The sequence below is a fragment of the Lontra canadensis genome, unplaced genomic scaffold (assembly GCF_010015895.1).
Source record: "Lontra canadensis isolate GAN:19392208 unplaced genomic scaffold, GSC_riverotter_1.0 scaffold9, whole genome shotgun sequence".
Taxonomy (NCBI): domain Eukaryota; kingdom Metazoa; phylum Chordata; class Mammalia; order Carnivora; family Mustelidae; genus Lontra; species Lontra canadensis.
In genome coordinates, this window is record NW_022631003.1 from 21,886,482 (window position 1) to 22,030,660 (window position 144,179).

The following is a 144,179-nucleotide window of genomic DNA, read 5'->3' on the forward strand; positions in this document are numbered from 1 at the left end:
TCCACAAATAGATTATTTTAAAAAGTGAGATAGATACATACATACGCATATTTGAATATTATTTAGCTAGAAAAAAAGGAAGAAATCCTGTCCTTTGTAACAACATGGGTGGACTTTGAGGGCATTAGGCTAAATGAGTCATATAGAGAAGACATATGTTATATGATCTCACTTATATGTGAAAACTAAAATAAAAAGTCATAGAAACAGATTATAGAATAATGTTCATCATAGGTGGGGGCTAGGGGAGATGGGGAGATGCTGGTGAAAATCTCCAAACTTCCAATTATAAGATGAATAAGTTCTGGGGATCTAATATTCAGCATGATGACTATCTTAACAATGCTGTATTATATACTTGAAAGTTGTTGAGAGAGTAAATCTTGAATACTTTCACCACAAAAAAAAAAGGTAATTATGTGAGGTGATGAATATGTTAATGAACATTATTGTGGTAATCATTTCACAATGCATACATGTACCACATCATTGTGTTGTATACCTTAAACTTATACAATGTTATATGTCAATTGCATCTCAATAAAGCTGGAAAAAAAGGGGCACTGGTTTCCAAGAATAACCAATAAATTTTCCTTCAAATTCCATTTTGGAACCAACAGTTGTATAGTATCAAGGCATAGTAATACCCAAACCTAAAAACTTGTTCTTAATGTTGATCACCTAATAGGAGCTATTTTAACATATTATCAGGCTCAATTTTTAAATATCATGCCTCTGGAGCATGAATAGACAAATAGACCAAATGAAATGGACAGTTCAAAAGCAGACATATATGTATTGCTAACCATAGCATTTCAAATCTATGGAGAAAATATATTTATGTCGTTTTTGCCCCTTCAGAATCCTCCAATAACTTCTTAGCTCAGGACAGCTCAATTCAACATTACTCTGATTAAATCTGGCCCAATGAACTGTCTACTTCCTTATAATCTTCAAAGTGGACATAAGCTGGTTTAAGAAGAAATCTTATTTGGCACTATCCTTTGAACATCAATTGTTTTGTTTATCCATGTACAGGTAAGTATTACACATGTTATTTGAAAGAAAGATCCCGAATTATGGGTTCCTCCCCAGCGCTGTGAGGCATGCAAACCCAGTATTTAGAAATAAAGTTTTTTGAATCTTGGAAGAAAAACAACTACAAACAGCAAATGTTGGTAGTGGTAGTGTGGTGATAACAACCCATTATTATTCAAGAACACACAGGTTTCCATCATTAAAATATTCTATTAAAAAACCCAACTTATTTATAACCTTCATTTGTGGAGAAGCCTGGGGCATGAGAGGAATAACTAAATTATATTTGTGCAATCTCATGTTCTTCTGTAATTATCCGTTGGCACGTATGCCCGTGGTTCTTTGAATTTTTAACGTGTCTGGATTTGTACATGTACATCTAGGGAAGTTGCTGGTGTTGTTGACTGTGAATTTCCCCTCCTTAGTGTTTGACCCAACATGGCACCCAGGTTTTTCACTATGCTTCCTTAGGAGCTTGCTCTTTATAAGAATTGGCTGAAGTTGTCTGCAAGTAGAAGTATGAGACAGTAAAAGAGGCTGTGATTCTGGAAGGTGGCAACATTCAGAAAATAATTTTACCCTGCTTTCCCCTTCCAAACCCTGTCTAGACATTACTGAAAATGAATCACAGCCAGGTGACCTACTTGGTCCTCTAATATGTAGTTACCTAAATTTGCAGTATTAAGAATTTTTGACATTTTTTTCTTACTTTCAGATTCCTTATTTTTTCCTTTCTTTTAATACCTTCCCTCTGCTCTGTCTTCTAGTTTTTTGTTTTGTTTTTGTTTTGCTTTGTTTTTATCCTGAAGAATGATATAAATGGCTCTCTCAACTGTTTTTAGTTACTGCATTCACGATCACCTTTCATGTCTCCATATTTTGGTTTCATGCTATTCCTTTTGGCTAGAATACTTTCACCATCTTTCTTTCCTGGGTTACTTGTATATATTCTTCAATGTTCAGCTAAGACACTATTGAATGTACTAAGTTGTTTTAAGTTATATGCCCAACTTATATATAAATGTCTCCAAATGAATGAATGAAAGCATAAATGAAGGAAATATTCCCTAAATTTTCTCCTTCCTGTATCTTCTTCCCCACAGTTCCAGAACAAGAGCTTTATGTCAGTCTACTAATATATACTAATAATATGAGCTCTACATCTCACTGCCTCTCTGGGTTCAAATCCTGGCTCTCCCCACTAAATAGCTATGCAGTCATTTTTCCTTGTAGCTCAATATCTTCATCCCTGCAATTGTGAGCATAGCAATATCACCTGTGTAGGGTATTTGAGGATTCAATGAGATAATACATGAAGTGCCTAAAATAGCACCTAAGCATGCTACAGAAATAGCTGTTATTAGGAATAAGAGCTCATTTTTTATATCACATTCACTGCTTTGTCAACTCTACAATTTGATTGTCTACTCAAGTTTCTCCTAAAATTACAAACTTTTCATGCTATCACAAGAAAGACTGCTCAAGGGACACCTGGGTGGCTCAGTTGGTTAAGCAGCTGCCTTCGGCTCAGGTCATGATCCCAGCGTCCTGGGATCGAGTCCCACATCGGGCTCCTTGCTTGGCGGGGAGCCTGCTTCTCCCTCTGCCTCTGTCTGCCTGTGCTCGCTCTCTCTCTCTCTCTCTCTCTCTGACAAATAAATAAATAAATAAAATTTAAAAAAAAAAAGAAAGACTGCTCAAATGTGACAGAATGTGAAAATTATGCTTTTTATTTTATCACATAAAATAGTTACACCAAGTTGTCCAAATGCATTGGTGAATTAAAGCTTCCAGCTCTTACAAATTTTTATACATATATCTATGCATTTATAAATACACACATATGTAAAAGATATATATTTTCTTCTAAAATAAAGTGCCCAAATCTTGATATATGGGGGCATAATAGGGAAAAAAAAATCATGAAGTTTAATCAGTTGCAGACTATACTTTCACAATCTAGGAATCTGTTTTATACACATTTATTCGGGGATACTGAACTTCAAACACTCATTCTTTTCTGAATTCTAAGTGAATTAATTTATCCAAAATAATAGAAGAAGTCATGTAGACAATTTAATGAATCAGAGACTAATTTTTCTTACTGTGCCCGGCATTAGAGCCTTGGCTCTCCAATGGAAGGGAAATTTAGCTTCATTCTTAATTTTCCTGTTTTTTTGGACTGTTGTCTTTCTGCTAAGATGATAAACAGAGAGACAGAGAAATGAATCAGACATCTCCAATTCTAAATCCTCTGTTAGCATTCAGTGAAGTCAGAGTTTGGTGAAAAGTCTCTTAATGTCTTTACATTACCCTGGGCTTGGTGAGAAATGACCTAGCAGGATTTGAATTGAAGGATCCTTCTGCCTCTTATAATGAAATCTTGTTGAAGCCACAGAAGAAGAATCAGAGTACAGTGATCAAGAGCTCATTGAGAACCCATTCAAATTGAAATGGAACTCTACTACAGTGGAAAACTTTGTGAAAATGTGCTCGAATTTAAGAACAAAATAAGAGTTAAAGAAAAACTAGACAATTTGAGATAATTAAGAAAATCTTCATTTCAAAGAGGAACTAGGGCTCTACTTCCTGCTCCAGTATCTCAGCGGCTCTTCCCAGATTTTTACTGTATTTTCTATTACTTTCCACTTTTAAGACGATCATTTGAAGTCTTTGACAAGGAATAGAATGTCAAAATGCCTTAGAAAAGCCTTCAACCTATTCAAGCAAGGTGAGGATGCCTAAAAATAGCTTAATATGAACCCAGCCATTTCAGAATCTCTGGTGATTACAGGTTCAAACTACAATAGAGTGTATCTTATTCAAGCAGGAAAAGGGGAAATTGTCTGCACTAAAATTGCATAAAACACTCTATAACTTCTCAACATATGGGGACCTGGGAACAATGGGAAGCCCAGACATTTTCCAGAGTCAGTACAAGGAATGGAGTATTTTCTTTTACTTTGGACAGGGGAAGGGGGGGAAAAGGGCAAGAAAGTGTTTCCAATTACCTCCCCTACCTCCATTGGGCCTTTGCAAGAACAGAGCCACTTAACTACTGATTTTGGTGAGCATCTTATTAATGGCTTGCTTGACATGCGTGGTGGAACTGCGTCGCCTCGTCTTGCCCTGGACCATTCTCCTGCGACGCACCTCTCGACACAGCTCATAGAATATCTCGGTGATGTTCCCTTCTCCAGTGCAGGCAGAACACTCATAAAAAGCACAAGCCAATTCTGTGGCCAGCTTCTCCCCTTCTTCAGTACTAACCTGTCTGGAGTGGTCCAAGTCAGCTTTATTTCCGACCAAGATAAGAGTCACGTTCTTGGGCTTTTTTATCTCATCCAGGATGTTCTTAAGGGGCAGTACTTCCTCAAAACTTCCTCGGTCAGTAATGTCATAGACCAGCACAAAGCCTTCCCCCCATCGCATGTGTCCCTCTTTCTGAATGGTGTCTTCCTGTTGACAAGGAAACAATGGCAGTTGGGGAGTTGGAAGTCATTACAATGTATATTGCTTTTCATGCCAATAATGAGTCCTTAATTACTATTATTTATATTTGGTGTCATTAAAATTTCTTGATTGCCTATAGAAGCTTCCTTTCTCAATCAGTTTGGAATAGAAGTATTACATACTCATAGCAGGATATGTCAGGGAACTAAAAATGTTCTAACTGCATAGACCTTTAACTTTCTGCTTCTGATTTTCCTCTTGCCATATCATTAAATCCGTAATTACAAGAAGTATAAAGAAATCATCTTAGCTGGGCACACTGCCTCCAAGGATTTTCATCACAAATAATTGGGGAGTAGGTAACAGACAAGTAGACCTCACAACACCCTTTAGAGATCAGATTAAGAGGCACAGCTTAGTGAATGGTTTTGATTCATTTTTGATTTAATCTCTTTTGCCTTCAGATTCTAGACAGTTGGGTACCAGGGACAGAAAAACAGGGAAAAACTGTAGAGAGAGTCAATCTCAAATCAGGGGCTTTTTTTTATTTTTCTAAACACCTCCCAAATATTATAAAGTCCCAATAATGGTAGAAACCCATCTGAAGTGATTTTCAAAGGAGGTGATCATTCTTTCCTAGGAAAGGTGCACACGAGATTTCAAAATGCACCACTTTCAGGGGCTCAAATAACCTTCGCAGGCATGCAAGTCCCTGCCACCCCTCTCTAGAATCAGGGTTGGGTGCCAGGGGAAGCACATATAAGAAGGAGGTGGTGATGAGAAATAAAAGTGTCTTTCTTGGGTTAAATGCTTAAAGTCCTCTTCAGATCATAGGTCACTGATAGAGCACCAAGAAATCCTTCAGCTCCCTTGTGGAGGCCAAGAAAAACAAGGCTGTACCCACCTCAATTCTAGCCCTGACATAAGTGAAGCCATCTTGATGTTCTAGATTATCACAAAATATTTCTTGGGTTCTGACCTACTCAGGTTAGCACTTTAAACATTCTCTCTCTCCTTTAATGATTGATTTTAACCACCCCTGGATTCAGCTGCCTCCGTCTTTCGTAACTCCCCTGCACATTCCTTAACTGATCAATGTTGACCCGAGTAGGTAGGGACAACTCTACGCCCCTACTCAGCAGGAAGAATTTACAGAAGATGAGACCTTCCACCTTCAACAACCTTAAAGATTTAAGGGTCAAAATTGCTCAGGGGGAAATGTGGAGGCCGAGAAAATTAAGGCCATCCCACCTCAAGTTTAGCTGATGTGGGAAACAGAGGCAGAAGAAAATCATTAAAATTCCTCACCTACTGACAAGCTCTTGAAACAGACAGAGTGGTTCTCCCCTGGGGACTTAACTGCCCTCACCTTGAGGTTTTGCTAAGGACAATCCTAGCCTGACCAACCCCCTACCCCGACAGATCCGACCAGAATCCTCTAAATCTACTTTAACAATTCCTTTAGGAAAATTTATCTCTAAACCTCCAAGAAAGTGTCGAGAATCATTCCCAAGTATATGGCCCACTGATACACATCTAAAGGGTCTTACGAGAAGATTTTTATTATTGGTAATAAATAACCTCTCTCCCAACAATAGCTAGCCCCTCAAGGTCCTGGAGACCTTGCTTCCGAAAGTCCTTAGAGACTTAGACGCCATCCCTAATCCCCTTTGTCCTCACCCACTGCCGAGTCCACCCCTTCTCTGCCTTTAAAAACTCTGACTGTAATCTGGTTCGGGGTCCAAGACCCTACTCCTCTGTGTCGGGTATACTTGGGCCCAGGCTTAAGCTTGTCAAATAAATCCTCGTGTGATTGCATCGGTGCTTGGCTCCTTGGTGGTCTCTCAGACGTGAAAACTTGGGCATAACATCCCTAACTTTCATTCCTAGTGATCATTTTATTCTTGAGAACTAAGCCTCTCTACAAACCAATGTGTAATCTCAGAACTGACTGCCATCAGGGCAAACTTATATTAGTTTCCTTTGTAATGGATTGTTTGTTGTACAATTATGTGGTTCAAATTTTCAATAGGATGTGTTGAGGTCTGGAAAGAATATTACAGGAAAGATTCTTATAACACAGCATTCTAAAAAGTGATTCTGAGGTTATATAAGTTTAGAATATAATATATACTGAAATTCTTAAAGATTCATCTTATACATGGGCATGTAAGTCTCTGAGAATTTCCCCAGTAAAAAGAAATGCTTAACTCCATCAGAGCGTTTCAGAATACTTAACCATGAACCTCTTAATATCTTGCTATTTCCCCAAAATACATGTGGGTAATTCTAAATGATGTCATGTCAATGTTACAGTATTATCAATCCCCCCCCACCTCACCGAAGTACCCAGTAATTTATATAAGGATGCACACATAAGCTCTTTCAAATATGTTAGTATATAAATAACTAGATAATTAGAAAAGTCTTTAGGCATCATTAGTTAATTGGAGGAAAGTGTCTTAATTTTGTTCATAGTATGCATGTACACATCTCATTTTTATTTGATCCAGAAAACATTTTAACTGAACCCTTTATTCACCTGACCAGCAGTATCTAATATCTCCATGGTGACAACTTCATCATCAATGGTTGCTTGGTGTCGGTAGGTTGATTCTGAGGGAATGAGCAAAGAAGGAAGGTAAAAAAGTAAATTAGTGCATGATTTAATTTGATCTTTAAATGACAAAGTAGTCACAGAAGTATGTCTGTTTGTATCTCATAAATGAATGTGCATCCCAGGCAGGAGAGGATGGACGGGCAAGAATGTGCCATCTCTGTACTCTCTGAGGTCCTGGAAGTCTGGGTTCTCATGTGGGAGCCACAGACTTTCAGGACATAACATGGGAGAATCTCTATGTCTCTTTGCTCATTTTATTCTTCTAGGAGGCCAGCTCCCTGGTGTATAAAATAGGGTCTCTACATCCTAGACTGAGAAAGTGCTTCCCACAAAACGCATGGTATCTTGATACTCCTAGAACCCAGTTTCAGGAAATCACTGCTAATGATTGTCCCTGACAAGATGACATATAAAGAGGAGCCATTAATTTCCTTCAAGATCTCAACCCTGGAATTGTATTAGACATTAGAGGTGGAGGATAGCCATCCATGTAAAAAATGACCATGTAAAGCTATGAGAGACCCTCATGGTGGTAGGCCACATAGGCCATTGGGTCCCATGTTTGGGGGTTGTGTGGGAAGCAGAGGAGGGCTGGGGCACATGGAGGGAGAGGAAACAAAGCAGAGTTCTCCTGCTCATGCTCCCTCTTCAGTGTAGAAAAATGACAACTGCTCAGTACCAGCTGTAGGCTGGTAGGTTAATATAAGGGTGGTCTCCAAGCTCTATGGGGGTGAGAAGTCAGTAGATGCAAGAACTTTGCGTGGTCTGAGTGTGCCTTTCACCACATGAAATGGAAACCAGACGTTAAAATAAATACGAATTGGTGCTGCTCTGTATGAAAACTAGAACAGCTGAAATGCCAAGCTCAATAAATGATTGACAGAGCTGATGAAGGTCGGGTTGAGGAGCTCTTCCAGAAGGCATGTAATAAAGTACATGATAATAAAACTGTAAAAAGTAAAATGTAAGAGAGATGGATGATAGAAATGGACATGTTATTATCTCTTATACAATGAGCTTCAAAGACAATAAAGTACATAAGGGCTAAAAATACTTGAGGGTGAAAAAACAGACATTTCAGGATGAAAAGTCTTGGAACAGTTTAGATCAAAAGGACGTGGGTGCCTGGGTGGCTCAGTTAGTTAAGCGTTTGCCTTTGGCTCAGGTCATGATCCCAGGGTCCCAGGATCGAGCCCCACACTGGACTCCCTGCTCAGCAGGGAGCTTGCCTCTCCCCTGTCTGCCACTCCCCCTGCTTGTTCTTGCTCTCTCTCTCTCTGTGTCAAATAAATAAATAAAATCTTTTTAAAAAAAGATGCACCATTGTTTAAAAAAAATAAGGACTTAAAGGACACACAAAGAAAATCCCATATATAAAATAATCACAGCAAAATTTAGGGATATCAATGATAAAGAAAAATTTTAATGGACATACAAAACAAAGCACATCACCTACAGAAGGACATGACTCAGACTGACATTAGACTTCTCACCAGCAAAACTGGACTGGAGATCCCAGTGGTGTAAAACAAAGCAATCAAACCACATCAAAAGCAATTGAGAATTATAATTCTCGATGATACCAATACATTGGGGTGGGCAGGGTGGGGAGAGACAAGAGGCAGATTTGAGTGAGTTAATGTAGTTGTCCTACTCCCGAAAATGACGTCATAAGAAAGCAAAAGGAGAAGTGACTTAAGTATTGAAATTAACAAACCAGAAAAGGAACATAGAATAAATCCAAAAAGATACGAGGAAAGAAGTAAAAGAGAAAACCACAAAAGAAAGAATGACACAAGGTTAACAGAACCAAAGCATGGGGTTTGAAGGGATTTAAAAATAAAAAAAGGTGGGAGTAGAGATAAAAAAATCTGACAACCTGACTCATAAATTTAAAGAGAAGGAGCAATCAAGCACAATTTAGCATAAAAGAAGAAATAACTACATATTCTGATAAAATGAAAATAAAATAATATTATGAGCTATATACCAACAAATTTCAAACCCTGATAAATTCTCATATTGAATATTGAAACAAAAAGATAACGGACAGGTGCAGTGAGAACTGGAACACTTAACCCGGTCAGTAACTGGTAAGTAACTTAGATCTTGTTGATCCCTTCTGATCATAAAAAGCAACTGCATCTGATTGGTTTTAAAGGAGATTTCTATTAACATTAAACAAGTTGTTCTAGAAAATAGAAAAAGGATAATCATCCAATTCCTTTTGTGGGGCATTATGTGACTCTAATACGAAGTAGTATAAGAGTAGTAAGAGGAAAAGGATAAGAAAATTATAGGTTCACTTTATTCTTGAACGTAGATACACAAATCCTAAATAAAATATTATCCAATTGAGTTCAATTAGTGTAAAAAGAAAAGTACATCACGATCAGTTAAAGTTTTTTCGGAAATACAAAGAGTGTTTAAAGTCTATCAATGCATTTTTATAAATTTTTATTTAAATTCCAGTTAGTTATGTACCTGGTGCTCACCACAAGTGTCCTCCTTAATACCCATGACCTATTTCCCCCATCCCCCCTCGCCCCCGCACCTCCTCTCTGGTAACCATCAGTTTGTTCTCTATAGTTAAGAGTCTGTTCCTTGGTTTTCCTCTCTTTTTTTTTTTAACCCCTTATGATCATTTGTTTTGTTTCTTAAATTGCACCTATGAGTGAAATCATATGGTATTTGTCTTTCTCTGACTGACTGATTTTGTTTAGCATAATACTTTCTAGCTCCACCCACATCATTGCAAATGGCAAGATTTCATTCTTATTTATGGCTGAGTAATATTCCATTACATATACATACACCCCACCTCTTTATCCATTCGCCAGACACTTGGGCTCTTTCTATAATTTGGATATTGTTTCTATTAATGAAGTTTAATACAGTAAAGCACTGAATGAGAAAAAAGTGCTAAAGAAAAAAACATCACATGATTACCTTTATAGGAAGATCTATAGCATAATGAAATTTATATAAGTTTAAGGTTTATGGATACACAGAAAAACACTCTTTTCAAAAAATATGTAATACCTAGTATATACTGCTTATTATTTAAACAAGAATTGTTCTAAATGCTTTACTCATATTAATTCATTTAATCTTCACAAATATCTCTGCAGTAGATATTAGTATTATCTCCTGTTACACAAAGATATGGAGGCACAACAACATTTAGTAACTTGCCGAAGCTCAGACAGAGTAAGTGGTAAGTGGTAGAGTTGACATTGGATCTAAGGAAGATTGACTTTGAAATGGGGCTTATTACCACTATGCTAAGAATCAAACATTTTAGATTATATATACCTATGGGAAAGAGGAGGCCAATGGTGTCACAATGGGGCATGCAGGAAAAATAAAGTGAAATCATATAAATAATATAGATAATAGTAATAGAAATATATAATATAAAAGAAATAAGTATGCAAAATAATAGAAATGTAATAAAAATATAATAAAAATATAATAAAAATATAAAGGATTCATAAGCACATGAATGGTACTGTGGATAGATTAACATGATTCACTTAATTCTTTACACCTAAACTACCCAAATCCCCAAGCAACCAACCAACCATCCAAATAAACCTGCAAGTTTGTCTCAACAGGGTGACCAGTAAGTCGGTCCTTTTATTTATTTGTTCATTATTCTTTCATTTCTTCATCTCATCAACTATTTTACAGTTCTTTTTTTACCACAGTTTTTTATTACTCTGCTACAAATATAATCTTCTACCTAAAATACAAACTACAGAAAGGAGGCTTAACTAACTAGCATAACCTAGCCTTCTACCTGCTATAAGCTGTGTCACGATCATTGCCACAGGCATGGCACACGGCTGGAGTCTTTTCTGAACAGCAAAATTTAAAAAGGAAGTTATGTTCAATATATTTTAATAAACATGTTTTCGCAGTACTGTCATTCTGTTAGAATAGGTAATACGTATGTGGTATGTACAATGATTCTCAATTCTAGAACATTCTTTCCCCCTACTCTTTATGTGAAAGGGGGGGATGATTATTTTGTATAATTTCACTCTAAAGTACGATGTATAGCAACTTCTTATCTCTAAATATCTCTAAATGCTCTCTCAATTATTTCTTTTTGCATCTTCAGTCCTCCAGCCTGAGGAGGAGAGAGGCCCAGAAGCAGCAGGCCAGCTAGGATCTATGCCGTTTCTGTTTCTTCCATTCCCGTTCTGTGGTGGCCTTTGCACTACCTTCCTTTTTAAAGGGGCTGGCATTAGCCCTGGGGCCTGGAAAACAGAGTTCTGGGCTCTCTTCCATCTCTTTACACCAAAAGTTGTCTGACAGACAGGGACATTTTTCTCTGTTGCTTCCATGATAAATAGGATATGTATTTCAACCACAAAAGGCCACAGTAGGGGGGAAATAAAATATAATGAAAATTGTATGAAGTTGTGTGATTCTCTGGTTGTTTGTTAACTGAAACAAAAATGAAGGAATGCAGGAAATGAGGGAATGTCTGCCACAGACATAGAAGCGGGGAGAAGCAGTGATTTCATCGAAGCCGAGTACTGTTTTCATGCCATTTTGAGCCTTTTCTCTTTAAGCCTCTTCTCTCTCATTAGAAACCCATATCTTCACGTCAACAGTGGAAATATATAGCCCACACAGGCAAAATGTTGTGCCTCCGTGTGCTAACTTTAATGAAGCTAATTAGAAAAAATGTACTAAGCACTTTTTGGAATTAAACTCTACTATTCATTCCAAAACATAAGAGAAAATGTGTATGTGTGTGGAGAGTGGACACATATTTTAGTTTGTTCTTACTAACCTGAAATGAAGATTCGGAGTCTTTTTTTTTTTTTTTTTCCTTTTTAAAGGGAAGAGGGGTGATTGTTTAAGGCATATATCTAAATGAAACAAAATAATATACACTATAAGACCAATATTAGTTTCAAGAGGGAATTTGGTACATTTTAAAATTCCAACTGGGGAGCCTACGTGGCTTAGTCATTAAAGTGTCTCCCTTCGGCTCAGGTCATGATCCCAGGGTCCTGGAATGGAGCCCTGCATCAAGCTCCCTGCTCCGCAGGAGGCCTGCTTCTCTCCTTCTCCCACTCTCCCTGCTTGTGTTCCTGCTCTCACTATCACTCTGTCAAATAAATCAATAAAATCTTTAACAAAATAAAAATATGCCGAATTTTACTGTGTATGAGCAATGCATGATTCAAAACTTGTATTCAGTAATACTTTTATAAGTAGTAGTAGATTTTGTATACGCTAAGAGAAGTTGATGCTCAAAGGGATGTTGTAGATGGTTAATCCTTTTACTGATTCAGCTTTTTTGCAAATTTCAACATATTAATATGGACATTTAGCCGGTACAGTAACAACAGCAGTTAGTAATGCTGATTTATGCTACAGTGAAAATTGTACTGACTTTGAGTTCTATTACTGGTCTAAACACAAACCAGCCACATAATCTTTAATAAATTTACTTTGCTGGACTTATTTCCTTATTCATCAAAGGACGATCTCAATGTTTCTTGCTGTGCCGATATTGATTGGTTCCATGAGTTGGCTAAGTGCTTCTGCTTTAGTCTCGAGTTCAGAGAATTTATTCTGGGTGTGTCTCTCTCTTGTATAAGACTTTCTTTCCAAACAGAGGGTACTGTTATGCAGGAAGGAAGAGCAAATCAAAAACCCCAAGTGCCAGTGGATCTGTCTCCCAGTTCCTATCCTTGTTCCTGTCTGAGTCTTTATTCATGAAGCAGAGACTCCATTATCCATTCAAACACAGAGTATGGTGCTTCCAATATAGTGGTAGTAGTGGTAAGTGCTGACATGTGGTCTCTCTCTTCTTCCCCAAACATCCATCTCTTTCTCTCTCACACACACGGACGCACAACTAGCACCATCTAAGCCTTTGTCCCTATTCTCTGCCATGATCAACACTCTCTAAGGGGAATAGGACCCTCAGAAGTAGGGATTCAGTTCTTGGGGATCTAATCAGAACATGGACCCTGTTGTTCTACAGTGAGAATGTTACCCTCACCACCATCGGGGGGTTCTTGTTCAGATGGTGTGAGCCCTAAACCTCACAGGCTTCACTTCTGGTTTTCAAATGCTACTCAGACACCACCTCTGTCTCTGACTAACATTTCACCGGTCCATAGTGAAATGAGAAAAATGTAAGGAAAACTAAAATTGCCCAGTGTAAAGAATTAAATGTTTTTTTCTTAGCTAATTCCTTCAAACCATTTGGATGTGCAAAATATTTGCTTCTTCTATGAAACACAAGTGCAAACAGACCGTGGGTTTTGTTCCCTCTCACCCTCTCTCTCGCCTATGCTTGCATCCCTAATGGTAGTTCTTCTCCATGGAAAAAAAAAAAAAAAAAAGAGCAAAACCCACCAAAACAAAGAGTCTGGGAATCATTTACTATCATGGTAGCAAACTTCCTTCACAGATTTACCTCAGAGCAGTAGATACTCCAATTTTGAAACATTAAATGGTGTTCATAGTCTTCAGCTTCTCAAGGAGCAATAACGGTGTCACAAGTTGACAGCACTGAACTATTAAGAAAAAATTTTCCCTTCCTTTCTTTTATCGAAGTATAATTAACATACAGCGTTATAGTATGTTTTTGAGGAAGACTCTGAATTCAGAACTCAAGACTGGCTTTTGCAAATATGCCACTTAGCTTTTTAATGGGAGCTTTCCCTTTCAGTGGTGGTTTTGAAACTTTGTGATAGTATGAAGTCAAGCCCCGGAAATCTTGATTCATCTTAAGTCAAATAGATGGGGAACTCCTGTAGGCTAGAATATTGGTGACTTTTAGCGCGCGCGCGCACACACACACACACACACACACACACACACACCAGTTTCCAGGGTGAGTTAATGAAACCCTCACCTGGAAGTGAGTCATACACCTGATCAATGCTCTTGTTACTTAGCAGCAGTAATCCTTTTTAAGCAGTATGGTACAAGGTCACTCAATAAACTTTCATTGTTCTTAGTGAAGGAAGCCTGTATTATAGAGAACTGATGTGGGCAGATTTCTATTAACAGCAGTTGTTTTTCAGAAGGAATAAAACAAAAGGGACGATGACAATGGTTCACCTAAAACTGATTTAAAATAGTAACACTGGTTACTGGAACACATTCAGAAAGGTTAAAAAAAATAGATCATTTTATATAAGCTTCTTATTTTGTTGAGATATACTGGGATTGCTAAGTAAAAATCAGGATTTTTCTACTGAACTCCCATAAAGCATTAAGATTCTCAGGAACTTTGTAAAGCTTAGATAAGTAATGAAAATATAAGAGGAGAGTATTTATTTATGTGAAGCAAATAATAGATAGCAAATGATTTTTTAAAACCAGGTGTATTTTTGATCCAGATATATCATTTTAAGATTAGATTGTGGCTATGTTAAAAATGTTAAAAATTGTTAATGTTGAAAACTATTTAAAAGCAAAAACAAGGGTGCCTAGGTGGCTCAGTTGGTTGAGCGTCTGCCTTCAGTTAGATCATGATCCCAGGGTCCTGGGATCAAGCCTCACATAGAGCTCCCTGCTCAGCAGGGAGCCTGCTTCTCCCTCTCCTTCTGCCCTCCCCCTGTTTGTAATCTCTCTCTTTCTTTCTGTCAAATAAATAAATAAAGTCTTCAAAAAAATAAAAGCAAAAACAAATAAGTAAAGATTAATAAATTAGAGGCATGTTATTAGATTTGAAAAAAAAAACTGAATAGTGTAAAGATGTGAGTCTTCTCAAAGTAATTTATAGTTTTAATGCAATTCCAATCAAAATCATGTCATGTTGTGATAGTTTTAAAAATTGGCCTGGAAGGATAAACTAGAAATCCTAGCCAAGATAATTGTGCAGAAAGTTAGAGAAAAAGGACTTTCTCTACTCTGTGTCAAAATGTTCCACAGAGCTCAATTATCAGAAGAATGTGGAACTGGGGGTGGATATAAAAGGCAAATCTAGAGCCATATCTGAGGGTAAATGATTCAATGTATTAAAAACAAACAAACAAACAAGCAAGCAAAAAACAGGTTTGGCAGTAGCCTGGGCAGAGTGGGGACTATTTTGTAAATAATAGCAGGACGGTTTGGCAACTATTTGGAAACACTGTTGAATCTGCCGTCTGCACTTTCACAAAAATAAGTCCCAGATTACAAAGCTATAAATTAAATAAACTCTAAGGTCGCTCTGTATTCACGGCTGTCGTAGTACTTATCACTATCTGACCTCTCTTTGTTTATTGACTCTTCTTCTGTCTTTACTAAACTGTTAGCTCAAAAGAGCCAGAGGCTTTTTCTGTCTGTTGGTTTATCCTCAGCACCTGCAATGATCTGACACATAGGAGGCATTTAAGAGTATTTGTTGACTGAATGAATAAAAGCAATGAAAGGAGACAAAAAGGGGAAGAAATCTCCCTTTTAACGTGAAGTATGTAAGCTTGGAGTCATAACTAAACCAAACAGAATGAAATTAAAAAAAAAAAAAAGGAATAATCTTTGCCTTTTTCACTCTTCTGAGTAAGGCCAGCTCAGCCTGGACTCTGGGCCTGGTAATGAAACGAAGGATGTATGTTTCTCCAGCCTCCTCTGGATTCAAAGTTGTTGCCCTTTACAGACCCAGCCGGGGTCCCTGAAGCATAAAGAACAAAAACTCAAAGGATTAATTTGGAATAAAATCTGAAGCTTAAATTAGAACCCTTGGATTGTCAACACTGTTTTGAGGATGAGGACTAAGCAGCTATCTAATAAGCACTCGTTTTGACTACTTAAAAAACCTGACGATTGCTTCATACAATATTATGCTGCTTTCAAGCTCTACAGACACCAATTTTTGTTGCCTCTTTTTTCTTTTTTTAAATTTTTTTTAAAGATTTTATTTATTTATTTGACAAGCAGAGATCACAAGCAGGCAGAGAGGCAGGCAGAGAGAGAGGAAGAAGTAGTCTCCCTGCTGAGCAGAGAGCCCAATGCAGGGCTTGATCCCAGGACCCTGGGATCATGACCCGAGCCAAAGGCAGAGGCTTAACCCACTGAGCCACCCAGGCACCCCTCTTTTTTTTCTTTTTTAAATAGACTTTAATTAAATTCTTTGGACAGAGATAGAGTTTATTTTTATATTTTCCCTGAATCAGTGTTCGGAAGGTTTATTTTCTTGTGATACTCCCCTCAGCGTGCCAGTTTTTTCCACACCAGGTTAGCCTTGGCCACTGTGTCCTCCTTCTCCCACTAGAATGATGCTGCCTTTTCTGATGTGAGGGCGTCGTGTTCCTTCCTGGCTCTGGTCTTCCTCTATGTATGAAAATCCTGTGCAGTTCCAAGCACAGACAGTCTGAGATACATGTCCAGCTTCTTGAAGGGCTTCTTTGCCTGATTTGATGAGATACTTCCCAAACAGCTGATAGGTGCTTCAAAATGTTGCAACAGAAAAAGTCATTGCCTCTTTTGGCTCATAAACTCTCACTGAAAAGGAGGAAATAAAATTTGACCTACCAAGAGTGGGATCATATTCCCAGATGAATCGTTTGGTCAGGAATCTCACTACAAGAGCTGTGGGAAAAAAAAAGAGCAACATTTCAAACAAATTTGTTAATTTCTTGTGGTTCTTATCTTTGCACAGAAAGAGAAGTAGCCCAGACAACTAGAGTGCCTTACATTTCTTTGCATATAAACACCCAATGCATTTATTCATGTTTGTTCAAGAGTTTTTTCAACTTCATATGGTGGTCTAAAAATTGGAGCAAAGTCTTAATGATGCATTAATGAACAGGTTCGATTTGTTCCTTTAGTTACAGGGTTAAAACGAGCAAGCAAAGAAAGACATCATAACGTGAAAATGCTCACTCATAACATTTTTAGCAAAACAATGAATTTAGATATAAAGTATCACAATACAGGTGTCTAGAGATTGAATACTGATGACTAACAACAGTGAATTGAAAACACAGTGATTTTTAACTGCAATGGAAAGATCACTAGCTGGTAATTCGTATTATCAGAGAAACAGATATTTAAGGGATGCGTGGGTATCTCAGTCAGTTAAGCGTCTGACTCTTGATTTCCACTCAGGTCATGATCTCAGGGTTATGAGATCAAGACCCGTATGGGGCTCCACATTCAGTGAAGAGTATGCTTGAGATTCTCTCCCTCTGTCCCTCCCCTACTCATGTGCATGCACACACGCTCTCTGTCTCTCTCTAAATAAAGGAATAAAATCTTTAAAAATCACCAGATATTTAAACTTACAGATTTCATTAGTGACTCATTAAGGCTCATCAGAGGTGACACTGATGAAATAGTACAGTCAGAGGTAGGGTCTGGAACCATGGAAACACTTTACTTGCATGATCCTCTCAACCCTTATTTCATCCCTATGAGGCAGATACTATGACTGTTCCCATTTTTCAGGTAAGGAAACTGAGGCTCTGACTGCTCAAAAAATTTCACTGAGTCACTTACCTAGTTTGTGACCAAGTTAGGATTTGAGCTCAAGCAGTTTTTCCAAGGCCTGTGATTTATCCACTGTTCTCAACTTAATTTAAGGCCAGGCCCTCCAGATAATACTTGACTGGAAGCTGGTGACAGGAGGAGAACTGGCCTAATGCATGGGCTCCACTGTCCTTAAAAACCAGTGGGACACATGCTCGACATTTTCCTATAGAAGTATTGAAAACAGTGGTTCTTAACCTCCTTAAAATTTTTTTTTTTTGAAAAGGGATGTCACAGACGCTTTGGAAATAGAACAAAAGCTTGGACTCTTTTCCCTGGTAAAATGTATATACACATATTTTGGCAGATAATTTCAACACGTTAATGAGGACTATGAAGACCTTTGGTGGTCTTCCTGGGATCCCACTGACCCTAACTAGAAAATCAATGTCTATCATATTTTGTAGTTTTAAAATATCTATTATTAGAATATGTTTATTTTTACCAAAATGTCCTGTATGTAGTAGGCTATTTCTTCCTTGACAAAATAGAACTAGTTAGTTGGAAGTTGCTATTAGTCTGTCCTTTGTTGCCACTGTAGGATCAACAGAGAAGTATATCACCCCTACCATAGTGTCTTATGGGAGAGATCACAGGCAAATTGCAATGATAACCTCGTAAAACAGACCACAAACATATGTGGCTTGGCTGGAGACTGAAGTAGCAATGTTCTTTCTAATTACAGAGTGTGAGTCTGAATTGAAGCCAAAATATTTGCAGTGCCTAAAGTAGCAAGGCCACTGACCCTATAATACTTCCCACAGTGAGTATACTTGTGGTTTTATCTGCAATTTTCAGAGTCTGTCACTGTTCACCCTCTCAAGAATGCATTTTTTTTTTGCGTGTAAGAAGCAGTAAGCAGTAGACAGATATTTTCCTGTTTTTAAATTAGCATGTTAGTAAACATAATTGCTGACCGTATCAGAGTTTACCTTTTGTTAGAGTATATAGTTTTAACTCTAAAAGTTTCACCCTGAAAAATACACTTACCAGACATCCTTAAGCAATGAGGTAGTAAAATTCATAAAATTTCACATAACTGAAGTCTGAACTTACCCAATTCTAAGACCATTTAAAGTTCAATTATTTCTCAAAGAAATCTTTCTAAAATGTATTTGACACTCGATTGCCCTTCCAAACTGAGTATGGAATAACACTGAATCATTTAAAAATGTCCCAATCTTAGTGAACAACCTGGATTAGCTTCCTGTGCAGTTACACGGTAATACTGTGAGAAGCCATAGAATGTTTGAGGCAACACAATTCTGGAATGCTAGGGCTTTAAGTAGTTCAGCTTTTGAATACACACATTCATACACACACATACTTTTTTTCCTCCCTCAAATACCATGGTTTTCTCTTCTTTGTTTTTTACAGATTTTTTAAAAAAATTATTTATTTGAGAGAGAGAGAGAGTGCATGCATGAGAAGGGGGGAGGTGCAGAAGGAGAGGGAGAAGCAGACTCCTCGTTAGTAGGGAGTGTGACCCGAGGCTCAATCCCAGGACCCCAGGACCATGAGTTGAGCCAAAGGCAGACGCTTAACTGACTGAGCCACACAGGAACCCCCAGCTTTCTCTTTTCGCCACAGTCACTGGGACCCAAGACCACCTCCAATAACCAACCCATTGGAATCTCCTTTGTTACTTTTGTTTTTCTAAAGACCAATAAGCCATATTAATAAGCTTGTTAGAATTTTTTCTCATATTAAAGTAGCTCTGGGGTTGGATTCTAAGGAAGCTGTTCTATGAATATAAACAGGATTCTGGTGACTTTTGAGATGTCATGTTTGTTGTTGAGAAGTTGTTCCTGCTCACTGATGGGTTACTGGCTCAGGTTCAGGGAGCTACCTTCCAATGGGGCAATGTTGCTAGGCTTTATCAATGAAATCAATCTAAACATTTCTAATATTTTTTAAGAGTTGCACATTATTTTATGATGGTTATTTTAACAATAGGATCATATTTTTTTTAATTCAATTTTTTTTTTTTAAGATTTATTTATTTATTTGAGACAGAGAGCACAAGCAGAGGGAGAGGGAGACAAGAAGTCTCCCCACTGAGTGGGGAGTCTAATGTGAGGCTCAATCCCAGGACCCTGAGATCATGACCTGAGCTGAAGTCAAGAGTCAGATACTTAACTGACTGAGCCACCCAGGCGCCTGAAATTCAGTCTATTTCAAATGCAATAAAAAAAAACCATCAAAACCACATTGAAAAATTGACATGCCTTATGTTTATATTTTTTAAAGATTTTATTTATTTATTTGACAGAGATCACAAGTAGGCAGAGAGGCAGGCAGAAGAGAGAGGGGGAAGCAGGCTCCCTGCTGAGCAGAGAGCCCGATGTGGGGCTCGATCCCAGGACCCTGAGATCATGACCTGAGCCAAAGGCAGAGGTTTAACCCACTGAGCCACCCAGGTGCCCCCCTTATGTTTATTCTTAAAAGACACGCTTTTATCTCCTCACACACAGATTATTTATGGAAAAGACAAATGCATTGTCTGTATTTTTATTTTCAAAAATATTTTAATTTAAAATTATTATTCTAAAGAATGAAAATAACCTTACATCTGTGGAACTGTTATCTGTTAAAGTCTCTATTATTTCCACTGGGTCTGAGGTGCTTGCTGACATTCACCATTTACTGATGGAACCATAAAACCTCAGTATTACTTACCCACAAATTTGATTATAATTTTATTAGGAGCTATAACTTTCATAGGGGATATATCTTGCCATGTCTCCCCTCCTCCCCCACTACCACTCACATCACATGATTTCACCTGTCAATGATAATACAGTTGCTTCCTCAGTGGGGTCCCTCCTTCAGCTGCACCCTCAAAACTCCCCCAAACTACTCTTCACACATATAATGTCTCTGCTAAAACTTAAACCATCTCATGCCACATCTTTTCCTCAAATTCTCCCTGACCTCATCTCATTGAATAACTATTTATTGAGTGCCTACTCGGTATCAGGTTCCGTTTTAGGGGTTTGCAATAATCCAGTAAACAATTCAAAGATCTCTGACCTTACAGAGCTTATATTCTCCTAGGAGGAGACAGATAAAAAAATAAAAATAAGAAATAAGAACTATAATACATTAGAGGCGGTAAGTGCTATAGGATAAAAGAACAAGGTAAGGGGATTTGGCATTGGGGATGACGGTCTAAGAGTTATTATTTAAGACAGGATAATCCTCATTGGAAAGGTGGTATAAGAAACAGATGAGAAGGGGCACCTGGGTAGCTCAGTGGGTTAACGCCTCTGCCTTTGGCTCAGGTCATGATCCCAGGGTCCTGGGATCGAGCCCCGCATCGGGTTCTCTGCTCGGCCTGGAGCCTGCTTCCTCCTCTCTCTGCCTGCCTCTCTGCCTACTTGTGATCTCTGTCTGTCAAATAAATAAATAAAAACTTAAAAAAAAAAAAAAAAAAAAAAAAAGAAACAGAGGAGAAGATCCCTGGGGGGACAGTGTTTGAAGGAGAGGGGATAGCCAATGCAAGCAAACACGTTAAAGCAGGACTGTGTGCTTGATATGGTCAGGGAACAAAAATCAGGCCAGGGTGCCTAAGGCAAAATGAACAATAATGAGTGTAGCTGAGGATGAGGTCAATTCCTGCCACTCCCCTAGCCACACATTCCACTACTTCTACTACTGTTAATCAACACCACCACCACCACTAATAATAATAATAACAACTGAAATTCTATTTATTATTATTATGATGATGATTTTACTTGATTCTTTCTTTAGAATGTATGTTTGTGAGGACATTTGTTTAATTTATCACTGTCTTCCAGTTTCTAGAACAGTGTCTGACACATAGTAGACTGCAAAATACTTGTTGAATGGATGGAAAAGATCCATCAATCCATGTCACAGTTCACTCTCTTGGCAGTGAAATAATAACCAGGCATTGAAAGAAGAAGCAACACAAACAAGGCAAGAGAATTCGTAACAAAACCATGCCACGTTTCCGTAGCTTTTTCTTGAAAGATTATATAAATATACACTCTGAAATGCCTTCTAATGGGTATTTCAAAAGCCTTCTACAAATTATACTTCTGTAATTTATTTAATGAGTTAATGCAAAATTGATTTAATTTTCTCTTGAACACCTGTCCTCTCCATCCCAACTATCCTGAGCAAAGGTTTTTCTTTTGAGGTAAATTGGTGGTATTGGTAACCTTTACTTTTGCTAGCAATCTGATGTATGATCTTGTTTTCCCTGAAGTTTTGAGGTCTGACATATTTGATTGGTTGCAAGCAAGTTCTGCTTTCTGAAATATCTTATTTTCTTCCCAGTATCTTGAAACTAAATAAGCCAAACATGTCTAAAGTTAATCTAGAGAAGAACATTTTGTTCAATACATTACCTACTTGAATAATTCTTCATTATATGTGGTTTATTTTTTATATTACTGGAACTGAATTTCATGATTATCTATGAAAGCTGGTTTCTAACAAAATGGAAAATTCACTAAGTAGAGTTTGAGCCAAGGAAATATTATTTAAAGTGACATCAACGTAATAATTCAATAGGATAATATTTCATTTATAAGCAAATGCTAAAAGGCAACATTTAGTTATGCCATTTTAAAAAATTAACAAGTCTGGGGCTAGTTATTCAAAATAAGTTCTGAAGTCATTATCAAGATGAGGAAAACATCAAAAGTACCAACTTTAATGATCAGAATAATATTTTATGAAAATTGATTGGACATGATCTGTATAGCAAATCAACTTTTAGAAAGAAATGAATTTTTCAAGGTAAATGAAAACTAACACACATGCTAGCCTTAAAAATTTTTTAAATATACTCAGGAGAGTATAGTTCTGACAGAATTTTCAGAACTTTTTGAAAGTTCTGACAGAACTTTCAAATGTTAAACTGTTTAGGCTTATAGTCTTAAAACAGTTCTTGTGATGCCATTATTTTTCACCTATATGGTTTATGAAATAACCTGATTAATAATGTTTACAATTGTTTTGTAGATCCTTAAGCATGTATGACCTCCTAAATATTTGTGATTATTGTTCTTCTCTACAGGTCTGTTAAAGAAGTATCCTTAATATAAAAATCTAGTCCTTTGTCTGAAGGGAACTTTCCTGACTGAGGTGTATTGAATGCTCTATCACTTAAAGCAGTTTCCAATCACCTGTTCTCTTCAAACTTAGACTTTCTCATTTATAATATATAGTAATTATATAGTATATTATATATATTATATATAATATATATTAGTATATTAGACTATATATAGTACATATATAGTTATAATATAATATATATTATATATAGTACATATATTATACATAATAATTAGCAGACTACATATATAGTACTATATATAGTTATAGTACTATATATAATATAATAATATACATTATATATAATTATATATAATATATGGCTATATAATATGAAATGATTCCCTTGCTTCCCCTGATCCTCATATACCTTTGCAACCTGAATTTCAATCACTTCCTGATGCTTACAACGGCCCTCCAGTTTGCTTGTACTACTTAATATCATGCATGTTCATCTCTTCATGCATCTAATCGTGTTGTCCCTGCCTCCTTGAAAGTCCTTATCCAACTAATAGAATCCTAATCACCCTTTAAAATCTAGTTCAAATATAATCTCCTTTGTGAAACCCTTCCTTTCTTTCTGTATCAATTAGCTATTGCTGTTGATTAAATATATCCCCAAACTCAGCAGCATGTAACAGTGAGCATTTATCATGGGAAAATTATAATGTGCTTATGGAACTGTGGTCAACTGATTGTTCTGGAAAAAGCCAGCTAACCGTGTTTCAAATTTTTTTAGTTCAGATTTTTTTAGGACAGGAAAAGAATTTCTGTGTCAATTAAGGGTACTTCAAAAAACACTGTTTTTATTTTTTTTAAGATTTTATTTATTTATTTGAGAGAGAGAGACAGAAAGCACAAGCAGGGGGGAAGAAAAGAGGGGGAGAGAGAAGTAGACTCCCTGATGAGCAGGGAGCCCAATGTAGAACTGGATCCCAGGACCCCGGGATCATGACGTGAGCTGAGGGCAGACACTTAACGGACTGAGCTACAGGGCACTCCAAAGAACATTGTTCTTCACCTGACTTCCTCTTGAATTCTGCCTATATCCTGTTTAACACACCCTTGGTTTTATATATGCTCAAAGATGGTGCTTGTTATCTCCCACATTCATATCATAATGAAAAGTTATTATAAATATGTATTAAGTGATGTGTATGGTTTTTATTCTGTAACCAGCAGGACCTTCATAAAAAATGGTTACGTTTAAGTTGTAAGACTAGGTAGCTTTGAGATATTTAATGTCTTTAATGACCTTCCACTGAGAGTCTGCTAAGTTCAGAACAATTATGTCCCAGAGTTTGAATTATTCTGTGAAAAACAAACAACTTTTTGTGTTATAGAAAAAGAAGGCAAACGTGGCTAAAACAGGCACAACTGTAGTCCACTATGGGTTATGAGTATACTCACAGCTTGTTATCCAAATCATTGTTCTTTGCTTTTACAGCATTTTTCAGTGTTTAAATAGAATTCTTAATGCTTGAAAATTACGTGAAGATATTATAATAAATGTACACAGTGCCTTAAGTGTGAAAGTTCTCAAAATCAGGCCATAGCCAGGAGATTGAGTAGCTCCTTACCCTCTTCTTCTCCCCCTTCCCATTACAGACTTACAATGGGATTACTTGGCCAGCTGAGAACAGGAGGCAGTGGTATGTCATCCCAAGTCTACATGGGTGGCCAAATCAACACTAAATTGCTTTCAGTTTGAATTTTATGAACTATAGGTAAAAGTCACAGTAAAGTATTTGAAAAATAATTAAAAAAAAAGGATGAGAGAGTTTCATACCACTTGAAAAATGTTTTCTCAGGTCACAAAACACATCAATTTAAGCAATATCATGAAAATTAGAGTGGGAAAGCATTTAAAAATATATGCAGTATTTTTAGTATTGCTACCCACCTTCCTTCAGTGAGTGTGCATGGCTAGGTCAGGTGTTAGTTGATCCTTGAACAACACAGGTTTGAACTGTGTGGGTCCATTTATATGCACACTTTTCCTGTTCTTTTCTTTTCTTTCTTTTTTTAAAGATTTTATTTATTTGACAGGGAGAGAAAGAGCACAAGCAAGGGGAGTAGCAGGCAGAGGGAGAAGCAGACTCCCCACTGTGGGGTTTGAGCCCGATGTGGGGTTTGATCCCAGGACCCCAAGATCATGACCTGAACTGAAGGCAGACACTTAACTGATTGAGCCACCCAGGCACACCAATATATGCACATTTTTTTCAATAAATACAGTACAGTACCATAAATGTATTTTCTTTTCATCACGATTTTTCTATTTTCTCTAGCTTACTTTATTGTAAGAATATAGTATCTACTACATAATATACAGAATATGTATTAATGGACTGTTAAGGGTATTGGTAAGGCTTCTGGTCAACATTAAGCTATTGCTTACATTTTTGGGGAGTCAAAAGTTATACATGAATTTTCAACTGTGCGGAAAGTTGGTGTCCTTCACCCCCGCTTCGGTAAGGGCCAACTGCATGTGTTTATCCTTCACTGCCCTACAGCACAGAGTTGATATAAATGTGTATCCATATGCTTATGCACATGTATCTGTGCACGCCAGTGAAGACATTGAAGCTCAGACTATTTACATTTCTTCCTGAAATGCATGACCCCCTTTCAGTGCCCATCAACCCTGACTCAATCAGCAGAATCCCCTCTTTTTACAGAAGAGGAATTTGTCATCAGACAGCTGACGAGTCATGCCGATATGCTCCCCTGAGGCTACTAAACTCTTCATTGGAAAAATCTGGGGGTGAAAATTGTATGTACTTTACATATAGGGTGCATTTTGAAGAATATACACTGTGTAGTCACAAACACCGCTTTCAATACAAAAGAAAAGAATTAAAACCCTGAAATGTCTCTAGGAAAAAAGTGACTCTGCAGACATAAGCTTCTGAACATTCATGAGTTTCTTTTCTTTTCTCCATGTGGAGCACTAACACTATTCGTCTCATTCTGTAATCCAGGGTGTATAAAGACATAAACACAAGACACTGTAGTCCTCCTCATGATACAATTTTGCTTCCTCATTTTAATGTTGTTCACTGTTTCTTTAAGGTGTCTTTTACAGTTTATTATTAGTATTATTTTAAATAGAGTGCAGAAATCGTAACTTCTTTGGGGGGCTCCATAAATACTTTTGGGCTCTTTTTTTTAAAAAAACATTGCATCCTTGCAAGTTCAAATAAGCTAAAAACTAGTCAGCGTGTTAAGTAATAATATAGAACTAAATCAAAGAAAGAGGAAAAGAAAGATGTATTTAGAATGGAACAGACTCATAGATGGCGTTACTATTCACCACAGAGCATTTCTATCTGTGGTTAAGTAGGGAAGCACCCCCTCCCTTTTAAAGTCTTCCCTGGCCTTCCCAAGCCATGAATCACTCCCTCTCGGCCATGACATTGTCATTTGTTTCTTCTCTATTATAGAACAGGGACAATTGCCTTGTAAATATTAATTTACATTCCTGTATGTCTTACAGATTCTGGAGTTATAGATTAAACCATGTCCTCTTCATCTCCAGGGGCTGGCACATTGCCCAATACATGTGCATGTGCTCAATAATTATTTGAGAGATGAAAACAATGAAAAACTGGATAAATAATTTGGCTTCCATATTACCAGTGTACTCAGGTCTGCACTCTAGGGTGTCTTTATTATTTAAGAAACATGTGTACTTTAAATTAACTTCCATTGAATATATACCACCCCTTCTCAGGTCCAATGCCTCGTTCGCATGTCCATTGCAAACAGGACGGACTGAGAAGGGCGGGACACATCGTTCCTCTTCTCCTCCGCCAGAGAAGAACCACGATCCCTGATCTTATATTAATAGCAGCGTTAGGTTTAACTCCAACCCTGCAGTGGTAAAAAGCTTCACAGAAGTAAAAATAATCATACTTACAAAAATAGAGGGAATCATACTCTATATTTGTAGAGACAGTTTATTGAAGAATAAAATACATTTGTGGAGACTCCATTTATTAATGATATTAGCGCTGGATTAAAAGTGTATATACTCTTCAAAAAGCTCATTAGGGAGGTTTTAGTCATGTATTAACTAAAAACATGAATGGGAATTTTGGAACGCTAATATCAGAAGAGGAGTTTGTACTGAATCCTGACTACAAGCTTATTCATTTCTCAAAACACTCTTAAAGGTAGGAATTAATGCTTCTATTTTACATGTAAGAAACCTGAACTGAAAAGTAAATAAACTTGTATATTTTACAAAGCAGAGAAGTGACAGAACTGAGATTAAACCCAGTTTTGTTTACTTTAAACCTTGAATATTGGGAAAAAAAACCCTGTCCAATATTGAATACACACCACTATATTTTAATATTTCTATGGACATAATATAATTCTGAATGGTTGACATTGTTTTCCAGATAAGCATACTTCTATGGAGAGGCATGCTTTGAAAAAGCACATTTTTTTTTTTGTTCATCACTAAATTTCTTCATCCTTAGTGGAGGAATATCCATGACCAGAAACCATAGCAACACAGAAAGAGAATATGAATTTCAAAAAAGAACCTCTTATATAAATAAAATTTTTGTTTTTCTCTTGAGCAGATCTTAAGGATGCAACAAAGGAGGAAAGAAGTGTATAATGATATAGACATAAAGTAGAATGTGATAAGTAACTATTTCCTTACTGGTATCCTCAGACACTAGCAAGTTCATTCAACAACAACAACAACAACAACAACAACAACAACAACAAAACCAGAATGTCAGGAACCATTTTAGGCAATGAAGGAAACAGCAAAGAAAGTAAGTTTCTATTCTTGAGGAGATGAGAGTCTGTGGCTTTGCATGTTTCAGGAAAAATAAAAAGATTCACAGGTAGAATAATTTTCTAATTTAAGTCCTTTTATGATGTATTGGTAAAAGAAGGAAAACCAGACACAGATGAGTCCACCTGACTTTAGTGCCTCAGAGAAAAAGAAAAAAGGAAAAAAAAAAAAAAACTTGTGTTTTCTGGAAGAAAAATGTAACAGAAAAAATCCTCATAGTATGTTTAAAGCATCAAGCCTATAACTGCTTCTGTCTTACAGACAACAAACCAGAGATTTACCTAAAATATAAGAGGAAGTCAGTTTCACCTTCTTTGCTTTATCACCTAGACCTCTATCATCCTCCTGTTAAATCAGGACTCAAAAAAAAAAAAAAAGAAAAGAAAAGAAAAAAAAAGAATCGAATCTCCCTATTCTCCCACCTCCTGGGTCTGATACTTCTGGTCCTTCATACCTTGTTCCTGGGTCTTTCCTCAACCACCAACCCTCAAGTTCATAGTCTTCTTTTTAGCAGCCCCCTCTTTTCCTGATTACTCTAGCCTCTTCTAAGAAACATGGGCCGTTTTGCCTAAAATCAAAGTCAACTATGGAGATCTCAGCCCTGAGCCTTGTCTAGTAGGGTCATGTTATGTGGGGGCCAGGACAACTCTTTGAAGTTTTGGCTTAACAACTGTCAGTGACAGCTGAGACCAAGACTGTGCAGTTTGGAATCTCAGGACCCATAGTGGTAAAGGGTAAAAGCCCTTTCTGAACTGTGGAGATGGACTAGAAAGAAATATCAAAAAACTCCAGCAAACTGTATTTAAAATGTCGGATCTTAAGGAGAGGGGCTCAGAGTAAAGACAGGTATACAGAATTCAGATTTCAGAAATATGGATATCTAGGCTTAATAATTTTCAAATTCATATCCATTTGACTCTTCTTTTGCTTCTCCCTACTTCCCTGTAAGTTCTACACACATCCATTTACTCAATAAATATTTATTGAGCACTGTGTTAGGCACCAAAGAAAGCAAGACTGTGGGGTTTCCCTAAGCAAGATATTAGAAATTACTTGATATTAGAGCTAAATCTTGGGTGAGCTGAAGTTCACGAATTTAGGAGGAGCATTCCAAGAAGAATGTTCAAAAGCCTAGACATAGAAGAGCCTGGTTTAGTCTGGAAATACATGTGATTCAGGGTAGGTTGAGGGATGTGAGGATGGAGCTATGGGGAGGGTAGCTTGTGAGGTTCTTTGGAAACCAGACTAGGAAGGTGCTCATATGTCACTTTGAAGAGCTTGGATTTTACTCTGAAGTCTATGAGTAGACAGTCATCTGAGTAGGGGGCTGGCTCGATATGAACTGGTTATCTATAGAAACTGTTCATTATCAGCTGTAGAGAGTAAGGCAGAGAAATCTTTGAGGTAGAATTTAATGGGGAAATGATATAAGAACAAGTAAGGAAAAAAAAAAGAGTAAGTGAGGTTAGGCTTGAACATGTTGAATATGAGACATTAATGAGAACATCCAGATAGAGAAGTTCCACCTGTCCATCCATCCATCCATCCATCCATGCGTCTATCCTCTATTCTTCCATTCATCTACTCATCTATCACACATTCAACATATATTCGTTGAATATTCGTTAAATATCTATCATGTCCCAGACACTGTTTGACACTATCACGAGGGTGATGTCATACTTCTGAAGCTGGAGGAAGTGATCTCTGCCACACTGACACTTCGTAGTGACTTCTAAATGCAATGGGCATGGATAAGATGTCCCACATAGGTAGTTTAAAGCAAGAAAAGAGGATTTAGCACAAAACCCTATGTTCAGACTCATCTCATGATCATCTTTTTTGTTTCCTATGATTTCTCCTACCTCACCTCTTCAAAATTTCTAGCTAAACTACAAAAGTTGACAGATCAAGGCAAGGGACAGAAATTTGTTCATATAGATGTAGTTTCTGAAGCAGTCCATCTCCCACTTTCACCTCCCTTCCCCGCCTTGCTCTACTCCCTATGAAGGTCAAAATAATTTGACACAAAAAAACCCTTAGGCCAAATGAAAACATAGAAATGGAATAATTTAATGGAAATTTAAAATTAGTGCAATATAAAAATGAGTGCTTTTATAATACCACAAGTTAAAATGAGATGTAAATTAGTTCCAGATGGGTGTCTAGGGGTTGCTCTTAAGTTATTAGGTTTAAGCTTGAAAATTTTGACTTGTCCTGCTTTCTGACAAAAATATCACTCTGAGAGAGAGTTACAGAATAAATGTCAGTTCTCTTCACAAGGAATTTCTTAAAGATACTTGGTATACTCTCCAAGAATTATGAGGCAAACACTTGTCTCTGAAAACCTAGCCTGGAAGTCTAGCTTCAGTGCATTCCAAGTCTTAGTAAGGTAAGGGTTAATTTGATATGATAACTGGGTTTTAGGATGACAAATGAGAATGGGAAAAATAGCAGAACCATGACTTATAATTCCTAACATGTTTGATAGGGAGCAGAGATTAGGGGATACTTATGAAGAATGTAAAATCAAAAAGTTTTATTTTAAATTTAAAAATTAACTTGTATGACTAAATAAAAATAAATTCTTCCTGAATTTAAACTGAAAGTAGAAACAAGAGGAATTAAACTTGGGATATGGTAGTCAACTGATTTGGCTTTATCTTTCTGTTTGTATAAAGGTTAATAAACCTAGAGCTATGGATTCTGTGCCCAAGAATTCAAACTAGTTTTATGTAAGTTGAAAATTATTATTCATTTTAATTACAAGTGATGCTTAAGAATTAAATTACTAGGGGGGCCTAGATGGCTTGGTGGATTAAGCATCCAACTCTTGATTTCAGCTGAGGTCATGATCTCAGGGTCAGGGAATTGAGCCCCATTGGGTTCTGCAGTGGGGGTGGAGCCTGTTTAAGATTCTCTCTCTCTCTGTCTCTCTCTGCCCCTCCTCACCTCTCCCCAACCCTACTCACGTGCCTTCTCTCTAAGAAAGAAAGAAAGGAAGGAGGAAAGAAAGTTACTAAATTTTCCAAACCAGAGTTTTTAACTTAATAATTTGTAATTTATTATGTTTTTTTATTAAAAATAATATTTTAGGGGTGCCTGAGTGGCTCAGTCGGTTAAGCATCTGCTTTCAGCTCAGGTCATGATCTCAGGGTCCTAGGATCAAGACCCACATCTGCAGTGGGGAGTCTGCTTCTCCCTCTCACTCTCTCTTTGTGCTCTCTTTTGCAAATAAATAAAACTTTAAAATAAATAAATAAATAAATAATATTTTTACCAAGTCATCATATTTAAACAGAATTACCTGTACTGTATTGTGTATTTTTCTAAATTTTCAAGGTATTTAGATATAAAATTTGTATTTTTTAAACTTTTTTTCTGAAAAAGGAAATATATATGGTGTTAATGTCTGAATTTTTTGTATGCTCATTTTATTAGAGCATGTGAGAAATGGACAACTGAAAATATTCAGACTTTGTTGGGGCATAAAAGTGATTCAGAGTCACTAAGGATCCCAGAGAAGCAGAGGAATATCTCATTTAATCTCCTTCTTTTTTAAGAACTGGGGAGTTTACCATTTACTCTGCTCCTACATGCCCTCTGCCCCAGACTCAGTTTTCTTCCTGCCTATGTGGGCACATACAGGTTTAATAGGCTGTGCCTATTACTCTAGCACAGAGGGGTTACCTCTAACAATAGGCCATCTCCATTTGCAGCCCTTACACCAATCCTCTCTTTACAGCCTCATTAAACAAAACAAGAAAAATAGAAACTTAAAAAGTCACAGCGTGTATGGAGAACTAGAGAGTTATTGTGAGAGATTGGACTGGAAAAGTACCCATGTTCTGAAAAGCTGATAAGCCAAACTAAGAAATTTCAAATTATGCTTATGATGATAGAAAGCCATTAAGTGATTATAAACACAAAGATGCCCTGATCATCTTTTTGTTTTATCAAGGGCACTGCTGTTTCAGTGCCAAGATGAACAAGGGGGATGCAGGCAAGACTGGAGACAGGAAGACCAAGAGGGGAGAAATTCCAGTACTAAGAGAGAAGAAAAAGTGAAACCACAGGGCTCCTCCTTCACTCCTATCCACTAGTCAATGTATTGAGTCATAATTGGGGTTACACAGTATGTGGCCTTTTTTAGTCTGACTTCTTTCACTTAGCAATATATATTTAAGGTTTTTCTATGTTTGTGTCCTGGCCCAAGAACTTATTTCTGTTTACTGCTGAGTAATCCATTGTAAACCACAGTTGGTTTATCAGGTCAGCAATCAAAGAACATCTTAGATGCTTCCATATTTGGCAATTATCTTAGTTACACTTTGGCTATAACCATTCATACGAGGGCATTTTTTTTAAAATATTTATTTATTTATTTGACAGACAGAGATCACAAGGAGGCAGAAAGGCAGGCAGAGAGAGAGGAGGAAGCAGGCTCCCTGCTGAGCAGAGAGCCAGATGTGGGGCTTGATCCCAGGACTCTGGGATCATGACCTGAGCCGAAGGCAGAGGCTTTAACCCACTGAGCCACCCAGGTGCCCCCATATGAGGGCATTTGTATCAGGTAGTTGGGTAAATAAGTAGGAACACAATTGCTGGATTATGATAAGATTATATTTAACTTTATAAGAAACTACAAAACTGTTTTCCAAAGTGGCTGTATCATTCTGCATTTCCACTAATAATGAATGAGAGTTTCTGTTGCTCCTTATTTTTGAATGCATTTAATATTGTCCATTTTGTTTTGATTTTTAAAAAATTTTTGTCTTTCAAGCAGGTGTGCATTATTTTCTCATTGTTGTTGGTTTGTATGTTTGTTGCAATTCTCTAATGATACATGATATTGATAATCTTTTCATTTGATTTTTTTGCCATCTGTATATCTTCTTTAGTAAGGTGTCTGTTCAGATATTTCGTCCATTTTTTAAAGAAATAGATTATTTTTTAGATCAGTTTTAGATGTTCTGTTTATTTATCCCTTCCTCCCTCAAAAATCCTGGTGATCGCTAATTTTTTTCCTGTCTCCGTACTTTTGCCTTTTTCCAGAATGGTATGTAGTTGGAATCATCTAATACGCAGCCTTCTCAGATGGTGTTTTTCACTTAGTAACATGCATTTACGGTTTCATTGTGTCTTTTCATGGCTTCATATAGCACTTCTTTTTCGTACTCAATACTATTCCATTGTCTGAATGTAGCATGGTTTATTTATCCATTCAGTTATTTAAGGACAGATTGGTTGCTTCCAAATTTTTGCAGTTGTGGGTAAAGTGGCTATAAACATTCATGTGTGGCTTTTTGTATGGACATGAGTTTTTAACTCACCTGGGGAAATATTAAGGAGTGTGATTCCTGGATTATATCGGAAGAGTATGTTTAATTTTGAAAGAAACCATCAAGTCATCTTCTCGAGTGGTTGTGCAATTTTGCATTCCCATCAAAAGTAAATGAGAGCTCTTATTGCTCCACATCCCTATCAGCATTTGGTGTTGTCAGTGTTTTGATTTTGTCCATTTTAATAGATGTGTAAGGGTAACTCATCGTTTGTATTTTCAATTCTGTAATGATATATGATGTGCAACATCTTTTTATATACTCACTTGGCATTTGTATCTCTTCTTTGGCAAGGTATCTATTCAGATCTTTCATCCTTTTTTGAAACTGAGTTCTATTTTTTATTTTTGAATTTTAAAAGTTCTTTGTACATTCTGGATAGTTGTTCTTCATCAGACTGTCCTTTGCAAATATTTTCTCCCAGTCTGTGTGGCTTGTCTTTTCATTCTCTTGACAGTGTGTTGCTTAGAGCAGAAATTTTTAATTTTGAAGAAGTTCGGTTTATCAGTTATATCTTTTATGGATCATGCCTTTGGTGGTATAGCAAAACAGTCACTGCGTTATCCCACGTCGCCTAAGTTTTCTCTTGCATTATCTTCTATGACTTTTATAGTTGCGTATTTTGTATTTAGGTCTACGATCCATTTTGACTTAATTTTTGTGAGGAGTATGAGGTCTGTGTCAAGATTCATTTTTTGCATGTGGATGTCTGGTTGTTCGAGCGCCATTCGTTGAAAAGACTATCTTTGCCTCTTGCATTGCCTTTTCTCCTCTGTCAAAGATACTTGATATTATTTATGTGGGTCTATTTCTGGTGCCTCTATTCCGTTACATAGATCTATTTGTCTCTTCCTTTGCCAATACCACATGGTCTTGATTACTGCGGCTTATAGAACATTTTGGGAAGGCAGGTACTCTTGGTCTTGCAACTTTGTTCCTCTCTTTCAGTATTGCGTGGGCTTTTCCAGGGCTTTCACCTCTCTATGTAAACTTCAGGATCAGTTTTTCTATACCTGGAGGTGGAAAACGAGTGGCGAATCAGGGGTCATCCGATCCTTGTTCCTGATCTTAGTGGAGAAATTTCTAGTTTCTCACTATGAATTATAACTTTAGCTATAGGTTTTTCAGCTGTTCTTTATCAAATTGAGAAAGTTCCTCTGTATTCCTAGTTTCTAAGAGTCTTCATCATAAATGGCTGTTAGATTTTTGTCAAGTGCCTTTTTTTGGCATCCATTATTATGGTCATGTCACTTTTCTTCTCTTGCCTGTTGATGTGATAGGATGAATACATGAATTGATTTTTGAATATTGAACTAGCCTTGCATACTTGGGCTAACCTCCACTTGGTTGTGGTATATACATTTTTTGTAGACAACACCTCATCGTTTTGGTTTTCTTATCCACTCTGACAATCTCTTTCAATCATTGCATGGAGATCATTCACATTTAGAGTGACTATTTAAATAGTTGGATTAATATCTACCATGTTTCTAATCATTCTCTGTTGCAGTTATTGCTTCTTTTTTCTTCTCCCCTCTTTCTCTGGCTTCTCTGGGTTTCTCTGAGCGCTTCATGCAATTCCATTTTTGCTCCTCTGTTAGCTTATCAATAATTTCTTTTTAGTGATTGTTTTATTGTTTGCAATATAAATTTATGACCGAGTCCTCTTTACAATGATACTATACTGTTTCATGGGTAATGTAAGTTACTTTGTATCAGGATGTTCCCAATATCTCTCTCTTATCTCTTATAACATCGCTGTCACTCATTTCCCTTATCCATATGTTAGAATTACCAATACATGAGTGCTGTGAAGTGTGTAAACCTGGTGATTCACAGACCTGTACCCCTGGGGATAAAAATATATTATATGTTTTAAAAAAATTTAAAAAAAGAATTACCAATACATTCTTACCATTATTACTTTGAACAATAGTTATTAGGTCAATTAAGAATAAGAAATAGAAAAATTTTTATTTTGCCTTCATTTATTCTTCCTGCAATGCTTTTCTTTTTTATGTACATCTGAGTTTCTGATCTATATAATTTTTCTTCTTCAGGAAGAACTTCTTTGAACATTTCTCAGGTAAGGAAGCTTTGCTAGTAATGAATTCTGTCACTTTCTGTTTGAGAAAATCTTCACCTCTTCACTTGTGAAGGATAATTTCTATTTCTATATCCTTTGTAATATAAAATTCCAATTTGGTGGGGATTTTTTTTCTTTCAATATTTTAAATATTTCATTACAATCTCTTCTTGCTTGGTTTCTGATGAGAAGTCAATTGTATACTTCTTACACTTACTCCTCTACAGGTAAGATGACCCCCACCCCATTCCAGTTTCTTTCCAGATATTCGCTTTGTCTTTTTTTTTTTTTTTTAAGATTGAGTATGAAATGCCTAGATATACCATTTTTGGTATTCACCCTGCTTGGTGTTCTCTGGGATTTTTGGAACTATAGTTATGGTGTCTGCTCCTAGTTTTGGAATACTCTTAGTCTTTATCTCAAATATTTCTTCTGCTCCATTCTCTTTCTACTCCTTACGGTATTCCAACTTTATGTATTTTATATCTTTTAGGATTATCCTACAGTTCTTAGATATTCTGTGTTTTTCTCTTCCCATTTCAATTTGGGAAATTTTCTTTGACATATGTTAAAGTTTACTGATTCTTTCCTCAGCTATGCCTAGTCTACTGATGAATCTATCAAAGGCATTTGTTTCTTTTACATAGTTTCCCATTTCCAGCATATTCTTCTGATTCTTTCATAAGGTTTCCATCTCTGTTTACATTTTTAAATCTATTCTTGTGTGTTGTCTACAGCTCACAGAGAACAAGTCATGGTTCCATTAGTTTTTATCCAGGTAAGCTAAACTTGACTTTGATTTTCAATATTTGCTTCTCTCCAGATTTTAGGATATGGTGGATTGCCCAGCAGCTTCATTTTTCTGGTCCAAAAAAGTAATTGATTTCATTTGTTTAGCTCTTTTCTTGTTTTACGGATAGGAGTGATGATTTAGAACCTCTTTACATGTCAGGGCTGAAATTAGAAGTTTGTCCAGCTTTTTTACATAAGCAGGTCCAGAGCTCCCTCACCCTGTTGTTATTTCTGCCTCTTTACTATTCTCTCACTCTTCCAACTCAGCCATGCATTATCTTTATTCTAGCATCTTAAAATAATGCATTATTCACATATTTTTAAATGTGCAATGTAAAGACAGATTTCAGTGATGTACATCAACACCACAGGCCTGGAAACATAACTCAATTGACAAGTATTTAATATTCCATCATTAGTATTATTTAGTTAATTACTAACTTTTTCAAATTATTCATCTTTACCCAACTTTACATATTATACAAGAGCATTTAGTTGACAGATATTGTTATATATATAATCACAAACTCTTGGTTATTCTCCATTAATAAATAAGAATGTGTTCAAATTTTTTCATAGACTCATAACTTTACATGTGTTATGTCTTAGCCTTAATAGTCCCAGAGCCATTGATGTATTCAAATTGAAAAGTTACATTTCAGACTCGGTTTGCTGATATTATTTTCTTTTCAACACAAATGACACAAGCATAGTCTCTTGTTAGCAATTTCTCTAAGAGTAAATTGTCAGACAGAACTAAAACCTGACAGCTAAAAATTTATAGACATAGAGTAAAGTTTCCATGTCCTTCACTGAAGTATTTTCTAAAAGATTTCACTTTATCTGTTTTGTTCCTTTGTTCTGAAATAAATTAATATAAAAGCTCACCAAATCATTGTCATGTTCATTTATTTATTACATACATTATCATAAGATGAATATATGGTTGATAAGGCTCATGTGATGTGATTTGAGTCTCAATTGGGGATTACTAGGTGGTGATTTATCAATTAGTCTTTTTCATTCTTACTTTTCTAGTATTTTTGTGAATAATAATAATATTTTGGGTTCTAGGAGAAGAGAAGACGAGTGGGAGGGAAAAAATGAAAAATGCAATACTAGTTCTTGTAATTAGATAAGTTAAACCACTTAAATATTCACTGGCATATGTTTTACACACTTTCTAAAACTATATTGTCATCTGTTACCGTTCATTTTGAAATAATTGGCACAAATTCGATGCATATATTGGCAGAAGCACACAACTTAACCAACTCTCTTCTAGCTATTCCAAGCCCATTTTTCTTTGTGGGATAAAAAAGCAATCTGCACCATAGCAGGGAATACATTTGGATGCAGAACAGAGTGACCTCACAGAACCCTAATTTCAAATCCAAGGGATCTGGTGCAATGATCTTCTTTAGCACATGCTTTCCAAAGCTCTGTTGGTGCTGGCACTCGAGATGGTGTATTAAAGTCATGCTGGTAGCTATTACCAAAGGCACTTACCCTGTATATGCACCAGGTTTGTACATAAGCCCAGTAAAGGATAGTTCAGTAGTAATTAATGTTCCTTCCACAGAAAATCTCAGAACAAAGACAAAAGCTATAGAAAAGATAAATTAAGGATCTAAGTTCAAGGCAAATTCTCATAGGTTTAACCCATTTCATTCATCCATGGGATATATTTTTACTGATAACTATTATGTGTATGTCATTGAGCTAGCTGCTGAGTAACAGTACTGGCCTGAGTTTGCTTGTTCATTAATTCACTCAATATTTAGGGAGCAACCACAATGTGCCACATTCCTTTAGGGTCTAGAGACTTAAACAAACAGAGCAAAGTCTCATTCCACAAGCTTTGTGGTCCTTAGATTCCAGTAGAGAAAGGCAGATATTAAATAAAATACAAGTAAATAAATAGTGTGTTATACGGAGATAAGTACAATGGAGAAAAGTAGAGCAGGGGGGAATGGAGGGCCTGGACTGGTGTACTATTTTAAAAAGAGTGATCAAGGAAGGCTTTACTGGTGAGATATCATCCTGGCAGAGACCCAAAGTGGGTAATGGAGTGAGCCAACTACCTATCTGTGGAAAGAATGTTTCAGACAGAAGGAAGAGCACCTGTAAAGGCCCTGAGGAAGAAAGGCACTTGTTAAGTAACAGGAGGCAGCCACCGTGCCTGGGGCAGAGAGAACAAAAGGGAGAGTGGAAGGAAAGGGGGAAAGTTAAGTAAAGGGTGTTGGGGTCATGCAGAGTCATGGAAGTGAGTGTACAGAGGTCGACTGGAGGCAGGGCAACATCAGACCATTATGAGGAAAGCGGTGATGTGATTTGATCACTATGAGGGCTAGGGCAAGGGAAAGAGAGAGAAAGCAACTAGGAGGTGGTGGTGATCATCGAAATCATGGCATTTGGACCAGGGAAGAGCAGAGGACGTGGTAGGAAAAATCAGATTTGCTTTGGAACTGGCGATGGAGTGTGAGAGAGAAAGAGGCAGTGAAGGATGACTCCAAGGTTTATGGTCTAAGAAACCAGAGGCATGAACTGCCATTTGCTCAGAAAAGGAAAGACTACAGGTAGCAAAGATTGTAGAGGAAAGATCAGGAGTCAATTCCAAACACATGAAGTGTGTGATAGCTTTTAGACATGCAATGGGGGAACATTAGGAGCCAATGGGATGTAAAAATCTGGAGCTGAGGGCAGAGATTCAAGCTAGAGATGTGAATCTATGTCAGAACAACAAAGGTATTTCACTTGATCTTAGCCAAAAGGCCGAGAAGCGATAGAACAACAAAGGTATTTAAAGACACAAGACTGGATGAAGTCACCTGAAGACAATATGGATACAGGAGCTCCCTGAAGGATGGGGCATCTCTAACCTTTTCAGCAGGTGGGTTGCTGAGGTAAAAACCAGTGAAGATGACTAGAAAGGTAAGAAGGAGGAAACAGGAGAGTTCAGAATCCTGCAAGCTATGCAAAGAAAGTGTTTTGTGAAGAAAAGGATCGATCAACCGTTTCAAAAATTGAAAATAAGTGAGAGGAGGATGAATTGGATTTCGCTGTGGGAAATCGTTGGTGATGGCATGGTATGAATGACAGCTTGATTGGAGTGGGCTCAAGAGCATACAGAGGGGAGGAAATGGAGAAATAAATCTAGGCTGTTACGCTCTTAGGGAATGGCTCTGAATCATGTAACCATTCACAGTGACGTGCCCATTTTAAACATTTATCAGCCACCGTTTTGTTTGAAAATAACATTGTGAATCACACAAATTTAATGATATATTCAGCTACTAGTTAGCAGTATACCAAATATAGTTTAAATGTGTAATGCTATAGCAACAAGACTAGAACAAAATGACAGAAAGTTATAAGAGAGGAAGTATTTACGTAAGTGTATGTGCGGGGGATTTTTTTTAGCAGAAAAGTTTTTTCCCCCATTCTTTCTTCCCAGATACTTATTCCTGGACTTGAGCACCCAGAAGCTAAGATCTTGGCATTAGTAATTAGATTGCAGCCAGAACCCGGTCTACCCACAACTCCCAAACACCCCATCCTCAGATGCCTGAGATAAACACTGTTTCCACAACACGAAGAGAAAAAAAGCAGAGAGAAAAGCAAATGAAAATTTTGATATAGACTTATATCCCCTCCCTCTTAGGCTGAGGCAGAGATTGGGGTTGGAGAAAAGGGCAGAGGAATTTCCAGTTAGCTTTAGTGGATGTAGAACAAGGGGAACCTCTCCTCCACAGCCCGTCCTGGCCCACAGAGCCCCGTGGCTCAGGAAGTAGGGGCACCTCATGGGCTGACCAAGCAGATGGATTTCAAACAGAATCTCAGAACCACTGTCCTAACAGGACCCAGGGCACTTCCAAAAGTTCGCTCCGTGGCTCAGAAAATGCCCAGGGTGTGCCATCAAGAGCCAGTGGGCCTGACACATGCAACAGTCAGACAAAGCAATTTCTTTCTTTCTTTCTTTTGACAAATTTCAACAGCAACTGTGCTCAAGTTCATCAGTGGTGCGGCTACACAGAGGACTGGCCACTCCTGGATACTGATGCCAGTACACATGCCAGTAGACATCTGCCAGCCCAGGTGGGAAAGAGCTTCTTCCAGGCTTCGTATAAGCCTGCATATCTCCTATCGAAACCCTGGGAGTGAAGAGGGGGCAGCAAAACCCTACCGGGGACCAAAAATCCACTAAGGAAAGCCTCAACTTTCAGATGAAACTCACATAAAACTGACTGTTTTAGGTTCATGTCGGAACACAGAATAGGATTTAAGATTGAAATTAGGTCATTTTAGAGAAATGTATACCAGCGACATGAGCCCACAGTCACACAGGAAACGTGTTTACAAGCTCTTTGGGAGAAGCTGTGATAGAGGCAAGTACAACACTCCGCACTTGGACTGGTTAAGAACTGGGCGTGAATCCCAGCTCTGTTCTTTCCCCAGAATTTCAAGCAAGGTAATGATGCTTTCTGGCTCTGGTGCCCTTATTTGTAAAATGAGGACAAGTAAATATACCTTACAAGACTGTTTTGATTATAAAATGCCATGCTAGGGGCGCCTGGGTGGCTCAGTGGGTTAAGCCTCTGCCTTCAGCTCAGGTCATGGTCCCAGAGTCCTGGGATCGAGTCCCACATTGGGCTCTCTTCTCAGTGGGGAGCAGTCCCCCTCACAGCCTGCCTTTCTGCCTACTTGTGATCTTTGTCTGTCAAATAAACAAATTAAAAAAAATTTAAGAAAAAATAAATAAAATGCTACACTATATGTAAAAGTGTTCAATAAACTTTATATGTTCCAAAATAAAGGATAAAGAGAGACCCATACCAGGTGCTGTAATGTACCAGGCTCCTCGTATTACAGTGAATGTTATGCGTATTTTATATTTTTATATTTAATATACAGTATGTCATAATATATATATACTAGTTATGTTGCTTTACCACCAACTTGAAAAGTCAGGCTGTTTTATCTCCTGTACCATCAGGTAAGGTACAGTATTACTCTTTTATTCCCTTTTTAAAATTTGAAGCATAATTAGCATACAGTAATCTATTAGTTTCAGGTCTACAATATAATGATTCAACAGTTCCACACATTACTCGGTGCCCATCAAGATATGTGTACCCTTGGGGGCACCTGGGTGGCTCAGTCAGTTAAGCATCTGCCTTTGGCTCAGTTCTTGATCCCAGGTTCCTTGGATCAAGTCTCACTTGGGGCTCCCTGCTCAGTGGGGAGTCTACTTCTCCCTCTGCCCCTGCCCCCTGCTCCTGCTTTCTCTCTCTCTCTCTCCTCTCTCGCAAAAATAAATAAATAAAATCTTTAAAAAAATAAGGTAAGTGGACCCTTAATCCCTTTCACCTATTTCACCCCTCCCCCCACCCACCTCCCTTCCAGACACCACCAGTTTATTCACTCTGTTTAAGTTCGCTTTTTTGTTTGTTCATTTGTTTTGTTTCTTGATTCCACATATGAGTGAAATCATATGGTATTTGTCTTTCTCTGACTGACGATATTACTCTTGATTTGCATTAGAGCCACGTGTGTGTTAATTGAAGCAGTTTCTAGGAGGCACAGAGGGTGGGACCCCATTTGGACTGACAGCCAAAGGTCCAGGGTGGAATAAAGGCTAATCCTTGAATCCCTGAGCAGGCAGCTTCCCAACTCCTGTTTACCTTTAGCGATTTGGCCTTTGCATTGGATTGGCAAACAGTACAAAAGCATGCAGATGAGCTTTAAGCAAATCAATTTAGAAATACTATACTAACAACCCCTCTTCAGTTTTCTTTTCTTTTTATTTGGGTTTTAGTCAAATATTCTTAAAAGAAAAATCTACATCTCTTTCAAAGCTGCCTTTTCCTTGATGTTCTAAAGCTTTTAATTGTGTCCAGTTTGTAAATCTAATTTAGTGAAACCTAACAAAAAAGAAAAAGGAAGAGAAAAGACAAGAAAGAAAGAAGGAAAGAAAAAGCTATGTTTGCTTCAGTTAAGCCTGGATAAGGTTCATGCCAGATCTCATTTTAACAAAATGAATTCACTATTCCCTGGTAAACACTGGATGAGAGTTATAATTATGCTGGTGACCAGAAAGACTCTCTGGGTTTAGTTTACAGAATTATGTGAACTTAAGTTAATATTATAAATCAAAAAGATTAAAATCTGGATCTGAAAGTGAAGGTTACTTCTACTGTAAAATTTGCTTTAAGCAGAAAAAGCATTTTGTAACATTCTTTAACTAAAACTGTCTTTGTAACCCAAATACAATGGATATTTGGGGGAATGATCTTTAGTTAATTAGGCTGAAATAATACAGTTTAAAAATGGAGGAAAAGTGAATCATTTTTTAACTGTAATCATGCAGATATATTTATTTTTCAAAATCGCGAGGGCATAAATGAACATCTTATATTGATAAAAGATGGGGCAAACTCAAACTTTTTAAAAAGTGCACATACATACACAGCCTGTAATTGTGTCCACTGACTCAGATACATCTATCAACATGTGATGAACTACTTAGGAACATTAAACACCAAACAAAATATTAGCCCAGAATAATTCACTGATGATAAAATCTGAATGCAGTAGAAAGCAGATTATGAGAAATTCATTTATTAAGATGATGAGCAAGAAAAGAGAGACTGGTGAATTGTTTTCTACTTGGGAAAATGCAGGTTTATAAAATTGGGGTTAATCCTTCTACCATTTCTATAGAATAAAAAATGCCATCTCAGGGACCAGATAGTACTGTTGTGAATCTTGATGGATAACAGTAATCTGTGCACATGAAATGTCAAACCCATACGTGAAGTATATCACATTTCCTCAGAATGACAAGGAGGAGTGTTTGGATCTGGAATCTCCACTCACAGAGAGTGTGGTTACGTAAATCCAAGAAAACACTGCAAAAGTCGAAGGCAGACTTACAGCCTAGGGAGTGATTATAATACATTCTGAGATAATGTGAACTGAGATGGGGGAAAAAAAAAAACATATGGAGAAATTCTCCAGAAGGCAAGACCATCAGTGCCTTCAAAATAAATTATAAGTGAGTTACAGGTAATAAAGTCAAAGAACATGCAGAAGGCTAAACAGGCTGACCATTGTGGGGACTGTTGGGATTCCCAAAAGATCACTGGAAAGGCCAACTGGAATAAAACAAGAAAGGGTGAATAAAGAATGCAAAAATTTAAAAAAATAAAAAACAAACAAACAACAAACAGCAAATAATGAAGAATGCCAGTAGTAGTATGCTGTAGTGAAACTCCTGTTTTCTGGAAGAATGTGGGCTGAGTACTGTAAGAATCAAACTTAAGGACCCTGGAAAAATATTTCTATCCATGTCAGCACAAGACACTTTGTAAGAAATAATCTAAGTGTATTAATTATTTTTTAAAGATTCTATTTATTTTGAGAGAGCGAGAGAGAGCACACTCACATGCGTGAGTGGGGGGAGGGGAAGAGGGAGAGAGAGAATCTCAAGCAGACTCCATGCTGAGTGCAGAGTTTGATGCAGGGCTCAATCCCGCAACCTTGAGATCATGACCTGAGACAAAATCAAGAAGTCAACCGCTCAACCAACTGAGCCACTCAGACACCCCCAAGAGTATTAATTACTAATGAATAAGTTTTATGTGAGATGAATGGATAAACCAACTGTTGATGCCTAGTGCAAAGGCAGTGAGGAAACATGAAGTGAATTAGAGAGGGTCACTTTTGAATTAAAACTACCTGTTCCATAGGCATTTAGAGATTTTTCTAATACTCCAATATTCCAGCTCCATTATTAGTGTGCCCATTTAGTGCTAAATTTTGGTCTGTGCTCTAACATTAATCATTTGGGCAACAGTTCCATTAAATTCATAAGCAGTCCTCTAATTGTTAATGTTGTCCCTAATAGTGACTGAGAAAAACAGCTGCGTGTATCGGTTCTTTCTTAAATTCAAGAGAATTTTCTCATTTTTTTATCACTTCATCTCAGGCTTCCCTTATATAAGTTGAATTCTGGTACTTAATTCTTAGCTTTTAAAAAAAATGAGAAAATTTAATATATTAAAATATTAAAAATATAGGGTGCCTGGGTGGCTCAGTATATTATATATATACACACATATCCATATGTATATGAATATATATGGATACATATGGATATATATGTGTATATATATATGCATATATCCTTATATTTACATATACATATGTATATGAGTATATATACACATATGTGTATATATATACATACATATGTATGTATTTATATACATACATGCACACACCCTTATATTTAAAGTAAAAAGTTTGTATCCACACCTACTATGGAAAAAAGCAACATAGTGTCAGGCACTGTCAGTCATCATCATCAGATCATCAGGGTTGGAATGAAACCCAGGAGCAAAGACAGAACTGAAACTGCAGGACTCTGCAGTTCTGATGGGAAACAGTTGTTAAGTAATAACAACATGCCACACACTGGAGGGACAGAGTGCTATTCTATAAAAGAATATGGAGATTGAACTCCAGTGGTGGGAATTCCACTTTTAGTAATTTATCTCAAAAGATATATTGGCCAAATGCAAGCAGATATATGTACCAAGATAATTCCTAGGACAGGGTTTTGCCTATGTGTACTAAACAATTAGCCAGATGCTTGATGTGCCAACATGACAATCACGTTTATACTAGATTTGGAGTTCATAGAAAATGACCTACATCAAAGAAAGGATATATATAGATGGTATCTGGGACTGGCCTATAGACCCTCCCAGTGCCTATGACAAACATTACTAAGTGATCATGGTGTAGTCTGTGTTTTCACCATATTCTTAGAATCCTTCCTTCTTGACATACTATTTTTGGGAGTTGCCACCAGCTACTGAAGTGGCAGAAGAGGAGTACATTTTATTATCCAGGATGTAGGCTCTCATGCTCGTGCCATGCTCCCTGGGTCCAGGAACGCTCTTGGGGGCTGCTAGGAGCAGTGAGCAGAAGGCAGAGAATGTGGAGATCGGAGGTTTCTCACAGCACCTCCTCTGCCAGACATTTTGCTTTTCAGATTTCTTTGGAGCAATGGATTTGTTGATAAAGATTTGAAAACCCTTAAGACTCATAATCTCCCTAATAGATAAAGATAAGATCCTTGATATTGAACGACTTGTTGGTCACACAGTTTCTGATGACTACAGAACAATGACTCAATAAAAAAACTTACAAGAACCCAAGCAAACAGACTATTCTGTTCATGAATTACTTTGCCAGAAATAACCACATCCTTGCTTACTCTTAATTTTATCCTTTTAAATTTAGATTTCTTAATAACTCATTCATATTATAGAGAATTTAACTATGTTACAGATGAGTCATTTCTATTGTGTAAGTAAATTTAAACTCAAGTGCTTCTTGGGAGCTAATAATTATTAATGGATATCATTTTTTTAAAGATTTTATTTATTCATTTGACGCGGAGAAAGAGAAAGAGCACAAGTAGGGGGAGCAGCAAGCAGAGGCAGAGGGAGAAGCAGAGTTCCTGCCCAGCAGGGAACCTGACGTGGGGCTCAATCCCTGAGCCGAAGGCAGACACTTAACCAACTGAGCCACCCAGGCATCCTGGATTTCATTTTTAAAAAAGATTTTATTTCTTTATTTGTCAGAGGGAGAGAGTGAGAGTGAGAGCAAGCACAAGCAGGGTGAGTGACAGGCAGAGGGAGAGGGAGAAGCAGGCTCCTTGCAGAGCAGGGAACCCAATGTGGAACTCAATTCCAGGACCCTGGAATCATGACCTGAGCTGAAGGCCGATGCTTAACTGACTGAGCCACCCAGGTGTCCCCACATTTCATTTTTAAAATCCAAAAGTGATTTAGATCAAACTATGTCTTTTGTTCTAATGTGTTTTAAAAATTAAAAAAATGGCCTCTAATTCCCTCATATTGGCTAAAATGCAATTCTATGGAGTGTAAATTGGTACAGCTATTTTGGAAAATTATATGGCAGTGACATATTAAAGCTAACAATATGCTTATCCCCCAACCCAGCAGTTGGGATCCTTGGTGTTCACCCAGTGGAAAGGCATAAGTATGTCCACCAAAGGTCATGTACAAGCATTATCACTGCAACAATATTCATAATAGTCCCACATTCGAAATCTCCCAATTTTCCCAGAGTAAAACAGGTATGTTGTGATGCGACAGTCAATAGAACACTAATGGAACACTGTATGGAAATTAAAATGAATGAATCTGGATAAATCTTGCAAATATAAAGCTAAGTGAAAGAAGTCAGACACAAAAAGGGTCATACTGTCTGCTTCTGTGTATCTAGGGTTAAAGACAGGCAAACCATCTATGTGTTAGAAATGGGCTCACTGGTGACAGCTGGAGGTGTTGTGACTGCACGTGGGGACAAGGGGGACTTCTGAGGGTCTGGGAAAGTGGCCCCGCTGATTTTTCAGGTGTTTTTCACTTGTGAAAATGTGTGCAGCTTTAAAATTATGATTTGCACCCTTTTCTTTTCTGCATGCATTTTTCTTGATGTATCTTATCCATCAATAAAAAATCAAAGAAGTTAACTAATAATTAACCCATCGCATCCAAAAATAGATGGAGAGCTCAGGCATTATGGACCATCAGATCTGGCCAGATTTTGGCCCTTCAGGGTAACTCACCATGTGACTTGGATGGGTCTCTGAGGTTCACAGGTTCATTTTCCTTCTATGAGACAAGAATGAGACTATCTAACTCATAGAACTGTTGCGAGGGCCAGATGGCATGAAAAATAGAAAGGACACGGTATAAAGTCTAATATGTCATATAAAATATTAATAATAACAGCTAACATTTATAGCGTACTTCCCATGTACCCAGTTCTGTTACACGGAATTAATTTTCTCCTAAAAATCCTGTGGGGCAGGGCTTTTATTTGACAAAGCCCCAGACTTTAAATCACTCATCCAAGATCACACACAGCTCTTAGGGGGAAAAGCCAGAATTAAAATTCAATCAGGCTACATACTTACCCAGTATATTATCTTGTGTAATAAGGACCTACTAAATGGCAGTTATTAGTATTACGAGAACAAATCCTGGCAGAGATGTGGGAGGTTATAGGGAAGAATTGAGTGTGAGCTAAATTGTTGTTTTCCAGGAGACAAATGGCAACCGGAGGGTGGGGTTTGGAAAATCTGTGCTAAATAAATGGCTGCTATTATTATTATTATGCAATTGACATACCTAATTGGAGGCAGAAAATGAAAGTACATAAATGCAATGTTAACATTGCACTTCATAAAACAGCTGCACGGAAAGTTAATGGCATGCTGGCCCTGGGTGCCTTAGAGCCTGCTCCCTTAGGAGACACTCCAGGGAAGCAGTCTACCTTGGTAGGCTCTACCCAAAATCAGTGTTGGCTTTGGTGGGGGCTGTGGGTGATTTCTTTCCCTCTATAATGAACACACTTTCTTTCACAGTGGAAAACTCACTTAAAAAATAAAATGAAGTGAAAACAGAAACCAATTTCTGTAAGGCAATAAGAACCACATGTCTTTTAAATGGAAAACATGCCTATTTCTCCTTTGTTTCTTGGAAGCAGCTTGCCAGACACACAGTCCACGGCTTTGAACCGTTTACACAAACACACCCAAGCCAAGGGTTTGCACGCAACAGTTAAATTGCACCCACATTGGCAACTGGATGACTGAAGGGTGGTGGTAAAAATTGATAGTCGCTTCAGTTGAATTCACTTTAAATATTTCTCACAAACCACACACCAGTGACATCTGTGGTAGATGGTGGCATCCCAAGTCACTATGAAAGAAAACCCTAATGATGCAAGATGGGCGGGGGGCAAAGTAAGAAGTGGTAGCAAAATGTATAAATCCTTCTGGTCAAACGGAATGTCCAGGAACTGAATGGTGCGAGAATTGCTACCGTCCACTAGAGGGCACTACCGGTATGTACGTACAAAACTTTCTCCGGAAAAGTTGAACATCCCACTCCCCTCCCCAGTTCTGAGCAGAGAAAACCAATATGATTAGGTCAACAGAATTCCACTTCTATTCTGCTTGCTTTTCCTGCATAAATCAGGTAAGGTTTTTCTTCCTCATGAAGGGATCAATGGACTATGGGTTAACCTTACCATTATGACTCTCTTACATGGCTGAAACCATTTGATTGTAAAAATGCAATTTTACAATAAATGTTGAGTATCTCTCAGGAGCTAAATGCTGAGCTTGTCACCATGATGGTACCAATCAGCTACCAGACTGCCTCCTTGCCTGCAGGTCAGAGATAAATAAAGGGCATCTAGAAAACCATGGGGGCACCTGAGACAACCCATGAACCATCACATAGAAAAGATCTATGGTATTTGGCATTACACTGCTAAACGTGATTGCTCAGTGATGAGCATATTGGCCATAGTCATTTTGGAAAGCAGAGGAAGGGCATAGAAAGACGTGCAACTAGACTAAGCAGAGAGGAAAACAGAAACCAGCACCAGCAAAGTCACAGAAGTAGAAATTTCATTATTATGAAAAACGAATGCCTCTATTTAATATCACTGGCTGTCTGAACATGGATTTGGAAAACCTTTTTAAGATTTATTTATTTATTTATTTATTTATTTACGGAGGGGGGTGGTGGCGAGTGGGAGGAGGGGCAGAGGGAGAGAATCCTCAAGCGGACTTCCGCTGAGGGTGGAGCCTAGAGGAGCCACGGGGATCACCCCGCCCCCCCCAAATCATGGCCTGAGCTGAAATCAAGAGTCAGCACTTAACAGACTGAGCCACTTAGGCGCCGTGGAAAACTTTTAAATGTACCAGTTCACCAGCTTTAGAGACTGGGTGATATTTCTGAGCCCCCTACCATAGTAGGTGGGCTTTTCATATTTTCTGAAACTGTTATCCATCGCGGATTGTGTTTTGTTTCCATAACAGAGTAGACTCTGAGGCAAGCCATCTCTTGGAAACTCAGACCCTCACTTTGTCCTGCTTGATCCTGGTTGGAGTAGGGGTTTGTTCTAAAAAGAGGGAACACAGGGCACTGTCCCGCTTGTACTCCTGAAAATTCAGGTCATGTGGCAGTGCCCTAGGAGCAAAGTTTGACACTGACTCCTTGAATTGAGGGAACCAATCCAGCTGAAACACCTCCATGTGGTATCCCATGTACTAGGAATTGAAAATTGCTACGAAAAATATGTTTTAAAAGTTAATTTTCACATAGAATTTGAAATTTAATTGAAATTTTTTTTTTATTGGAACAAGACCTAGTATACATGTTTTTAGGTATTAAAGCCTAATACAGGGACACCTAGATGGCTCAGTTGGTTAAGTGTCTGCCTTTGGCTCAGGTCATGATCCCAGGGTCATGGGATCGAGTCCTGTGTGGGGCTCTTTGCTCAGCAGGGAGCCTGCTTTTTTCCCTTTGCTTGCTACTCCTCCTGCTTGTGCTTTCTCTCTCTCTCTGAGAAATTTACAAACAAAGTCTTTAAAAAACAAAACCTGATTTAGTTACATTATTATTAATTGAAAAAAAAAGATTCTTTTGTCATAATAACTTTTCTTCAAAATTATCATCACTTTTTACTATATTGAATTCTCTGCTGTTTCTCATGTCATGCTACTTAGGAAAATGCTACTTTCTTGTTAAATTAATATGTGCAGACAAGCATTTACTCACTACACATCAACATGACCTCCTTATAAGTCATCACTCCTCATATTTATGGCCTAAGAATGAGGTAGTTCGAATGAGTCACATATTTACACTTAGTCCAGAGATTAAGAAAAAAAAAAATTAACACCACAATTCAGTAATGGAAAAGATTGTTATACATTAATTTTCTGGGTCAGTATTTTTCCATCTGTTCTGGAGACCCAAGTGTCACCCAAGGCTTCTTCAGTTTTGAAAGGAAGAACAGGAGAAGTTATGATGGATGCTTATTGTAGATTTGATTATAATTGTCTGCCACTTGAAAAGAACACAGCCAACCACTGTGAAGGTTACTCTTCTGAACAGAGGAAAATATAAGCCAGGGGTATAGGCTTTTACTATTTGAAACAAATGAAAGTGAATTAAATTTCCCAAATAACAGGGCACCAGGCATGCTACCGATCAAAAAAGAGGCAGAGTCTAGTGTTTATAAATGAAGGGAAAGCCATGAAATTCAGGAAGAAGCCAATAAGACCTAGAAGGAAATAATGAAGAATCACACTCCATGGAAAATGTAGGAGTAACTGGATAGCATTTATAATTTATAGAAAAAGAACATTCATGGTACATTACTTTTGGCATTCTATCATATAAATGAGACATCTGGAATAAATAAAGTTGCTGAAGGCAAATTATGTGATTCACATTTTATTAATATGTAATGATCTCCTCTGGTGTTTTTTAAAGTTCGATACTGTAATGGGTTGAATTGATATTGAATTAATACTGATATTGAAGTCCCAACCCCTAGGGCCGTTGAATGTGACCATATTTGGAGATAGGGTCTCCGCAGAAGATCAAATTAAGATGAGGTCATTAGGGTGGGCCCTTATCCAACATGACCACATCCTTGTAAAAAGAGGAGATTTGAATGCAGAGATAGATATGTGCAGAGGGAGGATGATGTGAAGACACCAGAAAACACCATCTACAAGCCAGGGAGTGCCTGAGAGCAGCAGCAGCAGGAGACAGGCCTGGAACAGAGGCTGCCTCACAGCCTCAGAGAGAGCCCTGTTTACTTCGGACACCTACTTTTAGACTACTATGCTCCAGGATGGTCAGTCATATACTTCTGCTATCTGAGCCACCCAATTCGTGGTTCTTTGTCATGACAGCTCCAGAAAACAAACACAGGCATGGATCCTTGATCTCTGTCTCTGGGCCCCCCACTGAGCTGCCCAGCCTTCTTGGCAATCAACAGAGCACAGACCTTGTGTCCAGACTGCCCTTAGATTCAGCCACCTGATCTGGTCCTTAACCACGTCACACTGCCACCCAGATAAAGCCAGCTCCTTTTAAAATGTGCCAGCCCGACACAATTAGTAGGGCAAATCTGTTGTGAAAAGTCACCTACTGCCTGGGGACACTAAATGAATTCTATGTTAATTATCAGTCCCCATAAAGGAAGCAGTGGCCTCAACAATCAGAGGAGAATCAAAGTTTGATTGTATTTCGTTTTCTTCCAGGAAAATTTGGCCAAATAGCTGGAGTAGTCTGACTAATAAGAATGTAGCAGAATTTAAAAACAAAAACAAAACACTGGGATTAGCCAGAAGCCACCATGATATCCACCAATGACCAAAGAGCACACAGCAAGGCTTCCTACCCAATGGGGTAATCACTGTAGGTGAAAATTTGCCCCAGTCACGCTCAGCGATCATGCTTATAAATGTCACCTCTGTGTTTTAGGGAAGATGATGTCGTAAGAACCATTAGGCAAACAGAATTTTTATGATTACAAGCTTTAAAATATTTTAAGCTTCAAGAATGCCTCTGTCCTGATATTTGATGAAAAAGCTTTAGAGGAGCTAATTTAAATGAGATTATAGGATCATTACATTTTCATTTTTTGAAATGTAAGTTATACGTGCTAGTGCCACACTCTCTTGATCTTTGCTCCACAAAGAGACTGGGAAAAGACACGGAATAGTAGATGTCTAAAATGATAAGTTGTGATAAGAAACTCAGCTAAGAGATGTTCAGGTGGGGGAGGAAGACCAAACAAGGAAACCTAAAGGGGGGGAAAAAAAAAAGAAAGAAAGCAGGCATAATAATAGAATATCTAAAGTAATCTAATACCATTAAATTTTTTCATCTTTCATTTTCCAGTAAGGGTCTATGATGCATTGTAACTATCAGAAAAATATGCATGCACCTGGTGCCACCTGGGGAGGTGTGACCAGGATCTGCCTGTTGGAAAATAAAGGATTTTAAAAAAATGAAATTCGAGAAAATGACACATAAAAGGACAACTTCATTTTCCAGCAATGCAAAAATATAGCTAAAATCATCCACCCTCCAGCATAGTCCTTCCGGGCTGTGTTTTCACAGGCAAATGAGGGTGGAGAGAATCACAAAAGCCTTGGCTCCAATCCACCTAGGTGGCCTGCTAACACAGGCCCAACTCCCCAGAGCACTGGGGTCCATGGAGCTGCTGTCAGAAGATCTGCTTTCATTAAAGTAGAGCAGGAAGGAGAACAAGCAAGGGGGCTTCGCAGAGGAACTGCCCAGGCTTCTGGTCCTGGACGGGCTTGGGGGAAAGGAGGGGAGACGGGGCTGCTGCTTCTTTTTACCTGGAAGTACTGGGTGGGACATCCGTAATAGTACCTAACAATTATCTTGTCCAGCATTTAGAGCCTTTCTCTCTTCCTGCTGGGTCACTGCAATGCCCCAGGGGACTCTGAAAGCAGCCAGTTGTTAGTCCCACTAAAGGAATGAAGGGGTTTCTGCTCCAGAGCAGAATTGTTAACTATTCTTGTGCCAGGTAGCATTCTGGCATTGGCTATAAGCCAATTCTCAAATAATAATATAAAGGAAGTAACATTGGGATGCCTGTGTGGCTCAGTTAGTTAAGCAGGCATGATCTGCTCAGGCATGATCCCAGAGTCCTGGGATCCATTCTCCACCCCCACCCCACCCCCACTGCCAACAAATAGGGCTCCCTGCTCAGCGGGGAGCCTGCTTCCTCCTCTGCCTCTGCCTGCCGCTCCCCCTGCTGGTATGCTCTCTCTCTCTCTCTGTCTCTGATAAATAAATAAATAAATAAATAAATAAATAAAATCTTAAAAAAAATAGAAGACATATAATTACAAATAAAATGAACTAGGTTGGGATACCACTATTAAAATATTCAAAAATATTGACATACCATTTTAAAAATGTTTTTTAAACAAATTTGTGATCTAGCAATTACATGTATTCTTGTTAACATTTTAAATAAGAGCTAGTCACGAGTTTAATAATTGCCTAAAAATTATCATACTCTCAAGTTTCTTTTTTTTTATTCTCTCTCTTTTTTTAATTTATTAAATTATTTTATTTTTTTATAAACATATAATGTATTTTTATCCCCAGGGGTACAGGTCTGTGAATCGCCAGGTTTACACACTTCACAGCACTCACCATAGCACATACCCTCCCCAATGTCCATAACCCCACCCCTCTCTCCCGACCCCCCTTCCCCCAGCAACCCTCAGTTTGTTTTGTGAGATTAAGAGTCACTTATGGTTTGTCTCCTTCCCGATCCCATCTTGTTTCATTTATTCTTTTCCTATCCCCAAACCCCCCATGTTGCATCTCCACTTCCTCATATCAGGGAGATCATATGATAGTTGGCTTTCTCCAATTGACTTATTTCGCTAAGCATAATACCCTCTAGTTCCATCCACATCATTGCAAATGGCAAGATTTCATTTCTTTTGATGGCTGCATAGTATTCCATTGTGTATATATACCACCTCTTTATCCATTCATCTGTTGATGGACATCTAGGTTCTTTCCATAGTTTGGCTATTGTAGACATTGCTGCTATAAACATTCGGGTGCACATGCCCCTTCGGATCACTACGTTTGTATCTTTAGGGTAAATACCCAGTAGTGCAATTGCTGGGTCATAGGGTAGCTCTATTTTCAACTTTTTGAGGAACCGCTATGCTGTTTTCCAGAGTGGTTGCACCAGCTTGCATTCCCACCAACAGTGTAGGAGGGTTCCCCTTTCTCCGCATCCTCGCCAGCATCTGTCATTTCCTGACTTGTTAAATTTAGCCATTCTGACTGGTGTGAGGTGATATCTCATTGTGGTTTTGATTTGTATTTCCCTGATGCCGAGTGATGTGGAGCATATTTTCATGTGTCTGTTGGCCATCTGGATGTCTTCTTTGCAGAAATGTCTGTTTATGCCCTCGCCCATTTCTTGATTGGATTATTTGTTCTTTGGGTGTTGAGTTTGCTAAGTTCTTTATAGATTTTGGACACTAGCCCTTTATCTGAGATGTTGTTTGCAAATATCTTCTTCCATTCTGTCAGTTGTCTTTTGGTTTTGTTAACTCTTTCCTTTGCTGTGCAAAAGCTTTTGATCTTGATGAAATCCCAATAGTTCATTTTGCCCTTGCTTTCCTTGCCTTTGGCAATGTTCCTAGGAAGATGTTGCTGTGGCTGAGGTCGAAGAGGTTGCTGCCTGTGTTCTCCTCAAGGATTTTGATGGATTCCTTTCTCACATTGAGGTCTTTCATCCATTTTGAGTCTATTTTCATGTGTGGTATAAGGAAATGGTCCAATTTCATTTTTCTGCATGTGGCTGTCCAATTTTCCCAACACCATTTATAGAAGAGGCTGTCTTTTTTCCATTGGACATTCTTTCCTGCTTTGTTGAAGATTAGTTGACCATAGAGTTGAGGGTCTATTTCTGGGCTCTCTATTCTGTTCCATTGATCTATGTGTCTGTTTTTGTGCCAGTACCATACTGTCTTGTCAAGGTTTTTTTTAAATATTTTATTTTTAAGTCATCTCTACACCAATATGGGGCTCAAACTCACAACCCCTAGATCAACAGTGTCATACTTTACTGACTGAGCCAGCCAGGTGCCCCCATAATCCCAAATTAATTATGAATATAAATGACATTTTGAAATATCAGCAACAAGTGATAGGATTGAAAATATCTGTGATTTCTATTGATCACAAAGTCACAGGTATCGCTAACAATACTGTGATCTGTAGTGACATTCACAGTGGAAGGCAGTGCTAAATTTCACTTAAATAAAATTTTTTTTAAAGATTTTATTTATTTATTTAACAGATATCACAAGTAGGCAGAGAGGCAGGCAGAGAGAGAGAGGGGAAAGCAGGCTCCCTGTGGAGCAGAGAGCCGGATGCGGGGCTCGATCCCAGGACCCCGGGATCATGACCTGAGCCGAAAGCAGAGGCTTTAACCCACTGAGCCACCCAGGCACCCCCACTTAAATAAAATTTAAAAGTGAGTGGAAATTAAGAGGAAATGTACTCCCATCCAAGTTCACAGGCCCTCTGAAATCTATCTGCTGGCTGCTCGGTGAGTCTGGACCTTAGGTTAAAAACCGCTGTCGAGGTCTACTCACCCTGATGAGGAAGTTTACCACGAATAATGACACCACCACATCAGTTTTCAAGCAGTTGTATTATGATTATCCACTCTGAACAAGTGTTTGTTTAATCTCTAGCTCTCTGATGATTCAGAAAGCATTTCAAAATCTTACAGCAAGCCCAAGTAGCACTGTGGGTCCTAAATGCTACTGGCCTTGAGATGGGAGGAATGCTTGTGAATGAAATTGTTGGGGTCAGAAAATCTATCACAGTTGTTGGTGCTTTCTCTCTAAACCACAATAGGCAAAAATTATGCAAGAGTGGATGAGGTTATCATTGTGCTATGAGTCTGCAGGAGAAAAAGTAGAGTGTGTTGATCGCTACAGTTCATAAAACAGAATAGTTCAAGCTTAGTGAGATTCCGAAGTTACGCTGAAGTTCTTTCCAAACTCAACCCTGCCATTCACATTAGACAAGTCATTTTACTTCTCTAAATTTTAGTTATCTGAGCTGCTAAATGGAAATAAAAGTAGTGCCTACCTCAAAAATATTAAGGGGTTAAATGAGATAAAATCATAGAGTATCCCTCGCCTGTTTTGAAATGAGAAGAGGAGGCCTGGCCACAGATCTGTCAAATACCTCAGCCTATCTTCTCTTTTAGCTTCTTTTCTGGGACCTGCTCTATATTCTCCCCTTCGGTGAGTGTGCTCTGGTTTTCATTCTGGACTCTGAAGTCTCCTTGGTTTAAAACGGCAGGAAGAAATGGAAGCGGCCCCTTAGATTGCGTAAGACAGACACTCAGGGCATCCCAGAATAGCTTAAAATTATGTGTAGTCAGCAGATAAGAGTTTAGGTCTGGTATCAGCTCTAAAATATCTTGTGATTTTTGGGAAATATTTTACAATCCAGCCACCCCCAGTTTTGCTTTGCCAAAATGTCATGAGGGACGTGCAAGGAGCTTGAGAACTAGCAAGTAATTTTTCATACAAATTCCCATCAGTTGGGGCTGACTTGAAGAATGTAATTTATCGCCATTCTTGGGAAACAACTGTATTCCTGTTTCATGACGATATGGTACTAAAGCTGATCAGCTATATCCTGTCCCTAAAATGATAGGGCTGAACTTACCAGGAGTGTCCCATTTTAACCCCCTTTGGTTCCCACATTATAATGAAAGACGCAAAGATTAAAAACAAAGCAAAACAGAACTCCCACTCCAAAACACACAGACACAAAGATAACTGATGATTAGGAAATAAGAGTTTTGACTGCCTACTTCAGGAAGCTAGGCTTTTCTTTCTTATCCTGGCGAGATGCAGATAATCGCGTCTGCTGATAGGGGAATTTTGGTTTCCCATTTTTTTTGGTCATTTTTTTTTTGAGAATGTACATTCAAACCTAGAAAAAAGCTATGAAAATAGAATAAGTAACTCTCATATACTCTTATGAGATCCACTCATTTTTTACACTTTGCCCCATTTATTTTATCCTTCACTCACTTCTCTCAATACCTAGATGGATGATAGATAGAGAAATAGACAGGTATACAAATCTCCCTATATAGCTACACATAGAGGGAATCTATATATATTCACATTTTCTGTGCCATTAGAGAATAAATTGGGGATTCTATGCATTCTTACCTCGAAATATTTTAGTATGTATACTTAATAAAGATATTTTATAATATGTCAATACAATTACCAGTATCAGAAAATTTGGCATTGATACAGTATTATCTAATCCATAGTTCATACTCAAATTTCCTCAATTGTCCCAATAATGTTGTTACAATTCTTTTTTTTTTTCCCCCGTGGTTCAGAGTCTGATCCAGGAGCAAACATTCCATTTAGTTGTCATATATCTTTACTGTCTTTTAAACTGTAATTTTTCCTCAGTCTTCTTTTTTTTTTTTTAAGATTTATTTATTTATTTAAGAGAGAGAGAGAGAGAGAGAGAGCATGAGCAGGGGGAGGGGCATAGGTAGCTGGAAAATCCTCAAGAAGACTTCCTGCCCAGTACAGAGCCCAACTCGGGGCTTGATCTCACAACCCTGAGATCACGACTTGAGCTGAAATCAAGAGTGTATGTATGCTCAGGGGATTAAGTGCCCCCAGCTCTCGTTGAACCCCCTGTCAGGCAGAGCTTAGAGCTCCCTGTTCAGCGGGAAACCTGCTTCTCCCTCTCCCACTCCCCCTGTTTGTGTTCCCTCTCTCACTGTCTCTCTCTCTCTGTCAAAAAATAAATAAAATCTTTAAAAATAAAAAAAGTCTATGCTCAACTGATTGTGCCATCTAGCTGCCCCTATCTTTCCTCTCTTAAACTGTAATATTTCCTCAGTCTTCTTTAAAAAAAAATATTTCAAGCCTCTGACAATTTTTAAAAAGATTTTATTTATTTATGTGACAGAGAGAGAGAGAGAGAGCGAGTGCACAAGCAGGCAGAGTGGCAGGCAGAGGCAGAGAAAGAAGGAGGCTCCCTGCCAAGCAGGGAGCCCAATGCAGGGCTCAATCCCAAGACCCTGGGATTATGACCTGAGCCAACGACAGCAGCAGCGGCTTAATTGACTAAGCCACCCAGGCATCCCAAGCCTTTGACATTTTTTTTTTAAGATTTTTATCTATTTATTTGACAGAGATCACAAACAGGCAGAGAGGCAGGCAGAGAGAGAAGGAGGGGAAGCAGGCTCCCTGAGAGCCTGATGTGGGGCTCGATCCCAGGATTCCGGGATCATGACCTGAGCCGGAGGCAGAGGCTTTAACCCACTGAACCACCCAGGCGCCCGCCTTTGACATTTTTGAAAGAGCACAAAGCATCCTGAAGAGTATACAGTTTTGGAAGAGGGACAGACTAAAATGTCCCTCAGTTGGGTTTGTCCAATATTTCCTCATGATTAGATTCAGCTTGTGTATTCGGGGCAGAAATGCCAGAGAAGTGACGTTGTGTCCTTCCCAGTAAATCATATCAGGAGACACAGGCTGTTGGTTTGTCTCATCACTGGTGATGCTAACTTTATTCCCCAGATGAAGGTGGCAATTTTCAGGTTTCTCCACTATAAATTCATTATTTTTCCATTTGCAATTAATAAATAACTTGGGCAAGATACTCTGAGACTATGTAAATACCATGATCCTCATCAAACTGTCACCCATCAGTTTCACAACCACCAACGACGTGCCTGAATCAATTAGGACTATAACACTGCCCAAATGGTAGTTCTCTTAATCTGCTGTTCCTTCTGCTCTTCCTAGTTGATATTCTGTTGTAAGTTTTTGTTTATATTGTCATGGACTCCTGTGTTCTCATTTTATTCAAGGGGTTGTAATCCATTACTGTCAGTATTGATTTTGTCTCAGTGTTGGCCCCTGAGAGTCCTCTTGAGCTAGTTCTTGTCCTGTGCCCTTTTGACAGGTCCCATCATCTGTTGAGCATAATCATGACAGTATTTCACTCCTTTGCATAATTTGCTGCCCTGTTAGTACAAAAGTATCTTTAGCTCTTACATAAAGATGATTCATTTTACTTTTACAGGAAGGAGAATAATGATTAATGATTGGTTTAACTATATATATATATATATATATATATATACACATGTATATATACATATATATATTCCTTTTAAATTTATATTTAGCTTTTCAGGATTTTTGGTTTTCTTTATTTTAGTTAGCCAAATAGATTTCAGCTATTTCCTTATATTTATTGATAAAAGGATAGGTCAGACTCAAAACAAAAGAAACAACAAAGAATTCTAGACAAGTCTTCTTCTTGAGTCTGAAGAAAGAAAGACATTTTGGATCTTGGCCCTACACAAGGGAGGAAAATTATAATATGTCACTGCTCATATAAGACTGAAGAGAACATTAGAGATCACCTTAAGTTTTGGAAATGGACATAATTAATCAGTAATGCCAATAACAGTCTAATAATAACAAGAAACCATACGGTTGAGTACTTACTAATTATGGGTACTGTTCAAAGTGTTTCAATGAAAAATCCTGCCCCAAAACATGGATGTATATACTGTTGTTATTCCCATTTCACAATTTTTAAAAATAAGTCTTGGGAAGTGTAAGAAACTTTTACATTGTAACTACCTGGCAGAGGCAGAAGTTAAACCCAGTTTTGGCTTCAGTCTCTGTACTCTTGGTAAAGAAAGTAGAGAGGATTGTAGAAACATATGCTAACCCATCCTAGGGGTAGAGATGAAAAACTTTCCTAACGAAGTGTTGTCTAAACTAAGACGAAAGATGAGATACTGTTTCATCAAAATGAGTCTCTGATGAAGCTTTCAAAGTCCTTACACAGGACAATGGTAGGGCAACGGGAAGAGAAATGTGTGAGGTCAGAACTCAAATCTCATTGTGGAAATGAGTGCCTACTCTTGTTAGGCACCAAGTGGACCCAGGCATGCACACAGCCCAGAAAGGGCACTGCCACCAGGAGAAAGCATGGAGTGGGCCAATCAGAATAAGGGAAAAAATCAGGAGATCTAGTCTTCCAACATACCAAATTAATTCTCCAGCAAAAGGTGGGGGGGAGCTTGGGCATACAAATGTTAACTACACAAACTGAAAACACAGACTCCAAAGTCTTTTTTCCCACTCTTAGAGCCATCTGCTAAAGCACTGCTTTTTAGGCAAAGGGATAATTCAGCATGCTTCACTGATCAAAGTGCTGGGGGGTAATATGGATAGGGGATCAGAGTGGGGTAAAGAAAAGAAAGATTTTGCTCTTTTTGCTCAAGAAGATCTCTTATGTTCTTAAGGAGGGAAAATAAAGTATGAAGAATAGAAAATAGCACAAGTAAATTTACCCTACAGTTATACATTTATATTTCTAGGCTCTTAGAGATCATCTAGTCAAACTCCCTTACTTTGCAAATGTGAAAATGGACCCATCAGGAAAAGTCTTGCATCTGATCACATAACTACTGACTAGCACAGGTCTCCTTACAATGTAGATCCAGACCTTGAAATCCTATAATATACACTTGTATTGTGAACAATTTAGATTCTTACCATTATCAGTAGCTATATAGAGAGATATTCAGGTAAGCCTAAATTTTTGCTAAGAATTTCGACAAACTTCGCTGAAGCAACACAAGCATTATGTGTTCTGGGACCTTTAGTTGTGTTAATGAGGATCCGTCAGCTTCATGGTGACATGGCCTTTCTGCCCTCTGTTGAAATACGACAGATGTGGGTGGAGATCACCAACACTTTCCTTTTGCTGAGAGCCAGCAATGCCGGAAGCACTACACAAACCTGAGCAGAGACTACCCCTGCCAGGTGGCCTGATACTCACAAATGAGAAAGGAATAGCATAACAGGGAAAGTTGACTCAGGCTGGAGGGAAGAAGATGGGATGAGGGCTGATGTTTATAATTTCATTCTGTGACTCATAGGGGCGTTTTATCCTAGATTATAGCCTTTGAACTAGTGTTCAAAGGATACCAGTTAATTTTTTAAATGACTACACTGATTTATTAAGAGGACAGGTTACCCAAAAGAACTAAAATTCAGGGGTGCCTGGGTGGCTCAGTGGGTTAAGCCTCGGCCTTCGGCTCCGGTCATGGTCTCAGGGTCCTGGAATTGAGCCCCGCATCGGGCTCTCTGCTTGGCAGAAACCTGCTAACCACCCACCCCTGCCTGCCTCTCTGCCAACTTGTGATCTCTCTCTCTGTCAAATAAACAAATAAAATCCTAAAAAAAAAAAAAAAAAAAAAAAAAACAACCTAAAATTCAACATGGATCTGAAGAACCAAGCTAGAAAGAAGAACTGTTTTCAACAGGGACTAGGACATGCATCTCGAAGGGGGAAAGGAAGTAATTTAATAGTCAGATGGTTTCTAATGCAATTTCAGATCTGTACAGTGGGAGTGTGTCATAGGGTCTAGCCAGGAAAATGTAATACCATCTAGATCTTTCACACAGAGGGCATTTAATAGAGGGAAACTGTTATTCAAGAGGATGGAAGAACTGGAGGTCCAGTTAGGAGATGGGGACGCAACAGCAGAAAGCTATAACGCTAATGAGAGCTGAAAGGACAATGGGAGGGGGCAACTAACCAGGGCCTAGTTGTCTGGAACCTTCCAGAGGGAGCTGGATTCAGTGGAGACTGCTTGCAAGAGCATGGAGGGAGGGGCTTTTTTTTTTTTTTTTTTTGAGGTAATTAGAACTCTAGAGGAAAAGAAGCTACTACAGGAGACACAAAAAGAAGCAAAGAGAGAAAGAGGGACAAACATTGTGGTTTTCCTCCTTCCTACCCTTCAATCTCTGCCACTGCCTTGGCCAAATATACTGGTAAAGCAAAGGACAATGGAGCCTAGAAAATGTAATTCCCTCTGAAACAGAGAAGAGCCAGAAAAGAGCAGAAAAAAATCCAAAATGACCCAGGTAGTTGATCAGAATCCAGCACATTTAATGTAGTCTGACCCCAGCAGTTTGCTGTTACGCTGATCTCTGAGCCAATCCTGACTGAGGCCAGTTTGCCTTAGGACCTCAGTGACTGCGGGGTCTGGATGTGTCCATCCTCCTCTCTGGTGCTTCTGAAGTAAACTCCAAACTCGCCGTCTAGTTGGCAAGCTTTAAAGTGTTCGGACCATCAGGAAGTTAGACTCCAGCTCTCCACAGGAGTCTGTTCCGAACCTGCTGTGTCTTCCTGAGACCCTGACAGCCTAAGCAGCTCTTATTAATTCCCTCTTCCAAAGGATTCATGCAAACTGGAACTCTCAAATCTGGACCAGGATATTGATCCAAAATGGACTGAGTGCAGCCCTCAGTGGGACGTCCCTCGACGGCACCAGTGAGTGTCTGCAGACTCTGTGTCCCCACCTACCGGACTGGACCTCCTTGATCAGGTCAACAGCACCTGCCATCATCGGAAGGCTGCCAGCCACAGGACTGTCAAACAGTGAAATTGAGCTTTTCTTCTTTAACTTTCCTTCAGTAATTTGCCACCCGTGTAAGATGTTAATTAGCACAAAATAGTCAAAGGTGTGTGAGAATATGATAGAAATAAAACAAAATTTGCTTTAGAAACTTGACCTTTGCCCCCCCGGAGAGAATCTAAAAGAGTGTTAGTGAAGTTTTCCAGTGAAGTGGTCTCTTCACTGCTCAAAAAACTTAAATGTAAGAGCAAATTGTAGATAATCCTCTTGGCATGAAGGACTGCGCTTGTTCTTGAAGGCTTCAGCTGCTTCTCTAGACCCACCTCTGAGCTAAATGAACAGGGGAATGAAGTGTACTGAAACCCTAGTGGATCCTGAGGACTCCATCAGCTGTTTGACCATTTTCCCCTCTCCCTGCGGCACTTCAAAGCTGAAGGTGAAAGGACGTCTCCTTGCTTCCCTGCAGAGTCCTGGTGACATTAGTCATAACAGGGCAGCAGCCACTCAAAGACGGCAAATCACTGACTTCTGGCTCTGCGTGTAAACCGTTACAGTACAACTGAGGAGGTTCGATTGGAACCCAGTATACCAACCGCTTCTTCTAGCCAACAATCTTTTAACTTCTGCCAAAGATTTTTTTTTTCACTAAAATAAAGTTGCTCAGACTCCAAAAATAACATCTGTTGCTCAGAGTAACATATTCAAACAACATAATAAACTGTACTTCTAGAAAACACACTCTGGGCTTCCCTAAGGGATCTTGTAGAATGCATGCCATGGGGTCCTGGGGTCCCTTACTTCATGCACCGCCCACTCTTGGGCCAATGATTTTGTTGTTGTGGTAAGAGTTACCGTGCCCCAGTTGCCTCCATTTGCAACAGGAAGTGACTGGAGAGGCTTTCAATGACAGTCCTACCCAGATGTGCTGGGAAGGCTTTCAGAAGTGGGGTGTTTTTCTTAAATTGAGACCGTGGTGCCCGGGAGTTGGTTCAAGGGAGATCTGAGAAGTTTAAAAAATAAAAACGACAATGGTATCACTCTCCGCATAGTATGCTGTTAGATTCTCTGAAAGTCAGCTCTGCTTTCAAGCCTCACCTAACCCTCTCCCTCCAACCCCCCAGACATAAGCCAGAATTTGCTGATCTTAGAGCTTTAGCCTCTCCCTCCCTCTCTCCCTCCCTCCCTCCCTCTCTCCCCCCCTCCCTCCCTCTCTCCCTCCCTCCCATTCTTTTGCAGATAGGAGGACTAAAGCAAGGAGGTGCTTGGATCACAGTCTGCTCCAGGACTATAATGACCTCCCCTGATCATCTCCTCGGTGTAAGTCATGAGGTCTAGGAGAGCTGGGATAGGCAGGATATGTCGGTGGTGTATAATCATTACCACTACTAGAGAGAATTTAAGATGTCCATTTCTGTATGCTTAGGCTAAAGGACTTAGCTTCATGAGCACCATCATTTCAGACTTGAGCAAGAATCCCAAAGATGATTTCTATTGTTATTGACCCCTCAAAAGCCTGAGGAATTGCCCAGCTGCCTGCCTGGGCAATGGTGTGTAGTAGAGGCAATGAAGGGAAGTGGCTGCCAAGGGCAGAGAAGCAAGGAAGCGGAGCTAGTGATCCCAGGGTTTCTTACAGTCCAAAAAATATTGAAAAGGAATATCCACTGTCGTGGTCTTGCAAAGAGAATTTTTACAAATAAAACATCATGTTTGTACAATTCATCCAATTTAATCTAATTCCTTGATTCTAGGGAAGTATGATGTAAAAGGGATGGGAAAATGTGATTTTTTTTTCAGTCTGAATTCTCCCATGTAATTATGGGACTCAGGTTCTTTGAGCTTCATTTTCCTGATGTTGATGGTGGTGATACTCACATTCCCAAATATACAGGTTATTTGATTTGGAAATTACAGTAAGTTTCCATGTATGAAATTATAAAAGATATAGGACTTTGCTGTTATCATCATCATTATTATTATTTAGGATGTTGTAAATAATCACGATACTGCCTGACAAAGGGCTGGACCCTGACGTTTAGGAACCTTCCTGACCCCAAGATTCTATTAACCCAAATCCCTAAGATATCTATTATCCCTTACTATCTAAGTTCAAAACACCAATGAAAATATACTGTCTTGCAAGTAAGGCAGATCTTACTAAGGAAATAATGTATAAGCAAGACTTGCCTAACCCCGCTACCAGATGCAGAAGATAAATTTCCTTACCTAGTTTAGGATGTGTAAAGATTGCTGTGGGTCAGCCTGAGTTGGCTTTCCCAACTGGGGCTGCTAGGAGGACAAAGCACACCAGGATTTCTCTGAGAATAGACCTAGCCTGGATTTGCTATTTGTTCCACAGTGAAATCAGAAGGGATTAAGGCTTTGCATTGAGAGAACCCCACCGCCAAGTCAACCCCTGATTCTTCTGGAACAGACATTTTCAAAATTTAAAATCATCAGAATCACTTGGAGGTCTTGTAACATAGATTCCTGGACCCCACGTGCAGAGTTTCCAGTGTGGTAGTTCTGGGATGGAGCCTGAGAATTTGCATTCCCAAGGTAATGCTGATGGTCGTGGTCTGAGGACCACACACTGAGCAATCACTATTCTGGAGGAGCCAATACACGGCCCTGGTATCTAAAACAACCCTTTCAATGTGCCTCCAAAACTGGCCATCTTGTGAGTTGTTTCGGATAGAAGCTGTAATAGAATAAGGCGCTTTTAAAAATGGGTATGAATTTTAAAAATAGGTAATCTTGTTGGATCAATTACATCTAAATAGATATTCTTTTTCATGTAGACTTCTCTTTTTAACATTTTTATAGAGACACAAAATCATCTTTTTTGTTTCTTTTGTTAGTTTCTTTAACCCTTCCCCCTAACTAGAAAAGTGAATTAAGTTTTAATGGGTTCTCTGCCCAAATCAAAGTAAAAGGCTTTCGGATTGGCAACATGGATTTAAAATTCATCCTTTGAAAGTTGAATAATAAGTCGAAATTATGGCTTGAGAGAAGGTAAGGTCAATTTCAGACCTCAGTTTTTTCCTTCGTTATACCTACAAGTTTGGTTTATGCTTGCTTCTCATCTAATTAACCAATTAACATTTGTTGTTACACTTCCTTAGATGTATGTGCCATTTTCAGGTTCCACACGAATGGCGGGAATGCATCTGGGTCTGAGTCTGAAAACTCAGAGCCCCCATCCAGCTTTAATGCTCACTGCTTCCAGAACCTGGAGGAAGACCTTGACTCCCCACACATTTTCAATTGTAAAATGGGGCCCGTATGCCCCAGGATTACTTCAAAGGGTTGTTTTGAGGATCAAGTAAAAAAAAATTAGATAACATGAGTGAGAGCACTTTGGAAAATCAGCAAAGTTTCCTTCTTCTTGGTGTCAAGTAAGAGGCACAGTGTATTCTCAGTGATAGACAGTGAGTTTGCCCTGGTGCACGTTCCCAGCCTGAGCCCCAGCTTCTGCTGCTGGATCCTACTTGTGGACCGACGAGACGGGGGAGGGGTTGCACGCCACTCACCCTCACCATAATGCTAACATTTCTTCACTGTGGAATAAATAATAAGGTCACTTCTAAATACATGATCTCTCTTAACTTTTAAAACCCTGTACAGTTACCATTAATTCCCCAGTTTCCAGACTGGAAGCCAAGATGCAGATTATCCATTTTCCCAAGGACAGAGGAAGAACCTAGCCCTCTCAGAAAGTCCAAGGTCTTCCCATCTCTAAGGTGGTTCTCTTCTGGCAAGCAAAATTTAAATAAATAAAAAGATAGGTATGTAGGTAATATGTAGCAGATAGAGAATACGTAGATGGATGAAGGGTGGACAGCCAAATAAAGAGTGTGCTTTTTGATACTCTAAAGCTTTCTTCTTTGTATGATAACATTGTTTTCATGACTTGGGGGCAGTTGATTTAATTTACAACAAAGGGATCCCAAGGAAGGAAAATAAATTAAGAGAATAGGCGTTCTTCCAGCTTGCCAGTGAAATGAGCCATAAACCCAAACTTAAACCTGTAAGGTTTATTTTTTTTTAAGCTTTATTTATTTGAAACAGAGAGAGAGAGAGAGAGAGAGCGCACAAGTAGGCAGACAGCAGGCAGAGGGAGAGGAAGAAGCAGGCCCCCTGCTGAACAGGGAGCTGGATGCGGGGCTTGATCCCAGGACCCATGACCTGAGCTAAAGGCAGACACTTAACTGACTGAGCCACCCAGGGGCCCCAAACCTGTAAGGTTTAAAATGGTGTGGTTTAAATGGTTTCAGCTCACAATGGGTTCTCTGAGAGATAACCCATAAGGACATCTGTAGCATTCCTTCTAGATAGAAAGGGCCTCCCTCCCCATTGTGTACAGAATCTTATTTTTATGTGTTCCAGCCAGGCATTCATGGGACACCAATTCCTGGAGTATAGTAAACTTCCCCTTTTAATAATTTACCAACACTTCTTATGGAGAGCAGGATGTGGGAACTTTAAGAGAGGCCAGACACAACACGAACGATTCAAGGAGATAACACATCAACACATCATCCACTTAGAAATGTGTGTGTGTGCGTGTGTGCGTACGTGTGTGTTTGTGTATGTTGTGTGTATTAGGGATCTACAGTAAGGGAATTCTGGGGGAAACAGATATGAAGACCCCACTGGCAAAGTGTCTGTATTGTTAATTATTGTAAAACTCACCAAATTTAAAGTAAGTGGGATAGGCATACACAGAATTGACATTCACAACTGAATTCAACTCTTCTAATAATAGTAAGACTTAGGACCACTTTCACCAAAAGATACAATTTTATTTAAATAAAATCAGTGCTCTAAATTATTTTAAAATAAATATTGTAAGAGGGAGTGCCAACGCAAATGATGGACTTGGATGACAATGATTCGTTACTGTGGGTTTATTCATAGTAACAAAGGTACCACTCTGGTGTGGGATATTGATAGGGATGAATTTGTATTGGAACTCTGCGTTCAACTCAACTTAATTGTGGACTTAAAACTACTCTAAAAAAAAAAAAGGTGTACTTAAAAAAGAAACATTCATAATTTTTTTAAAGGCACACTTTCTGGAGTTGTAGTCTTCAGAATCCTTGCTAATAAGTGCTTCTTACAAACATGCAGGGGCCAGTAGCTTCTAACTTGAGTACAATATCCTGGTCTGGAGGCTAGATTCTAGTTGAACTTTCGGTCATAGACCTCTGCTCTGAATGAACATATTTTGCAGAACATACAACGGACAGCCACATTATAAGGAAACCTGTGGAATTCTCCAGTGTTAAGACACTCTGGATCTAAATGACATTCCCAGCTCTCTCTGAAGTCACCTGTTTTTCCCATCCACTGGGCCTCCTGACAACTTTAGCTCCTTAACGAGAAAATGACCCTGAATAACCACTTTTTAAAAATCTAAATCACTTCCATAACAACCAGGGGAAGTAGATATTACTTTTCTCTTTTACTTTCTGTGCATATAAAGCTCTACGATGTGATTTCCCTGGCTTGCTTTGAGACATGTGTACCCACCTAGTTAGGGGGCTATCATCAGAGCTGGTGACTGGAGCTGGTGTTTGACCTAGCCACGTATGTTTGAGTTGACTAACTGACTAATTTCTACTGTACCTTGTGGCCTTCTGATTTCTCCCTACATGCAAAGACCTTAAATTTACAGTACTTATGATACACAGTAGTCATTGGACAAATATTTTAAAGATTGGTGAAATGAATGAATGAATGAATGCATGCATGCTTGCCAGGTGAGTTCAGACACCAAGTAATTTGATTGATTTATAGCATTTATGTAGGAGCAACCCATAAAGCTGGCCTGTGGATTGCAATTAAACTGTGGGAGATCCTGAGTGGCTGGCAGAGAAGCTTGGAAGAGAAAAGACACTGAAGGTTTCTGAGTGGGGCAGTAATACAATCAAGCTCACTTTAGTAAGAATGTGATCAGCAGTGCTGAGTCAAAGTAAATAATGGAATACCTACAAGGCAATTATTCTTTCTTTTTATTTTATATCACTACACAGTTATTTTGAAATGTGTTTTAGGTTAACCAGAAAAGGCCTTGAAATTTCAATAAAATTAAATTATTCAGTTTCCTTGAGGTCACACAAAAGAGTATTTTGTAAGTGATGTATTTCCATGGAAGAAAAAATTAACACACTCTAAGAGTGCAACCTATCTAAAACAATAGAGGTTATCAGTTACACATCCTAGTAATAAAAATTATCTAACAATTAATAGATTATGATATGGAGTCCTCTAGTTTTCATGAAATAAGGTATTTTAAGATGTATTAGACCTATTACTTTTTGTTTATTCTTTTTAAGCTATGTTATAGCTTTTTAAAAATGGGTCTATTAAAAAGATATAACTGATAAAAAATAACATTCATCAATTTAACAGATACAATTTGATGTTTTTAGTGTGTTCAGAGTTTACAACCATCAACATAATCTAATTTCAGAGCATTTTCATCACCCAGAAGAAACCCCAGACCCACTGGCGGTTGCTTTCTATCCCAGCCCTCTGCAACCATTCCTTAATCTTTCTGTATCTGTATATTCACCTATTGTGGAAATTTCACATAAATGGTATAATATAATATGTGATCTCTTGTGATTGGCTTTTTTCAATTAAAATGATGTTTTCAAAATTTATCTATTTTATAGCATTGTGACTACTCATTCCTTTTTATTACTGAAAATATTCCATCATATGAATATACTGTTTTGTTTATCCATTCATTGGTTTATGAACATTTGGGTTGTTTTCATTTTGGGGGCTATTGTAAGTAATGCTGTTATAAACATTAAGGTACCAGATTTAGTGTAGACCTATCTTTTCTTTCTATTGGGCATATAGCTACAAGGGGAATTGCTTGGTCACAGAGTAACTTTATATTTAACATTTTGAGGAGCTGCCAACTTTTTTCCAAAAGGGCTACATCAATTTACATTCCTACCAACTTGTTTGAAGGTCCCAGTTTGCTCACATCCTTGCCAACATTAATCACTGTTTGTGTTTTTTATTATAGCCATCCCAAGTAGGTGAAAAATACTATCTTGTGATTTTCATTAGCATTTTCCTAATGGTTAATGATATTGATCATCTCTCCCTGTGTTTATTGTTCAATATATATCTTCTGTGGAGATATGTCTATTCAAATCTTTTGTCCACTTTAAAAATGGATTTGTAGGGGCGCCTGGGTGGCTCAGTGGGTTAAGCCTCTGCTTTCAGCTCAGGTCATGATCCCAGGGTTCTGAGATCGAGCCCTGCATCGGGCTCTCTGCTCAACAGGAAGCCTACTTCCCCCTCTCTCTCTGCCTGCCTCCCTGCCTACTTCTGATCTCTCTTTCTCTGTCAAATAAATAAATAAACAAACAAACAAACAAACAAACAAAATGGATTTGTAATTGACATACAATATTATGTTATTTTCAGGTGTACAAGATTGTGATTAGATATTTTTATGTTACGAAATGATCACCTTGATAGGCCTAGTTACCATCCGTCACTACACAAAGTTATTACAATATTATTGACTGTATTCCCTATGCTGTACATTACATCCCTGTGACTTAGTTATTTCATAACTGCAAGTTTCTAACTATGAACGTCTTTCACCTATTTTACCTATCCCGTCACGTCCCTCGCTTCTGGCAACCATCAGTTTGTTCTATCTGTGAGTCTGTTTCTGTTTTGTTGTGTTTGTTTGTTCAGTATTTTAGATTTTACATATAAATGAAATCAGATGATATTTGTCTTCCTCTGTCTGACTGACTTCACTTAGCATAATACTCTCCAGGTCCATCCATGTTGTTACAAGTGACAAGACTTCATTATTTTTTATGGCTGAGTAATATTCCATCATATGTATACATATGTGGTATATATCTATACCTCACATCATCTGTATCCATTCATCAATCCATGGACACTTAGGCTGTTTCCATATCTTGGCTACTGTAAGTAATGCTGCAATGAACACAGGGGTGTGTATATCTTTTTGAATTAGTGTTTTCATTTTCTTTAGATAAATATCCAAAAGTAGAATTGCTCATAGTTCTATTTTTAATTTTTCAAGGAATTTCCATTTTGTTTTCTATATGGCTACACCAATTTATGTTGCTACCAACAGTTCACAAGGGTTTCCTTTTCTCTACTTTTTAAATTGGATTATTCATATACTTGTCATTTAACATAAAGTTTCTTTATAAATTCTGGATACAAGTCCCTTATCAGATATTTGATTTGAATGGACTTTCTCCCATTCTATGAGTTATTCTTTCACTTTCTTGATAATGTCCTTCAAGGCACAGAAACTTTTTAATTTCAATGAAGTCCAATTTATCTATTTTTTTCTTTTGTCACAAGTTTTCATTCATATTTAAGAAACTATTGCTTAATCCAAATTCACAAATATCTTCTCCTAGTTCTTCTCCTAAGAGTTTAGAGTTTTGCCTTTTATATTTAGATCTATAATGTATTTGAGTTAGATTTTATATATGGTGTGAGGTACAAGTTCCACTTCATCCTTTTACATGTGGATATTCAGTTGACCCAGAACCATTTGTTAGAAAAGCTGTTTATCCATTCTTCACTGAATTGTCTTGGTACTCCTGTAAAAATCATTTAGCTATACATATAGATTTATTGTTGGGCTGTTAATTCTATTCTATTGACTATACTATATACTATACACTAAAAGAATATTTAATTCTTCTGGAATACTATTATATTGATTATTCTATTACACTATGCCAGTAGCATACTGTTTTGATTATTGTAGCTTTGTAGTAAGTTTTGAAATTTATCTTCCTACTATGGTCTCCAACTCTGGTCTTCTTTAAGATTCTTTGACTACTCTGGACTACATTTCCATATAAGTTTAGGATCAGCTTATAAATGTTGGCAAAAAGGCCAGATGAAATTTTAATGGGGATTGCAACAAATCTATAGCACAATTTGTGGAGTATAGCCATCTTGCCATCTAAGCAATAGAAATTCTTCCAATACATGGACATGAGCTGTCTTTTCACTAACTTCAGTGTTCTTTAATTTCTTTTTTTTTTTTTTAAAGATTTTACTTATTTATTTATTTATTTGACAGAGATCACAAGTAGGCAGAGAGGCAGGCAGAGAGAGAGGGGGAAGCAGGCTCCCTGCTGAGCAGAGAGCCTGATGCGGGGCTCTATCCCAGGCACTGGGGATCATGACCTGAGCCAAAGGCAGAGGCTTAACCCACTGAGCCTCCCAGGTGCCCCATGTTCTTTAATTTCTATGAGCAACGCTTTGCAGTTTTCAATGCATAAGTATGGCACTTGTTTTGTGAAATTTATACCTAAGAGTTTTATTCTTTTTATGTCATTGTAAATGTAATTGTTTTGTTTAATTTTAGAATTGTTAATGTATAAAAACATAGTAGATTTTTGTAAACTGACTTTTTATCTTGAAGCCTTGATGAACTCATTTTTTAAAAGATTTTATTTATTCATTTGACAGAGAGAGAGGGAACACAAGCAAGGGGAGTATGAAAGGAAGAAGCAGGCTTCCCACTGAGCAGGGAGTCTGATGTTGGGCTCAATCCCAGGACCCTGGGATCATGACCTGAGCCAAAGGCAGAAGCCTAATGACTGAGCCACCCAGGAGCCCCAATCTTGATGAACTTCTTATTTCTAATGGGTATTTTTGTGAATTATTTAGGATTTTCTATATACATAATCAGGCCATCTACCAATGAAGATTGTTTTATTTCTTCTTTTCTAATCTGGATGCCTTTTATTTAAAAAAATACTTTTCTACTGCCTTTCATATTTACCTATGTGATTATCTTTACTGATGTTCTTTAATTCCGTCATGCAGAGTCAAGTACTCCCTTGCATCTTTTCAATTCTGTCTGTAAGATTTCCTTTACTGTGTTTTGTAAGACAGATACGTTAGAGACAAATTTTTTCATTTTTTTGTTTTTTGAGAAGTTTCTGTTTTTATTTCCCATTTTTGAAGCATAGTTTTGCTGGATATTGAATTCTCAGTTGAGTCTTTCAAGCACTTTGGACATATCTTCCTACTGCCTTCTTGTCTCTGTTGTTTTTGAAGAGAAGTCTGTTGTCACTCTTACTGAGGATTCATTATATATGATGGATGCTTCTCCTGCATCTTTATAGATTCTCTGTCTTTTGAAAGTTTGACTATGCTAATGTGTAGGTATGGATCTTCTTGTGTTTATCTTACCAGAGTTTTTGAGTTTTGGAGGATATGTGGATTAATGGTTTTTTTTTAAATCAAATTTTGGGAATTTTTGGTCATTATCTCTTCAAATAATTTTCCTGACTTTTTCTTCTATTCTGAGATTCCCATGATACATACATTGATATTCTTAATTGTTCTCAGAGGTCTATGAATCTGTTTCTTTTTCTTCTTTCTTTTTCCTCTCTGTTCTTCATACTGTATAATCTTAATTGCCCTATATTCAAGTTCACCAATTATTATTATTTTGTTTTTTGGGCCAGATAAAATCTGCAATTGGGCCCTTCTAGTGACTTTTTAATTTTAGTTCTTGTAACTTCAAAACCAGAATTTTAATTTTGTTCTTTACTTATAATTTGTATCTCTTTATCAACATTCTCTATTTGGTGACTTTCATTGTCATATTTTCCTTTAATTCTTTTGGGCTATTTTCCTTTAGTTCTTTTGAACATATTTTTAAAAACTAACTTAAAGTCTTGATCTAGTAAGTCGGATCCCTCAGGGATAGTTTCTATTAGCTGCTTCTTTTCCAGTGTATGAATGATACTCTATTATTCTTTTGTGTGTCTCAAAATTTTTTCTTAAAAATTGGACGTTCTAAGTAATAGAATGTGGAAACTTTGGCAATTAGACCATCCCCTCCCAACCAAGTTTTTATTGTTTTTATTATTATTCACTTCTTCTTGTTGTTGTGGTACTGTGTGTTTTGTAACTTTCTAGACCAATCCTATAAAGTTTATTTTCTTTGTAGTGTGTAACTTCTAAAGTCTCTGTTTGGTTACCTTATTAATCAGCCAATGCTTGGTCAGAGATTTCTTTAAATGTCTTGAAAAACGAAGTCTTTGCAGTCAGGCTGTGTATATGTTTTAGGGCATGATTTCAGTGCTCTGGTAGTCAGTTTATAACTCTGTCTTAGACTTTATTTTCTGCTTCCACAAAGATTCAAGGTCAGCCAGAGGTGAGAGACTGGAAACTTCTCAGGTCTTTCCTGAGCATGCATACAGCTTTGTGCATGAGTGCAGCCTTCTGGGTCCCCGGGAATATGCTAGAGCTTTTCAAAACCCCCTATGGACATCATATTTTCCTTAACTTCCTTTTAAGTTTCTGGCCAGGCTCTTATTTATCTGTGATGTTAAATAATCACCGCTGATGTTTTTTGACACATGCCCTAAAGATAGGCTTTTCCTCCAGCAGGTGTTCTGAGTCAGATCAAATAACACCATCACCTTGAATGGGCTTTTGCAGAAGCTGTGAGATAAGTCAAATAGTGACAATGTTCTGCAGATGGAACTTTTTGTGGAGCTGCAAATCTGATCCGCCTGCCCCTCCAGTGACTGCAAGGCTGCCATTTTTCACAGCTATCAGGTTGTGAGGCTGCTGGTTTCCCCTACTACAGAGGGGAAAGAGTGATAATAGTAAATCAAGTTAAAATGCTACAAACACTATAGTCCTTGGTGAGGTATAGCAGTTTTCCCTGAATAAGTTCTTTTTAGATTGTTACAGGACTGGTTAATTGTCAATGATCTAAAAAGTTGATTTTGGTGATTCTGTCACTTTCATTGTTTTTATGGAAAGGAAAATTTACAGAGGTCCTCATTGTACCATTCCAGAAGTCTCCTATCATTATTTATTCTTTTTTAAAAAAGATTTTTATTATTATTTATTTGACAGACAGAGATCACAAGTAGACAGAGAGGCAGGCAGAGAGAGAGGAAGAGAAGCAGGCTCCCTGATGAACAGAGAGCCCAAAGTGGGGCTCGATCCCAGGACCCTGAGATCCGGACCTGAGCCGAAGGCAGAGGCTTAACCCACTGAGCCACCCAGGCGCCCCCCATTATTTATTCTTAAAGGGAAAGGAAAATTGATTAGAATTTTTCATACATTATACATGATTCTTCAGGTCTATTTTCATCAATTTTATTTAGGTGGCTACATATTTAGCTCAAAATTCATGAATTTATGACATGTGGCAGAAACATAAATTTTTCTATTTCTTTTCAGCTCCTTCTTCATATACATATTTCCTCACATTATATCAAATATTCAATCTCCTAAGTGACCCTCCTATCTATTCCTGCTATTTTAGTTATGCTTTTCTTACCATTAGTACCCAGAACAAAACACCATATTCCTTCACCAATCAGACCTTTGCAGAACATAGGACTTTTTCATTTCCCCAGTTATAAATATTATGTTTATATTGCTGTTGCTTATCAGTGTATACACCTGCTTGAGTATGTGAATCTACACAGATTCATATAAGTAAGATTGGGTAATGAAAATTGTGAAATAGATGCAGATAGGTTAGTTTTTCTGTATTGGAATTCAGAAACTCGGGTACATTGGAATTTGAAAATGGCTAGAAGGCTAGTCTGCTGAAACACAGTTTTCCAACTGCCTGCCATGATGCCTATAAATTCTTTAAGAATCAATGGAGAGAAAAAGTTCCATCCATCTTTAATAACTACAAAGATAATCATGAATTTAAAAACACCAGAGCACAGAAATTTTTACTTGGTATTTTATTTTGTGAAGATATATATATATATATAATATGTATATATATAAGAATATATATACATATACATAAATATATATATAATATATGTGTATATATACATATATTTTAATACTAGAATAGTGTAGGGAATCTTCTACTGGGAAATACATTACTTTATAATACCTTTCTAATGTTGACCTTTCAATAAAAGAACTCGTTACCACTAGCTAACCACACACGAATACAAAACAGGGTATACAAGAATACAAAAACAAGAATACAAAAAGGGTAAACAAATTTATTTGGCCATTAAACCTTTATGACATCTTATTAAAATGTTATCATATGTATGAATATCATTGATTTTCTTGAAAATGTCCTTCCTGAATTTTTCTATATCTAAATTATACACAGTTATGCATATTCCTTCGTTTATTTCCAAATAAGTTTAAGAATATATTTTTGGTATAATAACTTCTAATTTCTTAAAAACTTTAAAACTCACCCAGAAAAGTTCTCCCTCTATAATTTAGCAGACTTATTTATGAGTTTCTCCTGAAATTCATACCATTGCTTAATGGGACACCTCAAAGTATATTTCTTTCTAATAAGTTTAATGGCCTCAAGTCTGAACATAAAAAACCGCAAAACACACACACATATACACACAAACACAGTATGTTTTAGAATTGAAGACACCTAAGCAGTCATATTATAGGAACATTTGTCCTCAACTTTCTATCTTATAAAGATCTAGATTTTACCTAAAAGTCCAGGGCAAAGACAAAAAAAAAAAAAAAAAAAGCTTTTGAAAGATGGAGCCTATGAAGGACACGAGGAATGAAGAAGCAAGAGACAAAATGAGAGACTAAAATTGGGATCTCTCTGATTTCATCTCTTTCATTTCAACATGTATCATCTATTAAATTATTTGTGTTGTTTATAACCATGAAATTACACTTTACTACTTGTGCCATTAACCAGAAGCACAGAGCACATGAAACCAATGGAGTTGGAAGCATAAACTTAGACATTTCAATGTTATAGTCCCCAAACCTCCCTCTAGCCTTTTTCCCAAATTGGTTGAATCCTTCCCTGAATAAATGAAGGAACAGATTTCATATTTTTATTGCTGAAGTGGAGCAGGAAAGGGGAAAAAGAAGTGCTATAATGGAGGAATATTCTGCTAGTCTCATTTTGGCTATGTGTTAAGAAGAACATGACTCTATAATGAAATAACTTCAAGCGTATCTCGAAGCTGTCTAGAAACGTCTATTTTCTTCTTATTCATTCATTCTTCTGATTGAAGCATGCTACCCTCACCCCACTTGAAATGGCATCATTGGGATTTCTGCAATATTTACTATTATATGTTTCTCTGGGTCCCTAGCAAAAATACAAATTCTGGGATATTGGCCCTAATGAATGGACTTCATCGAAATTCTGCAAAATTAAAGTAGCAAGAGTAATCAATATACTATCAAGGAAGACACACAGACAATATCCATCAGGCTTTTTTTCCATTAATTTTATAGAACACTCTTTTATCTGGGGAGAGAATATACTTTGGATTCATGGAGGCCTACGTTTGAGTTCCAGATTCATCTCTTACTAACTGTGTGGCCTTATGCAAGTTATTTATTATATTTGAGCCCCAATTTCCTCATCTGTAAAAGACAGGTAATAAAACCTGTTGTGAGAATCAAACCAAATCATAAACATAAATTAAATGACTGGATTGAAAGTAAAGTCAGACTCCTATAAACCTCAAAGACATTCATCCAGGACAAGTTTCTCAATTTACATGGAGAGTCCATAAAAGGACCATCCATTAGACATGTGAAAAAAAAAAAAAATGCTTCCTTGAAGAGATCTCCCCTATCAGGATATAACTGTTTTCTGGAGTTACAGCTGTGTTAAAGCTCAGCTATAACTCTTATCTCAGTTTCAAGAAGTGAGTACCTACAGTAAAAGTTTCCAAATTAATTACCAAGAGTTTGTGTTGAAATTATAATTTATTACTTTCTCTAGATGATATGTTGCCTAAATCACAACTGTTTCCCCGTATCCCAGTTAAATGAAAATTTTAGACATCAGAAATGTAGAAGTAAAAGAAAGAAGGGAAGGGAAGGGGAAGAGCAACAGAGAATGTGTCCTTATGTGGGGTGGTGGGTGAGGAAGAGTGGGTGGTAGGAATGTGTGTCGGGAGGGTGGGTGAGGGGAGACACTTCTTAGCAATCCTGGAACCGAGTTAAACCCCTCTGTTGTCCTTTAATTAATACAAAAGCTTCTAAAGACAGAAGCGATTTTCTCCTTACGTGATCGGCCATAACTTTTGCAATCTCAAAGGCAGTTTAGATAAAAGAGTCTCAAAAACCAGTGCAGTTTGGAGAAAGGCTAAAAGCTAGGACTTCAAACTGCTTTTATCTATCTAAATGGAACTATAGAACTGCATTAAGGTCTTTGCCATCAATCACTATTCAAGACGAGGATGAGAGTTCTCTTCCTGCTCAAAAGCAACCTCCCGCCCTGTACTGCTGCAATGAAAAATACAGATTTTCTGAATTTCCACCAAAATTTCCTGAAGTATCTGGTTTATTCCCCCAAATGCATTATCATCCATATTTGGATTGCATCTTTGTCCAAAAAAAAAAAAAAAGAAAGAAAAAGAAAAAATTGTTAGGAAACATTTGCTCGCTGCCATGTAACATCCAAAAATATCAAGGCATTAAGAGATGCGTGAGAAAATGTGTACGGTTTCTTATTCCAATTGCCGTTCCCGAAAGCCACAACATGGTGATTCACTACTTCTCATGGAGAAAATTACCAATTAAGAGAAAGCAAAATGAGACCCTGAGGGATAGTGTGGGCAGCTCCCATTATAGTCATGCTTTATGGCGGCTTCCCGGTCGCACAGCGGGAGCTTCAAATGATGGTGTCTGGACTTCGCATGAAGCACGTGGCACGGCACTTCACAAGCTTGGACACAGAGATCAGGGTCCGTGGCCAGGCCAAAGCAGTGATGAAAAGCAGGTGGGCTGAGTTTAGCAGTTTTGAGAAGGAGGAAGAGACATGACATGCATACATACAGGATCCTACCTCAGGAGGTTTCCAGTGGAAGAAAATGAAAGAAAGCTAGGATAACAGTATTCCTTACCTAGGAGTTGAACTTTTTCTGGCTGGTAAGTCAAGAAATAGAATGTAATACAGTCCTTTCAAACAGAGAAGGTTATTATTATATAAGCAATAGAGACCTTGAAATTTTACTGCAAAGGCCTGACATAGGAAATTAATAAAGTTCTTTTTAAAGATTTTATGTATTTATTTAGTTGACAGAGAGAGAAAGCACAAGCAAAGTGAGTGGCAGGCAGAGGGAGAGGGAAAAGCAGGCTTCCTGCTGAGCAGGGAGCCTGATGCGGGACTCGATTCCAGGGCTCTGGGATCATGACCTGAGCTGAAGACAGACACTTAACTGACTGAGCCACCCATGCATCCCCAAATTTTTAATTTATAAAATCAAAAATAAAGATGTAGCCCTATTTCCAGTGTGAAATGAACTCATAAGGCCCATTCCCAGGTCCTGGGGTCCAGTGCCCTGGGGCCATTCATCCACCAGGACCCTTCTTCAAACCACTCCTTCTTTTCCTAGCCTCAGAGGTAGGAGAACTGGGGCCCTGGGTGGAAAGGCCTAAAGCTACTGGCTATGGCTCTGGCATGAGGAGGAGCCTGGCCTTTGCACAGCCCCAACAGCCAAGCTTCCCGGCAAGCAGTAGCTCTGAAAACCGTGGCCAAGAATGTTCTAACATAAAATCCCACACCCTTGAGGCAAATCCAATAAATCATCCATAGCACCCTCTAACTCGAGGCTTGAGCTTTGAGACTGGAGTCACACGGGCTGAAGTCAGTAGGAATGAAGGGGAGCTCACCTCTCTGCTACAAACGAGGTACTTGGAAACCATCATCTACTCCTTGCACTACTGATAAAGAACTCTCTGAGGGGATCTATCAGCCTCACTTAGAGGATAGAGGCCTCACTCCTGACTCCATGAGGATGAAGTTTCCCCTTCTGAGGTGTTAAGGAATGGAAGCAGGGGCTCCCAACTTTGTGAGTGGAAAGCAGAATTTTCTAGTATTCTTTATCTCAACAGGAAAAGAAGACCACACAGCCAGGTTGCTTCCCATTGTTAAGCAGACCATGAGTTATGGAGATACTTTAAATGTTCTCAGTCTCGATTCGTCTAATACATATACAAATGATTAATAACGACAATTCGATTGCATCCAGACCATTCAGTTTTTCCACTTATTTTTTGTTTCCTTGGCAAACATCTCTAAGCCGGGAAGAAACTGAACACAGACATCGATAGCTTTAGAAATCTGGTTTTGGTTCACCTTCTGCATCTGAGACTGGTTTCACTTAGAACCAGCGTGTCCAGAGCAGTCTAAATAAAGCCCTCACCCCTCCCAGAACAGTGGAGGCCCTGAGCGAGTCCCAACAGCCAGGAAGCTAGTCTTGTTCGTCCCGAAAAATCTTAATAATCCGAACAATATGTGAAGTACTAAGCTAGAATACTTTTATGAAATTCCATATCCCAATTCAAAAGCTGCATGGGGTTTGTTTCCTGGTTTGTGTTCACAGATACCCCATTCGTCAAGACAGCTAATAGCTGGGCTTTGCAGACTTAAAGAGTAAGCAATTTCAGCCTTTGTCAGAACACAGTGTAAGCTGTTGGTAGCCAGGCCCACTAGGTTTCGAATCCTGGCTGTGCCACTGACTTAGCCTCTTCTCCCCAATTTCCCCATCTGCAAGCAGAGGCAAAGTTACCTCTTTCATAGGGTTGTTAAGAAAGTAATACAAAAAGAAATTAATTAATATATGTAAAATGTCCAGAACAATTCCTGAAACATCGGGAGAGCTCGATAAGTGTTAGATTCTATTATTATGGCTGGTGAACCCGCTCTCCATCCCACAGGGGAAGAAAGGAAATGACTATGAAGTCGACTAGGGCAGCCCTCTAAGCTTCTATCAATGAGAAGAGAGTGGAGAACAGAGAAGAAAATGAGAAGCCTGGGCACACCCACAGCCAGGTGGAAAACACCCTGCAAGGTCATTGCAAAAAGTGTGGCTGAATGTCTTTGCTATTCCGAGTAAGTTCTGGAAGGATGTCATTATGATGATTGGCAGGAGTCATCTGGAAAGTCAGTCATCTTCTCTTTTTTACTTTGAAGAATTAAATTATGGTTGATGAGACAATTTTATCTCAGAAGAATAAAATAACTGGCAGACTATACTTGAGGAGTGTTTTCTGGCCTCTTGCAAAAAGAACTATCCATGGACACCAAGTAATTCCTCTCCCGTCTTAAACAGAATGGGACCACAATGGCTAGTAAGAGTTTTGGAGGTTAAAAGTAATCAAATATTGACTCAAAGATATAAGAGCACATAAAATACATGTCTTACTTCTTTTCATCTATAGCCATTAAAGATACATAAGTTCTAGGAAAGATGAGCCAATTGCTACATTGTAAAACATGCGCTTTTTTCCTACGTGTTGATTCCAGGATGACACCTACATCAAGTGATATAGACTGTTCATCTCTATATTCTGACTTAATAATAATGATCTTTCACTTCCTGATGATCTCAAAATATTTTATAGACATTATCTCATTAAGAAAGTATTAATGGGAGATGCTTGCCCAAGTATCATGAAAAAGTGATGGGAGTTATAGGATGGAGGACCTGAAGTTCAATGAATGTAATGATAATAATCTGAATATATAATATTATGTAATCATACACAATGGAATAATAACATTATCATATCATCTTTAAAGGTTTAGAAACTGCCTTTTCGTCAGGATATCAGTTAAGTTTTAACATATAACCTTCAGACTTGCAGAAGAGCATAATAATCTGTGATGAAGTAGACTTAATCAACTCAGTCAAGAATTTGAAAAAGTAAATGCCAAATAAAAATAATCTTGTTTACAAATTTAAATGTGTAATGGTATATTCATTCCACACCATTTTTGCAACTCAAAAATTTGCATCACATTCCTGAAATATATACCAATAAATAAAAGTCTTTCTTTCTGGCAGCCAAAAAATACAGGCATCTATCTTAATTTTTAGTGAAAGAAAGCCAATGAAGGCATAAAATATCATATTTGATCCAAACTTCTAGTTCAGATGTGCAGTTTCTGACCCAGAAAGAATACTTTCCTTGATGTTATGTAAACTTTTATGCACAGCATATTTATTTTATAATCTGTCATTCTGGGATGTCCAAAAATTAGAAAGCTATTAAGATATATTCTTCTCTTCAAATAATGGGTTTTTACGTATTATTTTAGAGAAATCATTTTATTATAGTTTATCCTGAATCCATAAAAAGCATGGCTCTTACACAAGCCATTGAATAGTGTGGAGAGTAAAGGCTCATCCAGATTAACCCTCAACTCACACATTTCAGCCCACCACAAACCCAGCTGGGAATAATGCCCAGTTTCATCAGAACTATGTATTTCTCCAGCTTCTCTAAGAGTGTAATGGGGAGCCTGTAAGCTAACCCTTAATATCTCTGTCTTCCTATCAAGTCTTTGCAGGAAGCCAAGTAACTTTTCTAAAAGTAACATGTGTGATGTGAATTTATGGAAACCCACTTTATCCTGATATCACCCTCCAGATCCTGCAAGCAAGACACACATGTCAAATCCGATGACACTCAGGAGTCAGAACATGAAGGTTAACACCTTTTGGTTCATCTTTCATCCATACCAGTACTCTCCAAAGGGAGGCAAGATGCACATATTCCAACCTCTGTTTTTATTCATTTTATTTTATTTATTTTTCTTAAAGATTTTATTTATTTATTCAACACAGGGAGAGATCACAAGTAGGCAGAGAGGCAGGCAGAGAGAGAGAGAGAGGAAGCAGGCTTCCCGCTGAGCAGAAAGCCCGATGCGGGGCTCGATCCCAGGACCCTGAGATCATGACCTGAGCCAAAGGCAGAGGCTTAACCCACTGAGCCACCCAGGTGCCCCTCTATTCATTTAATCTCAGCTTTTAAAAATGTCTACATTTTATGGTTTATATCATGTGAATAATACCTGAGCGTGGTAGTGATACGGAGTTAATCCAAATGGGCCTAGTCTGAAAAAAAGGGAAAGACATTCCTTTGTATTCTTATATACAAAGTTTTGTACGAAGCAGGTCTTATGTATTCTCAAATATGTGTCATTTGCTCTTCCTAAACTAGTGGCTTGATTCTTTTTAAAAAGGAACATAAGGACGCCTGGATAGCTCAGTCTGTTGAGCTTCTGCCTTTGGCTCAACTCAGGTCATGATCTCAGGGTCCTGGGATGGAGCCCAGCTTTGAGCTCCCTGCTCAGTGGAGAGTCAGCTCCTCCCACTGCCCCTCCCCACCGCTCATGCTCTCTCTCTCTCAAATAAATCAATAAGTAAAATCTTTTTTAAAAAAGAATATAAACTTATTTTTTAAGTTTAGTGGAGATACAGTAAACCAGAATGCTTGAAATTTTTTCAATCTAGAAAACCTTCTCCATACCAGTTATGTGATCATTCAGGCCTAATTTATCAGGAATTCACAGAGACCCAGATCATTATTACAAGCTGTAAACGTGGAAACAGAGCGTGTTTGAACTGATGAATTTAAGAGGATCCAATGACAGCAAATCATAATGACAGACAGTGTGTCATAAAAGCAGTCTGAGAAGAATTGTGGAAAATGCGTATCACTGAGTTCGTGTCGGGGCGACTGTATGATTTTCCTGTAATTCTTACTTCTTAAAGGGCCAACCCTTAGGAATTCTTTTGGAATATGAACTGAGGTGCTTAGAAAGTCTCTCCTAGATGCCATGACTTGAAAGACCACGAGAAGGAGTGGGGGTAAGCATAAGGAAGGACATTCTGTTTTCCATGTAATTTCGTTCTCCACCTTATATAACATGCTGATAGAAAGTGACAGCAAAGAAGCTCTGGTAATTTGTCAAACACAGATTAAACACTACACAGATAACTTCCATGTGATTCTCCAGCATTTACTTCATTCGTAAGAAGACAATCTCTTAGGGAAGCATTAGGCCTACAATTTTTTGCTTTTTCCTGACAGTTGTTTACATATTAATTCCTCCCAAAATATTTAGATCTTATGTTTATTGCCACAATTGCCAGAATACACATAAATTGAACTTAAATTCTGTGATGTTTCAACAACTAGAATATAGAACACATTATAGTTTCTTTGTTTCTGAGATACGAGTCTATATTCCCAAAACTGTCCTTTGATAACCCAAACCTCAAACACATTCCCTAAAAAGGAATAGAATGGGCTGGAATGAGATTCTAGAAACTTCATTATCTCTCCAAAAAAAATGTGGGCTCTTTCATCTCTTTCATAGGAAGGGAGAAATGTCTAAAGTTATTATTAGGATATTCCTATTTGTCTGATCATTTTTCCTTCTATATAATCTAGTCCTGAAGGTTTCAGCTGGAGCCTGATCTTGCCAGAGCAGTTCATACCGGCTAGGGAAAATAAGTTATAAAGTACTGTTTCCAGATTCGTTACTAAAATTCAAGAAGTTGAGTTAAACTAAGAGATCTTGAATCTCAATGACCTGATCCTGGGTTTAAAGGACATAGACATACTAAAATAATTTCTGTTGATCACTGCTTTCAACGGAAATTAAGATTTACTGAACAGCTTACCTGAACTTTCAAACACATATGTAACTTTATATTTACAACTCACAGGGGAGATGTTAGTTGTTCCCATTTTACAGAAAATACAACTGAGTCTCAAAATTGAAGCAAGTAGTCTAAAGCCATGTAGCTACACAAGTGCAGAGCACATAATCCCAGGGTTCTTTCTTTTACTCTACACTACGCCATCTTTACCAAGTTGATTCTAGTACATTAACAACTTCAGTAAAATGCCTGCTTAGAATATGGTGGTGAACACATCCAGTGGGGTCATAGCAATGAGTCACAATTTTCTGTAAACCCCTCCCTTCACACCTCTTCTTGAGTGTGGAAACCGTGACTCATTTCTAACCGATAGAAGAAGGCGAAGGTGATGGGAGGTCACTCCCATGATTCTGTTCTGTTACCCAGACTGGAATGAGAGAGATTTACTTGCTAGCTTTGAAGAAGTAAGTGGTCATGTTGTGAGGAGGTCATGTGACAAGGAACTGTGGTCACTTGCAGAACCAAGGGAGGTCGCTGTCTGACTGTCAGCAAGAAAATGAATCCTGTTAAATCTTAAATGAGTTTGGAAGTTTTTCCTTGGTCAAGCCTTCAGATGAGGATGCACCTGGCTGATACCATAACTGAGACTGTTAGCAGAGAATCCACCTATAATCAGTCTGCCTCCGGGCCCATGAAAACTGTGAGATAATAGTTGAGAGCTGGGATAAGTCATTAAATTTGTAGTAATTTGTTATGCAACAATAGAAAACTAATAAAGATGCATCTATCTTTTAATATATGCGTTTTTTAAAAAAAAAAAAACACTTATTTTTAGAGAGATAGAGAGAGCTCAAGAGGGAGAGGCAGAAGAGAAAGGAGAGAGAATCCCAAACAGCCTCCATGCCCAGCATGGAGCCCGATGCGGGGCTCGATCCCACGACCCTGAAATCATAACCTGAACTGAAACCAACAGTGGGATTCTCGACGGACTGTGCCACACAGGCGCCCCTACAATACATGGGTTTTAAGCACACAAGGTACAAGCTACTACATTAAACATCTGTGCAGATTAAAGAGCAAAACTGCCTTTTCTATGATAATGATAATGCACTTCTGAACACAGCGAAGGCAATCTGCTTAATGATATTCATCTGTGCCAATCTATAAGGAACAGCCTTTCCACCCCCTCAAGGAATGCTGATGAAAGATGAGCTTTTAACAGTTTCTCTCCATGGCATGCAAGTGTTCCAAAAGCAACCGGCAACATTGGCATTACACGTTTCAACACGAAACCAGAGGCTCTGAAGTTTGGTGGGAAGTCAGTATTTCTTGACTTCCAAGATGGTAAGGCAAGTCAGAGTTTAAAACAGTCCTCCTCCTCCTCTCCTCTCGCCCTTCCCCTTCAAATGTGTAATAAACACTTTTTTGGGGGGGCTTTTAGGGGTGAAAGAAATCTTGATCTTCACGAATTCTTCCCTTTACCAGAGGATGCTGTGCGATTCTACACTTTAAACCAACAATGAAGTTCAGAGCAACAGCTTGGGGGAACGTTCTAGCTTCTGTTACATGCTGAATAGCCACTGTCTATGTGGAGAATTTCCTGTTCGCTTTGGGAAGGGTGAGAGGACACCGGAATGGTCAGCTGGCAGAAACAGAGGTGCTATTACTCTATTTTTCTCCGTCTGTCACAATAGCTTTGGAGTTGTCTTACCGCTCCAAGAATGTAATATATTAGTTTGACAGTAAAGATGAACATAAAACAACAACAACAAAATAGTAATAACAATGACTCATTTCCTGAAGCTACAAATTAGTCGCTTCTGTCTGTTTTGGAGACTTGAAGGGCTGATGAATTCATTATTTGGAAAACACTGAAATTCACTTTCCTTCTCAGCTATGATGAGGGAGTTGGCTCATGAGTGACAACTCAGTTATAACAACCAGAGAACAGATTCTGAGATGTCATTGTGAACAAAGAGCTGACCTAAGTTTTATGGGATGGGCAATGGCTCTCAACTTTGGCTTTTCAGTGAAAACTCTAGGGAAACTATAAAATGCTAGTGCCTGGGGCTAGGATGTGGTCCAAGGTTTCTTTCTAAGATTTTAAAAGCTCCAGATAATTCCAATATGCACCTACAGGTGGAGAGCCATATAAGGGAAGCTACATGTAGGAAAGCTCCCCAGGAAGCCTACAGTTCAATTCAGTTTAATGAATTTAATTTTGAACTCTCAATATACAATCAAAACATTTTTCCTTGAGAAGTTAATGGTATTCGAAGATCCCCTTTTCATCTTTCATGCTTCTTTGCTCTGTCTACCAGGTCACCTCCTTCTTTGCAAGACTAGTTCTCCTCACTCTCTTCCTCTCCTTTCTGAATCCTGACAGGGTTTTGGGCAATTCCAACCTTCTGTGTGTGTGTGTGTGAAAAAGACTTTAAAAGGATACATTTGTTTATTCATTCAAACAGTATTTATAAACACCCACTCTGTTCCATGTATTATTCTAGACACTGGGATACGAACCAAAGATTTCATTCGTGTGCTTAAAAACGGAGGATTGAATGGGAAGAGAGATGAGGCTTCAAACCATTAACATACCTTTCCCCTTGTCAAGGTGGGTACAAAGTGCAGGAGGACAGTCTGATCAGGTAAAGTGAAGAATGCTTCACAGGTAGAAACTGAGCTAATCCTTGAAGGACAAATATTACTTTGCTGAGCGAACACAGGGGGATAGCTTCTTGTGGTGAGAATGAAAAGCCTGTATAAAAATAGGGGTGTGTGGAAGAGCATTGTGACTACTGCCCCAGACATGGTGAGTTTGTGGGAGTAGAGGAAGCAGAAAAACAAAAGTGAGGTGTGGAAAAGAGTCATCACGCTACACAACACCTGAATGGTTGATTTGGTTCTTAGCAAGAGTCGTGCGTTGTCTACACGCCTTATAACTATTTTCTTATTTAAACTTCATGGCACACGTATGCATGAGACACAATTATTCTCATGTGTAAACAAGACAGTTGAGGCCTAGAGAGGCCAAGAGTGTTGTTTCAGGTTTTAATAGCTGTGGTCAGTTCTTACTTAGTCAGACTCCAGAAGCTAAGCATCATCTGCTCCTGGACCATTATCCCTTTAAAAAAAAAAAAAAAGAAGAAGAAGATTTTATTTATTTGAGAGAAAAGAGAGAAAGAGAGCACGAGTGGGGTATGGGCAGAGGGAGAAGGAGGAGCAGACTCCCTGTTGAGCAAGGCTCTATCCCCGGACCCAGAGATCATGACCTGAGCCGAAGGCAGAGGATTAACCCACTGAGCCACCCAGGTGTCCCTCTACTGTCCCTTTTGAGGAAAAAGTGGGACAGCTAAGCAGATGCCAAATACATAACTGTAATAACGGCCTCAGATGAGAACTTTTTGCTATATTTCATCATCTATTTCTTCTTTAGATTATTAAATTAATTATCTCCCCCCATAATAATTTCCTCTCACGTTGGGCTTGGGTGTGACCTATACACCAAGATTTTTAAAAGCTCCCCCACATAATTTTTTTTAAAGATTCATTTTTATTTGTTTTGGGGAGTGGGGCAGAGGGAGAGGGAGTCTTAAGCAGAGTCTGTGTTGAGCACAGAGCCTGACGCAAGCCTTCATCCCATGACCCAGCGATCACAACCTGAGTCAAAACCAAGAGTCAGATGCTCAACTGACTGCACTACCCAAGTGCCCCTGCCCACATAATTCTAATGTGCATTGAAGGCTGAGAATGACTGGACAAGAGATGCAAAGCATGGGTAAGGAAGCTCCTTAGGGAGCCTGCAATTCAGTTCTGTGACCACCTGTTCTTAGAACCCCTAATTCTGCTTGAGATCTTCTTAGATGACACTACTTTCTGCTAGGGTAAGACATCTTGTTTAGGGCCAAGAACCTCTCAATCTATGTGAAAGCAATGGCATCCATTTTCAGTATTAATAGGGAGGGCATCAAGGGAAAATTCTGAGGTTGGAATCTGGAGAAATCTAATGATTTTTCAATACCTTCCTGTATTGCCAAGGTGTGGTCCTTATGATCACAATTAAGAAATTACTACCACGATGGCAATGCCAAACAGTTAAATTCTTTATTTTTTTCCCTATTCAGCTTTTATAGCAATCCATATCATCTGGGTATTTGCTGGACCGTGTGCTCAAGCCTAGGATTTAACCTGTGTGGGAAAAAACATTTAAAAGCACTGCGTGTTGGAGCACCTGGGGGCTTAGTCAGTTAAGCATCTGACTTTGGCTCAGGTCATGATCCCAGAGTCCCAGGATCAAGCCCCACATTGGACTCTCCATTCCGTAGGCATTCTGTTCCTCCTTCCCCCTCTCTTGCTCCCCTGCTTGTGCTCTCTCTGTCAAATGAATAAATAAAATCTTTAAAAAAATGAAAAGCAATTCTTTTGAATTGAATTCTAAAATTTAATATTCTTCTGAGTTAGAAGACATCAGAAGGAAATTTTAAAAAATAGTCGATATCCATCTGATATATGGGAGAATCTGGTTTTGAGTCAGAGAGATGAAAGAGGAGAGAGGAGGAGGAGAAAAGAAGAGAAGGAAAAAAAGAAGGAGAAAGAGGAGGGAGCTTCTTGATTCAGAAAAAGGAGAAAAGGAACATGTGGGTGGCTCAACTCGTTGAGGGTCCGACACTTGGTTTCCACTCAGGTCATGATCTCAGGGTCATGAGATTGAGCCCACCCACCCCCGATCCCCCCCATCGGATCGGGCTCTGTACTGAGCGTGGAGCCGACTTGAGATTCTCTCTCTCCCTCTCCCTCGGCCTGTCCTCTCCCACCCTCATACACTCACTCTTTCTCTAAAATAAAACTTGAAAAAAAGAGAGAGAGAGAAGAAATTAAAAAAAAAAAAAACCCACTTTGAGACTACTTCTTCACAGACATATGAGACAAGTGACAAAGAACAGGCCCTCCTATTAATGAAAATAAGCTGCCAAAGTCCAGGACCATGCAGAAAATAACAAAGCATTTAATTATACAGTGACAGTTGCAGCACTGGGGATTTCCCGGAGATTAATGGAGCAGCTGGGAAGAGTCGATGGCCCTGGGGACAGCCGAAATGATCCCAGTGAATGAATAATACCCAGGAAAAGCCTCTTGTTAACTCCGCTATTAAGCAGAAAATGGAGGAGGACCTGGGTGCTCAGTTTGTTTTCCCCTTTTTCTTCCTATTAAAGAAAAATTAACACAGGGGATAGTTTGGTTTCAATTAAGATTCCTACAGAGATAATTAGACTATCTAGTTTCTCTCTCACTATTCAAGTCTCTTAACCATGGATAAAAACTTCTCCATTACCCCAGGCTAAACCACGAGTTAGGATCAAGATAATTTTTGAAAAGGTGAGAAGGGCAGAAGAATAGATGTTACAAACATTGAGCTTTTAAGAGGTGGTAGAACAGGCGTTCAGGTCAAGTAGTATTAAGGCGACGATGAACCCCAAGTAAAATACAGAATTCTTTTTGGAGAACAAGGCTTACAGTGTATGGAGAGTAAAAACAATATTCAGAACAACCAAATGCTAAATATTAACATAGTAATACAAAATTTAAACTTGATTTGACTGGCAGCCAGAAAGTTCCTTAGGTCTGGGGTCTTAGCACCATTGCTAGTTGGCTATTACGTCAGTGACAACTATTATCACCTTTAGCTCTTAAGTGTGACAATGTCAGGTACAAATGCAAATTAAAGCCAAATAAATTTACTGCTTCTTCTTGGTCATTTGGCTATTTTAAATAGCAAAACTAAATACTCTGCGACCTTCTGTTTTTAATTGTCTTAGGACTACAATGAAGTAAGCCTTTATTATTCTTTTATAGGATTACATCATGCTTTGTTTTGCATTATCAGGAAATAAACAGATCCAGAAGACACCAGGACCTAGAAAATTTCTTCCCACCAGCATAAATTAGAGGATGGCAAGCTGGGTCATAGAGTTCCAGAGCTAGAATGGGTTCTTAGGCAAGCAGTAGTCTTATTTTAAGGATGTGGACTAGATATCCAGAAAGATGGATTACTTACTTGTCCAAGGTCACAAGGCTAATCAGTGGCAAAGTCAAGACCATAACTTGTGCCTCCCACCCCCACCCAATCCAAAATTCATGTACTTCCACCAACCAGTATTTTCTTTTTCTCACATGGTCAGCTTTAATGTCTCCTTGGTGAGGAGATGTTTATCTTTCTTTCTCTAATAGAATAGGTTTTCGTCAAAGGACAAGAAAGCACACTCTGCTCAAAGATCCAAGCTTGGGTAAGCACTGTCAGTTAGAAAAGGTCACAGTGTTTCTACAGATATAATAAGGAAGTTACACAAACACATGTACAAAGATTTCTAATCTATTATTGTTCTTTGATCATCATGCATGAAGAAATGCCCAGAAATGAGGCAGTGTATTGATGAAAAGGGAATGTCCTTTGGGACCCGTTCTTACCACAACACTAATTCCTACACTAATTTATCTTCTCTAAACTTTGGCTTTACCAAGTACTGGAGATATATTTTACATGCTCAGTGTGAAGATAAAAATTAGATAATTGTAGGGCCCCGTAGGTGGCTCAGTTGGTTAAGCGGCTGCCTTTGGCTCAGGTCATGATCCCAGGATCCTGGGATCGAGTAGGGCTTACTGCTCAGCAGGGAGCCTGCTTTCTCCCTCTCCCTCTGCCTGCTGCTCCCTCTGCTTGTGTTCTCTTTCTCTCTCTGTCAAATAAATAAATAAAATCTTTTAAAAAATGAGATAATTGTATGTAACACATAAAGGATACATATAATGTGTGTTTTTACCAGTATCGTATTAAAATTGTATTTAGCATGTAATATTGTATTTAGCATGTATAATGAATAGCAAGATTTTACTTGTTCTTCCTTAACAGAGCTTTTCCAGCCAAAATGATAATCATTAGAGAGGAATAAATGTTATAGAGAAGGAGGGACAGTTTTCCACTTACCACTGGCAGGAGTTAAGAGAACACCCCAGACCACCATGTCTTCTCAGGGTAAAGAGAGAGAGAGAGAGAGAGCATTTGTTTCCTTGACATTAGTTTCTCACATCGTCCCTCTTCCTGGTAAGTCAAATAGAACTTTTTGTGATGATGGAAATGTTCTCTATTTGCACTGTCCGACCCAAATTATTGAAATAGCCACCTAACTCTTTCCCTGTCTCACCCTTGTTTCAAATCTCTCTGCCCTAAATGCACACACACCCTATTGTATTCTTAACATACAAATTAGAGTAGTACTGTTAAAATATAAACCACATCATATCACTGCTCTGCTTAAAATATTCTAATGGCTTTCCATCTCATTGTAGTCAGAGTCAAAGTCGTTACATCGGCCTATAAGAACCTATATGGTTTCACTACCTTCAAGAATCTCTCTGACCTCTTTCTTTTCCTCCACTCCACTCCTCTCCTCTCTAACTAAATTGACCTCCCTCCTCAGTGTCCTTGCATACATAGTCCTTTGCACTTTTTGTTCCTTTTGTCTGGAATGCTCTTTATTCAGATAATCAACCACAAGCCTCACTCCCTTACTTTCTACAGATATTTGCTTAAATGACATCTCATTGAAATCTTCTTTGATCACTCTTTAAGATTCTAATGCTCAAAACTCTATTTCTAGTCCCATCTTTATTTTTTTCCACTACAGCCATCATCATTTGACATAATTTCCATTGTAAATATTTGTTTTCTTATTAATCTCTTCCTCTTTAGAATGTAAGTTCCATTGTTTTTAACTATATTGCTCATTGCTGTATTTCCAGAGCTTGGACTGTGGCTGGCATCCAGTAGGTGGTAAATAAACATTGGTTAAATAAATGGTTCTAAAGCTAAAATTTCAGGAAGAAGGAGCTTCTGGGGGAATTTGCAAGACCTGCACCAAAAATGAGAACTAAGAAGTGGAGAGCTTGGTGAATTCCTTTGTCAGAAGTTCATGGGAAAGGCAGAAAGCTAAACCTTCTAGTCATCATGAATTTCAGTAAGGATATGAACCAGGAAGCTCGACATCAAGAAATTTTTATAATTTCTTAGGCAGTGTGCATCCTCAAATATATTATTTTCATAAGAACTTATCCATTTTTTGGTATTAACTTAAAATGTTAATTTTCTTAGCAATAGTAAGACAGGGAGGAGTTGAAGATACACTACATAGAGTCCAGGTTAGGGATGAGATTAGGGGGTTCAAAGAACTATAAGAGTTAAAGCTAATGATAATGTCTTTAATAAAACCCAAACACCCCTTTGGTCCATAGTGCCTTTAGTAAGGGACATAGGAGAACAGGGAACCAGTGGGGGTCTATGGTGGGTCCTCAGGGTTTAAACAGAGAGAAGACCTTTGGGATGTTCAAATACCTGAAAACCAATGCCATTGATAATGGGGTATGTACACATCATCACTCTAGAGAGATCCAAAGGTGGTAAGGTGTTGCTTAGTTTGTAAATTAACCCACTTACAATACTAGAACCAAAGAAAGTTTTTGATATTTGGAGCATTTGGCTTAAATACCTGAAAACCTAAGGACAGAATAAAAACAAGAAGAGTGACCCTTGATTTAAGATGCTAATAATGGACAGATTTAAAGATAGAAAATACAAAAGAGGACAAAGGCATCGGAGCAAATAGATTCCATTTCTGTGACTGCATAACAAATTGCTACAAATTTAGAGGCTCATAACGCCCTTAATTATCTCATAGTTTCTTGGGTCGCAAGTCTCACAAAGACTACAGCATCTGTTGGGATTGTGGTCTCATCAGAGGCTTGACTTGGACAAGGTCCACTTCCACACCTCTTCAGGTTGCTGGCAGAATTCAGTTCATGGTACTTGTAGGATGGATGCTCTTTTTTGTTGTTTTTGTTGGCTATCAGCCAGGGGCCACCATCAGCTCCTAGAGTTTACCCATCATTCTTTGCCATGCAGCCCTCTCACAACATGATGTCTTACTCCTTCAGAGCCAACCCAGGGGTCTCTCACTTCAGTAGGCTGAGACGGAGTTGTACGTAATGTTAACTTCATCACAGAAGTGATATCCCACTTTTGCCATTTTCTATTGGTTAGCAACAAGTTATGGTTTCTGCCCAAACTCCCGGAAAAGAGACATGACTCATTAGAGGTGCTCTCCAGGTGTGTCTGTCACACCCACACAAGCATCACCATAAATCTCCAGACGATTATGTTTGAATTGCAGGTTGCCACTACCATACATGATAGCGTGGATCTATGTGTAGACTAAGACATGACTGACAGATTCTAGATGGGGAACTGAACACTCTAAACTGTAGGTGCTCCCTCTCCCTCACTACCATCACACAAAGAAACATTCACTTCTGTTCATCAGACCTCCCTGAAATCTCTCAAATCTGTCCACTTTTCCATAAAGCTCACCATGTGTCAAGGTCATTGCCATGCCTTGCTGGGACTGATGGAATGGCTTCCCAGTTGGTCTTCCTGCACCTTTGCCTCTGCCCCATCCCTCTATAATCTATTCTTCACAGGAAGCCAGAGTGATTTTTCTAAAATATAAATATGATAACATCACTCCCCAACTAAAGCCCTGTATTGGCTGGCCCTCACATATTTGTTAAAAACTTCTTAATAGGGGCACCTGGGTGGCTCAGTGGGTTAAAATCTCTGCCTTCAGCTCAGGTCATGATCCCAGGGTCCTGGGATGGAGCCCTGCGGCGGGCTCTCTGCTCAGCGGGGAGCCTGCTTCCTCCTCTCTCTGTCTCTGCCTGCCTCTCTGCCTAGTTGTCTGTCAGATAAGTAAATAAAATCTTTAAAAACAAAACAAAACAAAACTTCTTAGCATACTCTGGTTTCTCCTTAATCTTTTTAGCCCCCCTGGAACTCCATGATCCATTGAAGTTATCTAAGTTTGTTGCTTTTTCAAAAGTGTCCTCTTTTTTCTTGCCTCCATTCTTGCTCTGCTATTTCCTCTGCCTGAAACATATCCCGATGCCCCTCCTGCCTCCTCTCTCCCCAGACAATCCAGACTTGCTAATTGGTATTCATCTTTAGTTCTATGATCTTGGATCCCCCAAGCCTATGTTAAGTGCTACTTCTGTTTCCCCAGAGAACCATGTACTTCCATTTCCCTTTCACAGCACTTGTTGCTATTTCAGAATGTACCTGGTTTCTTACTGCTAAATCCCTAAGACGAACAGTGATTCGACCTAGTTCCTGCTGAGTAGTTGTTGAATGAACAAATGACACATTTTATGATGAGCAGTTATCTTGCCAGTATCTCACATGCCTTACATTTATTTTCTAGCATTGAAAAGTATAGAGAGATATCTAGGCATCATGTACGCAAGGACTTTTTAATGCTGAGATAATTTTAGACTTAGAAGAGTTGTAATAGTACAGAGAGTTCCCTATTCCCTTCACCCACATTCATGTAATGTTAATATCTTATGTAACCGTAGCACAATGATGAAAACTAAGAAATAAACATTGGTACGATACCATTAACTAAACTACAGGTTTTATTTGGGTTGTACTAGTTTTTTTCAATAATGTCCCATTATTGTCCCCTTCCAGGATATAATTCAAGATCCCCTGCTACGGATGGGATTGTCATGTCTCCTTAGTCTCTTTGAATCTGTGACAGTTCCTCAGTCTTTCTTTGTCTTCCTTGACCTTGACACTTTTAAATATTACTGGCCAGCTCTTTTGTAGAATGTCCTTCAATGTGGGCTTGTCTGATGTGGATCCACGATCAGATATGAGGTTACTAGAGCTACTAGAAAGGATGTCCCTGAGATGAAGTGCCCTTCTGAGGGCATCAGATCACGATGGCATTATGCCTTCTTCCCAGTGATGTTAACCTTTAGGACTTGGTGAAGGTGGTATCTGCAAGGTTTCTTCACTATACAGTTACTATTGTTTCCTTTACAAATTTTTTAAATATTTATTTATTTGAGAGAGAGAGAGAGTGTGGTGCAAATATGAGTAGGGGGAAGAGCAGAGGGAGAGAAACTCAATTGACTCCATGCTGAGTGCAGGTCCCGCTGTGGGGCTTGATCCCACAACCCCTATACCATGACCTGAGCCAAAACCAAGAGCCAGATGTTCAACCAACTGAGCCACCCAGGTGCCACTGTTCTCTTTATAATTAATGTTTATTTTAGGGGTGAAACACTCAGATTATGTAAATACCTTGTTTCTGCTTGAACTTTTACCCACTACACCTATTCATGGTTGACTGTAACAATTCCTACCATGGTGTTCAAGGGTTCTATTTCCTTTGTTCATTCTTCACTAATTGGGATTGCTTTATTAGGAAGGCTTGTCATTTCTTCCTCTTTTATTTATTTAGGCACTTGTTTGTTTCTGTCAGTATAAACTCAAGGATATCCATGTTTTCCCCTTGAGTTATAATCAATACTATTATTGGATTTATGTTCATATTTATTTTGCTCAAATTGTTTCATCTCTCATCACTGGGAGCCCTTACAGGTTGGTAGACATGCCTCCAAGCTCTTCTATTTGTCAGTATTTCCTTACTTTCTGACACCACAAAATATCCCAGGCCCATCTTTCCTTTGCCTGTCCAAGACCTGGAACTGACTACTTCTCTAAGGAATCCTGGTTCCTTTGATTAGAGAATTATACCTGCCTGTCTGAATGCTATACCCATTCCCACACTCCCTGCACTGGAGTTCTCTCTTCTGTTTCCCCTTACTATGATCCTTTTAGAAACCTGTAAGGGCCCATGACATAATAATGGACATAGGGCAATACAATAGAGTAGAAAGTGTGCCGAATTTAGAGCTGGAAGACATTTCTGATAATCTGGCTTGTTAACTCTGAGTCTGGTTTGGACAGAAAAGATATTGTAAGCAAGAGAAATTATAAATATCACTGCAAATGAGAGAAAGCTGCCTTAGAACCCTTGCCTATTATTTTCCCCACATGCATTCTCATGTTCCTAAATTTCAATGGGAGGCAAAGGATTCAGGTTATTATTATACTACAAAAAGGAGTGAATCAGTGAAAAGCGCCCGGCTTCTTTTTAGTCTCTACTTTCCCACCCCTCCCCCCAAAGGGATTTGAATTTGAGATTTCACTTGGCCAGCAGGAAAAAAAAAAAAAAAAAGTAATTACCTTTACAAGAATAATCAAAACAATGACTCACAAACTCTGTGCAAGGATTTAAGATTATTTCCCTGTTTTGAGAACTTTGCGGGGGGTATTATGCTAAATAATATGCTTTAGGGTAAAAAAGAGAGTGCAGCTGTGGAACATCTCTGCTCGCATGACACACATTCACAGGACCCAGGCTGGACTCTGAACAACAAACAGTGACTTCCTTCAACAGCACATTCCAGGCCTGCTATTAAGGGAGCGAAGGCTAGAGCCATCTAAAAGTATGATTGTAAAGGATCATTTAGAAGTCACTGGAAACTTATCTTTGGAAGCACTCTTTCTCTACTCTCTCTTGTATGGGCTGCTTCTCAGGTCTCAAAATACATATGTTCTCCCCTCAGAACCTATGCTTTTGAAAACAGCTTTTATTAGGCTGAATGTTTTTAATTAAGAAGAAAAAAAGAGGAAGCCTGAGTTCTTGAAAAAGGTTGGTATTCAGTAAAATCTGTACTAGGAATGCTTCGCTCTTTTACTAGCATTCCATTATCTCGGATTCACGCACTATATATACAGTCTTGGTGTTGTTTAAAAGCCTGGAGCTCATCTCTTCCAGGAATGCTTAACATGATGTCCAGTTTACAGCTGCCAAGAAAGGAGTTCTATTTTGCTTTATTGGTTAAAAGCAATCTGGTTGACCACAGCAGGACCTCTTCCTATGTCCATGCTTCACCCTCTGGTTGCTGCACAGTACTGGGTTGATGGTCTGACCACTGAGAACTTGATGAAATTCATAAATAAAATCTTACTAGTAGTGTCAGGTTCTCCAGGTACAATTTCCACATCCATCTCAATATCTCCCATTTCGGCAAACCAATGTCCGGGTTGTCAGATGGCATGGGGTAACTTACGTCAAAGGTGCAGCCCTTCGACATGCGTCAGAAATTGAGAGTGATTTTGTTTTATTTCGTAAGCATTTTCATTTTTGTCTTGTAATATCCAAAGGTTGAATGTACTCCCCAGAAAGACAGAGAATATTAAATTGATGCTTGCAAAGTGACTTGGGTAAAGCCCTCCTGAACATCATTATAGTCGTGGCTAATGAACCAGTAACTGCTGATAGATTCTAATTGACCACCCAGAGATGGTGGCAGGATGGCAGGGATTCCCACACTGCCTTCAAGAGGACTGGCTCTGGGTAAGGACCAGTATGGCTGAGGATTAGCCTAACACAGTAGAGATGGATCGAGGTACAAATTCTATGAGAACACTTCACCTCTCCTTTCCACCTTACACACAAGGGGCACTGCCCCAAACACCAAGGGTGCCTAATTAAGAAAGGAAGAGTTGGATCATGAGACACAGGTCATTATTAATCTCTCAGTCTTTTCTGCCCACTCTTTCTTCCTGCTAAGTAGGTGGCCTTTGCTCGGCTCTGGGGATGATTGTGTCTCCTGGTTCTGAAACCACTCATGGAAAATCTCTACTTACTTTCTTAATGCACAACAAGTTTGGCTGTTTTGTTTTTTTTTTTAACCTGTTGGTTTAGTTAATTACCCAAATCTATCAGCATTTATTTGTCTCAAATTGAACGGGGGTCAAAAGAAAATCAGTTCAGGAAGGTGGGAGGAAATCAGCGTTGGCTGCCATATGGCACCAAACAGAGGCAAGCAGATACCTAGAAGTTGCATCACAGATGATAAATACACTATTAACACGCCATTCTCCTCCCAAGAAGGCTTGCATCTTCACTTACCATCCTGGGTTCCTGTCACCAAATCATACTTCAGTTGGACGTATGAACAACTTACAATGGAGAGCCACTTAGTCAGATGGTTTGGTGTTTTATGTATCTTGAGATACTTCGAATAAACTGGAAGGACAAGCATGTGGAAGGGACACAGCTGTCTACCCAGCATGCTCAGTGGGTTGCCTGCATGCTTCACCCAAGGCAACACCCTCCAAGTGTGACCTTTGACTACCTGAGGGATATGAGCCAAGGACTTCTCTCCTCCCTTCAAGACATTTAAAATCTGGGAAGCTGCCTAGTCCTCCACAATTTACATCAGTGAGCCCTCTGCAGTCAACAGTTGTGGGACAGGATCCATCTTAGTCAAGTTAGAGAGCAGCACAGGCATAGAGATGGATGGGCACAACAGCCATCCTGGGACAGGATGTGGATGCCAAGTTTTTCTTTATTAATGGAAAAGAGAAAAATGTTTTGTTCTACCCAGGCACAGCTCTTCTGCCTCAAGAGGGGACCCTGGTTTCTTGGATGAAGAAAATTGACATGATCAGCTTGCTACAAAGGCTGGCAGAGACATGCTAGAAAATGACACCTTGTTTTAATCATTCTTTTCCCCTGAGGAAGTATTTCTCAAGCAGATGCAAACTGAAGCACAAGCTTCATAGGAGGGACTGCACTTGGATTTTAAACCCTGGTGTAAAGGTCAATCAGATCTCCTCTTCTTACGAGACTACGGACCCTGCACCCAAAACATGCTGACTCAACTCGAGGAAACACATGAGTGAAGAAGCTGCTTTTGGTGATTGGTGACTATTTTGTTTACACTGAAAACACAACCCGTGCCGCCTCTCCAGGCTGAGACATCATTTTTAAAGCCCTGCAGAAGAGATGATTCCCCAGCTGCTGTCAGTACTTCATTCAAAGAAAGAGACTTTCTACATCACTGTACTGGAGAGGAAAGTGTCATCTTCAGCTTTCATTGTATGCTTTATATTTTATAAATACTGCATCATCTTTCTTAATCGTTGCCGCTGAAACAGACTAGTCCAAGGTGAGAACAAGAAGAGAAGCGAAAGCAAGGCCAGGAGCAAGGGAAAAAGATCTAATCTTAAAACAAGATCCAGGGCTTCAATCTCACACAGAACAAGAACTGCTAACATTGCCGAGCATTACCAAGTCTCCAGGCACCATTCTAAGCGTGCTCATCAATTAGTCTATGCAATACTTACAGTGACGATCAAGGCATTTTTTGTTCTGCAAGTATGTATGGAGCACTACAGTGTGGCAAACACTAGTCTGGCCGCTGGGGCCACTGCCCCACTTGTGACACACAAAAATGCCTGCTTTCTGCAGCCAGGAAGTGGTGCAGCCAGGATTTGGGTCCAAGAAGTCTGGCTACGAGCTGTAGAATTATTATAGTTATTAGCAAGGTATCATAAAACGTAGCCTCTTTTGGAGGCCAATGAGAATCTCATAAATCACCAAGAGTTAAATGTAAAACCATCGGGAGATAGTTGCGTTCTCTGACTGGTACGGCTGGATTGCTGACATTGACCTATTCTAGAACAGTCCGAGCAGGGCCTAGACCCGAAGAGGGGTAGCACTTGCAGTCAGCGCTCCCAGGAACTCAGTCCCAGCTCTGCCATTCCCTCCATCTCTGCTTTTGGGCAGGTTGTTAAACCTCTCAGAGTCTCTGATGAGTCTACTGATGAGTCTTACTCATCAGTAAGGTAAAGATGATAACAAGACTGAAATTGCTGTATAATGGTGAGCCGTTAAATGAGATGCTATAAGTATTCTGTCAAACGCCTGGTGCTCTAGAAGTAAGCTATTTTCATTACTTACTGTTTATGGGACCTCAGAGCTAGACAACAGAACGTTCTCCTGAAGCTCATTTAAGTCATCTTAGAAATGTGAGCCCGCCCCGTGTAAATGCCTGACCATCCGGACCCAGGCACACTGTCCTCAGCAGATGTGAGCAGCGGGGAGGGCGGTGCAGAGAGAAAGGAGAGGCTGCTTTACACTCGGCCCCATTTAGCCTGACCCAGAGGCTGAGCAACCGTTAGCAGGCAACCGATTTCTATCCTCTGCCACGAGCTTTGCTTCGGTGCCTGCCCTCAGAAAGCCCAGGTTATCTAGGGCCCATAGATAACCGAGATGCCTGAAAATCGTAAGCTGCTTTGTCCACAAGGATTTTATTTGGCCTGGGACCCCAAAGCCGATGCTTTCATTCTCTTCAGCCCACAACCTCTGGCTCTATTTTCTCTGCTCTCCCTTTTCTTTCTTCCACTGTCTTCTCCCTTGGTGAGGATGCGTCCCTTGAGATACGCACGTGGTTTGAACTACTGTAGGTAGAGCCTCCTCTCCTACATGTACTGTTCTCAAAGGCAGCACCTTCTTTACCAAGAGGGATGCAGGACTCCAGTCCACCCAGGCCATGCTTCATTCAAATGATCACTCTCTGTGATGCCCTGAGCTTGGAAATGGACTAGTTGTGATTCTTCAGGATTTTCGTCATCTCCACCAAGTCTTACTTGGACTCCATTCCTGAGGTTTCACGGGCTATTTTGAACTTCAGGGTAAGGGGGCAAATCTAGACACAGACTCAGAGAACTTATGCTGGGTAGAATATACTAATTCTCAGCAGTCTCTCACTGTACGTAGCCAAAGCTTCTAGGAGCCTCAGTTTTCATGCGTAAGAATCCAAATTATTAGGCATTTACTGCTCAACAACATAAATTTACCACCTTATACTTTTCTAGGTGAGAGGTCTGACTATCATTGGGGCCTCTCTGGAGGCTGTGGGGGAGAATCCATTTCCCTGACTCCTCTAGCTCCCAGAATTCACCCGCATTTTTTTTTTTAGCCCATGGTCCCCTTTCTCTGTCCTTAAAGCCAACACAATCACATGTCTGTGACCATTCCTTCTTAGTCACATCTCCCTCCAGCCTCAGCCTTTGACTTCAGCCTGGGAGGGTTCTTCAATTTTTAGGACTCATGGGATTAAGTTAGGTTCACCTGGACAATCTAGAATAACCTCCTGATGTCAAGGTTCATAACCTCAATCTTATTTGCAAAATCCTGTTTGCCATGTAAGATAATATACTGACAGGTTCTTGAGATTAGGTTATATGGACCATTATATTTATTCATGGTCCCAAAGCTCCCATTGATCTCACCAGCACCAAAGTCTCAAATCTCATTAACTACTTCATATAAACCAGCTTTGGGGGAGGAGGCTCTGGGTGGCAATACATGGTAGTCTTTTCCCACTGTGAATGTTTTAAAATAACACTACTGATAGTCTTTCTAGAGTTAACACATTTTGTCAAATGTTTCCATTTGGTGATGGCATTCAAAAAGACCATGAGTGGGTTTTTCATTTGGTTTTGTTTTTGTGTATGTATATCCTCATATATCTACAGCATTCCACTTCAGCCTCTCCATTCTGTCTGCAGCCCTCTATCCCAGAGTAGAGGCAGTCACATTTTTTTTCTTATACTCCCATATTCTTGACTAGAAGGAAAAGCTATACATGAGACTAAACAGAGACTAGATATTAGCCCATTCATATCTCAGAATTTTCCCAATGTTTCAAACCTAGGAAATACTACTCTTCATAGTGGGTTTTGGTTTGGAGTTTTTGGAGTAAAACTCTTAGTCAAGACACACACACACACACACACACACACACACACACACATACACATACATAGCACATGCATCAAGTAAGAGTGGAGATTTGAAAATTATCTAATTTAACTGAATGGCTAGCCCCGTATCTTTAGAATTCAGTTTTGTTTCCACCTTTATTGATACATCTCTCTAGAAAAATACTCCAAGATTAAAATAAACTTAATATTTCCTGAAAACTGCTTTCTTTATTTTTGCATTTGCTCTTCAATAAAACAAATCCCTTTCACGATCATAAAATTACAGTAAATTTTGGGTCATTCAAACCACAATGTGTCAGAAATGAACCCATCAACAGTGTATACTATAAACTTGACTGAGCAGCCAAACAAAGGAATTTGGGAGACTCTGGTGAATATTCTAAAGGGAGTCAAATAAGACAGACGTGTTTACTTATTAACTATGACAATGCAACGTTGCATAAACAAGAGATAGTTTTTAGAAGTCTTATTTCATGATACCTTAAATAAAATACATTTACCAAAGCTGTTTTCTCATGGTGGTTGGTTTGGGGATTTCTTAGTTCGTACTGAACAAAACCTCCTTTTTACTGAATCTGAAACAATGACCTGAAAAAAACTATATGTAAAGTTTCCACTCTGACATCACAGCTGTTCATGCCAATTATTCATCCAAAATAGCACCACCACAATGTAATTCTGAATAATCAATTATGGGATCAAAAATAATTGGCAACAATAAATGATAGTGGTCCTCTGCATTTACAAGAAGCATCATAGACTTCAACAATATTTATTGACCTAGAAGTCTCCAGCAATAATTAATCATGAATTATTCATAGCAGATAAAGGATCTTGAGTTATCTGATGGGATCCAATCCTACCCAATCTGCCCTCACAAAATGTTTGAAGCCTTTTGGCATTTTGCCCTGTGTAGGAGCCTGATTCTTTCAGCTATTTGGTTCGTAAGAACATCTTGTATTTCAGTGAAGAAAAACAACCCTCTCCTATTGTGATAAATAATGGAGGAAATCTCTGCAATCCAATATTTTTAACACATAACATCATTTAAAAATTTTGACTTGACTATATATTTTCCTTAATGTTGACATGCTAGGACTTTCACGTCTTTAAAAAGCTTCTGAGTTTTGCTTTTGGGGCTCCTCCAGGTCAATTTATTAATGTATCCTCCCTTTCCACTGAGGATATTTAACGCACTTCACATTTTTCACATATTCAATGTTAGGCTCTTCTGTCTTTCTTTATAATTTCCCACTTCCTCCCCGAGCACCTCCTTCACATACTACTAGGCCTCAAAAGCCAAATAAGGGGCTTCAGCATGAAATCATAGACAGAATTTGGAATAGAAATGTTTCTATTCTATGAAAATGGAGCAGAATAAAAATGTACTATAAGGCCTTAAGATCTCGTAGTAACGGAATCACCGCCTTCTCTGTTCCAGTTGCTCCTTTTCCTCTAGTAATGGATCAAGTGAAGTAAAGTACTTTTCACAGATACTGATTGATCCAAATGAGTGTTTCCAAGTCACAAGGAAAAGACAAAGGGCTAGAGGGGAAGAAAACACTCATTGGGTATTTCTAGTATTGTGCTTGGCATTTTGTTAAAAACTTTCAGTTTGGTGGATAAAAGGACAGCCAGTGAAGGCAAACTGCCTAGGTTTGAATTAAGCTCTGCCAGAATCCAGTCACTACCTGTATAGCCCTGAGCAAATTACTTACTCTTTGGGACCTCAAGCTCCCTGTCTGCAAAAGAGGGACAGTAATAGGGCTAAATTTATGGGTAACTGTGATGATTATTTGGGTTCATGTGTGTCGTGTCCTATAACAGTGGTTGGCTTATCATCTATGCTATAAGCATTAGGTAGTTATTATGATTGCTGATTATTATTAGAGCTCCTTTGGTTTGGATGCACAACAGCCCCCCTATAAGATGATGATTATCAAATGTTGCATTTTACTGAAGAGGAAACTGGGGCTTCCCAAAAGTAAGAAAGATGACCCCCCACAAACACACAATGAGTAAATGATCTCTTGATCTCTTGGGCTCCAAGCCTGTGCTCTTACACTGAAGGGAATGATGACTGCTGAGCTAGCTCTGGGCACCTTTAAAAGGACCTTTCCTGGGACTGGATCAGCAAAATTCCAAAAGCTCTTCTCCCTTCCTGTTATTTAGTTCCTCTTTCTTTTTTTACTTTTTTGTCCTTTCCCCCCTTCTAATTCCCAACATCAATGACATATGTGGATTGGTATGAGCAAAACATAATTTTGAAAGATTAGAACTGAGAACGAAGTCATTTTGTTCCTCACCATAAAAATCCCATCAAACTTACAGGATTCTAGTGTTGCTGCCTCTTTCAAGGTCTCCCCAAAGTATTTTTCACTGATTTCTCTTCCTCTCCTCAATTCCTCTAGCATGTACGGCCTGAACTAAACTGTTAGAACATCTTATGTGTGATTTAAATTGCTAAATTGCACACAGCTGAATGTATAAATTTTTGATAATAAGTACTTTATCAGATTCACCTGTTGAGAATGCATGAAGAGCTCCATCCTTTCTCATCCCTCCCCAATTGTCTTTCCTCCCCCCCCAAAAAAAAAAAATCATTCTAAGATCTGTGGCTTAGATGTATCCATGCCCTGCAATTGGCATTGTGTCCATGTTAATTTCCTGGTTTTGATAAGTCATTGTGGTTTTGTGAAATGTTATCACAGGGAAGAACTAGGTGATGGGTACATAAGAACTCTCTGTACCATTTTGTAACTCTGACAGTTTTTTTTTTAATATTTCAAGATTAAAAAAAAACATAAAAGTCAATCGTCCTGCTGGAACACAGACTATTTCTTACTGATTTCTAATTGTAAGTCATACATATCCAACAAAACACCAAGGTCCCTGAATATGAAGGCAATGATGTGGTTCTCTGGACTTCCCCCACAAATATTGACATTATTGATGGGAGGATGGTGAGAGTGGAAGAGTTGGGAACATAGGAGGAATTTCATAAACATTTGTAAATTGACGAGTGGGAGACATAAGAAAGCACACGTCAATTTTTGAGCCTCAAGGAATCAAATGCATGGTTGCTATGCTCCTGTTTTCACCTCTTTTGGAACATGGTAGAGAAATTAATTCAAGATAAAAAAAATATCTGAATGGAAAAATGTCCCATACATTGGAACAGATAACCATTACTCATACTATCATGTGTGGTTGAGTCTTCCTTTAAAACCTCTAATTCAACATATGTTGCCAAATGACTAGGGAGCTGGCTCAGTTGTTAGATTCAGTTTTAATTTATGGGGTTCATAATACACAAAAAAGTCAAACTGTTTTAAATAAATAAATATTCACAATTTTTCAATCTTTTTTTTTTAAATTTTGGCTTCACCTCTTAAATTACTGCCCAATGGCATAAAACAAAAAAGAACTTTTAGAAATACTTTTAAAAACCAGGAAATGCATCACTGAGAAAAAGATGTTATCTTTCTACCCCAAACAGTGGAAACTTATGAACTTTTGTCAATACTACAGTTCTACATACCATTGCATAAGTTTTATAAATGGCACTGTCAAAGAGCAATTTGAAATCATTTTTCCAAATCATTGTTCCAAAAGGAAAACTACCTTACTTTAATATGGTTCTGTATTTGCCTTAACTTGACAGGGAGTAGAGCTTGGTGTCAATGAAAAGTTCACAGTTATGGGTTCAACTACTACGTGGTCTGTTTACTTTCTCTCAGTAGAAAGTTCAGAACCATGGTTTTAGGCTATATTTTTAATTCCCAGACACTTAATTCTATAGTGTAACTAAACCAACCCTTACTATTGCCCAACATCTCATCTCAAAAACAAAGCTCAGCATATCACAGTTCAGGCATATGCTTTTTTTTTTTTTTTAACAAAACTTACCATGCTATGGGAGTAAAAAATTCTAATTGTAAGGAACTTCAGAGAAACCTCACATTTGTTTTTCCCCATGGAGTATTTCTGGCTCAATTAATCCATTCCCACTTGGATGTTAGCCTCATGAGGGCAGAAAGCCCATCTGTTTTATTTACCACTGTATCACCAGTACTCAGGGCAGTGGTTGGTCCTCACAGTTTCTGACAGGTAGCTGGAGAGTTCTGTGTGGACTCAAAGCTGAAAACACCTATTTCAAATGGAAATTGAGTACTTAGCAAACTTAACACAGTGATTCCCCAAATGTGGTCCCCACAATAGCAGCATCAGCATCATCTGGGACCTTGTGAAAAATATAAATTCTCTGACTCTACTACAGACCTCCTGAACTGGAGCCTCTGGGGATGGTGTCCTGAAACCTGTATTTGAACAAACCCTCCAGGTGATTCTGAGGTAGGCTAAAGTGTGCTAGCTACTGGTATAACCCACGGAAGAAAATCTCTTACCAAACTCAGCTGGGATTTGAAGCAAGTTTCAAATTACATAAATTCAGCCATTTTAGTACAGAATTGTACATACAAATCCTGGAAGAGTGTCTGAAAAGCAACATTCTTTTTTTAAAGATTTATTTTTATTTATTTATTTGAAAGAGGGAAAGTGTGTGCTCACCCTCGAGTTTGGCAAAGGGAAAGGGTGATGGAGAGAATCTCAAGCAGACTCCCCACTAAGCATGGAGCCCTTGTGGGGTTTGATCTCAAGACCCCTGAGTTCATGATCTGAGCTGAAATCAAGAGTTGGATGCTTAAAAAATAAATAAATAAATAAATAAATAAATAGATAAATAAAAGAGTTGGATGCTTAAATGACTGAGTCACCCAGGTGCCCCTGAAAAACAACTTTTTTGGAATAGATACTTGGACCAATAAAAGCTGATTATGGTTCTGTACTTTATATAGCAATGTACCTTGAATCCTAAGGTAAGAATGTGAGACAGAAACAAGAAATGTTAAATAAAATATTAAACAAGGGATTATAACTGTAAAATGTCCTCCCAGCTCACTCTTTCTAAGGCAAATCTAAATAGAGTTGATTTAATGAACATAGAAGTAATGTGATATGCTATTAATGTCCCCACACTTCGAGCCAAAGACCTTTGTTTTTCTTTACTGGCTATAAATTACCCAAAAAACTCACTGGGATTCTTAATCATTCCAATGAGCTTTATAATACCAAAGTGGAAAATTCTATGATTGAGTAAGAGTGTCAAGGGCCCATAATGTTCCAAAACCAACAGACTTCTAGATGACAGAAAATAGAGAAGGATGATACATATAGTAGATCCAAACGTCTCAGGATAGACCAGAAGAATAGATGAATCTAACAGAACAGTATTTAAGAGGATGAAAATAAACTTCTACACCTGGATTAAGCATTTACAAACTATAGGTTTGGGGAGATTTGACATAACAACAGCATATATTAAAAAACAAAACAAAACAATGAAAAAAACCTTTACTCGCAATCTCTCCATGAGCCAACATTGCATCCATTGTCCCCTGGAAAGCAACAATGATCTCAGGATTTCTTAGCAAAAGCAGGGTATATTCATAGATTTACAGCTGTGCTCTGATCTGCTCTGAAATTTCTGCTTTCACTTCCAGGCTCCCCAATGCATAGAACGCACAGATCATATAAGACAGCCAAGATGGTGCCATGACAAGAAATCACACTCTCTGTAGGGAAAATGAAGTAACTATGAGTAACTAGACAGTGGAAGAGAAAATTCAGCATGGGTCCATGCATGCTCCCTATCTTAAATGTGTTAAGGACTACCATAGGAAGAGACATTTAAAATGTCCTGTGTAACTCTGAGGGTAAACTTAAAAGCAACGAGCAGAAGCTAATGAACCACCTCTGGTTCCAAAGGTAGAGTAACACACAGGAAGAGCTGTTGTGATAGTTTTACGTGCCAATTTGGCTGGCTAATGCATTGCCCAGTTATTTAATCAAACATTACCGTAGGAGTAACTGTGCAGGTAATCTGTAGATGTGGATAACATGTGCAGTCAGTTGACTTTAAGTAAAGGAGATTAGCTTTAATAATGTGGGTGGGCCTCATCCAATTACTGGAAGGCCTTTGGTGCAAAAACCGAGGTTTCCAGAGTGAAAGAAATTCTGCCATAAGATTGCAACATTAAAATTCTGCCCGAGTTTCAGGCCTACCAGCTTGCTCTACAGATTTTAGTCTTTCTAGTATAAATAAACAAACAGATAAATAAACAAACTCTGTGTGTGTGTGTGTGTGTGTGTGTGTGTGTGTGTGTGTGTTCTCATCCTGTTGGTTCTGCTTCTCTGGAACAATGACTGACAGTCCAAGGACAGAATGGTCTACGTCCAGTCATGCTAAGTTCCTATCATTAGAGATATGCAAGTGTAGGCAAGGAAACTATGTTGGTTATAATGAGGAGACTATTAGAATATATGCCTTTTAATAAAATTAAAAAGCATGTATAGAACACACTGAGTCTAACTCAATGTAATAGTTTTATTGAGGATCCTGGCTGTGTGAAATACTCTGTGAGGGTCTGGGAACATAATGATGAGTAGAAATATCTGCTATTCTCCCTTATTGGAATGTACTTGAGTCCTGTAACATGGGCAACTACTCTAGAACACAAACATGATGGTCAACAGATACTTGTTGAAATAATAATTGAATGAAAACATATTTTAAGATCATAGGGAAATACATAGATACATATATTAAATAATGTTTGAGAAACCTTTCTATCAAAAATATTTTCATGTCTTACACTTGAATTTTTTAATAAGGGTAAGACTTGATCATCAAAAAAAATTCTCCATGTCATGCTTCCTTCTCCAATAATGCATAAGAGTGAATTATTTTCCTAAACTCTCCTCCTGTCCAGACAGCTTACACACTAATCTTAAAAAAAACCAACTCAATATTTATTCATTTCACCTATTTGAAAGGGACAACTCCCAAGGCTTAGAAACCTGCCATCTCTGAATAGTCTGTAATGCTATGTTCTCAGTGGAGGAAGACTAACAGCCACCTGGTGGACAGAGCCTGTTCATCTGGTCGTCCACAATGGATAGCTAGCAAATTCACCATATTGCTTGTCCAAACAGAAATGTTAAGGAACATAGAGGAAGAACTACATGGACTTTGATAACAAGAGCATCATAATAGAAAGACTAAATTCATATCACACTTGTAATTGTTCAAAGTACCTTCAAAGCCCATCCTACCTGTATTGCTATATAAATAAATAAGAAGCAAGCTAGCCAGCCAGCAAATGTGTGTCATTTGACAGATGAATGAAAATAGAAATGAATGGGATGAAACTAAAGTTTTAACGCCAATCCTTCCAGTTAGTAGAGTTGAGTGCTTTAAAAAATATATAATAATTAGATCATATTGATAGGATAGAGTGTAAAATGTTCTTTTGATAGCAAGGAGAAATTTGGGGTGCCTGGATGGTGCAGTGGGTTAAGCGTCTAACTCTTGGTTTCAGCTTAGGTCATGATCTTAGAGTTGTGAGATCATGATCTCAGGGTTGTGAGATCAAACCCCATGTCCGGCTCTGCGCTCAGTGAAGAGTCTGTGGAGATTCTCTCTCTCTCCCTCTCCCACTCCTGTGCTCTCTCCCTCTCTCTCTTTCTCTCAAATAAATAAATAAATCTTTAAAAAACAAAAAAAACAATGAGAAATTTATTCTACAGCGGAGATGATTCATTGGTTTTCTTACACTTGATCCAATGCTGTTAAGAAATGAAATACGACAGGGGCGCCTGGGTGGCTCAGTGGGTTAAAGCCGCTACCTTCAGCTCAAGTCATGATCTCAGGGTCTTGGGATGGAGCCCCACATTGGGCTTCCTGCTCGGCGGGGAGCCTGCTTCCCCCTCTCTCTCTGCCTGCCTCTCTGCCTACTTGTGATCTCTGTCTGTCAAATAAATAAATAAAATCTTAAAAAAAAAAGAACTGAAATACGACATTACAGGGGAACTTACATATACAGGTTGCTGAGAATTTCATACGTAGCCATATTGATTGGCAACACACCCAGGAGTCCCAGGGGGCTTGATTATGTATTTGTTCTTTATTGATTACTGGAAATTTCTCATAAAAACAAAACTCATCATGTTTTACAGGGTTCATATCCTAAAATCCTAATGAGCACCTCATTTCCTAAGAAAAGGTGATCAAAATAATGTGGAAAAGAATGTGGTGATACAAAATGAAAACATGTAGTAGCAAACTTGCATGAGTCATAAACTAGGATCCTAGACTTGGCTGTGCACCGAGAAGCTGGGTGATCTCTGTAATGACCTCTCTCTCTCATAGGTACGTAGAGGAACTTTACATATTTGCTTACTCCATGCTGAAATTACCTTTTCAGACTGCTTTGCCTTTATAACATAACTGCTTTCATTTTTAATGGGATGGAAGAAATTATGGCTGTTTTTCTGAAACCACATCAATTTTCAAAGGCAGCTGTAGCAACAGAGATGCGTTTGCACTGGAATTTTGGCTTCAAGGACAGTACCACTTTGAAAATTTGGCTGATTTCCCCAAACCCATAAGTTGGAGAAATACCAGGAATAAAAAGGGGAATTACATGGATGATTTACAATTTTCTTCACTCCTTTTCCTTAAAGTTAGGCCTTGTCAGTTGCCAAGAAAACAAGTTGAGATCAAAATGGAACCAAGTGATGACTGACAATTAACTACAGGAAACTATTTCAATGAATAAATTGGCCATAAATTAAAAATAAGGGACACTCCAATTTTAATAATATATTTCAGTAGAAAGAAGCAGGGACAGAGAGATTTGTTTTGGCTTTGAAAAACAAGTTTTGGTTTTGTTTTGTTGTGTTTTCTAGTATTATTTCCTCCCTAACTATATTTTCCTTAAGAAAAGTCTAAGAATTGGTCATTGCCAACCTACAGAATGTTTAACTACCCACCAATGAACTGACTTTGATTTTAATTTTTCCTTTCCTTTTTCTTTTTTTCTTTTTCTTTCCTTTTTCTGAGCCCTCACCATTCTCCATCTTTGCTCTTCTTCCTGGGCATACAATAAAAGTCAGTGTGACTTATAGCTTGCACCGAGATATGGCTTTTTGACATATCCATAAGCATACACCTCCAATTTGAAAATACACTTTTGTTCCTCATGGAAGAAATAAATGAAAATTGACTCAGTTAGGCTGTTTGTCTCTTTTGGCTTTTCTATCTTTGCAGGTAAAAGAAAGTATATATGCTTGAAAGCCACAGGTAACCATATCATTACATTTTATGACAGGAAAAGAGCTAGTTTTCTAGCCGCATCCAAACTTGTCTCAATGCCAACTTCCTCCCATTTGCCCAGTCTTTTAAAAAAAAGCAGTTATTCCTCTAACCACCAAGCATACAAAGAACCAATGGGCCTCATTTCTGGTAATCCTTCAAATTCAACAACCACCTAGGAAATGCACACACACACACATATACACACACTTCAACTCAGGAGGTGTGAAAGTTCTTAACCACCTGAAACACCAACTGTTCCTCTTCTTACACAGACAAATTGTGAAAGAAAATTTACCATTCAGGTTACATAATTTTAAAACAAGAATGACCAAGAACTTGAAGAGCTGATTGAGAATGTAAGTAGGTAAAAAGTGTGGTACAGGACTGTTGTCAGTGTGTGGTCACATGCCCAGCTGAGGCCATTTCCTATACTTGTGGTTTTCAAACTGGACCTGAAGCCTACGGGTTACTGAAGTCACAGGTCAGTTTGCTACATCTTCCCAATGAGTCCATTTTAGTCACTAGCTGGCTGAGGGTATCATTTTTATAATCAGACATAGATATATGACAGAGCAATATTAAATTTTGCATATATTTTGTGAAGTTGATAAGCATGCAAAATAATTACATGATCATAATGAGATGCTTACACACTCCAAATCACCTAGATCTCTGTCATCTTCTTTTAGAAGTCCTTTGAGGGGCGCCTGGGTGGCTCAGTGGGTTAAACCCTCTGCCTTTGGCTCAGATCATGATCCCAGGGTTCTGGGATTCAGCCCCACATCGGGCTCTCTGGTCAGTGAGGAGCCTGCTTCCCCCCTAACCCCCGCCTGCCTCTGCCCACTTGTGATCTCTGTCAAATAAATAAATAAAATCTTAAAAAAAAAAAAAGAAGTCCTTTGAAAACAATGTTCAAGAAAGCATCATGCTACACCATTAAGTCTCTATGAAGGGAATGAACTGGCATATAGCTACATATACAGAAAAAGTTCTAAGATATGAAGGCTGTGGGGTACCTGCATGGCTCAGTTGGTTGACTGACCAACTCTTGGTTTCAGCTCGGGTCATGGTCTCAAGCTCTGATCGAGCTCCACATTGGGCTCCACAGTCAATGGGGATTCTGCTTGAGATTCTCTCCCTCTCCTTTTTTCCCTCCCTCATGTGTGGGTGCTCTTTCTTTCTCTCTCAAATAAATAAATCTTTAAAATACAATAAAATACAAAGTTTGGTTCTGTAGCATAAGGAAACTGACCTACCCAAGGAACTGTTGTTATTGCTGTTTTCATTCCACGTATGTGAAATCTCATGAACATACCCCAGCCATAAAGCACGCATATATGTTAAAGCAGTAGTGGGTACTTACTGGAAAAGTCATATCTAAAATCAGAATTGTCCCTGTCCTACTAAAAAATAAAATGAAAAAAGCTTTCAAACATTTTTATAGTTGAGAGAGAGAGAGAGGGAGAAAAGCAAACAAGAACAAGGAAACAAGGAAAAGAAGGGGAAATTGAATCACTTCTCTTTGTGCCTAGGAAAAATATATCACAAGTTTGTTTGTGTTTAGCCCCCAATTTGTAGCCCAGAAATCTGAATCTATGAGCTTAAGACTTCATGGATGAGTGCATGAACCAGCTTCTGATTTAGAGGATAGCATTAACTCAATTAACTTTGAGACTAGCCCTTTCAAGAAATATATTTAGCTATGGCACACAATATTTCAATTCTAAAACGAGAATGTCAACTGAGAAACTAAATTTAAAATTTCAGTGGTTTCTCTCTCAGCTCCTCCCACACTTACTACAGATTTGAATAATATGAAGCCAGGAAGCATTTAAATAAATTGGGTGTGCATTCTAGGTTTTATTGCAGGTGGTGGTGCTTTAATCACTCGGAGTCTGTCAAATTATAGGCTGACATAACACGAGGAAGGAAATCTATGTCCCGTATGCCATGTTATTAGTGCTCTACCCTCAGCCAGGAAGGGAAATGTTTACCCTGTTGGGCAAGAGAAGATGGGATGGGATGGGATACAGGCTCTGCAGTCGCAGCATCCCCCAAAGTGCTCACCACTCTGAGCCAGCAACCAAGGTCCCTTGAAGACAGAACTTCAAGGTAACATTAGGCAGAAAGGGAAAGTATCCTCCCAACACAAAAGACCATGTAAATACTGATACATATATACATGGACACACACACACACACACACACACATACACACACACACACACACACACACACCACATGTTCTTTCGGGGTTCCTTTATAAATAACACATTATTAAATTCTGCCTGTGCTGACACTTCTATGATTAACCTGTCAACCAAAGAGTTCTGGTTAATGTTAAATTCTGTTTTAAACATAGAGGGCTTGTCTATTACCTGGGCTTAAGAAGCTGTCCACCACATACCAAAAGAACTTTCAAATTTAAGGGTGAAAATTTATTGATCACACCAACATATTTCTGGCTGTTTTCCCAAGATTTGAGCCACAAGAAGTATTGTTGTGATCACCAGTAGTCAAACTGTAATTGACATTACCCAGACTTTGGTTTCAAAAGAAAAATAGAGAGGGTGTGTGTGTGTGTGTGTGTGCGTGTGTGTGTGTGTGTGCACGCACACGTGTATACATTAAGGGTATGCAGAGTTGCAATATGGAATTTTTATCTTATAAGCTTTTTGGTTGTAATAAAAACCCAAATGTCCACTTGAATGTAAATGTATCTTTTATTGTATGTTTTCACTAGAAAACTTACTAATTAAAATGAGCATACCTCAGAAATCTATATTATTATAAGCTAACACTGGAGCACTTACTTTGTGCCAGGTGCTGTTCTAAAGGATTTCCATCTAATAGCTCATTCGATCCTAACAACATCTCTTAGAGATAGGCACTATTATACCCTTTAAAAAAAAAAAAAAGACTATTTATTTATTTATTTGAGAGAGAGAGAGAGAGAGAGAGCATGAGCATGCAAGTAGGGGGTGAAGCAGAGGGAGAGGGAAAAGCAGATTCTGTGCTGACCATGAAGCCCATTGGGGGCTCAATCCCACAATCCTGAGATCATGACCTCAGCTGAAATTGAGAGTTGGAGGCTTAACTGACTGAGCCACACAGGTACCCCTATATTCTTTTTTATAGTTGAGGGACTTGAGAAGTTTGGTAACTTGCCAAAATTGCCATGTTCCTGCAGCTAGTAAACTGTAAAATTGGACGTCAAACCTAACAGTGACACTCCCAGATCTCCTGTTCTCAACTCCAGACTACGCTGCTCTCTGTTAGCAAGGGGACAACAGGGTTTTGCTTATCCCCAGTTCCACTTTTGTAGTGAGTGTGGGGAAATGTAGATCATACAGGTAAGCCTAGAGGCCTCTGAAACAGTGCAGTCAGAGACCCTCTGTTTCTAACTTTCCCAGATCTCAAGCTGCCTCCCCCAGGAATGATCTTCTGTCGAGAGGCATTTGAGAAAATGAGGAGCTGCTGTGACATTCTAGCAGGTATAACTTTCTACAGACTTAAAAACAAATAAACAAACAAAAAAACAAATTACTTAAAAGATTAATACAGACTACAGGACAGAAAAGTAAGCATGTGGTGTAATAACTAGGCAGAGATATCATATTTCCATATTAATAAAGAATTAGAATAAACATGAGTTCAACATTGCTATATGAAACCATAGCCAGGTTTCAAAGTTGATGGATATGAAGGACTCTGTGGCTGTTTTCACAGAACTATGAGAAAAGGTCTCAGAATTGTCTCCCATGCAACAGTCAAACAGGTACTACCTTTAACGTGAGGTGTGGTTACCAGTTCTCAGGGAGACAGTCTAATGTTGAAATAGGAAAACACTGTATCAACGACAGACAAACTGGCAATTGTTTAAGGCATGCTGTCTATCCTTGTCATTTTCACCTACATGAAAATAAATACAAATGGTAGCATGTGTGTGAAGTGGATAAAGAAGCCAGCCCAAAGAACATGCATTAAGAATCACAGGACATTACAGTTAGAAAGGACCTTAGTGAACAAGTCCAACTTTTGCATTTTACATAAAATAAAACCAGGGTTAGCGGAATTTGGATTGTGTGTGTAAGTATATCTTCAGCTCTGGGCATCGTCCCTAGAGAGAATGTATGGAGTGAGAAGACATGAGATGGGTATGTAGGACCCTGAGAGCCCTGGGTTTTGAGAGGCGGGTCAATGAAGAGCCCCCATGAAGGCAGCTGGTGAGGGGCAATGGAGAGGTAGCAAGAAAGCCAAGAAGCTCATGAGGTCATGAGAGCGTGGGAGGGAAGGAATTTTAGGAAAGACTGAGTGGTTGTGTTCAATGGTAAAAGGAGTCCTAAGAAGATCAGAACTAGGAAATATGCATTAGATTTGTTTGTTATTGATCGGTGGTGACCTGAGCAAAAGCAGTTTCAGGCTCATGATTATAGTGGAAGAGAATGAGAGGTAAAATAGTAAGATAGAACTTAAGATAGTAAGATAGTAAGTCAGCCCACATTCCACAAGCCTGGAAAAAAGAAAAAGATGATACGGTGGTCAAAGAAATCCTTATGGGAAAACAGTTGGTAGAGCATGAGAGGAATAATTGAAGCAGTCATCAAAACAACATAAGGGAAGATGAAAGAAATGGGTAGAGGTCAGACTGAGAGATGAACCTTGAAAAGAGGGTGTACAGAGCTTGCTCTGAAACAGTAGAGATGGGAAAGGGATGGCTATAATACAACTAGGTAGTTCTTCAACCAAATTTTAATTTTTATGCTTAACTTTTCCAACCATGTGGAGTTTATTTTGGTGAATGATCAAAGTTCTAAAAATTCTCTTCTTTGACTGCCTATGTTAAGGTTTGAATGAATGAGTAATCAACAGGGAGCCCCAGGCCTAGACCCTCCACTCACGAAGGACTCAGACAAGCTATTGTTGGCAGCACAGTCTCCCACACATGCCCTTCCCTTCATCCTCCACTCACTGGAACAAGTTTCCTCGTTCTCCAGATCCTTCCACCAGCTATGGAAATTAGGTTCTCACGCCATTGGGAAACACTGAGGAGATTGATGGGGAGGAGTTCAACTATCTTCAATCTTGTGAAGCCTGGCAAGTTTAAACCCTTGCCAACTATCTATTTTCTTTGCTTGGTTTTTGCCACAGGCAAGAATGAGCAATAAGAAGGAAGAGTGATGGCAGAAAAGAGCACTCTTAGAAAATGAAAAGAAAAAGAGAGAGAGAGAGAGAGAGAGTGAGGCTTAGAATAGGGAAGATTTACTGCTGAACTTAAACCAGAGAGCTAGTTAGGAAAGAGTGGTTGGTCACAGAATTAAAAGCTACTCATGTGTGTTTATTTAAGATTATGTGGATTACCTATTACATTGGATGACCCAAATGGGTTTCCCTCTACAAAGGTGCTCCTACTAGATATCTGTGTGAGTCCTTTCCTGAGAACCATGAACCATGTGTGCAAAGTCAATTATGGTTCTTTCCTCCAGGAAGAGAGTGAGACAACGTGGTCTGAAAAGCCGTGTTGCCCTTAGATTTTAGCAACATCAGCTTCAGCATTATTCTTTAGTTATAAAGTCTGAGATACATTTTTCAAAACTGGATTAGATACATTTTCATATCCATCCTTTCCCCCTTAATCTTAAAGGTATGTAAGACTTTTCTTAGGTGAGGAATGAAAAAGATTGTCTCTGAATTAGTATATACCACAATACAATCATTTAAATTCACTCCAGAGGTGCTGGCAAGAGCTGTCTTGCTTGAGCTCATGCATTCTACCTTTTCCCCAACCCCTTCCCCCAATTTTAGAAGTGTTGGGTAATAATGCAATTCTGTTTCTTGAAAGGATATATTCATTCAACAGGCATTTTTTTTTTAAAGCACCAAACATGTGTGACATTGGTCTGGGTGCTGCAAATATCAAGATGAATGAGATATAAAATTGGCTCCTTGGCATCTTGTAAAGAGGAACAAGAGAAAATGTAAATACTTTTTTCGTTTCCACAATCTGATTTCTTTGGAGGTTTGTTTTATACCCTTCCTCAGAATACCAAAACCTATGATATATCCATTGCCTTGTGTATTATCAGCAGACCTGTCATCATCAATAAGCAAAAACATAAATAAAACTGGTTATGCAAAAGGAAAGTTCTAGATAAAGAGAGAGACTTCATCTAAAAGAGCAACACATGACACTACGAGAAATGCCAACTACCCTTCTGTCTAATTCTAGGAGGCAGTATCAAAGAAACACACACACACACACACACACCCTACAACTACAACAAAAAAACTTACCTGATTTGCCCACACCTGCTCTCCCAAATATTGCCAGCTTGACCTCTGCACTCTTAGCCATGCTGGGTGTTGGTAGATAATTCACTGTCGTGCACACTGAGGAGCTGAGAAAATCTTTTTGGCTCCAGCCTTTGGATTCACCATATCATTGTAAATCTGCAGTCCTGCAACCAAAGAGATTTGGGAATTCCTAAGTGACTGGAGAAAGGAATTCATATTTATGAAGCACCTTCTCCCTGCCAGCCACCACTCACTTTATCATCATCTTCCTCCACGGCAATCCCGTGAAAGGGTTATAGTCATTTATTGCAAACTAGTCAACTGATAAGTGATAGATCCATGGCCTGAACTTAGATCTCTTTGGTTCTAAAACATATGCATTTTCATACCCAACAGCATTGCCTAAGGTGTTTTTTATGAAGGCATTGTCTTTGGATCACTAATAGATAACAAATAGTTGAAGTGTGTGAATATGTGTATTTACCACGTGTCTATACCTACCCAATACGCAACACATGGGATGGGGAAAGTCACATTTAGAAGTCTTTCTTTTCCTGAGGGCTGAATAATATACATTCGTCTTCATCCATCCTACTGTAATGATTGGATTTGCACTTCAAGGTTAAATTTTAGCTCAGTTCACACTAGATCCCATGATTGAGACATCTGACAGACATCCATGTTCCAGGAATTGATATACAATATCTACTTTATCTCCTTATATTTTTCTGGGCACAACACCTCTGGTATACAAAAGATAAATGCCATGACTCAACTTCGGATTCCTTTGCTATGACAACCTGAACACTCAACACTGCTCTAACACTTAGAAAATGACATTGCATACGATCTTACATCGTATGTGATATAGGGGCAGTGCTTTAGGAATGACACCTAGGTTCTTAGTACCATGAATACGTAAAGCTGGGAACAGCCTTGGGTTAACCAAAGGAATCCTCCAGCCATGGCCAGAATCCTTCCTTGAGATCAGACAAGTGTCTGATTGGCCACTTTCAGATTACCTGAGGTCAGCGCTGGTGACATTACTTCAACTTTTTGTTTACATTCAGCCAGAAGCTTTCAAGTAGCCTAACAGTTATTAGGACCCTTGGCCCCATCCTAGGCTACTACTTCCTAAGAAAATGAGACCTGGCATCTTCCCTTGTTCCTCATGAGCTGTACGGTTTTGTTTTGTCTTGGTTTGTTCTTGACTCTCGCCTTCTCTCTTCACCACCTAGAGCCCTCTTTTCTGGCACTCGCCTCTTAATCACTAAAAACATGGCGTCCACTGCATTCACTCCTTGAGATAGGGCCTGACAAACTGACCTACCAAGGTTCACCGAGATTCTCCCTATTCTTTGTTTAGCTGGCATTGTGGCTGTATAAGTACTCACAGCAAGACTCACAACTCTCACAGGAACTGCAGACTCCCTCGTTCTGAACTTCTGTAGTCAGTGTTTGAAACCTATATATAAGACTTGACTCTCATCCTTGTTAAACTTAATCACATCAGTGATTCATATATTTCATCCTTTTTTTTTTCAGTCAGCAAAGATATTTTTACAACACGAATCTGTTATCTAAATGTGTAAACGGCTCCTGCCAATGTTTTGTCATCTACAACTTTTCAAAGGAGCTTCTCAACAGAAAGAAAAAAGTAAAAATCCTGCTGAAAAATGATTTCTACAAAGACGTGAACATTTAATTGTTTTCTTCATTAGGCATCTTAGCCATCAACTTGTACCTAACGAATTTTGTACTTGCTGATTTCCAAAGGGTGAGAACTTCCTCTGAAGGATAAAAAGGTCAACACTGACATTCGCTATTGTTTACCTCACCCCCAATAACAACAACAACAACAAGATCTCTCTGTAATCATTTATAGTTGGAAAACCAGAAGCTTTAACATCTGCAATTTGTCCAGGCCCATACTTTTGGCTCAAGATAAAAGAATTTCCTTATTTGTCATTTTATATGTATTCACTGTGGAAAGGCCCTATGTTTATAGTTCCGTGCTTCATTTCAGAACATCACAAAAGCATAATATATGGAGATATATAACTACATAAATTCTAAATAAAAATGACAAGCATTTCTTTGAAACATAGAACCATGCAAGGGTCTGGAGCTTGTATAAACAACAGTTTGTTATTTCATGCAAAAGTGTTCATTCCCATGCACATAAAACCTAAGTAATTATCTATCTTATTTATAGTTCCTGAAAGTAGTCATCAGATGTGATTTTTAAAAAACATTTGTTAAGTCAAATATTTCATTAACTCCCAAATGGAGGTATAGGAATTTCACATAAGAAAGAGAAATTGTGTAGGGCAATTTTTTCACTTATGAAGGTATAGCTGCTTATTGTCAACCTTATGCTTAGAAAAATCACTTAAAGGAAGACACAAACTGACATGCGTCTTTCAACAGTTTGTTTTTCACATATAAAATGTGATGTTACATTTGACAAAGATATAAAACAAAGATAAATGTGTAAATTGTAATGAGTGACCTTTTGCCAATTTCTGATGTTAAAAATAATTTATAATCCAAGACCTTCCATAACATGGACCTAAAAACATTTGCTTTAATATTATTGTACAGAAATATTCTGGCTGGGTCTAGAAGTTGCCATTTACTTATTATGTGGACAGTGCTTTACTAAGACAAAAAGTTCTGAGCTTGTATCACCCCTAAAGCTAAAATCACACATAGATATTTAAGAGATTTAAGGCATAGTGATTCCCCCGCCCCCAAACATAAAGGAACTAAAAGAAAGCTTAGAAAGAAGAAGAAAAGGAGCTGGCCTCCATACTATTTTATTACTAATATATTCATTGATTATTCCACAATTGTGCTAAGCACAGACAAAAGTGGCTACCTTCCAGGAGCTTATGATCTGTTAGACCTGTGACATTTAAGTCACCAATAACCTAATTTTTTTTTTTTACATTTATTGAAAGAAAGATTTCATTCATAATTCCCAATACTATACTTCAAAATTCCTGCTTTCCATTTCCTCTTTGGGGGGTAAAAAAAAGCAAGCATCTTTATAAGGTAACAGTTTTTCTAACTTCTGTATTTATCATCAAAATAAAGCACAGCCGTTCAGGCAAGCAAAGCATCTAGTCTGGCCATGGGAATGAGAGCCTCTTGCCTAGCTCCGAAATCAAGTTCTCCTCTTCTGGCTACCGGGAATGCTCCCTCATCTTGCAACGCAGCACCCACAGCGACAAGGTTAATCGTGCAAGAACCCTGGTGATAGCTTAGCTCCAAAAGCAACAGGTATCCTAGAATGATCAACAGGCCCATCGTGGACTGCAGGTCACTTGCTCTCAACCTGGAGAGAAACGCAGCCTAAGTCAAAAAGGGCATTCTCAGTCTCAGCTCCGAGGGCGCTGTCAAGCCCTGCGCTCCGCGCTCATATCCCCTCCCAGCGAACCCCGAAGCCGCCCTGGGAAGACGCGGGGACCAGGAGAACCGACCCAGAGGCCAAGCGTTCAGGGGGTCTCAAGGGTCTGCAGAAAGTCGTCCCGAAAGAGCCACCTGGGCACGTGCGTGACACTCACCTGTTCACACTCTCCAGGCCCCGGAGAGCCGCGGTCCCCTGCAAGTTCAGGATCGGTCTCCCGGGACCGCGGAGCCCTCCCACGCCGCGCCGCCCAGTCTGCGGCTTGCGTTTCCGAGGCGCGGGTCCGCGATCGCGCGTGGGAGCCGCCGCAGCAGCTGCGAAGACCGACCGACCGGTACGGGGGTCTCCGCACTCACGCTCGCCAGGACGAGCGGCGGAGGGACTGCGGCAGGACGCGAGCTCAGCCCGGCCGGGGCCGCCGCTCCGCCGCCAGGATGCTGCAGTGCGGCGCGTCGGCGCCCCCTACTGGGGCCAGAGGCCGGTTCCTCCCGCGACACCGCCTCCCCGCCGGGAGAGAGGAGACGCATCTGTTCCGCGCGCGCGTGCTGCTCCAGGGCTGCCTTCCCCTTCCCCTGCTCGGTCCCTGGCCCCTAGGTTCTCGCTGAAGGACTCTCTCTGTTAAAACTTTGCGTGTGAAAGCATCGCTCCGTGAGGTTTCCCATTCCCTCCTTCCGATGATGCTCACAACATCCCCTTGAGGTACCTTTGATTCTCCCATGTTACCCAACAGGAAATTGAAAGAGAAGATAAATAACTTGTCCAAGGCTAGTAAATGGTTGGAATGAAATCCAGGCCGGATTGGAAGCTGAGAGATGCTAGAAGCGATATAAATACTGAATTCGACTGAAATGTATAGCTCTCTATCTGACAAAGTTCCAAAGCCTTCGTCTTCTCCTTACATGCTCAGTCTTTGTAGTGTTCGAATAGAAGTCACACTCCACCGTCCTCCAGACCTAAGGAACATGATTGACATTGATGCCGTGCTCGACCTGCTTTCATCTCTCCTCGCGTTTGATATTTACACCCTCCCTTGGGGTAAGCACTAGTATAATTAGTAGCCTTTCACAGATGAGAAAGTACCCACTGCAGGAGTACTTGGTGGGAGAGATGTAACCATGGAGGCAGTTTCCAAGGCCAGTGCTGACCCCACAACCCACACCTAGATAAGATGAGCCAATTTGGGGTCTTATAGCCTGTTATCTGTCATCATGTTTGCATCGTACTCATTTTTCTTTCATCTTCTCCTTTAAACCTGAACTTCCTGAATGTTGAGATCTATTGTATGTATCCGTGGATTTCCAGCCTCTACCATCATGCCTGGAGCCTCGTGAATATTCAAGAGACAAGGTGTTGAGTGAATGAAAAGAAAGAACAAGTTGTGACCAGATATGTTTGATTTCTCTTACATAATTTGCAATAGAATAGTGATAAAAATTGAATGTATAACGGGCCTGAAGTTTCGTAAAGAAGGCTGAGAAAGAGATTCCATCATCTTGGCATACAGGAAGTTTTTGATGTCTGGGATGTGGAAAGAATTGTCTCTGTAGCTTATATAGAATTTTATAGAAACCCAATTACATGGGATTTCGTGGCATTTCTGTCCAGGGCTAACATGTTACATTCTTCCCCTATCAAGTTCTATATTCCTGAACATGTATGTATATATGTGTATTTGTGTGTGTGTGTGTGTGTGTGTGTGTATTTCTGCAGACTTAAGTTGAAATGTCTACTTTGCCACCCTTCTTGAATGGAGTAATTGAAAAGTCCCCGAACTAGGCCTTTTTTGAAGCATTTCTTTGGGATCTTGTCTATGCAAAGTGTTTCTCACCATTTTCCCACTTAGTCAATATAGGTCAGCGCTCCTTGTCAACTAGGGGAGCTCTTGCCTCCGTGTTTCCAGTTCTTGATGTACTATACCAAGAGAGATGAATAACTAACTGGACCCTGAACCCATTTGTTGTATCTTCGGTGTGATGCCTATATTCAATGGGAGTGTTTCCTTTGTCTCAAAAGCAGCAAAACGGAGCCACTCCCCATTATGATTCTTGCTCCATGAATCAGTAAGAAAGACAGAGGACAGTTTGCACTTACAAATCCTCCATATTCCTTGCTAGGGAGAGGTCTTCTCATACTTAAGTCCGTTAGCCTGGCTCCCGGCTTAAGCTAAAACATTTAACATCTAACTAGTAAATTGGAATTGTGTGTGTGTGTGTGTGCAGATGGTAATCATACTTATTGTAGATTAAATAAGTAGTAGAAAAAATACAAAGAAATAGGAAATCACCCCCAAAATCAACTATCCAGAAATAACCACCTTTTCTGTGAGAGGACCCTCATTGTTACCATAAGAGAACAGAGATGGATCAAATAGCATTACAGCTATTCTAAGTGCTACTGTTCTTTTTTAACAAATAAACAAGTGCTATTTTTAATTTAAAAATACACTTAATAAAGCAGAAGATAAAGAAATTAAAGCCACCCTTAAATGGTGGCTTCAGATGCTTTCTTATCTCACAAGTTATTTTATGTTCAAGATTCTTCTGAGGTTAAAACTACACAGAATGAGATCTGAATTCATTATGCTTAACCATATATTCATTTTTATTTTTATTTTTTTCATATTTATATATTTATATGGTTTATATTTAACCATTTATTTGTTTTAGTCAATATCATTATCATTTAAGAAGAAGGAAATTAAAAATAAATAAATAAATAAATAAATATAAAAAGGAGGAAATTAGCTGTCTGTCCTCTTATGTCTCTCACTTCCACTTCCTTCTTTCTATATTTTTTATTTCTGTACTTTTTTATTGTCAGGATATATAGTATTTGCCTTTGTTCTGTATTTCTAATTCCCAGAGTGATCTCAATTTAGTTCTATATTTAAATGGGATACATTTATTTAATTGTTTTACCATAATTTTTCTATTACTTACTTTTTATTTTGATTAATCCTTTCATTTCTTCATTAAGCAAGGTTTTCAAGAAGGTCTTATAGATGCTATATCATATAATTGAAAATACCCAACCCTTCCTTTCCCCGTTTTCAATTTATTTTGTAATTACCCTACTTTGGTTTACATGATCTTTTCCTCTTTTTCTTCCTATGTAACATATCGTGTAGTTCTTATATTGTTTATTTTTAAAATCTAAACATCAGGGGCACCTGGGTGGCTCAGTGGGTTAAAGCCTCTGCCTTCGGCTCAGGTCATGATCTCTGGGTCCTGGGATCGAGCTCCGCATCAGGCTCTCTGCTCGGCGGGGAGCCTGCTTCCTCCTCTCTCTGCCTGCCTCTCTGCTTGCTTGTGATCTCTGCCTGTCAAATAAATGAATAAAATCTTTAAAAAAAATCAAACATCGTATTGGTTGTGATACATAATAAATTAATTCTAATTCTGTACCTACCTTATTGGAGACCTGTTTGCTTTCTCTACAGAGCAATGGTTTGAGGGCTGAGCGTTCTACTTCATCTACCATCCCGAGATGGGAACATAAAGCCAAGAGGAGAGGTCATCTGAGTTTCTGTGCAGTTTCTGTTAAAGTTTACACACTCTGCTTTACTTCTGAGGTTATACTGAAGACCCCATACCAAGATTCAGTGCAGGCTGTCAGAATCAGATATCATTCCACAGAAAAGATTCCCTCAGGCTTCAAAGAGCTCACCCCCTCCATTCTTAGAGCCCCCTCCTCTCTCTCTCTTAAGCCATTTCAATGACAACTGCTCACTCTCTCCCCTCCTCTTGTCAGAAAAGGAAAGGATAGTTGCTTAGTTCATTTCACTCCAAATTTAGAGGTGTTCATTCTTGGTGAAAAAGAATACCCAGGATTTGATGACTCACCAATACTGCTTCTGGAGAAAGGGCAGTCTACAACCATTATCTTTTATTTCCTGAGAGGATTTATTTTGAAGTTTTATGGAAAGAAATCATAATCTTCTTTTGCTTTTTTTTTTTTTTTGCTGATAATGTTTTTTTTGTTGTTGTTGTTTTGTTTTTTTTTTGTTGTTTTTTTACTTAAAGGGTTATTTTATTATTGTTATTGTTTCTTTAGCTAGATGTTAGGCAAGGGCAAGTCTGACTGTGGCCACAACTAGACTTCCCCTCTGACTGAGAATGCTGAAGGCTAACCAAAATGTACAAAATAGCTGTTTAGAAGCATTGGAAAACAACCAAAGCTGAGTGCCAATCCCTGACAGGAGGGAATGCACTTGGGTTTAGCCCCATAGTCATCCAAGTTTTCTCCTTGGGGGTATTTGAGGGGCCGTGGTGCATGAAATTGGAATCCAGACAAATCGGAGCAGGGTTCAGGGCTACTAACGCCACTGGATTCAGAGGGTTAAAGTGCCACAGAGGATAGCCACAGAAGCTGAACTCCCAATATTTGCACAGAAATGCCCCTGGGACCTTGGCCATTTCCTGGGCTGTGCATAGTCTGGCGAGTCTCTCAGAGACCTAGTAAAAGAACAGCTGCCTAGGGTCTGAAAGCTAGGTGGAGATTTCAGAGACCTCCGAGTCCTCAGAAGACATGAAAGTTGAGGCTAGCCAGAGTTTAGAGTACTTTCTGACATTCAACTAAGGACTCAGAAAGATTATAAGACCACGCTTTAGAAATGAGGGCAATAGTCTAAGAGTAATGGCAAATCTGACCCTCCCTTGAACAGAGATTAAAATGAAGCCTGGACAGGGACAAGCTAACCCACCAGTAAATGCACTGCCTGCCAAAGCAAAAAGCAACACTGTTAAGAAAGATAACATAATCCAGAGCCTCTAGAACTATCATCTATAATGTCAAGTGCTCTGTATTAGTCTGCTTAGGCTACCATAACAAAATACCCCAGGCTGGGTAGCTTAAACAACAGAAATTTATTTATTACAGTTCTGGAAGCTGGGAAATCCAAGATCAAGGTCCTGGCAAAATAAATTTCATTCTGAGGTCTTTCCTCTTGGCTTGTAGGCAACAGTCATTTTACTGTGTACTCACATGAGTACATTTGCATAGGTATAAGCATACCTTTGCACCTGCGGAAAGGTAATAAGAACACTCTGGTATCTCTTCTTATAAAGACACTAATCCTATCAGATTAGGGCCCCATCCTTATGATCTCATTTAACCTAAATTACTTCTGTAAAGGCCCTATCTCCAAATTCAGTCACATTGAGTGTTAGGGTTTCAACCCATCAATTTTGGAGGGACAGAAACATTCAGCCCATAATACCTCCAGTAACAATTACAAGGTAGGCAAGAAAAATATTACCAATAACAAAGAGATAAAAGTCAATAGCAAAACAACACTAGATGACCTAAAGTGAATAGACAAGAATTTTAAAATTTCTAAGATTACTGTGCTAAAGCCTATAGAGGGAATTATGGACAAAAGTATATGAAAACATAAAGTATTTTCATCCATTTGTGTGTTTCAACAAAAAACAAAAACTATAAAAATGATTTAAAAAACTTTCAGAACTATGCAATTTAATACTTGGAATTAAGAACTCATTCAATGTGTTCAATAGTAGATGGAAAGATCAGAAGACAGGACTAATGAATTCAAAGTTACATCATTAGAAAACATTCAAAATGAGCCACAGAGAGAAAAATAAATGGAAAGACCATGACAGAACTTGAGAAATGTAGAACATGGTAAAAAGGTTCTAACACACATGTAATTAGAGTTCTACAAAGAGAGGAAAAAATGAGATGCAAACAATTGCTAAAGAAATAATGCCTGAAAATTTTGCAAATCTGATGAAAAACAGTAATCCTCCAATTCAAGAGCTCCATGAACCCTAATCAAAATAAAAACAAAACTAGACCTAACCACACCACGGCTACTTACTGAAAACCAGGTTACAGAGAAAATATTAAGAATAGCCAGGAAGACAAAAAAGACATAATTTTAAAGGAAAAAAACAGGTGCACTTGGGTGGCCCAGTCAGTTAAGCTTCTGCCTTTGGCTCAGGTCATGATCTCAGGGTCCTGGGATCCAGCCCTGCGTTGGGCTGCCTGCTCAGCCGGAGTCTCTGCTTTACCCTCTGTCCCTCCCCACTGTTTGTGCACATTATTTCTCTCTCTCCTCTCTCTCTCTCTCAAATAGATAAAATATTTTTAAAAAATAAAGGAAAAAGCAAGAATGAGCAGTAACCTCAACATAAAGAAACAAAGACATGAAAAGATAGAATGACATCTTTAAGGTGCCAAACTAGAATCCTATATTTACTGAAATAAACAATTTTCAGACGAACAAAATTTGAAAAAGTTATTGCTAGCAAAACAATGGGAAAATAAAGATTCCAGATAGAAGTATAAAAATCAAGTAGTAATCACCAACTTCAGATAGGGTATATATAGAGATGAAAATAAATAAATATTGGCCATTAAAAGCTATAAGCATTAAGATGTCTTATGAGGATAAAATAATATCTAGAAGAAAAGTCTATGACAATAGATGGGAGAGTATAAATGAAGTTAGGCTGCTATAAAGTTCTTCCATAGTTTGAGATATGGCAAAATTACTAATTTAAGATAGACTACTAATTTAAGAATGCATTTTGCAATTCCTAGGAAAACACTAAAAGATTCCAAAAGTATTGTAATAGAATAAAATGCAATTAAAATACTGTAGTAAAGAAGGCAGGAAAAAAGGAATAAAGGAACACATAGATGGTACAAATTGATAGCAAATAATTAGTTGTAGAGTTAAATCCAGCTATCTCGTGATTATATTAAATGTAAATGTATTATATACTCTAATTAAACAATAAAATTGTCAGATTGAGTTAAAATGATGTGATCTTAAGTTTTTTACAGAAAAAGTACATCTTAAAGATATAGGTGTACTGAGAGTTAAAAAAAAAAAAAAGAAAAAAGAAAAAAAGAAAAGGAGTGCCATGAGAATACTAATCAGGGGGAAAGGGCAATTTTGCAACTGAGCTTCATTTTATACCATTACTTACATGAATGTCAACCAAAGCCCCTGTTCTTAAGCATTATGTTTTACCACTTTTTAATACTGCTGGGCTCATCTCTGTGTGTAAGATTTCTCTGCCTTGGCCAAGATGGATTCCCTCCATTCTACTTTCCCACTCTTGGTTCTCCAGCAGTGCTAAGCTGAGCATGATGACAGTATTTGAAATGAACATGTTTAGAGAAATATAAGCTATGGCTAATATCCTGTATCTCTTTTGCACGGGAGTCTCACCGTAAATCCCCCCTCCCTGTCCTGGTGGACCAGGGTGTTATAACTACATCCCCTTTTATTAGGAAAGAGAGCAGACTGTGAATGCCCATATGAGGCTACAAAAGCAAGTTTCTAATTCTGCAGAGTTTTGAACCATAACCCCTGAACTAAATTTAGCTTTCAGGAGTCCATCTCTGTTAACTATTTTTCCAGATCACTGGAGATTAAATTGTCTAGCAGAATTGGAATTCTTATTGAATTCTTATTGCTTTTGCTTTTACTGATATCTCACTGGACAGTAATGTGAGAGAAAGAGAGAGAGAGAGAAAGGTGTGTGTGTGAGGGATAGGTAAGGGGGAGACTATCTGTTCATAGCAAATGCAATTTAATCACCACTGCAGGTATATAAGCTGGACTCAAAGAATTTGATACATTCAGATGGAATAGTAAAAGATTTTACTGGAAGTTAATACTGCTCAGATGATATCAGATGATCTTTACTTCATAAACTGGCAGGAAATTAGAAACATATTCATGGAGTTCTGACAATTTGTGGGACCTGAACTGACATATTAATAATAAAAATCAGCCAACCACAGAGTTAATATGAGATGTTAAACTTATTTACCTAGGTAAGTCCACGTGATTTTTCACTAACTTTGTTTGATGATACATGAAAACAATTCTGAGCTGGAATATTTTTTTAAACCTCACTAACTAGGATGGAATAATCAGTCATATGATCTGTGATTAAAAATAATGTTAAAAAACCCATATGCACCAGAGGCATTTCCCTAGCTGCTCTGTCTCCTATACAAGACAAGACACTATACTTAAATGAAATGGTAATTTTATGAATCCGGTTGATAAGACAGTTGTGAACGGGAATGGGAAAATAGCGAAATAAGAAAATACGTGAATAGGGGTTGAAGACCTAAGAATATTTCACCAGCTACTAAAAATTCTGAAGTTTGAGAACAGTCACCAACAGATTCAGATAAGCAGCAAACTCAGAGAAAACTGTAGAAGGTGAGAAAAATAGTAAAAATTTTTTCCCACCATTTCTCCATGGCTATTCGCATAGTTCCTGGCACAGATAAAATTCAACTCATTTTTGTTATTGTTGAACAAAATAGATGGAATAAAAGAAAGTGAGTATATAGTCTGCAAATAATTAAGCTTAAAATAAGTGCATAGTAATTTCTGGTTTAATATTTCATCTGGGTATTTGTCCCTGGCTAAATAGCTTTGAAAGTCTAACTAAAATATGCAACATAAGAATTAAGAAGGATGAAAACTCACACCAACACCAAAACCTAAAGCAACACTTAAATAAAACCAACCACTTTAACAGTTTAAGACATATTCTTCCACCTTATCAGACAGAAACACAGACACCCCAAAACATATATTTTTAAAAAATAAATTTACATTTTGGACTGTAATTTATAAATTATTCTTTTTCTCACTATATTTTAGAGATCTTTTCTTGTCACCGCCCATGTACATGCCTCATTGATTTCAACCGTGTCATGGTATTAAGGTACTATTGTACGGAATATAACTTATGTATTTAACCACCAAAAGAATACATTTTAAAATAAGAAATATTATCTCTCATCTTTTAAAAATGCAATACACCTGTATATATTGATACAGAGATATTTCCAACAAAAAAGGTGTAATATATAAAATGTGATATCATTTACATAGAAAAGCCAACTGATAAAATTTCTATGTGGACATACACATATACACATGACTTTGTAGTAAATGTATGAAGGATATAAAGCAAACAGATGAAAGTGGGTAAGGGACAGGCGGGCCAAGAGAGGGAGAGATAAGTAGGGGACTGTGGGATCAGGCTCATAAAAAATCCCATAAATGTGGAGGTGTAAAGAAATCAGAGATAAGGGAACCCAGACCATCCTGTCCTAGGTGTCAGCAGCGGGTCCTTGTTAAAACAGGTACTTGTGGGCAAGAAAGAATTATTGGACTCTAAAAAGGAAGTAAGCCATTGACGGAATTATCACTAGTCCCTACTCAATGGTGCTATTACTAGAGATGTTAATAGGATTTAAGTTCCTTGGGTAACCTTCAATAAAAGACCAACCCTAAAGGCCTTCAATAGCCACCCTGTGGGACCCCTCTCACTCCTGAGAGCTTTTTCTGGATCCTCACTGAATAAAACTCAATCACTTTACTCACCCTCTTTGGCCTCAAAATTGATTCTTCAACGACTGCCTGAGACAAGAACCTAGCTCTCCCGCTTCAAAAGCGGGTAACCTCTGGGAGGCATCTAGGGTTGCTGTAGGTAAAGGTGGTAGGCTTGCCTATAAGGTTTTAATTTGTTTTATTTAGTTTATCTTTTTTTTATTTTAAATTCAATTAGCCAACATTTTGTACATTAGTTCTTGATGCAGTTTTCAACAATTCATTCTTTAGTTAACTTTATAATGAAGATATAATGTTGTATCAGTTAGAAAATGAAAAAACTCTATTTTTGCTTAAAAAAAATAAAGAAAATATTAACTAAAATTTCATACCTGAATTCTGGACATGGTTGGAAAAGCCTGTCATGGAAAATTGGTTCATCTACAGTGAAATCCTCAATGCAAACATGAATAAACAGGTTTATTCTGTAGAGCTCTCTCTCTCACATGAGTGTTGCCAAGATTCCTCAGACACTTTTCTCCAGGGATTGTGAATAATATTTTAGCCAGCTTGCTCATGAATGGTGATAATTGGAAAGAATTAAAGTCAACTGGAAGATGCCGCCATTCGTGTCAAATGCTAGACTGCAGGCAAGCTATGCTGCTTTTGGTCCAGCCAGGCTGGGGTGGGAGTGTCAAGGCCACCGCAGGGCTGACGTCGTGCACAAAGGGCTCACTTTTATCAAAGTCTGCTTCTAGCTAAGTCACCTTTAGGTTGCCTCACTAATGGCATCCTCTTGTAAATGTCACACATAGTTAGGCTTTACGCTTTTTTTCCCCTTTAGTTAGATGGTAACATTGGGAGATAATAATGCTGGAGCTTATTGAAAAGCAAACACCAAAATTCACAACTGACACTTTGACAGATACAGAGCTCAGAATATAAAACACACAACTCAAAATCTATTTCTAGGTGTTTGCAAAACGTTAGAAGAAAGCAATTTCCTTTACATTTTAGTAACTTAAAGATCGGTAATTAAACTGGGCCTTTAACTAATACAAGAACTGAGAATTCTTTCATTCTGATACAAAGAAGCGATTGTCCCAGCTTTGAATGGGATAAGAATAACCTAAGATTGGCAGGAGAGCATCAGTAGAGTCTGGGTTATGTAATGAAACAAATCTGGAACCACCGAGCAGGGAGCTTGTCCTCCCAGCTTCCACCAAGGCTTTTCCTGGTTCTCTGACAGGGACATATTGTAATGCCAAAAGAGTATTGTGTAGTATGTACAAATGTATGTAGTTATTCCTGAGTTCACAACACAAAACAATCATTCTCAGATTATATATTCTTGTCCTTCTCATAAAGTCTTAGTTAAAGTTAACCTCCTCAGAAGTTTTAGATTGGGTAGACCCCACCTAGCCATTTCATCAAGACTCTGCAAATCGAGGGGGTGTCTGGGGGGCTCAGTCAGTTAAGCATCTGCCTTTGGCTCAGGTCACGATCCCAGGGCTAGAACAAGCCCCACATGGGGTTCCCTGTTCAGCAGAGGAGTCTGCTTCTCCCTCTGTCTGCTACTCCCCCTGCTTGTGTTCTCTTTCTCTCTTCTCTCTCTTTTTAACACTTAAAAAAAAGATTCTGCAAATCAAGTAAGCGGACCTCTTATCAAAACTACGTTATTTATTTTATTTAAAAAATCGTTGTATTTTGTGTCATATAGTCCGAGAACTGCCCAGCAAGAGAGGACAAATCGGGTATTTCGAGGCTTTCAAGTGTGCTGATCCTGGCTGGTACAAGAGGAGAGAACGACTATCTGAAAGAAGTTCTTCCGTTAGAGTGTGAATCCATTCTTATAGAATTCTGCAAAAAGCTCCAGAAACGTCCGCCTAATATCAACTGATGTGCCACCGCAACCAGAGGACCATGGCAAGGGTTGGGGTTCCAAAGAGCTGGTGCACAAGCCTGGGTGGAAACATGCGAATGTTAAAGCCTCGGGAGTTGTCAGATGAAAGTGACACAGAGAGGCCAGTTTCATTCACGTCAAAACACAGAAGCAAGAATCTGGGGTCGGGAGAGAACCAGAACCAAAAGCTGGTAGGAAGTAAATAAGTAATAAATACATCTATTTTGACAACTGGTTAGTTAGGCATTCCATACTGTTTCCCACCATCTCCCAGATGCCTGAGCCCCGCCATGTCCCCCATGCTCTCCCCAGCCATGATACCCTGAGCCTGCTGCGCTCTCCAAGTGGAAAACAGGCATCGCTCAGCTCCATCTGTCCTCCTTCCCTCACTGTATATACCTCCACCAAGTGTACCTGGCCCCTGTTCCTTTCTCTTAGGTTCTGTCAGGGTGACAGAAGCAGTTTGGGAAATTAATTCCAGCTAAGTGTTCACTGGCGGCAATAGCACCGTGGAAAAGATCAGGAGCAGCAGAGGCTGGAATATACGCTTTGCCACTTGCTAATTAATTTCTGTGTGCCTGGGTGGTAGGTGGTTATGCCTGGAACACAAGGATAAGAATGCTTGCTTTATAATGTTCTTGCGAGGACTGCATCAGATCCGTGATGACACGGGGTTCTAGATGGTGACAGTATTCAGTCACTTTTTGGAGGAGTAGAAACCAGAGCTCACACTTAAGGTTGTTAACAGTTTTCTGTTTCTGGAGGCGGAGAATCCAGTGGGGGCAGTTCCTTCTGTTCTAGGACGAACTGACATTAGATCCTTTGGATTATGTAGACTGAAGGCAAGGCATTGTTGCGGGGAAAGAATATAAGGAGGGGAGTTCGTTTATTTGCTGTGAGTTTGTTTTTGCTAATCAAGAGCCTGGGGTTTAGCTACTGTCCTCAGGGAACATAAAGAATCATCCCCCTACAGGTCTATTTGCCTCCATGGATTTAAAATACAGGCAAATGGGGCCTTTAGAGAAGAATGGCAAAAGGAACTAGACCTCATTCTCTTTGAAGTTGAAAGTTATTGAGCCTGACTGATGGATTGGAGTGACTTCACAGAGGTTATCAGCTCCCAAAGCAAATATCAGGCTTTTTTTTTTTTTATAGAGACAGACAGACAGACAGATAGTGACAGAGATAGCCAGAGAGAGCACAAGCAGGGAGGAGAGGGAGAAGCAGGCTCCCGCTGAACAGGGAGCCTGACATGGGGCTTGATCTCAGGACCCCAGGATCATGACCTGAGCCAAAAGTATATGCTTAATCAGCCTGAGCCATCCAGATGTCCCAAATATCAGGCTTTTCAGGAAAAACATCATACAGAATGAGAAAGTCTGGACTAACTCCCTGAATTCAAAACCAGCTTCTCACTTAAGAGATGGGGCAGCTGCCTCAGGATACAGCATATGCTGATGCTAATAGACTGGAAACTGGGTGCGAAGTAAAATCTCAAATGAAGAGATCAGGGTTCCCAAACTAGGAAAGCTGTTAAGAGGTGGGAGAGATGGTGGAATTTGGCAGGGATTGTCAGAGGTGGCTTTACATTATCCAATATTCCACGCAGATTTTGAATATACAGTGGAAGCCATTTCTCGGTCATTTACTTCTTAATGGGCCCTAGGGAAATTGGGAATATTTCCCAAACCAACCTTCTCTAGGAGATGAATCGAGCAGGGGTCTCAGTTCAGTTTGGTGATTTATATATGACTTTGAATATTTGTGTCAGCTAGTCGATGCCAGTAATAGAAACTGATCAACCCTCATTGTGTTTATAAAGGTAAAAGCGGGGCAGTGAAGTCGAGGTGTTATCAAAAGAACTCTAGTTATCGGCTTAGGAAGAGGCTTTTTGACTTATAATAAACCATGGTTCAGCTTTCGGATATTGGTTCTCAGAACTGACTGAGCCCATCCGACTTGAGTTCCTCAAACTTAATAAGAGATTGAAGTGTATACATCAGGTGACTAATTAAATTTTAACAACATACATCAATTTCTTGTGACTGGAAAGTCTGTATTCCCTCTTTCTTGGTCACCCTCTTTCTTGAATATCAAGAAAGCATAATAATATTCACTAGGGCTCAAAATAATACAAAATGGGCACAGAAGAACATGTCATCTGGTGTAGACTGTGGCAAATTGTATTCATTCTTTCTAATTTATAGTCATTTTTAATATATTTTATTATTAAGTTGCAAAATAGGTACCAGTGATGTATATGCAAATGGGAGGAATTTCTCTGCATATCGGAAATCCACTATATACCAAGAAAAAAAGGACCTGTCCTCTCTTTTTTTCTCCTTGCCTCTTTTGTTCTCTTTTCCTGGAGAGGATGAAATTAATTTGATTAGGTAGTTTGGTACTAAATTATAATCCAATTCCACACCCAGTTTGAAGTTGAAATACTTTTAAAAATCTCTCCATCATCCAGTTATAGAAAATCTGTTGGTTTCTTCTATTAGTCATTAATTTACAAATACAGATTTCACTAGTTTAACTCCCAGAGGGCAAAACTATTTCCCTTATTCCTAAATGTTCCAGGACACCTTGGTGGTGCTTGCATACATAGGAGGCTTTTTGTGATCACTCCATGATGTAAAGGCTGGATACCAACTTTAGAATTGCCCCTTTTCTGTGGCATATTTCACTAAGCATCCCTTTATTATGGGGAGGCACTATTAACTCAAGATTAATGACTTTTTTAAGAAAACCCCAGCACATATTGAATAATCACTGAATCTATAGATGGTATATAGTTGTTTATCCTACAAATAAGCTCAGAATTAGAATGGCCATCCTTCTCCTCTGTGTTAAAGTCAGGGATTCTGGTACCCTTGGTCTCCATCCAGAGCCCAGCTTGCTGCTTTCAGCTATCACATAACTATGTTTCTGGATCTTCAGCATTCAAGAAACACTTTGAGAATTTGCCTTTCATCATTCTCCATTACCTAGAAGCATTCCCTATGGAATGACTTCTAGTCTTAGGTGACTAGGGTGTTCCTTTTCTACAAAGTTTTCATCTGTTATGGGGAGGGAGGCTGTCCCTTCTGCTGTCCCTTCCACAGCTATGGTGAAGAGAGGCTTTCACTGATGTGAAATTCCCTAGCAACCTTGGGGAGATAAGAAGAGTCAAATTTGGGTGCCTCCCAGAAGATATGGTCCATTACTTATCCAAGCCTTCACTTGATAGTGAAATGACCTTCACTTTGGAGTTACTTATTAAGTTATGGAAGAATCCTCAAGCCCATCCTGTATAGAAAAAAACTATCCTTTGGTGCTTTGCAAGATTTTGCTTTTAATGTTTTATGACAATGTATTTATGTTACCTTTGGTTCAGAGAATAGTTTGTGAGTTAATTGCAAGGATTTGTTAACAGCAAGAACGGAATATGGAACTCTTTAAATTTGAATTTTCATCCCTGCATTAAATAAACATCACAAAGTTTTTAACAGTTGTTTGCTTCTACATTTTGATGTTTAACAGCAGGCTTAAAATCTGAAATATTGTTAACAATTGGATTAAAATAACAGTTTTTTTAAACCATGGATACTTGCTTACTCCATGAGCAAGAAATATCTTAGGATAGATCAACTGATACACAGTAAATTAGAAACCTTTAAATTAATACATGCAACCCAATGAAGAGGCAGATATGCATTGTTCTCATTTTTAAGATAAAGGAAAAAAATAAGTGATTTGTCTCTCATGCCCAAAAAGTCAGGGCAGCAAGCCAGGAGATGAGCTCCTATAAAATCAGTGAGACACATTACTTTTATTATAATGCAATAGGTTTCCAGGTGGCTAATATTCTCAGACTATAACAACTAGATTATCAACTTCATATTACCCATATGAGTAAAAACAATAACCTCTAACATTCAGATAGCATTTCTATGACATTTTCAGTTCTTTCGTGCCATCAATAGCTTCATTGTAGAGATAAATTGGGTAAGACCCCAAGAGTACCTTGTCTAAATATACTAAGTTAGCGATTATTAGACACTACTTAGTGTCATATATATTAGAATATGAATTTTGTCTTATAAAATATGTGACTGATATTTGACTATTTAATCTTTCACTTCTGGGTTATCTGTATCATTTCTTCACATTAACAAACATTATTGAGTCCCTAATATCCCCAAGGTACGATGTTGTATTCTGAGGATATTTTAGGGAATAATACAGACCCGGTTCATTTCCTATGGATTTACATAATCTGTAGAATTTATGTTGGGGGTAGGCAGTTATTAAATAAGTTTTTATTTTTATGGAATACTTTTGAGGAGTTTTATTCACACTTGCACCCTCATTATGGTATATGGTACCATATGATATGGTATACATCTCTCCACTTGCCTGTTGTGCTCTATAAGGTACTGGCAGACCCAGATATGCTGGGCACTGATTGGGTGGTAACTTCTCTGGAAAACAACAACAACAACAACAAACAAACCAACAAAAAAAACCCAGACTCGTGAGTTACATAGCAAATGCGGGGACAGGTCTGTAATTTATCTTCAATAGAAGAGGGTCAGGGAGGGGTGGCCAAGACAGAGTCAGAAGTAAAGATCATAATGAATCTCCAAAGGATAGTTGTGGCCCAGAAGGTGAGCTGCCTGGCAGATACTACCTTCACTGGGGTACCTCAAGGCTTCCCTAGAGAACTCTCTGAGACAACCTACACCAATCCAAGAGAGAAGAGTATCCCTTAATAGTGTCCATCTCCCAAATGCAACTAGGCACCAAATGAGAAATTCTTTTATAATTTCAACACAATTAGGAGGAGATTGAGGCAAATCTTATTTTTCCTGACAGAAAAATCCTCTCCTAGGTAAATATCCATTTTTGTTGAGGAAATATCTCACTAATATGATTGGAGAAAAGCCAAGACTCTCAAAAGACAAACTGGGTAACACTGGATTGTTGATAAATTGCCTTTTGTGGAGAATTTTATGGGAGAGAGGGTATGAGCAAAATGGGTGAAAGTGGTCAAAGGATGTAAAATTTCAGTTATAAAATAAGTCCCAGGGATGTAATACATGGCATGGTGACTATATTTAATACATGCATTGTATATTCGAAATTGCCAGGAAAGTAGATCTTGAAAGTTCTCGTCACAAGAAATGTGATGGTGATGAGTGTTAACTTATCTTGGTGGTCATTTTACAATATATACAAAGATAAAATCATCATGCTGTATGCCTGAAACTAATATGATGTTATGTGTCAATTATATTTCAATTCAAAAAAAAGGAGGATGGGTCCATTTACTCTGAGTAGTTCTTTAAGTGAGGTCATTTAAGTTTGGTGTTAAATCTGAATATGTTAGGACAGTAGAAAATAATTTAGAAATGTACAGAGAAAACATCAAAAAGGAAAGACACCTATTGGCTAAAGAATCACTCTTAGAGAAAAAAGAAATCTAATGGTGATTATTAAGAAGTTTGCTATGAGGTATGGAAGTAAATTCACTCTTTTATTTCCTCCAATTAAAATTTTGATTGCTCCTAGTGCTTCTCTAAAGTGCATTTGACTTTGGAGCACATGACTGAGTACTGAGTCTTTATTAGAGTTGGTACAGAAAAAGCTAAGGGTTTTTCCTGTGGGAAACCATATATGGGTGACAATATTAATAATGATAGATGCTACTTAGATACTACTATGCCTTAATGCTTTATGTTATATTACCTTACTGAATTTAATCTTGACCCTGACTATATGATTTAGTGTGTAGTTATGCTTTTAATTGCCTTGGCCTTTAATTGACACTTATTACTACCTCTCATCTTCCATTAGCTAAACTTAGTTACAGGGTAACACCAGATGTACAGGGAGCTGGGAAATGCAGGCCCCGCCTACACAGCCTCTTCCCAGCAATAGCCCTGTGGTTTGAAAGAGCACACGTTTGATTGGCAGCCAGCCACATGGGCCATATCAACAGGTAGATCCCAGCAATAGCCCCGTGGTTTGAAAGAGTACACATTTGATTGGTGGCCAGCCACATGCGCCATATCAACAGGTAGATGCCCTCATGTAGCAGAGATGGTTGAGAGATTTCCTCAATGCCACACAAATAGAAGTGGAAGAGCCCACTCTATGTCAAATATTTTTGTAGATGCTTAATGCATCTGTTTTCCAGTTAAATTTAAGGTAAAGTTTCTGTAAGTGAAATGAGTTAGATGAAGTTAAGCAGGCTATCCAACTACCAGAATTAAAAGACAACAGAAAACCTTTAAAAGGAATAACCTTTTTATGTATCAACAAGCAATGAACTCCAGGACACATTGTTACATGAAAAAGAAACAGCAAATGAATTTGATACAATTTGTATTTTTAAAAGCAATTGTCGTTATACACATGCATGAGTTCTTATACATATATAGTCTATCCCTAGATGGAGGATACTGGTACAGTGGTTTCCTCTGGCGAAGGGAACTGAAGGCTTGGAGAAATATTTACCTTTTCCTATGTACCCATTTATATCTTGAATATTTTATAATGCCCAAATAATTACCTGTAAAAATTTTAAATTTAAGTAAAACCACAAAAAATATCAGGAGATAACATAGCCTTTTGAGAATTGTTGCTCTTTTGCCAGATGGGAGAAAACTCAGAGCTGACCTTCTGCCCACACTGTTGGCAGCCATTAGTAGCCTGCAAGTGTATCATTCCTGACTCCCTTCTACTTGGAACTGAAGTGACTCCTGGCAACCTTAAGGAACATTGCCCCTGGGCCCATTGTCAATAAACAACTCTTTGACATGGTTCTGCTTTCCCATTTCCTGGAAACTGAGCCATCCAGACTGACTAAGCACCAACCAAGCCCACCCCCCTCCCACACCCCCACCTCAAACTTACCACTTGTGCCTGGATCTACTCTCCCGAGACTGAAAGTCTAGCCAGCCTTTCTGGATGACTGGTTCCAGTGCAGCACACATGTAGGAAATCAGCAGAAGTAAGCCATGATGTATGGTTGGCAAATGAGAGAGTTGAGAACAAATCATGAAATTCCAAGTGTGAATTTCTATGATTAAGGATTTTAAAGGAAACAGGAATCACTTTTTTTCCAATTCATGTTTATTAAGCAAATTATTAGTGATTTTTATGCCAGCTTATGTAGTTAGGTCACGCTTTCCCAGGGCTAGAATTGATTTTCACAAGCTTGAAAGCAGGTGCAAACAACTTAAAAATAACCTTGAATGGCAATGATCACTGCTTTATATGATCAAGGAGGCCTATCTTTGTGCCAGAAAGCCCCTTTCTTACTTGGTGAAGTCCTAATTATCACTGCTCACACAAAGAGTTGATGCATTAGTTGAATTTTCTAGATTTCAATGTTTAAAGTTGTTCACTAAAGTTTAGAAAATGCTAAAAATTATCTTTCAGTCTAAGATGGTTTCACAGACAGTAAGTGTTGTTCCAGTGATACATAAAATATTGTTCAAATCCTTTTGCCTTACATTTGAGTCTCTTTCTCTCTCTCTTGTTTTAGGGAGAGAAAGCTACTAAACAAATTAGAAATTCATCCTTAATCCTAATGGCTAAACCTCCCTTTAAAATTATATAAGCAAGTGTTGTCTCCACTAGAAATCAAAATAGTTCAAACTACAAAGGAAAAACAAAACTTGTAAGTGAAAAAACTTTAAAGCATAGGCTATATTAGGAAAAGTTATACCACATTCCTCAACTAGAACATGATGCCTTGCTTGAAACGCAAATGGAGAACATATTATTTGGACTTTCTGTACATTCTCAAATTTTTCATGCTGCTTGTATGGTACGTATTACATACATTCTTTAATCCCATTATATATTCACTCATGTCAGACAAAAAATTTTAAGACTATTGATTTTAAATGTATTTGGACAGTTAAAAAAATGTCAGTATACAATGTTTATTCTTCAGTCTAAAAGTGGGTATTTAAAAGTGGATATCTCAGGTCAAAGACCAACTTTTTAAATCAAATAAAAGAGCCAGCAATTATGTTCTTGCATTTAGATATGAGTGTGAAGATGAATTCTAGCTGCTTTCCTAATAGTTTTTTAGTTGGTTAGTTGGTTGATTGTTTTTTTGTTTGTTTGTTTGTTTTTGTTTTCATTTTTTGTTTTTTTATTTAAAAGCATTCTCTTCCATGCCCCACAAACCTTTAAAACTGAAATGTGCTCCCTGGTGCTTTCCATTTACTAGATTCTGCTACTGATCAAACAAACTGAGAACAATTTACTTCTATTGAAAAGGTCATTTCATGATATTTTGGTTCACCAATGCTTTTAATCTTATTATAAATTACAGTACATCCCAACATTAGCTAATGGATTTATGTCTGTCAAAGAACCACAGCAAAAGCAAATTTCATCTCTGGTAGAGAAGGATCCACGTGGTAACATTTTGCCTTTAGCTCTTCAAAATCCTGTCATAACAGCATCTATTTTCCCCCTCATCCCTGTCTTCATCCCTCCTTAAATTTCTTTGCAAGTTCCTTCTCTATCTTACCTCTGAATAGTGGAGCTCCTTGGAGTCATGAGGTGGACCCCTCTTTCTTTTCTCTTTCTTCCTAAATTTTCTCAGGCACTCCTACAGTTTAAATGCTATCTGTGTGCAGATGACGCCTACATTTACAGAGCTCTCTAGTAACTGTGAACTTTCTCATGTCTGGGCAGAGACCCAAAGACTGAGAGCAGTGCAAGGACCTCCACATCCCAGAGAAGAGGCTGACCTCACATTGGGAGGCCATGCTGACTGGGAAACCAGCACCAGCAGCATTAGCCTTCCGCCTGCCTTCAGAATTTAAAGGAAAGGCAGCAGATCCACTGGAAGGTTGCAGGAGTCAATAGCACAGATTTTCTGACAGGAAATTGTCAATGTACTGTGCATGCCCCCCATGTTCTCCACCCAGCCTTGAAGGAGGGGAAAACACACCTCTCATCTTCCCCCCCCCAATAAGTTTAGTTAACATCCATCATCTCATATAAACAGGAAGGTAGGAAGGAAGGGAAGTAGGAGACTGGTGTGTATGTTGTAGAATGTTTTGTGCAGTTTAGGCCTCTACCCACAACATGATAATTGCATCATTTCTCCTCCTCCCCTCTAATTGTGCCATTCAAACATGTCTCTGGCCATTGGCCAATGTCCCTAGGGTCAAAATGTCCCCCACTTGAGACCCTGCCATACTTTATTTATATCAGTTATTCTGTCCTGTCTTCCAAGTCCTGCAGAGATTCAGAACAATCATAAGCCTCTAGAAACATTGAGGGCACATACCACCGTGTTCCTCAGAGAGCAACTATAGGACAGCTTGGGGGAGAACAGAGATTTTAAATTGGATGAGTACCTGAAACTTTAATAGTTTGGGAATCATACTAGATTTTTGGTTTTCTGATACTGAGATGAAAAAACATGAGTTTTCCTCATTCAAGGGGAAAGAAAGAACAAGTCAGCGAAAGGAGTTAAAAAGACAGGCTAGGGAAAGTAAACAAAGCTGCTTTCTGCTTTCAACTTATTGGCTTCAGATTCTTCCAGTTTTGTATTACATCCAGAGGTGAAAGCCTCCAAGGATTAAATACCTAGGATTAAATACCCAGCTGAACACATGACATCTGTATTTAGATGCTTTCTAAGCATCTATAATTTAGCAGATCCAAAACTTGATTGAAGCCCCTCAGAAGTGGAATTGGACTCTTCCTCCAGCATTTTCCATCTCTTTACAAGCCTTATCACCCATCCACTCGCCCAACCCAGAAAACCAGGTGGGATCCCCCCTTCCTTCTGCTAGATCATCTAAATTTTTGCAAGTCCTGTTGATTCTATCAGCAAATGCATAACAAATCCATTCTCATTGACCCATAGCTCTTGTTATAACTCTTGTCCGTGGCATAGTCATCCTTCCCTGGACCACACAAAGATAACCCTCTATCCGATGTCCCCAGATCTATGGCGGTCCTCTCTCAGTCTATCAACGCAGATTCACAGTGATTAACTTTGTAGCCATTTTATTAAAGTGCCTCAACTTCCATGGTATAAACCTAAAGCAGTCTTTTCTTTTTCTTTTTCTTTACTGGTTCCCTCTAGGTAGTGTCTTCCTGGGCAAGGTCTTACCCCAATTCCCTAACTTTCCACTCACTTGTGATCAGTTGGCCATTCAGTTTCTAAGACTCAGACCTGTTTACCTGAACACTTTATTTTTTTTAATTTTATTTTTTTAAAGATTTTATTTATTGATTTGACAGAGAGAGAATGAGAGAGCACTAGCAGGCAAACACCAGGGGACACAGAGCAGAGAGCCTGATGTGGGGCTTGATGCCAGTTCCCCGGGATCATGACCTGAGCCCAACGCAGATGCTTAACCAACTGAGCCACTCAGGCACCCTACCTGAACACTTTAATCCCATACCCAGTTCAGCTGTTCTTCCCATACCAGCAGCCTGCACTCCCCTTGAAGTTCAATGGCTCCAGGTGGGGAAGCTGGGCTTTTCTCAGTTCTTTACCTCTCTGGATCTGGGGTAAGAAGTCACCACACTGACAGAGTGCTCTCCTTGTAACTACCTTTCAAAATCGTGGCCATCTTGTTGCTCACTGGGTAATTACTATTCCAGCTCATTGTTCGTGACCTGAGGTGGTCCCCGGACATGGACAGTCCCTCTTAGTGTGCCACCGTGTCTTCTGCCCGTCATCCTGCCCCAGGAGCCCCACATGCAATTTTTATGGCACTCACGCCTCTTGTTCCACCTGAAAGCCCTGACAAGCCTACAATTCCATCCTTTCTCCAAAACCTCCATCACCTCCACAGGGAGATGTGCGATCTAAGTTCCTCCCATCTCAGAAATTGGGAACCTCGAATGGGTCAGGAGCTTGTTTAGGAAGGATGAGGGAAAGAAAATGGGGCTAGTCAATAACTACATTTCCAGGTTCCTAAAGGATCTGAAATAAGTTCTAACTCTTCTTCCTAGAACAAAGTTCCTGTATTAGTTTATGTAAACGAATGCACTTCCAACTGAAGACAATTTTGTTCAGTTTCTATCAATTACGAATCAGAACGTGTTGAAGACTACACATTAGAGAGCACGGGGATTTATATATATGCAAACAAAGCCAAGGGCTAAGTGTTAGAACAGACTCAGCAGGAGAACTTTCTATTCTCATAGGTGGCTTTCCGCGTGCCACGGGTTATTGTTTGCTTGTCTTGTTTTGTTTTGTTGCAATTTATGTGTGAATAACACAGTGCTACAAAAAGCATGTTGATGACAGAATAAATACAGAAATTGAGAGTAAACATTTAGAATTGGGAGCAATTCGACTTCCAGACATGTGATCAGTGAACTCATCTTGCTGAAAGGAAGAGGTCAGTTTGGATTTTTTTTTTTTATATTTCATTTTCCTAATGATTCATTCTTATGTTTTTCTTAAAAATATCAATCTGTGATGGAGTGGAAAAGAAAGAAAGAGGAAAGTGAGCAAACGAGAGAGGAGGGAAAGGAGGAAGAGAACAGAGGGAGAAGGAAAGAAGGAAGAGAGAAATAGAGAGAGAAAGCTGGATCTTTAGCACAAGCAGTTTAAGAATTACGGCACCAGGGGCACCTGGATGGCTCAGTCAGTTAAGTGTCCAAATCATGGGTTCAGCTCAGGTCATGATCTCAGGATTGTGAAATTGAACCCCAAGTCAGGCTCTGCACTGGGGGAGGAGCCTGTTTGAGATTCTCTCTCTCTCCTTCTCCCTCTGCAACCCCCCCCAAAAAACCAAAAACAACAAAATAAAACACCCAAATCCAAAAAAATAAAAATAATCCAAATGTCTAACGATAGTAAAATAAGTAATTGAATCAGGGTCTAGTCATAAAAAATTAAAATATTTGAAAAAAATAAAAGAATTACTGCACCAGTGTGTATTATATGTTCTTGGAAAACTGCCTAAAGTTCCTTACATAAAGGATAAGGATGGAGGATAAAATAAATACATATATAATCACTTAACTCCACAAGTTTGATTCTCTTCACTGATAATTCACCCTCCCTCCCACTGATGTTCTCTTTCCCACCACAACCAACTCTATGCACCTACTCTCCTCCCCACCTACCTGGCCAATTTCCTCATCACCATACTGCCAAGCATCACAACTTTCTTCAATTATTTCCTTTGAGATGCTGTTTCAACTAAAATGAATATACATTATAGTTCCTAAGTGAAAATGCTCTCATGCCCCACAATGGATCATGATCCTCAAGACATTTTTTATGCCCTATTGACTTGTGCCTAAATTTCCTTCCAGTTTATGGAACTGCATTCCCACCTTTTCATTTGGAACATTTCACAGGTTATGTAAGACCTCTTTCTTTAAAAAATTGTTTATCATGATTAGTGAATCAGTTTGCATTAGAAACCCAAGCACCAAGACACAAGGAGTAAGATGTTTACGCAGTAGTGCCGTTACACATTTTTCTGCATGCAATCTTTTGGAAACCCTCCTAATCAAGCAATAAAGATAAGCAGATTAAAATCAGCCAGGCTTATCTCAGTTTGATTATAACGGCTCAATATACACCAACAGGAAAATACTTCGTTAAGGATCCACTAAAGAGTTGACTTTTCTCCATCACATTTGGCTTTCCACTGATGTTAATTTGGGGCTAGTTTTCTCTCCACCTGGAGAAAATAGGCCAGTTTATTTGTTTACAAGATAATAAAACAAAATCTAGAAATATTTCGGTCCTTATATTTGGGTTTCCCATCCACTTGGTTAAAGATTTGGTTAAAACAAAAGCATAGAAAATAGAAAGTGTGTTTGGAATTCTATAACTTAATTTAAAAAAAAAAGTTTAACGTTCAGAAATACATTACAGTGAAATTATGAGTACTTAATACACATGGAAGGTTCTAGAAATCAGAGAAGATAGAGGCAAAAAGGAGTACAACAGGGAAGATAAGAGCAAAGAGAGATTGTGTGGGCCCCTGGGTGGCTCAGTTGGATAAGCAACTGCCTTTGGCTCAAGTCATGATCTGAGTCCTGGGATTGAGTCTGGCATCAGGATCCCAGCTCTATGGAGAGTCTGTTTTTCTATCTGACCTCTTCCCTTCTCATGCTCTCTCTCTCTCTCTCTCTCTCTCAAATAAATGAATAAAATCTTTAAAAAATAATTTAAAAAAGAGAGATTGGGGATGCCTGAGTGGCTCAGTTGGTTGGGCCACTGCCTTTGGCTTGGGTCATGATCCTGGGGTCCTGGGATCAAGTCCCATATCGGGCTTCCCCTGCTTCACAGAGAGCCTGCTTCTCCCTCTCCCTCTGCCTCTCCCCCT

The 144,179-nt window shown here is 38.7% G+C and overlaps 1 protein-coding gene across 2 annotated transcripts; it reads right to left on the minus strand.

The window, feature by feature from the left end:
- Nucleotides 1-2,742: 2,742 nt before the first annotated feature.
- RERG (RAS like estrogen regulated growth inhibitor) lies at nt 2,743-120,015 on the minus strand. Of its 2 annotated transcripts, none has more exons than XM_032855070.1 (5): nt 119,766-120,015; nt 116,197-116,360; nt 16,610-16,666; nt 7,034-7,107; nt 2,743-4,497 (listed from the first exon to the last, which is right to left on the minus strand). In XM_032855070.1, the coding sequence occupies exons 2-5, from the start codon at nt 116,255-116,257 to the stop codon at nt 4,090-4,092; spliced, it is 600 nt and encodes a 199-aa protein (XP_032710961.1). In that variant the 5' UTR covers nt 116,258-116,360; nt 119,766-120,015; the 3' UTR covers nt 2,743-4,089. The 2 variants fall into 2 exon arrangements, with proteins under 2 accessions (XP_032710961.1, XP_032710962.1); XM_032855071.1 differs by lacking the exon at nt 119,766-120,015 and adding an exon at nt 117,219-117,233.
- Nucleotides 120,016-144,179: the final 24,164 nt, after the last annotated feature.

What these genes read in the sequence shown, in the direction of transcription:
- RERG (XM_032855070.1), bottom strand. Translation starts at nt 116,257, where the DNA reads ATGGCTAAGAGTGCAGAGGTCAAGCTGGCAATATTTGGGAGAGCAGGT. An exon ending in AGCAGGTGTGGGCAAATCAG is followed by an intron (nt 16,667 to 116,196) that starts GTAAGTTTTTTT and finishes TTTTTCCCACAG; the next exon opens with CTCTTGTAGTGAGATTCCTG. An exon ending in GGAATATGATCCCACTCTTG is followed by an intron (nt 7,108 to 16,609) that starts GTAGGTCAAATT and finishes TCATTCCCTCAG; the next exon opens with AATCAACCTACCGACACCAA.